This window comes from Mus musculus, chromosome X (assembly GCF_000001635.26).
Source record: "Mus musculus strain C57BL/6J chromosome X, GRCm38.p6 C57BL/6J".
NCBI classification, from domain to species: Eukaryota; Metazoa; Chordata; class Mammalia; order Rodentia; family Muridae; genus Mus; species Mus musculus.
The window spans coordinates 56433209-56543400 of NC_000086.7; the positions used below are offsets into that span (position 1 = coordinate 56433209).

The 110192-nt window shown below is 41.6% G+C and overlaps 1 protein-coding gene and 1 pseudogene across 4 annotated transcripts; one reads left to right on the forward strand and one right to left on the reverse strand.

Annotated features, from left to right (window-relative positions):
- Window positions 1-14669: 14669 nt before the first annotated feature.
- On the reverse strand, window positions 14670-15149 carry Gm14633 (annotated as a pseudogene).
- A 6467-nt stretch (window positions 15150-21616) lies between these two features.
- On the forward strand, window positions 21617-74635 carry Ints6l (integrator complex subunit 6 like). 4 transcript variants are annotated; one of them, XM_006527977.2, is made up of 19 exons: window positions 21621-22108; window positions 22241-22318; window positions 46422-46571; window positions 47363-47452; window positions 47682-47865; window positions 48118-48246; window positions 50571-50734; window positions 52031-52183; window positions 55798-55930; window positions 59831-59925; window positions 60925-61035; window positions 63308-63526; window positions 64653-64776; window positions 66360-66502; window positions 68453-68687; window positions 71517-71891; window positions 73165-73258; window positions 73672-73791; window positions 74006-74619. In XM_006527977.2, exons 1-18 carry the CDS (start codon window positions 21998-22000, stop codon window positions 73778-73780), a joined length of 2697 nt encoding a protein of 898 aa, XP_006528040.1. In that variant the 5' UTR covers window positions 21621-21997; the 3' UTR covers window positions 73781-73791; window positions 74006-74619. The 4 variants fall into 4 exon arrangements, 3 of the variants coding, with proteins under 3 accessions (XP_006528040.1, XP_006528039.1, NP_766367.1); XM_006527976.3 differs by having other exon boundaries at window positions 73672-74635; NM_172779.4 differs by lacking the exon at window positions 60925-61035 and having other exon boundaries at window positions 21631-22108; window positions 73672-74635.
- Window positions 74636-110192: the final 35557 nt, after the last annotated feature.

A 110192-nucleotide genomic window follows, 5' to 3' on the forward strand; every position in this document is an offset into this window, starting at 1 on the left:
TCTTCAGGATTCCAATGTAGACTGAAGACCAGCAGCTCTCCAGGAATTCTCCAGCACTCCAGCACCAGAGTGAGGCTGCAGAGACAGCCAATCCCCTAGGCTGAACAATTATTGGATACTCAGCTTTTCCATCATGATACAGCCATTGTTGAACTACTCAGACCACATCCTATAAGTCGATCTAAAACAACCCCATATACATATACACATGCACATACATAAACATACATATACACACATGCGTATGTGTAGAAATGTATGTATAAAATGAATAGTTGTAGACACACACATATATTTACTTGTTCTATAGGTTCTATTCCTTTAGAGAACCCTGGCTAATACCATATTGTTGAGAATTCGTGGGTGCAGCTTCCTCGACGTCTAGAAGACATAATCTAGCAACTAGACTTTTGGTCCTCTGACTTAGCAATCTTTCTTTGTTTTTGAAACCTGGTCTTCCTGTTTAGGCCCTATTGACCTAGAACTCACTATGTAGGTCAAGCTGGCCTTAAATTCACAGAGATGTGTCTGCTTCTACCTTCTAAGTGCTGAGATTAAATGCCTACACCACCACACCCAGCTTTTTAAAATCTGTATTGAAATGTCTGTGTCATTTGTCTATATGTTTTACTGAATTGTTTTGCTTTAAGTTTTTGAATTTTGAAAGTTAGTCTATATACTGGTCTTTTGTCCAATATTTTCCAAATATTTTGGTATCTGTGTGCGCATGTGCATGTGTGTGAGTACATGTGTTTGTGTGTCCTTGCATGTGTGTGTATACATGCATGTATACATATGTGGAGAGAGATCTGTTACTCTCCACATTATCTTTATTTCAAAATCATGAAGGCTATTGTTCCATGGCTTTGGTTCTTACATTATCTTTGTCTGGTTTTGGGATCGTGTCGTGGTACAATTGAAATGATAAAAAGAATTCTTTAGAACCCCTCTCTTTTTCAGAAAGATATATTGGATAATTAGTGTGAGTTGTTTGTTAAAAAACACTTAGCAAAATTCTGCACTGGCACCATCTAGGCCAGGAGCTGTCTTTTTAAAGAATTTTAGAATTGCAAATACTTCATAGCATAGCTCATAGCTGCAGTGCTGGTTCCTATTGGCCAAGTTTTACTAACTGATGCTTTTTCCATGAGTTGATTGCTTTTCCTCTGTTCCCAAATGTGTGTGTGTGTGTGTAGAGTTGTTTGCAGTGTCTCTGTATAGTCTTCAATGGCTACTGTCTGTTGGGCTACACCCATTTCATCCTTGGAATTAGCAATTTGTTCTCTAGTGGCTAGCTGACCTTAAGTTCAAATTCCAACAGCATCACCTTTTGAAAAAATATATCCTTATTTATTTTGAAGAATGTGTGTATGTGTGCAGGCACAAGTGCCACGGTGCAGGCATAGAGGTGAGGAGACAAGTTCGGGGTTGCCAGTTCTCTCCTTTCTGACTCAGATTGTTAATTTGATTTTTCCTAACATAAGTATTTAGTAAATACATTTTCTCTTTAATTTATAAAACTATGTTCTACGGGCCCTGAAGTGGGTAAGAGCTCCACAGGAAGACCAACAGAGTCAACTAACTAACCTGGACACTTGTGGCTCTCAGAGACTGAAGTACCAACCAAAGAGCATACACGGGCTGAACCTCTGCACGCATATATAGCAGACGCACAGCTCAGTCTTCATGTGGGTCCCAAACAACTGGAGCAGGGGCTATCTCTAAAGCTGTTGCCCATACATGGGATATGTTCTTCTAGCTGGGCTGCCTTGTCTGGCCTCAGTGAGAGAGGAAGTGCCTAGCCTCATAGAGATTTGATGTGCCAGGGTAGAGGGATACCCAGGGGCCCCCTACCCACTCAGAGGAGAAGGGAAAAGAGAGGGGGTGACTGGGAAGGGGGCCAGTGAGCGGGATGTAAAGTGAATACATAAATTAATGGAAAAAATGGGTCCTACAAATAGTAATTTGCTTGACTTCATTTGAAATCAGTTTAGGGTTTTTTTTTTTTTTTTTTTGGTTTTTTGAGACAGGGTTTCTCTGTATAGCCTGGCTGTCCTGGAACTCACTTTGTAGATCAGGCTAGCCTCGAACTCAGAAATTCGCCTGCCTCTGTCTCCCAAGTGCTGGGATTAAAGGCATGTGCCACCACTGTCTGGCCAGTATTTAAAAAACAAAAACAAAAACAAAAAAACCTGTTTTGAGGCTTTTCTTTTGATGTGTGTGTTATTTAAAAGGATGTTTTGTATTTTCCAAATGCTTAGAAATTTCCTTGTTCACTTTAATTCATGAACTGGCTCTTGGCCTTTTGGTTACAATCAAGTGGAGATTTCATTATGGTTGATAGTAAAATGTAAATTCTTCCAATTCTATAAATTTGAGATCTGCTGTATGGCACAGAGTGTGATCTATCATAGTATCATGTTCTGAGGTTATATGAAAAGAATGTGCACCCTGCTGTTGTTGCATAGAATGTTCTCTAAATGCTAAGATCCTCGGGTGATGGTGCTGTTGATTGCATTCGGCTCCATCTGCTGATTTTCTGTCTGGTTTCTCTGTCCGTTGTTAAGGGAGGCGTTTTGAAGCATTAGCCACAGTTGTGGGTTTGTCTTTCTCCTTCCCACTATGCTAGTTTTTGCTTCTCAGAGAGTTCTGCTCTGCAGTTCAGCATGCGTTCATATAGGATGTTGTAGACTGGCTCTTTTCTCATTATCATTATTTTTTTTTTTTTGTCTTTTATCTTTTAGCATTATATCCTCTGTCTCTGATCTTTTGCTTTTCCTGGTCCTAAAACATTGTGAAAGCCTGCTTTTGGTTGTCTGCAGTACATTGCTGTTTATCTCTCCTTGCAGCTCTGGTCTGTGGTTGCTCTAGGCATCAGTCCATCCATATAACTTAAGATTGCTGTCATCACTGCAACAATTTGGGTGAGGTGTCGAAACGCTCCCTTCCAGTACATTCGCTGCCTTAGAATACAATTATCTTTTTGTGTGCTGTTAATTCTAAACCGAGAGTTTTATGCTCATTAGGCAAGTGCTTTACCCAAAAGCTACAACTGTTAGCCCCTATAATTGCCTTAAGTAGTTCCATCCCTCATTATTGATGACCAGCTCAAGGTACTGCTAGAATTTGTGCTTCAACATAAAATGTGATTTAGAAAATTCAAGAGAGGACAAAAAAATACTTATCCTATTTTTGTGCATTCTAGTCTTTCTTCCTGACAATGATACTTATTTCCGTGTTTCCTGTCTATTTATAGAGGTTCCTGTGAATATTCTTTCCTGCTGGCCCCAGAGTCCTTTAGTTATCTTCAACTGAGAATGTCTTGATTTCACCTTCATTCCTGGAGAGAAGTTTGGAGTTGGCAGTTGTTTGTTTCAGCCCTTAAAGACATCACTTCCTGACAAGCATAATGACATATAATTGTAATCTCAAGGCACTTTGGGAAGCTGGAGCAGGAGGATCAAGTGTTTGAGCGCAGAACCGCAGAACCGTCCTCCACTACACAGCAGGACCTCGTCTCAAGACATCAAAAAGAAAAACAGGCGCTTCCTTTTTTTCCTTTCGGGTTTCTGATGAGAAAATAGCCATTATGCAAATAATTTTCCCCATGCACAAGGATCTGAGTTCTCCATATATTTATGATTTTCTTTTTGTACTTAGTTCTCAGATATTAAAAAAACAATTTACTGTTTATTATTATTATCATTATTATTTGAGGGGGCATTGAGACAGGGTTTCTCTGTATAGTCCTGGCTTTCCTGGAACTCATTCTGTAGACCAGGCTGGCCTTAAACTCAAACATCCACTTAACTCTGTTTCTAGAGTGCTGGGATTAAAGGTGTGTATCACCAGCAGCAGCAGCTGGCTCTTTAATTATTTTTAAGTTGATGTATTTATGCGGGACATGCTCACCATAGTGCACAAGTCAGAGGACAACTTTCCAATCTCTCCTTATATCATGTGTGGAATCAACATAGAAGTCTACCAACTGATGAATGGATATTAAAAGCGTTGTAAATATGCACAATGGAAAATTATTCAGCTATAAAGGAAATGAAGTCATGAAATTTGAAGGTAAAAATGGATGGAACTGGAAACAAATTATGCTGAATGCAATCACCCAGGCTCTGAAACACAAACAACAGATGTTCCATCTTATATGAGAATCCCAGCTTCAAATCTTTTGTGGATTTGCCATGGAGTACATAGGCTCTAGGAAACTAGAATAGGGCCGTTGATGTTAAGGTACATTTAGGGGCGAAAGATTAGAATAAAAGTAAAATTAAAGTAGAGGAGGGATTATTAAGGGTAGAAGAGTTCAAGGGGGTAGTGGGGTGCTGGGGATAGGAAAATGAGGGTTCAGGGGAAGCCTAGACAAAATGAGGTACACAGAAAGAAGCTACTAAGGAACATATGATCTTGCAATGAAAGTAAAAAGTACAGTAAGAGAGGAGAGTAGAATATGTGTAATATGAAAGAACAGAGGGAGAACACTGGGAGCTGACAGAGTAAACAGCAGAGAGAACAGTGGGTAAGGGACACAAAGGTAGGTGTGGCTGAACCAAACTGAGAAGCTATGAAGAAGCCTTATTCAACTTGACTAGTTTGTAGGGTGATACAAGTATCTTTTTCTAAAGAAGTTGAAACAGTTTAAAAATACTGGCATTAGTGGACAATGCTGCTTCCAGAAGACATGGGTTCTTTTCATGAAAAATCTCCGTTCCAGGCTCAGGTTACCTTCCTACAAGTTATTGATCAAAGAGGCCATTATTCTTGGTTGCCCACCTTAACAAGATGGTAAGACCTTATTCCTGCAGATACCATATACTTTGGTTGCATGATGCAGAGAAATTGATCTTAAACTTAACCAGGAAACTCTCCTTGCTGACTAATGCTAGAAGGTGCTTTGATGTATCTCAATAGGAGTAAGAAAGGACAGTTTTAGTTTATTCTAAGATGGCTAGTTTTCATAGTGCTACAAGGTGCTGCTCAGGCTGTAGCAGAAGACACATCAAAGGTATCATCCAGAACTGGACCCTGTACGCTACACCAGTGTCCTTCAAGGCAACACTGATGTAATAGTGACCAGGCTATTTATGGATACAAGCAACTACTCTCTTAATAGGATTTAAAGCCTGCTCCATAGGATGGGGTTTGTGTCTGGTATTGTAAATGTGCTCAAAAACCATTGCCTGGGAACTCATAGGCCCTAAGGGAAAAGTGTTAATATTGTTTTGCTAACAGATCTTGTGGTCAAATCATCTTCTAAGTATTTATATTTATAGCCATAGATGTGTTCTGCTTCCAGCCTTGATTGGAGAAGTTTATTGCAGTGGATAGTGATTAACATAGAGACACACTGCTATTTAAAATGCAGACAATAAGCCACTCTGAATATTCAGCCATAAATGAGACATCCATACCAGCATACCCTACCCCACCTCACCCATAACCACCAAGGATTGGTAACATCACAGAAGAGGAAACAGTATAAAAAAGCCAAAGGATGAGGAGAAGTGCCGTGAAGTGTCGTCCTTTGGGCATGACACGCTGCTATGTATATGAATTGACATCATCAGCAAGAGTTACCTCCAGAAGACCTGTGCAAGGTCAAGCCAATGAACTATTCCAGCATGGACTTGGGAGGGGCTCTTGAAGTCCCACTTCTTGCTGAGGATCTATTGGCCATTACTGGCATCTGAAGGAGAAAGAGTGACTTTTCCTTAGATGTGTAACCACTGGAAATTTATCCACATGAAGTGGATGCTCTCCCACTTATGCACATATTGGAATACTAATTGTACTCAGTGGGCTGAAAGGATAACAAACAACAACGTGAATTTGGAGGATGCTATGAGTGGGGTATGGTATGAAAAAGCTGGAGACGGGCATAGAGAGGGGCTATCATTATATACACAGATGACTTGTTCAATACATACATTGAAATGAAATGAAATGAAATGAAATGAAATGAAATGAAATGAAATGACAAGGACAGCCTTCAAGATGGCTCAGCTAGTGCAAGTGGCCAACTGCAGGCCTGCTCATCTGAGTTTGGTCAGGGGATCCCACGAAGTGACAGAAGAGATTTGACTCCTTTTGACCTCCCCTCCACATGTGCGATTGTCTTCTGACCTCCACACACCCACAAAAGTAAACAAAAGTCTTGTGGTACATTAGTTCTCAAGCATAAATTGGCTGGGAGATTAATATGAATTTCTGGGTTCACACTTAAGATGTTCTGATTGGTTAGAAATAGGAAGAGTTTGGAAAAAACATCTCCATTTCTAACCATGTCTTGGCCAATGCTTCCAGCTCAATACAACAGTTTTACTGAACTGCCTTGAAATAGCTACCCAATTGTTCTGAATTGACTGCTCCTTAGAATTACCAACTGAGTTTAAGGACTCAAGAGAATGAATACCCACGTGCTACCCAGCCCCTACTGCCAAGCTGTTTTGACTCTAGTAGCCTGGGATGATGTTAGAATATTCAGCACTTTTAAAAGTTTCCCTGGAGGTCATTTCAAAAAGTTTTTATTGGACTGTAGACAGAAGACCTAAAACTGAAGGTTCCTCCAGGATGCTGTAGATGCTCAAGTGTCACCTATTTTCCTGTTGGAAGGGGTAGCTAGAGAGATAGGTTAGCAGCTAGGCACACTTGCTGCTCTTGCAGAAGACCCAGGTTCATTTCAGGTTCTCAGCATTCCAATGGCAGTTTACAGCAGTCTGCAACTCTAGTTCCAAGAGACCTGACATCTTTTTATGTTTTCTGAGGGTACCAGACACACATGTGGTACACAGATACACATGCAGGCCAAACACCCAGGTACCTAAAATAAAAATGAATTTAAATATATTTAATTGTTGATAGCAGAGGGTGGTGATAAATGTTTGTTCCAAAGTCTAAAATAGTTTCCTAGACAAAAATATTCATAGTAGCATCATTCAAAATATCCCTAAGAAACAACTTAACTATGTGTACAAAATGGTCAAAGAATGTCAACTTGTTATATCCAGGTATAGAAAGGAGTTAAATGTTCATAGATTGTACAGAATAATGGGCCTTAAAATAGTTGATAAATTGAATAGAACCAATCACAAAACACTACACATTATGTGACCCTAATCAGAAGTAGTGGTTAGGGCTGGTGACATTTGGGGGAAATGGGTGGGTAATAGCTATAGACCTTCTATTGGGGGGAAGGACGAAATATTATGACTGTGATGATTGTATGATATCTAATAAATATACTGTATACAACAGGATTGGAATTTTTTAAATGGATGAATTTCAGGGCTGGGGTTTAAATTGGTGTTGTTGTTTGCCTTATGTGCCTAAGGCCCTGGATTTAATCCCTAGAACTGCAAAGCAATTTTTTAAAAAATTAAAAGGATGAATTTTATGGTCTATGTATTCTATGCCAATAAAAACCCTCACCAAGTAATATCCAATCCGGTATAGTAACTGGTACTTTAATTGTGTCTGCTGCGTGTTCTTGTAGCATTACCTGAAGTAACTATGATATTCAAGAAATTTAGTAAACAGCCTTGGGTGATAAGGAACAACTAAAAGTTTTCTCTCTTCTCTTGTATTAAAAATATGTTTTTTTTCCCACTGTAGAGGTTCCTCAACAAATTAAAAATGGATTTGTTATATGACTCAGCTATATCACTCCTGGGCATATACTCAAAGGATTCTGTTCTGCCACAGAAATACTTACATATCCATGTTTATTACTGCATTATTCACAATAGCAAGGGAATAGAAATGGCCAAGTTGCCCATCAACAGAAGAAAGGCTAATGAAAATGTGGCATATGTATACAATGAGATTTTATTTATTTACCCATAAAGAAAAATAATATTATGCTATTTGCAGGGAAATGGATGGATCTGAGAAGTATTATATTGAGATGAACCAGGCTCAGAAAGACAAAAATCCCATATTCTTTCTCATAGGCAGATCTTAATTTTATTTTTTGACTTTGGCACACTTATGTATGGTGTACTGTGATTTCATGCACCACATTCTCTCTTGTATGCCCCTCCTTTCCTGTCTTCTCACCTGGTCCCCCTCTTGATGGCTACATTAGAGAAAGACCCCCTCTCCTCCAGCAGCCATCAGTAATCATTAGCTCTCTTTACCACAGGATGGAGCTTCTTAGAGACCTTTTGTACCTTGGTGAAAAACTGGCAAACGGAACCTTTCAGTGTTTCTATCTATGTAATCAGAGAGTGTTTGAGAAGGTAGATAGACTCTGAAACTAGATGTAGTCAACACAGGGGGAATGAGAAATGATGGGAGGCAGCCAAAGGCACATGGCACAGAGTGGAAAGGTCCTGGGAGGGCAGGCACAAGGAGAACAGAGAGTGGGGAGAAAGTGGGAAAGCAAACAACTAAGATAAGTTTTATTTGGAAAATGCCATAATGAAACCGATTCTTTGTATGCTAATAAAATAAATGTCATCTCCTGAAACTTTTTGGTAACTTATTAGAATACATTTAATTTAATCATTCTCTTGATTTAGCATGTTTGTCAAGCAGCAACTAACTCTTCACATATTTGATCTGCTTTACACAGTAGGAAATGGTTTGCCTACTTGGTTTTTATGTTTTGCTTGGTGAGGGTTTTATTTGTCTGTCTTGAGACAGGGACTCACACTATAGCCCTGGCTGGCCTAGAACTTACAATTATAGCCCAGGATTGCCTGAAACTTTGTGCTGGCCCCTTTGGCTTTTTCCTCCCCAGTGCTAGAATTAAAGGTCTGTACAGCCTCATTCAGCTAACAGCTGTGAACTGTGTTCGATGTTACCTCTACACACGTCTCCATGTTTGGTTCCTTGTGTTTAGCAGAAGGGAATTTGTGTGAACTGCACATGTCTAAATCCTGTCTCGTTGTTTATTCCATTTCTTTCCTTGTTCCTGACATTTAAATGATTTACTCCAGCTTCAGCTTACCCAATAGTAACACCTGTTGACACTATGGGATATGGATTTTCACACATTTTATTATACAGACACACAAAAATTGAACCAAAACTACCTTTTCTGTCTCTTTTCATATACTATTGTGAAAAGTATTGTGAAAGCTTTTTATCTTCAGAATGGCCAAATGATAGTTCATTGTAATGTATAAAGTATAATTTATATCGTGTCTTGTTTTGAAAGACTTTTAAGTCTTTGTAATCCATTTCCTTTCCATGGTTCTTGCCTTTGGAAGACAGATATGAACATTAAAAAACAAAACTATGAGTGTACTAAGAGGAAAGATTTAATTCGTTTATGACGCCAGATTAGGAAGAGCTTTTAACTCCTGACAAGAAATTCAAAAGTCATAATGAATATAAAAGTCAAATTTAATGGTAGAAAAATTAAAATGTTTTACTGGCATTATAAACAAAGTTAAAATGTGTACTAATAAATTGGATTAAATAGTTACAACACATAACAGGAGCAATAGTGTTACTGTTTAATAAACTCATGGAAAATATTTTTAAAATTCAAACGTCAATGGGAAAGTGGATAAAGGATATGAATTAATTTATAGGAAATTAAATACATCTGGCCCATAAACTTATGCAAGCAGTTTGGCTACACTAATTAAATAAATACAAACAAAACCAAGGATGAACAACTTTGCCTATTAGCTTTGCAAGATTTAAAAAATAAATAAAAGGAAACTTGTTTGAACTTACATATGGAAGAGAGATTCAAACGCAGCAACTATGATGGGCATTTATACAAAAACATCAAAAAGAGAATTTAGGGTTCAGGTGTGAATCTTGTAAGTTTCAGAAACTCCCTGAGATTTATTTACCTAATTTCTGAACCTTTATGAGCCTCCTTCCAGAAGGGTTTCTTTCAATTTTCAGGAAGCATCTATACAACCTTGCCAAGGATGTATAAATGGGTGTATTAGTCAGGGTTCTGCTGCCAGGTGAAGCCTCTCTGATGATGACTAGTCAAGGCACCCATCTATGAATATAGCAGAATAGCATTAGGAATCATTTTTTTTTCTTTTTTGCCAGTCGAGTTTGGTTCTACCCTAGGTCTCTGGGTTATCCAGTCTCCAGTTCCTGGCTGTCCAGGCAATGTAGGGCATGGGGTGCCCTCTCATGGCAGGGATCTCAAGTAAAGCCAGACATTGTTTGACAACTCTCACAAGTTCTCCACCACCATCAATGTGGGGAGCAGGTGTGGCGGTAGTCCCAAGATGGTGCCCGGGACTGCAGCCAAGTCTTATGACTTGCACCTGACTTCCTCATACACCTGAAAATAAGCCACATCCATCGTGAAAGCTGCGCAGGCGCACCATGACGCAAGATCAGGCCATTTGACAAAGGCCAATGAACTGAGATTACACGGCTGATGGGGCGTGGTTGAGGGGTTATATAAGGGATTGCGATTAGGGGCTAGAGAGTGATTCCTGCTTGCATGTTGAAAGGTTCCTGAATAAACTGTTTTGAGAAGAATGCTGTGCCGTCGCTCTTTTCTGCTGGTGGGAGACAGAAGTGACACATCAATACCCCAGGAGAGATTGTAGGTGGAGGTTTTTGTGGCTGGGTTGGTGTCCAGGTTTCTCTTTCCATAACCTGCAGAGTACCTTCCTGCTCCAAAGAGACGAGGACTTAGGACTGAAGGCTTCACACAGGGACCTGCTCTTCCTCTCTAGTTCAATTAGCTGTGTGGGTGTTATCCTTGGCAATGGGACTCCACTGTCAGGTTTCAGAGAATGACTTTCTGCCATAGCATCAGACTGGGTAGTTTAGAGATCTCCACTCTACCCTTTCGGACAATAACTCAATGGAAGGCAACCCAGATGCTCCACTGGAAGCCTTGTGTGCTACAAATGTTGGCCAGTTCAGACTTGGTATCTTCCATTACTAGGAGTCCTCATTAAGGTCACCTTCATAGGTTCCAGGAACCTTCCACTGCACTAGGGTTCTATAGCAACCCCCAAATGCCCTCCATTTATAGCCATCTCTCCCTGAACTCTCTCCCCTCACCTCCTCCACCTGATCCCCCCCACTCCCATTCCCACTCACCCGCAGTCCACCCAAAATCTATTCTATTTCCCCTTCCCAGGGAGATCCATGCACACCCCCCAGCCCTCCTCTATACCTAAGCTCTCTGGGTCTGTGGACTGTAGCTTATCATTTACTTAATAGCTAACATCTACTTATAAGGGAATACATATCATATTTGTCTTTCTGAGTCTGAGTTACCTCACTCAGGTTGATTTTTCTTTCTAGTTGCATCCATTTGCCTGCAAATTTCATGTTATCATTTTCTTGTTGTTTTGAGACAGGGTTTCTCTGTGTAGCCCTGGCTGTCCTTGAACTCAGAGATCCACCTGCCTCTGCCTCCCAAGTGCTGGGATTACAGGCATGTGCCACCACTGCCCGGCATGTTGTCATTTTTTAACACCTTAAAAATGCTTCACTGTGTAAAAGTTTATCCACATTGTTTCTTCTTTGGTTAAGAAACATCTAGAGCTAGAGTTTCTCTCTTTTGGTTTTCTCTTTTTTTTTTTCTTTTCTTCTGGTGTTTGTTTTTTCAAGACAGGGTTTCTCTGTGTAGCCCTGGTTGTCCTGGAACTCACTCTGTAGACCAGGGTGGCCTCAAACTCAGATATCTGCCTGCCTCTGCCTCCCAAGTGCTGGGATTAAAATCATACACTACCATTGACACCAGTACCACCTGACTAAGGCCAGTGTTTCAATACTCTGACTTTTCCCTCATTCCTGGACTTAATCTTCTATCTAGTCTTTGACTCGCCTTCATTTCACCGCATGTTAAGTGTACAGAAATTTATTAAGCACGCTTTCCTAGTCAGCTTCTCTACAAGCAGAATCCAAGTTAGGGATCTGGGTTTTTGTAATTTGCTACAGAAAAGCCTTCCAGAAGAAGGAAGTAAAGGAAGCAGAGCAGGACAGGGACAGAGCTGAGTAAGACTGTGGGTTTCAGCCCGCATCTCCAAGTCCCGAGGCAGATTAACACCACGAAGCAAGGGGTTGCTTGTGGCAAGCTGCTGATGTAGCAATGCTGAGTGATCTCCAAGCAAGCAGTTTTTCAGAGATGAGGATTCAGGTCACATTCATAGTAGCTGTGGGATGATAGGTGTACTGGCTAAGAAAGGAAGGACTGAAACTTGCCAGGTAAGTCCTGCCTTTATATGCCCCCCTCAGTATGTATGTTGGTCCAGTATCCCTCCTAACATCTCTCCCATCCTCCCAAAGGATATGGAAAATGATCTGCTGAGCTTTCTCCAGTGGAGCAGTAGCTCACCAAGACAGGAATCATGTCCTGTCTGTCTTTTTACCAAGCATGGAGCAAATGCCTAAATAAATGTCTGATGAACTGAACCCCCACAAAGTGGCTTCCCGTGTCCCCATGTGGCCATGTCAAGACACCAAACATGGGCTAATAGCAGTGTTCAGAGGTGAGGCTTTTGGAAGGTGGCCACATTATGAGTGAATTAATTCATATATGAATTGATAGCTTATCTAGCCGTAGGGGAAGGATTTAGTTATAAGAATCCTCTCCTCTCCTCTCCTCTCCTCTCCTCTCCTCTCCTCTCCTCTCCTCTCCTCTCCTCTCCTCTCCTCTCCTCTCCTCTCCTCTCTTCTCTCTGTGTCTGTCTGTCTGTCTGTCTGTCTGTCTGTCTCTCCCTCCCTCCTTCCTGCCCATCATGAGTTGAGCTTCTCATTTGCCATATCCTTCACCATTAGGTACTGCCTCCACTAGCTTAAAACCCAGTGGACTAAGTCACCACAGATTGACACTTCTGATACCGTTAACCTAATTAATGTTTCTTCTTGTAAGTGGATTTCTTTCTCCTCTGTTCTCACAACACTGCAAAGCTGCTGTATACATACATCCTTTTCTGGGGAGAGATGGATACAGGTGAATTCACCCCTGTCAGGGGACCAAAGGAAACATTCCACCTACATCTGGTATACTGAACCAATGAATTCCTTAGGGCTCCTTCCAGGAGTACGGTGACAGAAAAGGCAGCTGCATCACCAAAAAAGCCCACTCCAGTGTGAGTGATATTCTTGGAGTTCCCTGCATGACTTGCAGGCCGCTCAGCTGGCAGGGATCAGCTGCTCAGAAAGTAAAGGATGGCAAGGGTTCCTCTCCCAGCAATCCTCCCTACTTGTAAAACTTGGTGCGGTGGTGGGGACGGGGTTGTGGATGTGAAATATTTGTGGTTTCTGAGTTTCATCAGCTTCTTTTCTGCCTCCCTATTCTCCCTAGAAGGGACTGTTTTATGCCAAGGATTATTGCTAGCCAACACTAGGCTATCCATGCTGGGATGGCTTTTTGGTGTCTCATGGTCCTTTAAGTAACTCTTCACTCATACATCTGTAAGTACGCAGATAAACACACGGGTTCGCTGAGACTTGGGTGGGATCACGTCTCTGGTCTGTTGTCAGACTCTTATCTGGGGTGAGTAGTCTTTTTCTTCATATCTCCCCAGGAAATGTCATACAACAGAAGCTGACTAAAGCATGAGGGCCAAGGAACAGAAAGGAGATGGATTTGAAAAATATCTAAAAGGCAAACATCTGGCAGGATTTGATAGCCTTGTGCACGTGGGGAAAGAAAGAGCAGAAAGGAAGTTCTGAGTTTCTGGAAGCAGGAAAAGATGGGGTTGTCTGTCACAGGCCTCCCCAATGTGGTACATAGACTATGTGTCAGGTGCCCCCCCCCCAGTGGCACTACCCACAGAACATGGATTCTTTTGCCTCCTGTGTGCTTGCTCCTGTGTAACCGTAGGAGACATGCTGCTGCCGTCTTGGGGCAGGAGCTAGAAGGAGGATATCAGAAAAAAAAAAAAAAAGGAAGATGGAGATTTCAAGGTTTTTGCCCAGAGGCCCCCACACCCTACTTGTGACAGGAAGTAACCCAAATGACAGAATCCGTTGGGAAGCTGGTGTCGGGTCTGTACTGGGCCAAGTTTCAGCAGCAGCTATTTTTATTTTTAGCCTATGCCACATCTCAGAGCAATCGGGTCTATAAATGTCCATACAGCTTGCCATGCCAGGCCTGCAGGCAGAAGGGAACAGCTAAAAAAGGATTGTGCTAGGCCTTGTCATGGGCTCCTAAATGCCCTTCATCAGCAGATGCTTGGAGTTTTCCTCTGAATTTCTGGGTTCCCTCTCCCCAGGCCCAAGTCTCTTCTCACCCGCTTTCAGAAGATGTTTCTACTAGCACAATTCGATCTCCAGGTAAATTACAAAAAACCCAGGTCCCCCACTGTCCTACAGTACAGTGCCAACTGAAGCCTGGGTGCTTGCGCCCTCCTCTCTCTGACCCGTGCTCCAGGCTGTTTGCTCCTGCTGTCCTGGGCTCCCCTGCTGAGCTTTTTTTTTTTTTTGGACTTTTCTCCACTATTTGTTCTATTGCTGTTATTAAGAAGCAAGGAAGCTTGGGTTTGGAGGATGGCAGCTAATCAACTTAGGGGCCTCAAGTCTCCTCACCTTTACCTCCGGAAGAATAGGCCCTTATCTCACAGGACTTCGACACTGAGATAAAAATGCACAGAGCTTTGTCTTGCTTATGCTCAGGGGATGAAGCACTTGCCATCCATTTGATCTCTTCTCTGGGCAGCTTAGTTATTGTCTGAAGTTTAGTTTTCGACTTGTTCCCTGATCATTTCTTTTTTTTTTCAGAATATGAAAATTTATTACTGTGTTTCCAATGTCAAATTTTATGATCTTGGCCTTTCTTTCTTGCCTTTGTATAGAGCCAACAGAGAAACATTGGCTACTTTAACCACCTTAAAGAGGACTCCAGGGATATCACCTACAGCATGACCTTTTCGACCAAATCCAGCAACTGGATCATCATTTTCCTCAATGAAGTTCAGGCAGCCATCATTGGGCACGAACGCTGTGATCTTCTTCCCGTTCTTAATGAGCTGCACCCTGACGCACTTCCTGATGGCAGAATTTGGCTGTTTGGCCTCAACCCCTACTTTTTCCAGCACAATTCCCTTTGCATGAGAGGCGCCCCCAAACGGATTGGCCTTCAGGGCTGTGCCCAAGTGGGCTTTCTTGTACTGTTTGTCATGCCACTTCTGGTCCCGTCGGTGACTGCGGAGCTTCCGGGCAGTTCAGAGACCACGACACTTGCCCATTCTCCTTAAGCGGCCAACACATGATTCAGATGCACCTTGTTCCCCTCACAGAAACTGGCCCTCTCTACCTCACTCAAGTTTTTTTCTATACTTTTGCCGCCATCTAACATACTAGGTAGTTTCTAGTTTTAAGCCTAAAGACAGGGATTTTGACCTGTCTTATCTGCTGATGGGTATGTCACTTGTAAAACAATGGAGAGATGACTCCGTGGTAACAGTTCTCAGCACCCATATGTCGGCCTACAAGCCTTTGTAACTCCAGTTCCCACGTGACCCAATGCCTTCTTTTTGCTTCCTTGGCACCAGACCCTCCATGGTGCAGACAGACAGGCATGAAGGCAAAATACTCATTTGCATAAAATAAATGGATAAATAAATACCGCAATGCTGGGCACATAGATGCTGCTAAATAAATATTGGTTGAATGAATGCCTTCTCCTATGCAATTACTGCCTTATCGCCCAGTGTTAGCCCCATGTTCCGTCCAAAATTAAAACTTCATTTCCTTCTGTTCCAGTGGGACTAGCACCTTCAACCCTTCTTCCCAACCCTGAGTCACCAATTCATTGCGCCAACATTACAGAAGTAGCTTGCCCAAGTCTTCAGTGTCCCACTTGTACTCTCACACAGATCACTCCCCACACTGCAAATGGAAGGATATTATCAAAGTACAACACAGCGATCATTCTTCAGTAGTTCTCTTGTGCCTCCAAAAGGGCAGTCAGTTCCTAACAGGGCCAGGCAGCCACTTCACATGGCTCCTCCTCGTTTTTTTCCAAGTTCATTTTGAGCTCGTCTCTGCCCGAAATGCTCCCCTAAACTGTACAGGATAGCCATGTTTTTTGAAGGCTCTACTGTAACCTTTCTCCCTGTCTGGCTTCTCTTACTATAGTCTTTCTCCCTGGAATACTACCTGTATTAGTCAGGGTTCTCTAGAGTCACAGAACTTATGGGTAGTCTCTATAGTAAGGGAATTTGTTGGTGACTTACAGTCTGTAGTCCAACTCCCAACAATGGTCAGCAGCAGCTGTGAATGGAAGTCCAAGGATATAGCAGTTGCTCAGTCCCACAAGGCAAGCAGGAGAAGAGAGAATCTTCCTTCTTCCAATGTCCTTATGTAGCTCTCCAGCAAAAGGTGTGGCCCAGATTAAAGGAGTATGCCTCACGCCTTCAATCCCAGATGATCTTGAACTCAAGAGATCTCCTTGCCTTAGTTTCCTGAGATTCATAGCCACTATGCCTCAAGATCTCCATGCCAAGATCCAGGTCAGAAACTTGTATCTCCCAGCCTCCAGATTAGGATCACTGGTGAGCCTTCCAATTCTGCACTGTAGTTCATTCCACATATAGTCAAGTTGACAACCAGGAATAGCCACTATACTACCCTGCCCTCCTCTGCCCTGTTCCTCCATCTCCAGCTATCTTCATTCACATTCTGTGTTCATGCCATTGAAAGCTTCAAAGTCAGATCCTTCAGGAAACCCCTGTTCCCACTTCCACTTCTACAATATAGGCTCCTCCTCAATGCTTCCAGAACATTCTGTATTTCTTCTCTCACGGTACTTATGATAATACTTCTTTTCCTCTTTTACTTATTCCTCCACTGGAATATAAGCTCTGTAAGGACACAGGCTATTTCTATTCTTGTTATTATTGAGTATGTACATAGCATTAACTTTTTATCATTTTTTTCCAGTACTGGTGACTGATCCCAGTGCCTCCTGGTCTTCTTTTCCCACTTACCCCCAAAAGACTGTTGTTATTTCTACAATCTTTATTCACTTAGCAATTTTTTCTGTTTTATTTAAAATTTCTAAGACTTAGCAGCAGACTTAGCATTTACTATTACTAAACAGTCCTGAGTACATCCAAAAATATGTCCATGAGGCAGGTGGATAGGGTCGGGAGCTCAGGAAGGCAAATGCCAAATAGTTATGCTACCAGTGGAAGATGCAGGCCAGAGCACCAGACTTGTCCAGAAATAGGCCACTGAGGACATCTAAGCAGTTTCCATAGATTTCTGGAGATAGAAAACAGACTGTGTGGGTTTTAGGAAGGCAAGAGTTTGGGGAAACATGCAGGGAGACTGTATTAGTCTCTGAGCCATGGAAAGTAGACTGGGGAAATTCCAAGTCAGATCTTCTCAAGATGTGATGATTTGCTGGGCAGTGGTAGCATACACCTTAGTCCCAGCACTATGAAGGCAGAGACAGATGTATCTCTGTGAGTTCGAGGCCACCTGGTCTACAGAGCAAATTCTAGGACAGCAGAGCTACACAGAGAAACCCTGTCTCAAAGTACAAAACAAACAAACAAACAAAAATGTAACAATTAGGTCGTGCACAGTAGCTAAGGGTAAGGGGGTGGAATCCTTAGAAAGTGAGAAGTGAAATAGGCCTTCTCTGAAACAAAGTATCAGTATCACATTTATATAGCAGCAAACACACTAAGGCCAAGCATATAAAATGTAAGAGTGACACAAGGCCTGCCAGCACTTGGGTAGAGGAGAGGATGGCCAGAAGAACAGTATTAGGTAAGAATTCCTACCTAGGAAGTCTCTGGTAGCACAGACCCGAGCTAGGAAGATCTGGAATGAGAAATCATGATGGGGGATTAAAATACTTTAGGGTTCATAAGTGAATAAAAAGTAGATAATGGATGGAGATATGAGCAAAGAGGAAATGATTTTCAAGAGCTCACAAGCTCAAAGACCAGGAGAAGACAGGAAAGACTGGACGGACAATCCAGGTCACAAAGAGACAACAAAAGAGATCCACTTACTTGCCAGAAGTCCAGCAATGAAAGCAAACTAAGACTGAGGAATAGTAGGAAAGATTTGAGTGAAGGAGACAAGCACTGTGCTATATAACAACTTTGTAAGCAATGTAAAGAAGGCTGCCAATTGGTCTGGAGAGGCCTACTGGGGCCCAGATCCAGAAGGTCCTGGATCTACAAGGACAGAGAAAAGGACCTGCTATCCTCAAGTGGAGGATGGTGGGGAGGGTACAATGATACTGGGCTGGATAGCCTTGGGAAAGGATATTCGACACAATGCCCAAGCACTTGAGAAGATAAGGAAAGAATGGAAACCATTATGAACTTCATAATTTCCTTTTAACAGACATTTATTGAGCAAGTACTTTGCACTAGGCATCAGTCATAGACTTTGAGTGCTTCCACAAAGTTCTTACACTCTAGTACGAAGGACAAGTCAATCCAATCCACTTAAGACTTCAACACAGGAGTAGATGGTCTGTAGCAGAGAGAGGCACAGAAAGGGTCTTAGCATTGATGTATGGCACAGGGCTTTGTACAGTGTACCGTAATGGAGCTCATATGGAAAAAGCCAGTTGGGGTTTTTGGCTTTATCTGAGTAAGTATATGAATCTTCCAAGTTGCGACTTTTTTTTTTTATATCGTCAGTTTTGCATTTTATAATGAGATGTGGACATTTTTTCAGATGTTAAGTTTACGTCACTGAGGTTACACTCGAACGTATGCCAAAAAGAATAAATAACATGGCTTGTTTGGAGGAAAACGGATCCATTATAAGGCCTACCAGGGGGGAAAAATCTTACCTTGTGGGACCTGCGAGTCCTCCACTTTAGAGAATTGTGCAACTGAAGCTGTTTGTGCTTTGTTAATGCTGGCAAGTCACCTTCGGGGCTGTTTTTTGTAAGACTCAGCATGTGTTATTTGAAAGAGAGATTCTTTCCTGATTGTAAAAGTAAGGTGTAAGCAAAGTTGGGAGAAAAGTATCAGAGATCTTGCAAGACTCCCCCCTCCCCACCCTGGATTGTTTTTATGTGTGTATTTCTGCATGTGGGTTCATGAGACACCAGATCCCCCGGAGCTAGAGTTACAGGTGGTTATAAGCCTGAGATGAGGGCTAGAGACTGAACTCAGGTCCGCTGCAAGAGCAGCGGAAATTCTCACCACTGAGTCATCTCTCCAGACCCTAAAGAAGATTTTTAAAAGTCATCTTAAAATATCATTTGTGAGCTAGTGACCATTATGAATAAATAAAGAACGTGATAACAGAACATAAAGTCCTCCTGGGCACTTCTGTTCAAACAAAAGATAATAAACCAGCCCAATGCAGTTATTTGGCTAGATAAGAGTGTCATAACAACAACAACAACGGACTTTAGTGAAAATTATAAATTAGGCAAAACTGGTTTCTAGGTAATGCTCCTCCCCCATAAGCCCCTAAAGTTGTACAGGATTCTCATTTGGGCCCTAGGGTTCTGTACCCGTGCTGTATAATCCCTCTCCCTTAAGTATGGTTGGGACCTCTGACTTGCTTCTAGTCAATAGAATATTACAAAGGTAATGGATGTCACTGTCGTGATTATGTTACATTATCTAAGGCTCTGTATCAGCAGATTGGAGAGAGAGCTTTCCCTGCTGGCCCTAAAGAAACAGCTGCATCGTGAACAGGTGATGGAGAGGCTTGTGTGGCAGAGGACATTAGCAGCAAGCAGATCTGTGGGTGGCTCTCAGCCTTTTCACATACAGTCACAATGAGATAAATTCTGCCAGCAGCCTTCCTGAGCTTTACCGAGCTGATTCTTTCCCAGTTGAGCTCCCAGATGAAAAATGTGGCCTAGCCATTTCCCTGACCACAGCTTTGTGAGATGGAGCAGGGAATCCAGCTAATCAGAGCAGGAGATAACATTTAAGTACGTGCTAAGCTGCTGAATTTGTGATAATTTGCTACAAAGCAATACAAAAAACTACCACACAGGTACCCATTGGTCATAAACTTTTATTTAGTCCATGCATATACGATCTTTCTTCAGTAATATTTAATGATTTATTTTTATTTTTAATTATATGCATTTGTGTGTCTATCTGTGGGTTTGTGCACATGTTCATAGTACCCACAGAGGCCAGAAGGCATTGGATCCCCTGGACCTGGATTTCCAGGAAGTTTGACGCCTTCTAAGTGAGTGCTAGGAACCAAACTCAGTGTCTTCTGCAAGAGCAGTGAGTACTCCTATCCAAAGACCAATGCTCCTAGCCCCTTCACCACTAATATTTAAGACAGAAATGGGGAAGTTTGATGTCTTTCCATCTTTAATTCCCAAGTCATTCTATATATTTCAGTAAGCTGGTCTTCATCACACATAGAGTGGTCTCTGGCGGACTCTTGTTCACACCATTCCTCCTAAGCCAGATTCCCTCTTTTACACCTTGTTCTTTGCCCATGAAATCTTCTGAACTTCTAGACCACAGGCAAGTGCTGCCTCGCTGTTTTTACTTGCATCACCATTTTTGGTCTTATTTCTGAGAAAACATAATATATATCAATCATGTAGAACATATACACAGGATATCTACAAACAATATAGAAAACATTTGCAGATATATATGTGATCTTCACATTGTATTAAAATTGTATACTCATTGAAGCTCAAGAGTCTAACTTGTGTACAGCACATTGCTAGAAATACTCTGTATCATTATCATCATTATCGCCATCATCAGTGTTGTAGGAGACTCAAACTCAGCGCCTCACAGGAGCTGGGCAAACATCGTACTCCTATGCTGCAACACTACCTCATACTCTATATTAAAAATAATGTCACAGTAGTTGGCATAGCACACGCTTGTAGGATATGCTGAGGAGTTCAGGACCAGCCTGAGATACAAGTTTAAAAATTGAGTCATATGCAGTGGAAAGCCAAGTATAGTTGACCAGTTACCAAGTACTTACATGGAGCCAGCATTGGCAACTTCCCTCTACTGAAAATTAAATTTCAGTACCATCGACCCTACATATTTCAATGATTGAACGCCTACTTCAGGTGCCTAGCACTTTTGTGGACGTTCAATGAACCTGAGTTGAAGCAGGATATCAGCCATGGATAAAGGCCGCACAGTCCCCACAGGAGTTTAAGTATCACAGGCTGGTCAATGTTTCAAAGCCTGAGAGAGCCTGTCCTTACAAAAGGACAGCTTAGGGTAACGTTTCCGCGGCAGCTTCCTTTTTAAGTAGCTGAACCAACCAAGAAAACGACATGTAAACACTGATCAGGAAGAGGGACTAATCTAAGGGAATTTGAGCAAGTCTGGCTAGGAAAGAAGTTTGCTGCTACTGAAATGTTTTGGTCTTAGCCACTGGCAGGATTGATTGATTGTAGTTATGTTTTGTGTGAAGCCTGCCTAAACATCTGTTTCTATGCAACTGTTGCCCAATTCTCCTTTCCTTTCGAATTACCATCTTTGAAGCACGAAAGAAAATCCATCCAAACGACCAAACAAATTACCCTAAAGGCTTCTAAATCCTTTAAAGGAGAATCTGAGCTTGAAGAAGGTCCTTTACTCCCCCGCCCCTTACCTCCAGCATGGGTTCCAAACTACAACCCTCAAGCTTGGCCCAAGTCCCTCCCTTTACCCAGTCATCTAATGAATATGTAAATTAAACATAATTGGCAGCCAATGGCGTGTGTTCTAGTCACATGGTGCTGATGGTAGGTGAGCAGACAGAAGTTGTGTCAGTGAACAGAGAGGGCTCTCAGTCTGGGGCGAGCGCTCTAGTGAGCGTGGACGGATGCTTAGGCAGTAGTCCTGGCAGCGGCAGCGGCGGCGGGCAGTAGTGGTGGCAGAAGAGGGGAAGAGAGACGGCCCGGAGACCGACACACTCACACTTTCAAGTTCCCTTGGAGGGAGAGGAGTTGGGGCTGCAGAAAGAGGCCAGGAGCGGTCCCATCTATCCCATCCCGTTTCCCACTTTTCCTCTTGCTCCCTGGCTCTGCGAGAGTTCAGGATTTGGGTAGCCATACGTGGCATTGAGGGAAAAGGGACTGGGAGAGTGGGGACCAGAACCAGGGGTGTAGTGGAAGATGCCCATCCTGCTGTTCCTCATAGATACGTCCGCCTCCATGAACCAGCGCACTGACCTGGGCACCTCCTATTTGGACATTGCTAAAGGCGCTGTGGAGTTATTCTTGAAGGTAAAAGGAGGGGAAAGGAGATGAAGGGGTCGCTTCTGTGGGATGGGTGGGTTGGACTGAGGTGCTTCTGTAACGTTTGTATCGCTTCCCCTCGTTTCCTACGCGACCCCCCCGTCATCCCTCGCCCCGCAGCTGCGCGCCCGGGACCCAGCCAGCCGCGGAGACAGGTACATGCTGGTCACCTACGATGAGCCTCCCTACTGCATCAAGGTAAACAGGCCAGCGGGGGAGCGGTGGGCGGGAAGAGCGTGCGCGTCCACTAGCCTGGGGCTGCTGATCCCTTTTGCCTCCACCCGTGGCGATCCTGCGTCGCCCTGCGGGACGGGCTGCAGTGAGGAGCGCCGAAGGGCAGGAGGAGCAGGGCGGGTGGCGGCGGTCGGGGGTCGCAGAGAGGGGCCCGGAGATGAGCAGCCGGTGTAGAGAAGGCACTGGAGGGCCGAGTTCCTAGCACGGCTGCAGCAATCGCCTCCGAAGATGGCGGACATTTTGCTTTTGTATGAGGCAGCCAGAGGCAGGGTGAGGGCGCTGCTGAGATGGAAAGGAGGGAGGGGAGGAGGCCGAGGAAGGAGGGCTCGAGGCCCATGGTGAGGCTGCGGCCCCTTCGCCTGGGACTCCGCCCCGATGTTCTCTTAGCCCCGCGCGGGCTTTGCTGCCGCCCGAGCTCCTCCTCTGGTCCCTCCTTCCATCCCTCGGCCCGCCCCGCCTGGGCTTCCTCTCCCTCCTCCCGCTCCGGTCCGTTTCTCCTTCACCGCATCTTCCCCTCCTCTTCCTGCCAAATGCCGGGCTGCACTAGCGCTGGCCTCCCAGAGCAGCTCCTTTGCATTCGAGGCTCTGGCCCCCGCCCCTCCTGTGCCACCACTAGCTCGGAACTGCTTAGCCTATGCAGCTCCCAGACCCTGCACGCTCAGTCAGGTTGAGCCCAGCTCTCAGTTACCTTAGCGACAGTTGCTGTTTCATTGGAAATTCCTGCGAAGCAACCACAGAGTGTTTGGGGGAGGGNAGGGGGCGCGCGCGGGGGGGTTGGGAGGGGGTGCCCAGGCAAAATCTTCTTAGGGAACTGGTTTAACAGGGGCCAGAGTGTTTTAGGGAGCAGGCCTACCTATTTGCATCCGAAATTAGGTTTGCTCTTAGCTGCTTAGGGATTTGCCAGGGGGCGTTTAGACTGAGCAGATGCACTAGACCAAGTCAATGATTTGATTCTCAGGGTCTGACCCTTAGCCTCGGTGGGGTAGTTATTTGTGTTCCCATGGTGAAGAGATAAAGAACTGGTTCGCCTGCAGTGGCTTGATAAGAAGAACTCAAACTGTTAAATCATCCTGCATCAGGATCGTGCTTGCATGTTGAAATATTAGAAGGTTGTTACCATTATCCTTGATGTCTTTCATTGGTGCGTCATCCATCCGTCCCCCCTCACCCCACCCCCGGTCTAACTCATCTCAGTAAATTAACAGGAGGTTCAGTCTGGATGTTGTAAGCCCTGGTTTAGTGAGTTGTTACGTCTCAAAGTAAGTTGGCCAGAATGTTCTTCAGACATAATGAAAGCGAAGATACTGATTTGGTAACTCTCTGCTTTGATTAAAAGTTTAAATTGCAGGCTTTTCCTAATACTATTCTGGTTTCAGCTCGTTTGTTTTCAATTTTTTATTTATCTACCAAAAATCGTATACTTCTTGTAAATATCCTATGGTTTTAGAAATGTCAGTTTTCTAGGCTAGCCTGGGCTAACATATTGAGACCCTAGAGCTGGAGACATAAATTTCAGTAATGGAGCACTTACAGATATGAAGCTTTGCAAACATTCTAACCTTAGCATAGAAAAATAAAATAAGAGCCAGAGGCTGATTGTTGACACCTCTTGACTACTAATGATAACAGTAAGAGCCTACCTTTTGTAGTGCGCCTATTTGAAGACATACTCAGTAATTTAAAGCAGTGGAGGGATAAGCTCCAAAATCAGTTCCTACCTATCGTTTTCTTTCAAGGGACAGCATTTTGCAAGGACTGATGGTAGTTCCTAAAATAGTTTTTTTGAGTTATAGGAATTATGTGACAGTCTGTCCTGGTATTACATGCCTTTAATCTCTAGTATACAGGAGGCAGTGAGAGAGATGGACCTTTATAAGTTTGAGGCCAGCTTAGTCTACTCAGCAAGTTCTGGGCCAGCCAGGGTTCTATAGTGAGACACTTTCTCAAAAAAAGAAAGAAAGAAAGAAAGAAAGAAAGAAAGAAAGAAAGAAAGAGAAAAAGGAAAGGAAAGGAAAGGAAAGGAAAGGAAAGGAAAGGAAAGGAAAGGAAAGGAAAGGAAAGGAAAGGAAAGGAAAAGAATCCATGACAATATTAACACACTCCTTTCCTTTGGCAGGAAGAGGTTTTGCCCCATTTTAACAGTCATTATTACATCTTCAATCCTAGCACTGGGAATCCATGGCTCATACTATTTCTTTTCAGTGCTAGAGATACAACTCAGGCTTTTCTGCATGCTAAGCAACTGTTCTGCTCCTGAGCTACAGCCCAGCCAGTGTGCTTATTTAGATTCGGTTTCCCCCACTTCTTTTATTCAGTGAATTACCCTGAGTGGCCATGCATGTTTGAATGGCTGGGTATTTTAGCCACATGTTTATGAAACTTTCGATATTTGTTTGGAAGAGAAGAAAATGTTCAGTATTATATTTAGTGGAAATTTTATTGTAGTTCTTTTTCTTCTGCTATGTTGCATCCTACAAGAAGTATTCCACCACTGATGTCTTTCACACACTTTCTTCTTTAAAGTGTGTGAAGATACATTGTGTACTATGTTTAATTATTATTATTTTTTTAATTTTATGTCTGTTGGTGTTTTGCCTGCCTGCATATCTGTGTGAGGGTGCCAGAGTCCTTGGAACTAGAATTACAGACAGGTGTGAGCTGCCATGTAGTTGCTGGGAATTGAACCCAGGTCCTCTTGAGCAGCTGGGTGTTCTTAACCACTGAGCCATCTCTCCAGCAAATTAAACAAATTAAAAAAAAAAAACTAAACAAATCTCTGTTTAATTATCAATCACTTAGTCTTAGTTCTTCATTTTACCTACGTAAAAGGAAATATTAAGTATCTAGTAATATTTTTGTGCTTTACGAACATTACTATTGGTAGACCATATTTAGGTAAGAGTTTTCTGAATTTCCATTTTGGACTTTACCTTTCTACCTCGCCCAACCTTCTCTGCCTGTGATAACCTCGTTCATTTGCTTTTTAGGTTGTAGCTTGCTTAGAAGTTCTGGAATTTTAGAGCATCTTGTGATAGTTTTCTTAAAATTCAGTATAGATTTTCACGTTCTAGTAGTCCTATAGGACCGTTTTCGGTCACACATGATATCAAAATAGGTCTTTCTTTGACTGTCAGCTGGCATCTTAGTTTCTACTTAAAACTTTATTCTCTCTTAGGGGCTCAAGTAATGGTTTGGTAGTATTTTATTGGTAACAAATTGTTCTGCAGAATAAATAAAGTGTCATTTTCACTTTCTCTGAGGCTGCAGAAACATTGCAACATTTTACTTCGCAGATCTGGAGTATATCCAACTCCAAATGCTTCCAAATGAATTTTATTTTGCTAGTAGATCCTCTTCTGTTCCAGCTGTAATAAGCATGAGTTGTGCATTTGCTTAGGAGATTTCTTTTTAACAGGCATGCAGCTCTTCCCAGTATATCCACTTACAAGCTTTGACAAGAAATCTTGTGCGAAGTTGCTGCAGCAGGAATTTTTCACTAACATATGTGGTTGAGTATGTAAATATAGTATTTCACCAAAGACTTGGTAACTCTACTGCATACTTCTTTGCATATAGCTGTCTACTCTTTTAATATTAGTCATACCTGTTCCATGCTGTGCCATGTGTGTTGATGCAATTAAGTTTCATTTGGGGACCATGTATGAAATGCAAACATTGTGTGTTAAATCTCTGTTGCTAAGTGTTGCTTCATAAACTTGTTTCATCCATGGAGTTACAGTATTAATGCTCTCTGTATGCACTACACTTTCAGTGTACATAGCTAGATACTCCTGTTTAGTATTATATATATATATATATATATATATATATATATATATATACTATACAGTGTGTCCTTAGAAGATGAATGCAGTACAGGGCTTTTAAAATGTTGTGTGAGAACTTTGTGGCAATAATTATAGTTCTCAATAGTTTTGGCTGAGATTCTGCTGTCTTGTATGTTTTGTTTTGTTATGAATCATAATTTCCTTCTATTCTGTGACTGGGAGAGGCAGGCTTGTCAGAAGAAAGTAAGCCACTAGCCTGGGTTCTCTCCTAGTAAAAGTATTAAAAATGATATTATAGTTGAAGCCACTTTATTAAAATTATTTTTATTTAAAGGAGTTTTTTTTAAATAACAGAAACATCTTTCAAGAAATAGTTGAAACGTGAATAAATAGTGGTCAGAAGTGTTATAAATAAGAGATAATGTTTCAAAGAAACTCTCTAAGCTAATAATTTGAAAATATAAACCATTTGAAAAAGTGAGCATCTCTCTTGGATGTTACTTTTCAACATTGTGTGGCTACTTTTGATTACTAGTGTCTGCATGCCTTTACCAATGTGAGCCAGAAAGAGAAAGAATTCTGGCTTACCAACTGAGGAAGTAAACTCAATATTTTAAAAACTGATACATGTAATAGACATTTATTAGAATTTTGACTAAAGTATTAAAAGAACATTTGTTGTTGTTGTTGTTTTCCAGACAGGGTTTTTCTGTGTAGCCCTGGCTATCCTGGAATTCAAAGACACCCACCTGCTTCTGCCTCCTGAGTGCTGGGATTAAAGGTGTGCACCACCACTGCCTGGCTAAGGGAGCACCTTTGTTTTGTTTTGTTTTTCTTTTTCTGAGGCAGGGTTTCTCTGTATAGCCCTGGCTGTCCTGGAGGTCACTCTGTAGACCAGGCTGGCCTCCAACTCAGAAATCTGCCTGCCTCTGCCTCTCAAGTGCTGGAATTAAAGGAGTGTGCCACCACTGCCTGGCAAGGAGCAACTTTTAATGGAGTCCTCCATTGTGGTTAAGAATCTATAGAAATGCTCTGGTTATCCTGAAACTTTCTGTTCAGGATCTTTCAGATCAGGCTGGCTTTGAACTCACAGAGTTCATGCTGCCTCTACCTCCCAAGTGCTGAGATTATGCCTAGCTTGATTTTGGCTTTCTTTCACACTTCCCCTCCTCCCTAGCTATTTGAAGCATCTGACAATAGTCATTGTAGATTATCAAAAGAAAAGGGGATGGGATGGGGACTTAACTCTAGAAGGCCATATCTCTGGCCAAGGTCTAATGGTCTGAGTCCAATGCTGAGATTAGGGATCAACAAGAAGATACAAGGAGAGCACTGACGACATTGTAGAGATCTACCTTCTATCCTAGACCTCTCTTACGTATATCTAGCCATTCTTGAAATGTCAGTGTTTGCCACTTGTCACCAGAGCCACTGGTGTGGCTGACATTCAGCGAGTCTTGTCCTCTAGTCATTCTTCCCTGTTTGTTAATCTTTAAATAAAGTGAAACAGTCATTTTGCTGTGAAAATCCTTCAGGCACCGGGCATGGTGGCTCATGCTTGTAATCCCAGCCTGGCTTTGCATATTTATATTTTGTCTCCAAAACAAAACCAAGCCCTGAATGATGGTTTCCTCATGGGATTCTAGTACTTGGAAGTTTGAGGCAGGAGGATTGCCATGAATTCAACTATCCTGTGCTACACAGTGAATTCAAAGAGCCTGGGCTGCAGAGTGAGATATTATCTCCACAAAAAGTAAATAAAGAGAAATAAAAAAAAAAAAAAAAGGAAAAGTCCTTCAGGATTTTCCATCAGATGTCAGAATAAAAAGTCCAAACACCTTGGCCTAAACACTAGTCATGCCTTTATCTGGATGTGTGTTACCTTTCCAACAATGTCTGTCTATTTTCTTCTCACATGAACCCAGGCTCCAATCAGCAAGAGAAATTAAGTCCTCCTTTCCAAAGTGGTTATACCTCTAACATCTGTGTGACTGTATATACATTGTTCTCTATAGCTTGGACGTACTTCAACTCATTTTGTTTTGTTTGATCCGATGTAGCCCAGACTGACTTTGAATTCATAGCAGTCCTCCGGCCTCAGCCTCCAGAGTGCTGAGATCACAGACTTGTACCACCATGCTGGGATTTGCTTTTCTCTCTAGCCTCCTGCCTCAGGCTTCTGCGTGCTAGAATTAAAGGTCTATATGCTGCCGCACCCATTCAGCTTCAACCCTTTCTTGTACATTCTCTGAAGTGATCAGGCTCCTCTTCCCCACTTCCACTCCAAGGAGTGTAGCAAGTTCCCTTAACCCTTTCTCCACACAGCCTCCCCTGCCCCCCACTGCCACCGCCTCTGCATTTAGCAGTTTATTACTGTATGTGTGTTGATATTCTTCTGGGATACTGAATCCACGGCCTCATAGATGCTAAGCAGTTTTACTCCTGAGATACACCCACAGCTCCTAACATGGTAAATGTAATAGTGTTCATCTTGACCTCCCTAATATGAGCATCTGAACATAAGGAAGGCTGTTTGTACCTCTAGTACTAGAGAGTGCCTAGACCTTACTAGGTATTCAACAGGAAAAAATATTTCTGGCAATGTGTACATGCAAAAGCTACCCCCATCCCCACCAGCATCCCCATTTTCAAGATTTTTTTCTCCAGATAGTAATCACCATTAACCATTCTAATTTTCCTTTATCTGCTTCTCATTCCTCTTTCTTGCAGGGAAATGCAACTTTTATTATTGCTGTGATATGATCAAAATGGTGATTCCCCAGGGTGGTCTGACGGTGCCTCCCTATCTCTGCAGTCTAGGCAGACATTTATATTTATTGAGCAATGTCTGCGCACTAAGCTTTGTTATAGAGACCTAGGGTAATACCAGGAAACACCCAGCTCAAGGGGAAAACGGGAAGGAGTNTAGAAGACTCTGAGAACGCAGGTTATTTCATTACAATTGGGAGTAGTTCAGAGAGAACACAGGAGACTTTTGAAACCGACAAGCTACAGTTTGTGTATTTCTTTAATGGAGGTGTCTGAAGTGGATTTGGAGAGAAGTGGGGGTAGGGTTTGTCGTCCGTGCCTGTTTGGTTATGATTTTACAGCATTCGTCCAAGTGGGCCAGGGTGGAGAGGAAGTGTGGAGGTGGGGTAACGTAGAAGGTTTAGTGGAAGTTGTCTTCTCTTTAATTAGTGCTAGCTACTTGAAAGTGTTTCATCCTGGCACTGGGACTGGGGATGTAGAAGGCCAGGTGCAGGGAAGGAGAAGGCAAATATTTTCCTTTTCAGTTTGCCTTTGCTTCTGGAAGAGAAAATGAGCTGCTGAGAACACAGGGTTCTTAGTTTCACAGTGACCAAACAAGGCAGCTGTTCTATGTCTTGGGGTGAAACGCGCTTTCTAGGGAAGGGCCAGATTGTATGGGTGGGGGTGGGGTCTGAATAAAGAAAAATTTAACTCCTTTAATATGGATCCTTAATTGAGAGAGTCTCCTGTTCCCTTCCCTCTAGTCCAACAGCATGGATACGTGTTGGAAGCCGGGGATACTTATCTCGTGAATACAGGGTTGCAAGTAGTGATCGACTTTCCAGGGCTTCCTTCCCAGGCAAGCCTTTTTAACCCATAGAGGTCACTCAGCCACAGAACTGCTGTGTTTATTCTCTGTTGGTAAATGGGTTTGGGTTTCCAGTCTGATTTCTTTTTGTTTGTTTGTTTGTTTGTTTGAGACAGGCTTTCTCTGTATAGCCCTGGCTGTCCTGGAGCTCACTTTGTAGACTAGGCTGGCCTCGAACTCAGAAATCTGCCTGCCTCTGCCTCCCAAGTGCTGGGATTAAAGGCGTGCGCCACCACGCCCGGCTCCAGTCTGATTTCTTAAAAACACATCCTCTCAAGACACCGTTTTCTTCCTCAGAACTCCCTGTCTGTGCTGTGTGAGGATTTGGAAAAGGCTCCGGCAGAGACAGCAAGGGACTGAGGGGGTAGAGAGGTGGTTGGCATGTCTTTCAAGTGTTTACCCTCCTTTGTGTGATCATCTGCATGTGTCACTCTGGTGCATGTGTGCAGGTCAGAGGACTTCTCTCCTTCCACTATGTAGAACCAGGGATAAAACTTAGGTCACCTAGCTAGGGTCAAGCACCTTTTCCCACCGGCCTATGTCAGTAGTTCGAGATTCAATATTTTTCTACTGTTGCCACAGCAGCCATAGCCACTGAGCACTTTGAAAGTGGATGGTTTATAAGTGTGCTGAACAATGCAAAATATAGTTGGCTATATTATGTTAAGTAAATGGCATACAATTCCAGTTGTGTGTGTGTGTGTGTGTGTGTGTGTGTGTGTGCGTGTGTGCGCGCGCACATGCTTGCTTGCTCGTGTCTGTGTGTGTATGTATGTGTGCGATCTTACCATATTGAGCAGACTGGCCTAGAACTCCTGAGATCAAGTGACTTTCTTACAGCTAGCTGCCTCTTGAGAGGCTGGGACCACAGGCACATGCTACCAGTCCTAGCTTTTATAGTTTTTAAAATGTGGTTGCTTGGAAATCTAAAGTTCCATGCATGTCTCACACTGCAGTTCCAGTGAGCAGTGAGTGTCTCTCTGTCCTCTTTCTGAAGGTAGTTTCTGAAGTTCAGGCCCTGGAAATTGTTTCTGAAGGAGGCTCTTTTCTCTCAGAGTCCTGTTTAAAATGAACACCATCATAAAGGCCTCATTTATACATGAAAGGTTATCTTACAGTTCAGAGTTGATGGCTCGATAACCCTCAACTCTGGGGCAAAATATGAAAGCATCCTATTCTTGGCTGGACTGAAAGCTAGTTTGCTTGCTTACGTTTTTGGATGCAGTTGCCGATCCAACTGGTTGGGTTAGATTTTTTTTTTCCCTGGGCTAAGTATAATATAGTATACATGTGAACGAATCTAAGTGTAATCGCTCAGGATTCCATTGACAGCATGTGTTCATTGGTAGCACTCAATGTTTCAGGCTTTCAGTGTTATTAAAGTCTTTACTCTGTCCTTCCTTAGAGTCCCCTAGCTACTTGGTTCCAGATTCTCCAGGAACCGCTTTCTGCAGGAAAAGTAAGTGAGAGGATACACTTTTCCAGCTCACATAGTGCAATCGTAAGAAACAAAAGGGAGTTTGAATCATTGCTCTCACGGAAGTTTATTTTAATGCTCTTTGCTCAGCCCTGTCTTATCATGGGAAGTCATCAGAGCCTTAAAGAGGAATGCATGGTGGTGGTGGTGGGGTTGTCCACCTGACAGGAAAGTGTCGAAGATTCTTATTTCTGGGGGATTCAACTTCCTAGTGGAGTTTCTAAGGCCAATCTGATTGCATTATTACTATAAAGGCTCCAATTTAAAGAATAAATGTGTATTATAAAGATGCTAGCACAGATAAGCCTGTTAATAACATGCAAAATATGTGGGAGTGGCTAGAATGTGGCTCAGTAGTAATTATTTAGATTATGTGAAGTCCCAGCACTGTAACAAACCCTTTATTTTAAAGACATAGATCATTTAATAGCCAAGTTTTGGGTCCTCCTAAGTCTTATTTTATGGTCAAATGTATTGTCTAGACCTTATCATATGCCATATGCTTCAGATATGAATTGACTCAGATCTGCTTCCTTGAAAAAATGCATGTTTGCTTTCTAATAATAGCAGCTGACAATTATTGAGCAATGCTTATATACAGGGCAGCTTGCCAGTGAATATAAAGTGTTTATTTAGTTTATCTCCCCAGTCAGCCTATGTCATAGGTATTATTATCACCACTTAATAGATAAGTCAGAGCCATTTATCTGGGGCCCAGAGAGGTTAAGAAACAGAACTGATAGCAAGCTGCCTCTATTCCAGAGTCTTCTAATATGATAGTGCATAGCAAAGCAATCACCCAGCGAGGGAAAATTAGTACTGCAAAGTTTTTGTTTGTTTGTTTGTTTTTGTTTTTTTTTAAGCTGGCTGTTTCTAGGTGAGTATCATTTTGCATTTCCACCTTGGATAGATCTCACAGCTGGAGCCCTGTTTAGCCCAGGTGTGTAGAGTGATTCTAGTGCTGAGGGGACGGGACTTGAGATAGTGCATATCTTGTATAGTCTGTCAGGTGGGGAGGCTGAATAGACCTGTAAGAACAGTACCAGGTTTGGCAACAACAACAACAACAAAAGAAATATGATTTTTGTTTGTTTGTTTTGTTTTTTTCGAGACAAGGTTTCTTTGTATAGCTCTGGCTGTCCTGGAACTCACTCTGTAGACCAGGCTGGCCTTGAACTCAGAAACCCACCTGCCTCTGCCTCCCAACTGCTGGAATTAAAGGCGTGCACCACCACTGCCCGGTAAAACAGGATTTTTAAAGCTCTGCATGCACCAAACTGTGTATGGCTGGCTCTGTGTCCCTCCTATTGCTGGTAAGGGCTCCATTTCATCCAGTGTTCCCATTGTCCTCAAGCCATGGTGAGAGAGTTCTCTCTTTCTTACTTGGATGACCTGCAATTTAGATGGATTTCAAAGGTCTGGATTCTGGCATCCAGTTCTTTGAAGTCCACTGCACGAAGACTTTTGTGGCAATGTGCTACACGGCCACAGAAAAACCTGAGCTTTGTATCTTAAATCCTATTCTCCCGATTCTACAGTTCATCAGGACTCACCATGCTCTAACCCAGCAGCTTGCAAGCCATTGCAGTTATGAAGCAGCAATGAAAACAATTTGATGATTGGGGTCAGCACAACATGAGGAACTATAATAAAGGGTCACAGCATTAGGAAGGCTGAGAAAGCAGTTGTTTAATTACTTATGTCCACCCCTTGGTTTGAATCATCCAGTAAATTTTGTACCAAAAGCCAAGCTTTGGGACTTGAATGCTATTGAACAAAAGACTCGACAGTTTTATTTGTACAGCTGAGGAATACTACTATTGAGAAAATATGGTTTACTACAGTCTTAAGGGTTCTTTCCTTTGGGACTCCTTTGGCAAGGCTGAAATGATGGGTCACTGGGTACCAGCAGTGACCTCCAAAGCCTGGCAACCTGAGAATTATCCTCAAAGGCCATGCAAAAGTGGGAGGAAAGAACTGGACTCACCAAGTTGCCCTCTGCCCTCTGCAGCTGCACTGAGTCACATGGGCCCACACACCCAGTACACACACGCACAATAATAATAAAAATACCAGTTCCTTGAGGTTTTACGTTTCTTTGCAAGGAGTTTCCTAGTGTTTCTTCCCCTTGCCCTTAGTAGCTAGGTTTGAAATGAACTACCTCTTTCTTCCAGAGGCCCGTTACTTCCTTTAGAAAAGGCTCTGCTTTGCTGTCTTCTCATCCTTGCCCTAGCTTCTTCCTTTTTTTTGGGGGGGGGGGTTGGTTTTTCGAGACAGGGTTTCTCTGTATAGCCCTGGCTGTCCTGGAACTCACTCTGTAGACTAGGCTGGCCTCGAACTCAGAAATCCACCTGCCTCTGCCTACCGAGTGCTGGGATTAAAGGCGTGCGCCACCACGCCCGGCTTCAGTGAGGACATTTTATAGTCCTTTGAGATAGCAGAGTGAAAAACAGAAAGGGGAGAAGCATCCATGCAGACAGAATATATCAAACTATGAAAAGAGCAGGATGCATTCATCAATGGAAAAAAAAAACTTAAGAAGCTCGGACAAAGCCGTGCGTTAGGACAAACCGGGCGTGGTGGCGCAAGACTTTAATCCCAGCACTCGGGAGGCAGAGGCAGGCGGATTTCTGAGTTCTAGGCCAGCCTGGTCTACAGAGTGAATTCCAGGACAGCCAGGGCTACACAGAGAAACCCTGTGTCAAAACAAAACAAAAACCAACAAAAACAAAACAAACAAACAAGCAAAATATCCTCCCTAGCTAGCTGCTCTAACCATCACGGCACAGTTACGGTGTCCATGGATTGAGTCGTCCTGTTGCATCAAATCACGTAGGATTTAAAGCAAACCACGATGCAGCTTTGATTCTTTCCATCTTTTTTCTAAGGCCTAGCTGGCGTCCCTTTAACAGGCCTCCTACAGCCTTAGCTTCAACTCACTTTTGCTGCCCTCTATGTTGTGATGCTTTGAGCGTTATACCAACCTTGTAATTGGTCTTCCAGGGACCTCCCATGTTCCTACCATCCGTTCAAACCAACTGTTCATTTTCTTTAAAATTTCATTTCCTCACATCGTTCTCCCCATGAACCTTCAAAGACTCTCCATGCCTATGGAGGCCAAGTCCAACTTTCTCTGGGTTTTTAGAGCTCTCTGGGACCTGCTCCATGTTTCTCTATAAATTTATACTTCATCATTTGTGGCCTAACACTTCAGCCAGACCTGTCTCATATACCTGCTGGGTGTGACTATCGGACTCTGTCTGCAACCCTTAGAACCTCACTTAACAAAGGACCTAAGAGATCCACAGCCTGGCAGCTTATGGACTGGGGTGGGGGGAGGGATCAGGAAGGAAGTGAACTGAAAGGTTCCCATTAAGGGTGTGACTTGAGGGGATGATGTGACAGAAGGTGCTTTTAAACTGTTGTTATACTGGAGAGGCTCCGAGGGAATGGGGGAGGGAACTGGAGTATGACCTTTAGTGGTTTATTAGCCTGAACCAGACCAGAGCGCATTGGTTTAAATTGGCCTGAAGTTGCCTAGAAGCACATTTGTTTAGTGAAAAGGCTCAGTCTCTGCATTTCTGTCACCATGGAAGAGAGCCCACATAGCTAGGCAATAGACTGTGGGATTCTTGGGTTCGTATCAAACATTTAATTCAGCCATGGCATTGGAAAGTAAGGACTCCCTTCTGCTTCATTTCTTAGAGAAGAATGTCAATGATGTATAAAGCAGATCTCTCGTTTCCATGAAAATTTCCACACGTATATAAACACTGTAAATTTTATTTCTCTTTCTGTCTCTCTCTTTCCCTCTATCTTTCTCTCTGTCTCTCTGCCTCTCTCTCTCTCTGTCTCACACACACACACACACAAAAACACACACACACACAGGTTTTCTCCATGTAGCCCCTAGCTGTTGTGGAACTTGCTCTGTAGACCAGGCTAGCCTGGAACTCATGCATATCTACCTGCCTTTGCCTCCCAAGTGCTGGGATTAAAGGCAGGAGCCATTATGTCCTGTGTGAACTTCATTTCAAAGTAATGCTTTTAAGCTATATGTTAAAAGTGGATTCAAAAGCTGGGCATAGTCCATCCTGTCTGCAAAACGAGCTTTCCACTGCCTTGGCTTCCTGCATGCTGTGCCTGAGCTGCAAGGGTGGGAGACCTAGGGTTTTAACCTGAGTCTGCTACTAATTACACCCATGACCCCTGAGCAAGTCGCCCGAATCTTTTATGGTGTGAGTTTCCTCATCTGGTAAACGACAGGATCAGACTGGATTATTTCCATGGTTCCTTCCTGAAGGGAGTAGGAGAAAGCTATAGGGCTGAAAGGCAGGAAGCGGAATAATTGAGGAGTGGAATTCCGTGTGATTTAGAAATCACTTGAAGTTTCAGAAAATAGCTTACTCAAGTTGGTAAGTGCCACCCCACTTTATAGTGCTCCTGTTTGCTGCTACAACGCTTGCTTTTCCCAAGTCGCCTGTCAATGATTACTTCAGAATCCAGGTGCTGAAGGTTGAGCGAACAGACTAGCTTTCTTTTTATGGGTGGATTTTCAACAGTGAATGAATGTTACTTTTATTTTGTGCAAATCAACTCAAAACTTATTTTGAGATATTTTTTTTTAAAAAAAGAATTAGCCCCCTGGGAAGAGATGCTGTGTGATATTAGAAAGTCATAAATGACCATCCTGTTCGCATTGCTGAGCGTCATCCCTGACCAAGAGCCAAGTGTGCTTTTCCCTAGGCCATTTCTGTGAATTTTTATCTTGTGTATCTGTCCACAAAAATGTCTCACTGTACCTAGGCTCGATAACACTTGGACTCTTAGCAGTCAGAGGCTAAGAAAGGCATAAGGCTAGTGAGTTTGAAGTTAGCCTGGCTATATAGTAAGACTCCTCAAAAAAACAAAAACAAAAACAAAAACAAAAACAAAACAAAGCAAAACCCAAACCCCAAAACCAAAACCAAAAAAAAAAACAAAAGAAAAACAAATCTCATCTTAGAAGCTAATATTGAAAACAAAAATCTGCACAGTAGCTTTTAAAAATATTTGTTTAGTTATTTATGTATATGTGTGTATGTATGTGCATGCACCCACAGAGGCCAAAGGAGGCTGTAGGAGTGTCCGAAGCTGCAATTACAAGTGGTTAGGTACCATCTGATAGGGCTGGGTGCTGAGAACCAAATTTGGGTTCTTTTGAAGAGCTATGAGTGCTCTTAGCCACCAAACCATTTTCCTGCCAACAAAAGAGCTTAAAAAAAAAAAAACATAGATATCCAAGTTTTGTTCCATTATATGTAGCAGTGCAATAGACTCAGACAGAAGATGAAAGTCTTGAAACTGTTAATTTCTACATGTGCCCATCCACTCACTGCTGAAGATCAAATTTCCTCTGCTCTTACCTTACTTTTCACTGACTGTTTGTTTTCTGCTCAGTTTACTTAACACATGTAATCCTGTGAGTCTCTGTCAGCCCCTTGGAAAACAATTCAACAGGCCACAGAGTGATAAATAAGCATTTGTAGTAATATATAAGGGAACCACTTTTTAATAAAGTGGGTTTTGTTTTGTTTTGTTTTGTTTTAGTGTAGGAGACAGTCTTGTTCAGTTGTACCTCCTGAAGCACAGGGATGGAATGGTAGCATTCCGTGTCCACAGGCAGAGAGATTCTCTAGTGAATGAGAATGGATTTTGCAGATTTTAGCAAGTTCAAGATGCAGGGGCCCTCAAGGAGTAACTCAGACAAATGGGAATCGGAGAAACCATGTATTCCTCAACCAAGTGTGTTGTAAGAAAGAGCTCTACTGATCAAAAGACTAACAGAATGCATCCCTTGAGCCTCCCAAGGGTGTAGCAGTACCATTAGTCAAATGCCAAAGCCGAGGGATGCTTCTCCGTGGGCTTAGGCTGTTCTACATAGCAGTTTCCCAGCCAGCCAGGGCTATGTCTCCGTAAAATAAAATAAGGGAAAAAAAGTGAAAATCTTCACAAAGGAAACCAAGTTAAAATTTTCCATGTTGGGGGAAATAGGAGAGGGCACACAAGGCAACCGTTTCATTGCTGCAATGCTATGGCATCTTCTCAATGTGTCCGCCCTAATGCTAATGCCTTCCTTCAGAGGTGAATTAGATAGAAATAATCTGAATGGCTATTTTAATGATTTCATCTGTCAGAGTGTTCTATTACTGATACATCTCTTATATAGAGATTGGAGAGCAGACCTGTGTGTGGTGGCTCATGTCCATAAACTCAGCACTTTGAAAGCTGAGGCAGGAGGACTGTCAACGAGTCAACCAGGACAGTCTATATATTGAATTCCAGGGCAGTTTGGGCTACAGAAGGAGACTCTACCTGAAATAAAAGCTAAAGGTGGGGCTGGAGATATGGCTTAGCAATTTAAGAGCATTTGTTGCTCTTGCAGAGGACTAGAGTTCAGTTCCCAGTACCTACATGGCAGCTCACGACCATCTGTAAGTACAGTTCTTGGGGACCTGGTGCCCTCTTCTGGACTCCCCAGGCACCAGGTGTGCATGCGATACACATATACACAAGCAGGCGCACGCACACACACAAGATCGAACAAGTCAGTTTTTAAAATATAACTGAAACCACCAAACAAACAAACAAAACAAACAAGCCTCCAAAATTGGGAACAGGGATGGGCGAAGAATTGAATTTGAATCCATTTTAATCCCAAGGAGGGAATTCTTAACATTGAAAGCTTTAAGTTGCACAAATATTTGGCATAAGGCTAAGGACAAGAACCAAGAGAAAAGTCATTTGTCTTGTGGAGAGACAGAGTTGATTGGAAAAGCTGGGCATATTTTTGTTCCATCATTCCATCTTTTTCATCTGTTTACTGACATAGACCCGGTTCTTGATGACAAAGATGAACAGTGTCAAATTGAAGAAGAAAGTAAACTGGTTAAAAAATACTGTTGAAATTGCTTTATTTCAATGGTCTGGGTTGCTACAGAGAAAACTTTCCCTAAACTTATGGAGAGCAGATGGAAAAAAAGAAAAACTGTTTATCCTTCAACAAAAGAATTGATGGCCCTACTATATTTAGACTTTAACTTGGGACATCTGGGAAAATGTTCAAATCCGTTAATCATCTAGTTTGTAACTATCTACAAAGAAGCTGAAGGTCGAGATTAGCCCTTTAGCATAGGCTTATGAAGAACAAATACTATCAGGCTGCTTTTATTTCCTTTCATGCAAAACCAAATGTGTGTTGAGGAGGGAAAGCAACATGTATTGTCTCCCGGACATCAACAGCAGCCCTTGTTATTCAGTCGCCATGAAGGGCTCTCCTCAGCTGGGATGACTTAGACTGTGCGGCTATCAGGAGAGTGTCAAGATAGGCTGAGGAGCAACTGTGCTCCCAAATGAGGCATGAGTTGGGGACAGAAGGTCACAGTGACTGGTGTGTAAGAGAGGCTGGGTCGTGACAGTCTGTAACATGTAGTGCTTTATTTTTATTTTTTATTATTTGCTCTTTGAATAGATCCACTGCTGGTACCTTTTAATAGCTAACCATGCTAGAGAATTTCAATCATCTATTTTTTTTTTCTGCTTATACTCAATTTACATAGTTTGTAAAGAACATTTAGGTGCAGCTGTCCTAAATACCTTTATGCACGACTTTGGATGGGGATGTTAATACTGTGTTTATGAAACATTTGAATTATCTTAAGTCAATCAAGGTCACTAATATTTTGGAAAAGGATTACAAATGACCTTTAGAGCTAGAGCAGAAAGGGCTCTAGCACTACTCCCACATCCCTCCCCTTCGAGCACTGTGGATCTTCTATCTCCTTTACTTGTTTAGAATTCCTGCCAAGGTTTAATAGAGGGCAGAGTTTCTCTATTAAAAAAATAAAGAAGCCAGGTGGTGGTAGCGGTACACCTTTAATCCCAGCACTTGGGAGGCAGAGGCAGGCAGATTTCGAGTTCGAGGCCAGCCTGGTGTACAAAGTGAGTTCCAGGACAGCCAGGGCTATAGAGAGAAACCCTGTCTAGAAAAGCCAAAAAAATAAAAAAATAATAAAAATAAAAATAAAATAAAGAAAAACCCTACATCAGAGATGTAGGAAATGGTCTCTGGGAAATGGAATGATGAATAAGATGCTGAGATTTGGGGGTGGGCGGTTGCTAAATATTCCTCCATTTGAAGCCAGTGGAGAAATAGACACAAGAACCAGCTAGAGTCCCTTTTGTTGTTTATTTTTTGAGACAAGGTCTGGTTTGCCTCCAACTCACTCTTCTGCCTCAGCTTTCCCAAGTGCAGGGATTACAGGCATCAACCATGAGAGTCAGATCAGAGTTCTAAGTAACACCCTTCTTCCTCATAAAGGCTTGACTAAGGATCCGATCTAGATGTATGTTGGTCTGTTTAGGACCAGGACTACCTACCTCAGAAGCACTGCAGGTCAGAGAACAGGCAATTCAAAGGGGCTTTAGCAACAGTCTGGGAAAGACAGTGCTGGCAGATTGGCTCTAAACTTGGCACTTAGGGTAGAAGGTACAGATAGTGGTAATAAGAAACTTCATTGGAGGCTTCCCACCTCTGAGGAGACTCTCTCTACTGTGTACTGGTGTAACTGGGGAATACGTAGCTAGTGGCCAGTTAGGCAGAGCTGAGAACAGAATGGGTCACCAGTCTGCAGAAATCCCTGTGTTCTTCTCTTGATACGAAATGGTATTTTTAAGTGGGCTATGCAAATGTAAACAAGACCTAAATTAACATACTTTATAAGGCAGTAGGTGTTTTCCTTCTGTAGGTCGGTTTTACTTGAATGACTATTATAAGACATGGAATTATAGGGTAAGTAAATGTTTCTAGAAGGATTGTTATGGGGTGTAGAATTATGGGATATGAAAATTAGAAGGGATGTTAAGATGTTAAGAGCCTCACTGTGTAACCCTGGCTAGCCTGGAACTCTCTATGTAAACCTGGCTAACTACAATCTCCCATTGATCCGTCTGCCTCTTCCTTTAGAGTGCCGGGGTTAAAGGCATGTTCTATCACGCCTGGCTTAGGGCTGGTTTTATAGCTCTTTCATTTCTTGGATGATGAAATAGTTCTCCAGACACTTATTCTGGACTGTGCCAGGTAGCTGGTGACACCCAGGACTAGACCAGGGTCATATAATTTTTAAATTTACTACCCAAACCCTAAGTGTCCTGAACTTAGCCATCAGGGAAAATAGGCTGAGTAACTTGAAATTTGAAAACTCTATTAACTTTGAACTTAGACATTAATCTAACAGCATGTGTATGAGACCACTTAGAGAGCATGCGTGAGAGTAGTGAAGTGGTTTTAGTGGGAGGGACATGCCCTAAGATTTAGGCTCCCTTCCTTCAAGATTCTGGCTTGGCCTCGATACATCTCAGTGTCTTCATCTAGAAAATGGATGTAACACTAGTAGCCCCCTTCTGTGAGCTTCTGATTCCGAGGCTAAGATGAGAATGATATATCTTAGATTCTGTGCTTTACATAGGCGAGTTCCCTGTGAATGAGCACTGATAAATACTGTCTGCCATTATTCACCATCCCCATCATTGAGACACCTTTCCAGCTTGATCCGTGAAAACAACAAATGCTTCCTTTCGGACTTTGCTCATCCCGGGTTTACTTCTTGGCCCTAAACCTCCCTTCTCCGGATCTCTTATCATCTTCCCCTTTTAGGCCTGTCCTCCATGACTGAGTCACAGCTTGTACATTTCAAATGTTTCTTTTTTTTTTTTTTTTTTTTTTTTTCGGTTTACTCTGCCTTCATCCTGTCGCTATTCTGGTCCCGACTGCCCCAGTCCTGGATTACTCCATAGTTTCTTTTTCTGAATACCGTTTTCCTTCCTCTGGTCTGTTTTGGTTGTTACTTACCAGACTGATCTTTCAGAGGCATTGTTTTATCTTGTTTCCCCTGGCCCTGAAATCTCTAATGGCTCCATTGTCTGCTCTCTCAAAGGCCAGCCCTCATGTCTGACCTCCTTGTCCTTAGCAGATTCAGCGACTAAAAGAAATAATACAAGGTCTGCCATACACAACTTAAAATATTCAAGTTGCAATGTTTTAAAAACACTCGTGTGAATGCACACACATTTAGTCCTAGCACTTGAGAGGCTGAGACAGAAGGAACAGGCGTTTACCTGGACTACATATTACACTACACCCAACTACTTTTGCTAGTATTTTTTTTTTAGAGATTTATTTTATTCTTTAATTACATATATGTGGGTACGTGCATGTGAGTACATAAGTCCTCAGAGGCAGAGGTCTAGAATCCTCTGGAGGTGGAGTTAAAGATGGTTGTGAGCCACCCTGCACTGGTGTTGAATCCAACTTGTATCCGCTACAAAACCAGGATGTAATCCTAACTGCTCAGTCACTTCTTTCACCCCTTTATTAGTTCATTTTAACTGAATATGTCTCAAAGAGTATCATTAAGTATAATCAATATAAAACAAGTAGCAAAATTGTATATGCTATTTGGGGGAGGAGTCTATATGCTCAAGCTCTCATGCATAGAGCTAGGGAAATAATTCTGTGAGAGACCTTGCCTAGCATGGAAAGAGCCCTAGGTTCTGTCCTCAGCATCACGAAAAAAAGTGTCTACATGTTTTCGGTTCTTATATCATATCTTCATTTTGACTACCCACATTTCAAGTGTTTAATAGTCACATGTTGCTCTACTTGTTATTGCTGTCACTTCCAAAAAACAAACAAATCTCACTTCTTCCTTGCTTGTTCAAATAAAATAGAATGACAGGGGACCTATTTGGTTGGGTTATTCTAAGCCACTATGTGAAGTGTGAACATACTTTATAAGTTTAATTCTGCAAGAATGTGTGGAAGATACTGTCTCATAGGAGAGTAGAATGTCTTGGAAGTAGAATAATTTGAAAGAAATAACCTGGCTCTGAGTACAGCTCGGTGGTAAAATGCTTGCCTTGAGGCCAGAGGTCAGTCCTCAGTCCAGATAAAAGAAACTCTTCTGCATTAGTGGCTGGGACTGTAGCTCAGTGGTAGAGTGTGTGCTTAGGATTCAAGAGACCAGAAATTGAATATCTGTACTTCTAAAAAGGAAAAGCACATTAACTGTCTTGAATTAGACTGTGAAAACTGTAACCTCACACAATGAATGGAAATTATTAACATGTCCTTTTGCCTACTGTTTCATCATAATGGTTTTTAGGAAGAAATTAGTTACATCTTATTAATGTAACCTTATTATTTTCTAATTTTTTTGGCTTTTTGAGACAGGGTTTTCTCTCTGTGGTCCTGGCTGTCATGGAACTCACTCTGTAGACCTGGTTGGCTTTGAATGCAGAGATCCACCTACCCCTGACTTCCAAGTGCTGGGTTTAAAGGCCCACACCACTATTGTCTGGGTGGTTCTTTTTTTTTTTTTAATTCTATCTCCCAGTCCTCCTTCCTTATGGAAAATGGAAATAGGGTCATTTACTTTCTTTCTTAAAATAGGATCCAGGCTGCTATCAAGAAAACCCACACCCCATTGTACTCAAGGATAGAATGACTTAAAACTTTTTCATGTTGTCCAATTCAATATAAAGGCTAAGAATCTACCTAAAAGCACCAGATATTTAGATGTTGAAACCATTTGTAAAATGTTTTCAAGCTGTGCTATTAAAGGACATTTTAAGGAGTAAGTGTCCTGACAAATTGATGGTTAAGACTGGTAAAACCCAGGATGCACGCAGTCCTTTAAACACCAATGAGTTAGCCCTCTCTGACCCAGTGCCTTGTGCATGCTAGGCAAACACTACCACTGTGCTACACCTCCATAGATTTCTTCTCCTAGTTTGTTTCTGTCCGGCTGCTTTTGTGAAAAGATCTCAGTGTGTAGATTCAACTGGTCCTGGTGTTGTTCAGGCTGCCTTTAAGCTGTCAGTCCTTCTGCCTCAGTTTGCTAAGTGCTGGATTTCAGCTGTGCACCACCATGCTCAGCTGCCCGTTAAACATTATGAATATTTATTGGTTTATTTATGTATTTACTGTGTGCATGTGGTGGGTGCGAGCATGCCCCAGAGCACGTGTGGAGGTCAGAGGCCAATGTTCAGGAGGCGTCTTTCTCTTTCCGATACATGGATCTTAGGGCTGGAACTCAGGTCAATTTATGTATCCATTTGTGTGTGTGTGCATCCGTGTGTATGGTCATGTGATCCATGGTGCACATATTCAGGTTAGAGGGCAATTTATGACAGTCAATTCTCTCTGATATTGTGGGTCCCAGGGATTGAATTCAAATTGTCAGACTTGATGGCACACACTCTTACTCTCTGAGTCATCTTGCCCCCTCCTTTTGAGATAGAGGTCAGGCTGGCTAGCCTTCAGTTTTATTTGGAGACAGGCTGGGCTGTCTCTACCGTATGAGCGCTGTGTTTACAAAAAAGGTGCTACCACACTTTAAAAATAGTTTGTTCTTTAAATTCTTTTCTTTAAAAAGATTTATTTATTATTTATATGTAAGTATACTGTAGCTGTCTTCAGACACACCAGTAGAGGGCGTCAGATGTTATTATGGATGGTTGTAAGCTACCATGTGGTTGCTGGGATTTGAACTCAGAACCTTCGGAAGAACAGTCAGTGCTCTTAACCGCTGAGCCATTTCTTCAGCCCCCTGTTCTTTAAATTGTTAAACCCTTCTTGATTCTTTGTGAATTTCGCATCATGCACCTGAATCCCACTTGTCTCCCCGTTCCTCCATAGCCACCTGATACCCTTGCAACCTCCCCCAAAGAAAACAAAATAAATGTTAAAATAAATATAATAAAAAAAAAAAGAAAAAGAAACCATCTTGCCACGGAAGCTGCTGTGTGTCATACAGTCTACCCTTTTGCCTCAACAGCTTTCCTTGCAAATGGTCATTGGTCTGGTTCAAGGCCAATGGCTTCTGCTACACTATCAAGATTGGATCTCACTGGGACTCCTCTCAGACAATCCTGTAGTTGCCCCAAGGTGTCAACCATGTTTAACAATGTTGATGAGTTTTTAAAGTGATTCCCAAATAGTACACTCATTTCTCTTTAGTCATTCCCTGACCTGTCCTGTGGCTCTTTAGGAGTTCAACACTTAATATAAGTGTAAACATAAGTTTATAGTGTGAAACTAACATTGCTGAATGAAGGATTCCATCATTCATAAGTTTTCCCAAGCCAGAAACTCAGACCTAACACATGACTCCTTCTCCCTCCCTCATTCCGCTAAATTAGGTGTGGTATCCATACAACTCTGCCTTTTGAAGTACTTCACTGGTCTGCAATAGGCTCTCATCCTTGCCGCCCTAGTTCAGGCTTTCATCACTTTCCTCTTAGCTATTGCAACAGTCTACAAACCAGTTTTCCTGCCTTGAGCTTCAGCCTGCCCTCCACCCCTCAATTTAGTCTCCACCTCTTAGCAGAACCATCTTGCTAAAATGCAGATCTGATCACACCGCTCCCCTAATTAAAAAGAACAGGGAGTTCTTCCCAGGGCTGCAGATACAATCCAAACTTCTGAGTGTGCTGTACAAAGCATTTAATAGTCAGAGCCCAAATTATCCCATTAGCCTTGACTTCTGCCATATATCCAGAGCAGTAATAATTTTATAAGTGGTTCTCCAGTAAGACTCGTCCTTTTAGGAACTATTCTCTTCTTTCTACTTGCGTCAATGAGACATGTTATCTTCAGGCTTGTTCTAATGTCCCTTCATCTCCACACTGGTCATTTGTTCTTTTATCGCTTGTGTCTTATTGTTCATTGAGAGGCCATGAGACTAGAATACTATTTGTTGTAGTTGTATTGATAATGAGCATTATGACTTTAGCTAAACATGAAATATTAAATTACTGAGCTCATCTCTGCATTACTTGCTCTTTTTGCTTCCAACTGTACTGCCCTGGTTGGTGTACCTTCAATGTTCAATCTATTGTCTTTGTCCTCGGGGTCCTCCAGGCTTAAGAGACTGATGCTTCAGTCTTCCATGTTGCCAGACTGTGCTTTCTGCATTCACTGTTGCTGGCAAGCTCACTCCTTTGTGGCTTCCTGAAAGCTCCTGACATCTTTGCATTTCTCTTCTTGTGTCTCACGTTGCTTTGGTTTTAGATTCACTGCTGACCAGACAGTACAATCCTTTCCTTCCTCCAATTCTACAGACTAATGACTCTCAGCAACAGTTGGCTGTTAACCTTGAGTTTTTGGTTCTTTGCTGCTATTTATAGCCTCTGGGGGTGCCTAGAATCTGTTAACTCACTGCAAATCCTTTTCTTTTTCTTCTTATTCTAGATTTGGGACCTTCTGAAGTTTAATAGTGCCAATAGTCTCCAAATAAATAGGGCTCTGCTTCATCTATCATCTGTCTGTCTGTCTGTCTGTCTGTCTGTCTATCTATCTATCTATCTATCCATCCATCCATCCATCCATCCATCTATCATCTATTTATTTTAGCTATGTGTATGTATGTGTGCTTGCTTGTCTGTATATGTACCACATGTGTTCAGATATCGTAGAGACCAGAAGAAGGTGATGGTGTCTGGGAACTGGAGTTATGGGGCACTTGTGAGCCACACAGTATCCATGTGCTGGGAACCAAACCAGAGTCCTCTGCAAGATTAGCAGATGCTTTTCTCCACTGTGCTATCTCCCCAGTCCCTCTATGTGTATAATTCTTTATTGTCATTTAAAAGGGAAACTATTGCACAAGAAGAATCTTGGGTATCAAAATTCATGTATCTCAGACACTCAGTGTTTTGTTTTGTTTTGTTTTGTTTCTCTATCCAGGACAGAGCATTTTCAAAGTAGTTGTTTTGTTTTGTTTTGTTTTTACTCTCACATCACTCCATGCTCACCTGCTCATTGCCACTAGTAAGCTGAGGGAGCCAGCGTGTATGGGTAGGTTAGGTTAAGTCTCAATATAGAATACCATCTTGAAACAAAGCCCTCCTGCCTGCTGTCATGAACGAATGGATTGGTTGCTTGACTTCTTTGCCTTTAATCATTAAAGCAGTACTTTTTTAAAGTGACTGCTTTGGTTCCACTTGAACAGTCAAGATACAGAGTGGAATTAGTTTAAAGAGGGATTAATTTGTCAGATGTTTGATACTGTGTTATTTAGTGCTTATTTGCCCTATATATTATTCATTGTATAATTGAGAATTTCTTTGTCAATGTTTGCTTTTCAGGCTGGTTGGAAGGAAAATCACGCCACATTCATGAATGAACTGAAAAATCTCCAGGCTTCTGGACTGACTACTCTTGGTCAGGCTCTAAGATCCTCCTTTGATTTGTTAAATCTCAATAGATTAATATCTGGAATAGACAATTATGGACAGGTAACAATTTTTGAGTGAATATAGTTAATTTATTTTGATGACTTGGAGTAAGAGTGCAAAATTGGGCAAGATTTGTGGTACCCTAGAGTATCAACCAAAAAGAGGTTCATGTACCTTTTAGATGCACACTTCATAAAAGAGACTCAACAGACCCAACTTTTTCGGTTCTTATATATCAATTCATCAATCAATGGTTTAAATAGTAAATGAAATTCTGATCATTTAATCATCAGAAATTTGACAATATAATGGAAAAGGTACCGCCGGGCGTGGTGGCGCACGCCTTTAATCCCAGCACTTGGGAGGCAGAGGCAGGTGGATTTCTGAGTTCGAGTCCAGCCTGGTCTACAAAGTGAGTTCTAGGAAAGCCAGGGCTATACAGAGAAACCCTGTCCCGAAAAACCAAAAGAAAAAAAAAAGAAAAGAAAAGAAAAGAAAAGAAAAAGGTACTGCAAAATGTTGGAAGAAGACAGTTGGAGAGAAATCTTCTGTGTCTTTTCTTCTCTCCCCTTCCCCAAAACTGATAACGTTTTTTTTTAAGCACTAGGAAAAGGGGGAGGGCAGAGAAGCACTTGCTCCTGCTCCCACTGTCCTTTTCTTCCTCAATCTGTGCCAGAATGTTAACACAGGTGAACTGGCTCACAAGTATGGGGGAGGCTTTTATTTCTTATATACCAGGGAGAACTTGGTCATGTTTGAGGGTTCATTAGTAGGCAAATGTAGAAGTGTAAAAACAATTATCTTACATTACACAGCTCTAATGTTTTTTTTTCTTTTCAAATATATTTCAGGGGAGAAATCCATTTTTTTTAGAGCCGTCTATTTTAATTACCATCACAGATGGAAACAAGTTAACAAGTACTGCTAGCGTTCAAGAAGAGGTGAGATATAATTTTAAATTTTTCATTTAAATAGCAGAGAACATACAGCTATTTCTGTGAGAGGCATGCATTTCTAGTTAAGAATAACGTTTGCGGCGATCTAGCTCGGTAACCCTTGAGAGAGGGCTTACTTCTGCTGGGTTCCAGGAAAGCGAAGCGAGCCAGTTAACTCTTTCTTCGTTTGGATGTGAGTTGTGATGCTGAATCTTTTCCAATTTTGCCTTGTCAGCTTCATCTTCCTTTGAATTCTCCTCTGCCTGGAAGTGAACTAACCAAAGAACCTTTTCGTTGGGATCAAAGGTTATTTGCCCTGGTGTTGCGTTTGCCTGGAGTGGCTTCTACTGAGCCAGAGCAGCTAGGGAGTGTCCCAAGTGATGAATCAGCCATCACACAGATGTGCGAGGTCACAGGAGGTACTAGTATTCTGTCGTCTCTCTGAAGGAAGAACTGTGGGTAGGAAAGTGGAGTTCTTACTAAATGCAGTAGCTTTCCTTTGCCTGCTTGCCTTCGAAATCTATGAACTCTGCCGCTTAAGTTCAGACCACATTCCTGCTACTGCAGTTGTGGTGATTCTAAGTTGGATTTTAGGGTTTCAAATTCTTGTGTTGGGAACCAGTATTTGCTTTGATCAGACGGTGAGCTCTTTATTTTTCTCTCTGGCATAGGTCGCTCCTACTGTGTGAGAACACAAAGAATGTTAAATCAGTGTTTAGAGTCACTAGTTCAAAAAGTACAGAGTGGTGTAGTTATTAATTTTGAGAAAACAGGACCGGATCCACTTCCTGTTGGAGAAGGTACGGTAATTGTTATGTTTTAACCATAAATAGTGTGGGGAAGAATAATCTGAGATTGAAAAGACATTAATTACTCATGCAGTAGAATCTTCAGTAGCCATATGCATTCGAGTCAAACAACTAATGGCTGCATGTGTCAGGTGGCCAAATTCTAGCAACCTTCATTTCATGTCAAACCTTTTCCTAAGAACATTTTTACTTTCTCTGACCCCAGTCAGAGGGTCAGAGAAGGCGCTCGTTCATTCCTTCTCCCTGCTCCCGAAATGTTTGGCTGTCCACTATGGTGGAGCGCTTCGGTAAGCGGATCTCATTCGGGGCTTGTGATCACCAGCTATGCTAAACTATCTTTATGAATGCAATCTGTGTTAATAAGCACCCCACGGGAAGAGAGTGTGAATGTTTACCCAGGTACTTACAGTATTCGGTAAGGGCATTTATTGCTATTTTCTTGACCATTCTTTAACTACAGGATGTTTTCATATCTGAAAATACAGAAGCTCATTTTGCATAAGGAGCTTAAACCGTAGTGAACCTCCAGATGGTCTGTCAAGTGGATGTTTCTGAATGGCTTTCAAAGGGATCAGGGGAACTAAGTTACACCATAGTAACACAGAGCAGGACTTCCTGAAAGCTCTGTTCTTTGTTATTGCTTCTCCTTTCTCTCAGCATGTGTGTACCCACACACACAGAGGGGGGAAGGGAAGGGGAACAGGGACAGGGAGAAAGTCTGAGATTTCACCATGGTGTTTCGTTTGATCTGACTCCCTTGGGTAAGGCCAAAGGGACCCCCACTATACAAGGCAGAAAGCGATACATTTTTGTCAAAAGCAATGGATATTGTGTTTCTTTAACTCTTGTATCCCTTTGAGAAATTATCACAAAATATAGATTCTTTTGCCTGGAGAAAAAAACTTAAGTCGCACATATATAGTTTTATGCCTAACTTCAGGAGTTTTTTTTGGATTCCTAAGTTAAGAATATCTGCCAAAGAAGACTGGAGCCTCACAGTATTTGTTTGTTTGTTTGTTTTTCGAGACAGGGTTTCTCTGTGTAGCCCTGGCTGTCCTGGAACTCACTCTGTAGACCAGGCTGGCCTCAAACTCAGAAATCTGCCCGCCTCTGCCTCCCAAGTGCTAGGATTAAAGGCGTGCACCACCACTGCCTGGCTTGCACAGCATATTTTAAATCAACCATTTATAAAGGGTGTGTTAGCAACTGACTGCCCAGCCCATAATTCTGTGTTTAGTACCTCAGCATGAATGGGAAACTTCCAAGTGGAAATACTAGTTGGATTTGCTGTCATATAAATAGCTCAGATATTTTTCCAGCTCCATTTTTTCTCTTTGTCCAGAGAATTTTTTTTTTAATTTTGAAGAATCTGATAAAAGTCAGTACTCAGAAGGATGGACATCACATTGCCAGTAGTGTGAGCTCAACTTTCGAGGGGTTCTCAAATGTATTTACATGTTTCTCTTGGAGCCTGTGAATCACTGAGAAATATGCTGGCCTCAAGTAATTACTTGTTGAAAATAATACCAAAATAAGTAAATCGAGTCATGTAATTTAAGAAAAATGATACTAAAATGTCCTTTGTAGTTATAATTTAGACGACAAATCATGGCATAAGGGTTTTTTTGTTTGTTTGTTTGTTTTTGTTTCAGACAGGCAAAGAAGTAAGCTTGAATTAAATAATTAAAATGCACTAATTATATATTATGATGCATTATATACAGTGGCCAGATTACAAAGAATGTTAATGGTGTATGGAAAAAATGGGGTGAATTCTTCCACGACAACCTTGAGACATTTGCTTTATATTTGCTATCCCTATGTATACACAGATTGTGTCACAGAGATGTCCTCTATCTTCAAATGAATTTGGAATGTGTGTGTTTTGTTTTTGAGGTCATTGGGTGTAGAGCAAAAATGTAAATGGAATTTATAATCTATTTTGCTAGACCTCCAAAATGTAAAGACTATCCAGGGAATAAATGATTTAATCTGCCTAATTTGGTAACTGAATTCTTGAAAAATGACCATTGTGTTGTGATGTGTTTAATTTATTTGTGCTAGTTTTCCAAACAACTTCATATTCCCCTAGTAGATTAAGAATGTGGGAGGCGTTGAGTTAAAGGGCAAATTAGATTAAAATTGTCTCTAGAGAGAAAGCAGAAATCCTTGGGCGGTCATTGCTCTTCTGTCCTTTTACATAAACCATATTTGTTTTGTTTTAATTTGTCCTTTGCCTGAAACTGAAAATCGTGTACAAGAAGACAAAGAACTGTAAAAGCAACCATGACTTGTGACACGTATTTCTCTTGTAGACACACTGATGGAGTTGTGCAGGCCAAGCAACCTATTTGCTGCTCAACCGTGGCATAGTTGTCATAAACTCATCTATGTGCGACCTAATTCTAAAACTGGTGTTCCTGTTGGACACTGGCCAATTCCAGAATCGTTTTGGCCAGAACAGAATTTACCTTCACTAGTAAGTGTTATAAATTAAAAGGGTGAACACTGGAGTGGGTTTTATTTTTAAAAGATTTATTTATTGCATGTATGTGAGCACACTGTAGCTGTCTTCAGACGTGCCAGAAGAGGGCATCAGATCTCATTACGGGTGGTTGTGAGCCACCATGTGGTTGCTGGGATTTGAACTCAAGACCTTCGGAAGAGAAGTCAGTGCTCTTACCTGCTGAGCCATCTCGCCTGCCCTGGACTGGGTTTTTTAATGATATGACAGTGAAGATTTTAAAATACCTTTAAGGTTTTTAAGCTGTGCCTGATGCAAGTAGACACCCTCTCTTTTGGTTGCCATCTCTTACTGAAAGGCTAGTTCTGTAGCGTAAAGCTGGGGAAGAGAATGGATTTTATTTTGCACTGTTGCCTTTGCCATATGGATATTAAAAAGCATTGCTTTTAATTTTTTTCATTTTTACATTTATTTAGTGTGTGTGTGTGTAACCAAAGCTTGCATTTATTTATTTATTTATTTATTTATTTATTTATTTATTAAAACAGGGTTTCTGTGTGTAGCCCTGGCTGTCCTGGAACTCTCTTTGTAAAACAGGCTGGCCTTGAAATCACAGAGATCCTCCTGCCTCTGCCTCCTGATACCCGGTGATAAAATCACTTCTCTGTTGATCTGGTGTCGTGCCCCAAACACTCAGGCCTTTGAAGTCTCACCAAAAGTACCCTCTCAGCTTTAGCTATTCAGAGCAAACCTGCGGGTATGAGCAATGCTGCAAAATCCCTTTGAGACCCCGGAAGTTGTGACCAGATCATTCTCACTGTGTATCTTGCCCTTCCATACCTTTGCTCTCTTTCCTTTTGCTTCTCAGTGACTTAACCTCTGCCATTACTTCATTAGAAAAAGAAAGAGCTTCTCCTTGCCCATTGGTATCTCAATTTCCCACCCTATGATACAGAAGACTGGAGAGCAGTGAATGCTTAAAGGCCACAAAAATGGATTGTAAAGTGAGAGGTCATCCTATGGATCGGAAGGGTTACTTTAACCTAAGTAACACAGTTCATGTTTCACTGAAATTCTAGCTCTGGGTTACCTTATTTCCCTCTTCCCAGTACTAAGTAGAAGTTAGAGATGAAGAGCTTGGGTCACCGCCCCCATTGAAGCCACCGGGAATTCTTAAAGCTCTAAACACTCTTGAATACTAATCTGTAGCTTAGTAATGGTTTGACAAAACAATAATAGGGCTTTCAGAATGGTTAAAATTGTGAGCTTGCCTGATATCCAATCATATTCCCTCTCCCTCTCTCTTTTTAGCCTCCACGAACATCACATCCTGTTGTGAGGTTTTCCTGTGTTGATTGTGAACCAATGGTTATAGACAAACTTCCCTTTGACAAATATGAACTTGAACCGTCTCCCTTAACTCAGTATATCTTGGAAAGAAAATCTCCTCATACTTGCTGGCAGGTATTTATCCTTTCCTAGTAACCAAAGGTCTATAATTCTTCTGGGATCTGGGAATTGTTTTTAAATGTTTCAAAACCGGGGCGAGGGGTGGTCTAGACAGATAGCTAAATGATTAAGAATGCATACTGACCAGGCTTGGTAGCATACACCTTTAATCCTAGCACTTGGGAGGCAGAGCAAGGCTGACCTCTGAGTTCTGAGGCCATCCTGGTTTACATAGCAAGTTCCCGGAAAGCCAGGGCCACACAGAAAAACAAACATAAAATGCGTACTATGGCTGGAGAGATAGCTCAGTGGTTAAGAGCATTGGCTGCTATTCAGAGGTCCTGAGTTCAATTCCCAGCAACCATGTGGTGGCTCACCACCATCTGTAATGGGATCTGATGCTCTCTTCTGTCATACAGACATACATGGAAATAGAACATTGATATACATAGATAAACCTTAAAACGCATAGTAATCTACAGAGGTCCTGAGTTCAGTTCTGTTCTTCACATCAGGTGGCTCCCAGGCTCCGGTGATTATAGCCCCCGATGATCTGATGCCTTCTTTCTGACCTCTGGACTTCACATGCATGCACATAATTAAATACAAAAATAGGGCCTAAAGAGATAGCTCAGCAGTTAAGAACACTTAATGCTTTTGTGGAAGATACAGATTCAGGTTTAGTATTCATGTGGCAGGGGACCGCTCACAGTTATCTCTAACTCCAGTTCCAGGAATCAGATGACCTCTACTGACCTTTGGGGGCACCAGGGATGTATGTGGTGTACATACATGCATACATACATACAGGCAAAACACTCATACACAAAATAAAAATAAATATATTCTTAAAAAAATATAAGAAAACTTTTAAATAAAATAAATTTTAAAATGTTTCAAATTGGTGATAATTATAGTGTCTTTTAAAAATGCTTTAAGATAACACAGGCAAGCAAATAATAATTTTAGAAAGGTAGAAAACATTAATGTACTGTACATTGCCATTTATGGAAGTAGAGTCTGAAGAAGTCATGTATTTGAGGATTTGTGGTTAGGTAGACAAGTTCATATCTGTTCCCCAGGTTAAGACTCAATCATCTACAGGGTGTGATTCAATTCACGTATGAGCAAGACTCTCGGCTTTTATTTTGAACTTGACAAATGAGAAATCCTGACTATTTTGGGCCAAGAACCAGAACCTCTGAAATTACCTTCTGTATGAGTATAATGTGGTTAAAATATAGTTTTGTTGGTCCAAGCTCCCCTGATGTGTAGACTGGGAATTTGCTTGGATGAGGCAAGTGCAAAGATACCATTCACTAGTTTTTCCAAGTACTGTACCGCAGGAAGAAAGACTTGCTCATTACTTAGCACAGTAGCCTATGGCATTTGACTTGTAAAATTCTAGACTTGACAGTCATGGCTTTTTTATTTGGATACAGCAAAAAAGTCTTACATTATAAGAATGTCTGTTCCATTACTGAACGATAAGACCACATACCAGGCAGTAAGTTTGACACAGGGAACTCCTTCAGACTCCCATCTGTTTTGTTCTAAAATGTGAAATCATTAATGCATAGTACATATTGTGCTACTTGAATTCTTTCAAGATGCTAAGGCTAGTTCAAAAGAAGAGGAATGGGGTTAAGCAGATGGAAAGAGTTAAGAACCAAAATTTCAACTACAGAACTGAACAGAAGCCAAACAAGAAAGATTACATATTGTATACACATACTTTTCTATATCCAGACAGCTAAAATTACCTTCCTCTGTCAGAAGTCAGAATAATGTTTCCTCCTCCAGGGTAAGAAACCAGAAAGGGACGCGATTGGGTTTCTTGTAATGTAAACAACACCTAAGTCAAGAAACAGAACAGGACCAGCAACTCCCTCCTGTCCTTTTCTGAAATACTAACCAAGCCATATACTTGTTTACCCCTAAAATTTTAGAAACATGGACAATAGAAGACTAGCGTAATGATAGGAGCTTTGAATTTCTACCACAATATTAAATAAAATTACAAATCACACTTTTTCTTAAATAAATTCTCTTCCCACCCCCTTCACAGCATCTCGAATGGCGTCGTCCTTGTCCTGACCTCATACTAACTTTATCTGATTGATTTGTATTACTGAAAAAAGAGTAAAGCAAGACCCGGCAAACTCCTCAAAACCGTAGTAGAGGAGGTGTTTGGATCGAGCTGCGCATCCACGAGGACTTCAGTTCAATCCCAGTACCCAGCGTTAGAAAACCAAAGGCCCTCCACTAAATGTCCCTTTAATTCTAGCATGGAGAGGTAGAGCAGGAGGGAGCTTCCTGGCCAGCCAGGGTAGCTGAATTGTTGAGCTCCAGGTTCAGTGAGAGAGAGAGAGAGAGAGTATGTCTCAAAATACAAGGTGGAGAGCACTCGAAGACAGCACTCAACATTAACCTCTAGGCCTATACACATGCATATGCCTGTGCACCCGTGTATACACATGCACCTGCACACACACACACTCACACGCACATAATGTGACAATTTTCTTGATGTATCGTTTCTCCTTACTCTTAGGAAATATACATGCCCCTTTTGTTACAGTTACCTGTTTACATTAAAGTTTGAATTGCAGCAAAAATCTAGAAGAATCATTTTCAGCACTGTTTGTGTTTTATGGAGTCATCAATTACAGAAAAGAAATTTCTTTTCTTTTCTTTTTTTTTTAAGTGGGGAATTGTTTTATTGTTTATCAAGACAGGCTCTCTCTGCATAGCCCTCCCTGGCTGTCCTGGAACTCACTCTATATTTGGCCTGAAGCTCACAGAGATTCACCTGCCTCTGCCTCCTGAGCACTGTGATTAAAGTTGTGCACCACCACACCATATATTTTCATAACTAAGCTTTAGAAAACTCTCCTGAACTCAGGTGATAGTGCTGTTAGGAAGAGCCAGTGTGGTGAATGGCTGTTGTTAAGGGAATCCTACCAAAGGCCTTTGGGAAGGGATAGTTCATACTGGTGTCCAGGCCAGAGAGTCAAAAGAAGGAACACAGATAAAGCATGGTGTCTGGAGGTCTCTGGCACAGTGTATCAAGTGTATGGAAGCTGACAAGGTAATATATACCAGCCGAGAGAGAATCGAAAGAATACAACTAACACTCTAGTCTTTTAAGTTTGATATGGCCAGGAAAAGTCCAGACTGAAAGAAAGCATCTCCTAGCTGCCTCGGAAGTTTTATAATAGTTTCTGTCTACTAATAGGTTACTCTCTACTTATTTATTGAATGAAAATTCAAGACGATGGGAGTATGTGTGAGGATGGATTATATAATCACATAAGTGGCCTTTCTCTTTGGAATACTATTTCAGCATCATTATACTAACCAAGCAAAATTTTCGGTCTTACTGATGTATCCTGGGATCTCTGAGTGGTTACCGTATCACCTAGTTTCACTTGTAAGATAATTATGGAGTATCTATACTTTGAATATTCATACATAAGCACGTTATTTTTACATAATCCTATGCAAAAATACCTAGTCTATTTTTGAATTGCTGTGCCACAGGTGTTGCTGTGGGGGGTTGATCTGTGTTTGACTTTATGTGAAAATGATTATTGTCATAACTGTACATTTCTTCACGTTCGTCTTAGGTGTTTGTTACCAGCAGTTCAAAATATAATGAGCTTGGATATCCATTTGGTTATTTGAAAGCGAGTACTACTTTAACTTGTGTAAACCTCTTTGTGATGCCTTACAACTACCCAGTCTTACTTCCTCTTTTAGGTGAGTAAAATATGTGCTTCTTAATCATCTTTAAAATATGGCAGAAGTGCTAGGGAGATAAAATATGAATAAGCATTTCAAATTCCATCGGGGAATAACCAATACCAGAATAAGTAAGTGTGCAAAAACTGATTTGGAAGGATAAGGCTTCATTCTTTTCAATTTTTTTGTTTGTTTCTACATCAAATAGAAGAGATAGATACCTGCTCTTTGCTGTTCTTCAAAGTGCAAAGTCTATTAATCGTCCTCCCTTCTCCATGTTTGGCTTACTTGTAGATGTGTTTGGCTGCCCTAGAAAACGTGTGTGTGTGTGTGTTACATGCCCATGTATGTACATATTGTGAAGGCCATAGGTTGATGTCAGATATCTTTTGAAATCACTTGAATAGCTATATCTATTTATAGTAATACCATACTACATGACATCCTAGTTGTAAAGTTTTGAGGGATTTTTTTTGTGAGAGTTTCTAAATTTTTGCTTCAAAGATGAAACATTTACAAAATTTGATCATGGTACTACTATTAATAGACAATGTATTTAAAAGGCAGTACTTTGTTGATATTTAAGAAACTTAAAAGTAGGTCATCATCATAAATAAATCAGCATGGTTGCTCTGTATATTTTAGCTACTTTATTTTTCAGTCCAGTCTGAACATATCTTCCTTGTAAGAATTGCTACTAGTAGGAAGTATCTGATCTATGATAGAGGATACTAAGATTACAAATAAAGAGGCTGGGGGCTTGCTGTTTTTCTAGAAGATGCAGGTTCCCCAGCTTACAGCTATCTAGAACTCCAGTTCCAGGGATATGTCACCCTCTACTGGCCACAGAGAGTACTGCATGAACATGATGCACAGACAGACATGTTGGCAAAACAGTCGTGCACATAAATAGAAATACATAAATCTTTCTCAGATTACTAATAAATTATCTTTCTATTTTGAGTAATCTCTCCCCTATCTTAAATAAGTCCTTATGATATCAGTTTCCACAAAGATATAGTAAAGAAAAAATGTGTAATTTTTATTTAGACTTTAAACAATGTTAGAAAAGTATACTTTTGGCCCATTTTATTGCACTAGGATTGACATAAAAAAAGCTATACATAATGAAACACCACTAAAATTTATGTTCTAAACATGGCTTATTCATGTCTTTCAAAGGTTTCCATTATTATTATTATTATTATTATTATTATTATTAATGTTGTTGTTGTAACAAAAGCATTTACCATAGGATCTACTCCCTGAATAAAATTTCTGTATACAAAACACTGTTGCTAGTGGCTGGAGCTTGGGGACTCTTGTGAAAGAATAGGAAGAAGGACTGTGGGACCCCAAAGGGAATAGGAACTCCACAGGAAGACCAACTGAGTGAACTAACCTGGACCCTTGCGGCTCTCAAAGACTGAACCACTAACCAAAGAGCATTCTACTGCTAGAGATAGCCCCACCGCTGTTCATATGTTGCAGATGTGCAGCTTGGTCTTCATGTGGCTCCCGAACAACTGGAGCAGGGGCTATCCTTAAAGTTGTTGCCTTCGTTGGGATATGTTGTTCTACTAGCTGGTCCGCCTCGTCTGGCCTCAGTGGGAGAGGAAGTGCCTAGTCTGGAAGAGTCTTGAAGTGCCAGGGTGGGGAGAGACAGGGTGGTTGGGGGTGGGAAACCAACTCAGAGGAGAAGGGGAGGGGGAATGGGTGAAGGATTGTGGGAGGGGACAACTGGGAGGCAGGCAGTGAGTGGGATGTAAAGTGAATAAGTAAAAATAAATAAATTAATAAATTTAAAAAAGACGCTGTTGCTAAGTATAGGCACTGTGTTGGAGGATGTTACACTGTAGGAAATGAAGGAGACATACAAGGACAAATAAGGACGCTCAGCCATCTTTCCAGCCCCATCCTTACTGATTCTAACAATGCCAGACGCTTTGTCTAGAAGCTGATTTAGTCTATTTCTTGTCAGTTCTTTTTTCAGTGTTGGGGATCAAACACAAGCTCTTAAGCAAACTAGGCAAGTGCTCTCCTACTGAGCTATATCCCAGCTCTTATAGACTTCCACGTAACTGTCAAATGACTTCAACAAACAGCACAGTATAGCAGGGTTTCACTGCATCCTGTTAAGATGGGAACGGGCTGTAAAGAGCCTGAGAACTTCAGTCAGGGATGGCTGCTGATCCCTTCTGCTTTCTTCTACCCTATAGGAGAAGAACAAAAGACCTGCTTTTATGGCTTTGTAAATTTATTGAAATTTGTTTCATCAGGAGTAAATAATTTATTAGGGCAATAAAGAGAAAATAGTATACAGTTGCTTTTCTTAAGCAAAGTGCCTCTTAAGGAATAGACCTATTTGTATAATTTTTTTCTAAGTAAAATATTTACTTTATGAAGTTTAAAGGCACAGCAGAGGATTGGTTGGTACTATGCTGCCTTTATAGTCAGTGTGGCAGGTAGAGGTTGGGCTGGGGAGACCAGTTGGAATTATTAAGCTAGAAATCTCTCACAGTGGAAGGGAATAAAGAGGGTGTTTGGAAGCATTCATGCAGTATGCATAATGTGTGTATTTAGGTTTCTAAAATAATTGTATTCAACTATTAAAAGATAGGGAACATCTGCATATTCGCTATGTGGATGCAGGTAGATGCATATTGGCTATGTGGATGCAGATGGTGTTCAAGAGGCTTGTAATCCCAGCAGTTGAGCAGCTGAGGCAGAAGGATGATTTTTTTTTAAAGATGTATTTATTTATTTCATGTATATGAGCACACTGTAGCTGTCTTCAGACACACCAGGAGAGGGCATTAGATCCCATTACAGATGGTTGTGAGCCACCATGTGGTTGCTGGGAATTGAACTCAGGATGTCCTGGAAGAGCGGTCAGTGCTCTTAACCACTGAGACATCTTTCCAGGCCATTACATTTAAACCTTATCTAGGCTACACAGTGAGACCTTAGCTAAAAAAAGAAAAAGAAAAAGTCAAAACAAGCCTGGGAGTGTGCACACGCCATGGTATTTGTTTTCTTCCTTCTACCATGTGGCTCTGAGGGATTGCTTGACTGCAAGCACCATACCCGCTGAGCCATCTCACTGGGCCCCACCCTCTATGGTTTTTCTTTGTTGGTTTGGTCCCCCCCCCCCAGACAGGATTTCTCTGTGTATCCCTGGCTGTCCTGGAACTTGCTCTGTAGATCAGGCTGGCCTCAGTATCAGACATCCACCTGCCTCTCCTGGGATAGAAGGCCTGTGCCATAATGCCTAGCTGGTTTTAAACCAAAGAAGACATTAGTTTGTCAACTAGTGACTATGGATCCCCCAGGCAAAAATTATTATATTAGAATTACTAATGCATAGCACAGCAGGAAAAATATTTCAAATGGATCCAAATCAGTATTATGTTTTAATATTATACCGTATAAACTTAGCAAATGGAAGATGGATGTATAATTGATAATCTATTTCATTATTTAGATAAGTACAATAGATATGCTTCTTAACTTATAATGGGGTTAAGTCTAATAAACCATATCTAAGTCCAAAAGTGCCTCTACTACCCCTAAGATCCAGATCATCATTGCATAGCATTGGAAGAACGTTCTGTACTGTATATCACTAGGCTGAGGAATGACTGCAACTTAAAAGTTGAAATGTGGTTGCTACTGAATACATTACCTCCCTCCCATCTTTAAGTTTTCTTTTTAATCTTAAATTGACCTGTTCTAAGTTGGAGACCATCTTATATAACTTTGGTAGGCATAACAACCAGGAAAGACGATCAGATAAATGTCAATGAAATAAATGTTCATCTAATGTGAATAAGATCTGATTTCTCGATGTTAGCTGTTTGATTTTAGATCTTGCAAACTGTTTCTGGGCTAACATAATTACTTGATTTTGTGTTGCAGATGACTTGTTTAAAGTGCACAAGCTTAAGCCAAATCTGAAGTGGCGACAGGCTTTTGACAGCTACTTAAAAACTCTGCCTCCATACTACTTAATAGTATGTATTTTTTGTGTGTGTATATATGTATATGTAAACTGTAACTGATGATTCTTGTTGTAAGGAATAAGGAATCAAAAGCTTTACCCCCCCCCCCGCGAGAAGATAACTATCTTTTTACTTTACAAACATTTGTGTCGTCATTGTCTTCTCAAATTGTATGCAAGAGTTTAGAGGTGACATGGCGGCACAAAAGAGCATTGTCTTTCTCTGTTTCCTTTATTTTTAACTGCCATGGTCATTGTTCTCAACACATCTATGTTTTTCTTATTACAACTAACCTTACCCAATTGTAATTCTGGAATGTGAGAACAAATAATGTCTCAATTCATGCACACCAACTTCCCTTTTGAACTCTAGAAGCTCAGTGTGGCATTTCATTCCTTAAACAAAATTTGGAAGAAATCGTAGTTCTTTATTACCAGTTAAATGCATCCTTGACACAACATGATGTAAACCATTCGCATTAGAGAGCATCTAAGGAAGAGAAAAACGTGGCTTGGCTTCCTTCTGGTTTTGAATCTTTTGAGAAAACTATGCGGAATGATTCTGAACCGGTCACGTAATCAAGATGATCAAGGCCATTTCTGAGGTCGTTGTCATAACTTACTGCCACCTTTCTAGAGGTTAAAAGGCATAGACTTCAATGGGACCATTGCTGGGAGGGGAAGTGGGGTGTGTTCCTATTTACCATGGCAAGTGTGGGCTTTGTAATCCGATGCAGTGGGAAGTGATTTGATGATGGGATTAAAACTGAAAGCAATGTACTTGTTTGCATTGGCTGCTACTGGCTCTTCTTACCCACTCTCTTCTGATTTTTTTCTGCTCCTTACTTCTCTGCTATTTTCATTGCCACTTTTGAATGTTCCATGTTTGGTTTTATGTGCAGCACCTTGACTTCTAAGAAATGAATCATGTCCCCCTTGCCCCTTATAACTGAACTTTTGAGTATTTAAGATTTATTCTATTCTTACTGTTGTGTATTTTGTTTCCTTATAGCCATTAAAGAAAGCACTAAGGATGATGGGAGCTCCAAATCTGATATCAGATAATTTAGATTGTGGACTTAGTTACAGTGTTATCTCTTACCTTAAAAAACTCAGCCAACAGGTAGTATTGGTAAAATCGAACAAACCAAAATCCTTTGCCCTCAGAAGTGCATTTCCTTATTCTTTAGTGTAATTGTAACTTTTCAAATTAAATGTGTATATATCTCTACACTTTATGGATTAGTAATAATGTGATTCTCTGTGGCTTCTAGCTTTACCATTAAACGCAGTTAAGGGTCTGTCAGTATCATTGGATGCTGTGCCGTCTCTCCTTCTGCCTGCCAGTTTGTCCTGCCCATATGCTGGCTGATATTTTGTGGCCTAAGAGGGGCAGAAGCTTAACAGGATTCTCTTGTGGGTCCCATTTTGTCTGTCCTCCAACTAGTTTCTCCTCAATTCACTTGGCTAGAGCATCCCCCTTTTGTGAGTCAGCACACCAAGGTCTGGTGGGATTCAATGCTTTGCCCACTCTTCAGGCATCATGTAAAGTTCTTATCCTCACATGCTAGCCCTTGGATAAATAGCTGCCTGCTTTACCCTGGAGAAGGGGGCACCTGAGACCAGTATTCTTCAACCTGGAGGGCAATAGACCTTCATCTTTCCCTTTAGACCCGCCTCATTCACCATTATTCAACTTGTCCCTTGCCTGCCCCTCTCTATTAGCACCTCATCTTCCACTCACCCCTCCTTATCATATTTCTCACTCTTACCTAGACCATTCTTGTAGGATGGAGATATTTGGAAATTACTATGCTATGGCCATACAACTGTGTGGTGTGATAAATGAATGCAGCTGCTTTACTCTCATATTCACAAAGGCAGTTTTAGGTAGGGAGTAGCACTTGCAGCAACCACAGCATTTCAAGCTGAGCACGTTTTGCAAATTTGGCCTTTAGAAAACTGAGTCTTAAGCAAAGTGTCAGCTTTCACTAAGGGACCTGGAGGGCTTCATAATTGGGATGCTGACACACCTTGCTAGGAATGAGCAAAAACTTAAACCCAAATTCTAAAGCTCACAAGAGCATACTAGTCTAGCATGCTCATAAGTGCAAAAGAAAACAAAGGCAAGCCCTGACTTTTGACCTAACGAGTCCCCTAACTCCCGGGCCTCCCTGCTAATAGATTGTTATTGTTGTAAATACCTTGGCTATTTATGGATCTATTGATCTAATATATATATATATATATGTATATATTAATATATACACATATGTATTAATATATATATTAATATACACACATATATATTAATATGTACATATATTTTAATTTGATGTTTATGTTGGGCCTTTAAGGCTTTGTCAAGGTATGGCCAGAAAGGAAGAAAAGTGCACAGAGTTGAAACTAAATGCTGGGACCTTGTGGGACACATATCCTTTTATTGAATGAACTTTTACGGTCATTCAAGAAAACAGACCCCTTATCTACTTCTGTCTCATATTTCATGACTTAAGAATTTGTTTGAGTTCATATTTATATGAGTTCAAAAATATATTCCAAAGTTAGTTAGGGAAAATAAATATCTCTGGCCAACTCATAAAAACTAAAAAAAAAAAATTATTGGGGGCTTATTGAACATTAATGGAATTTTATCTTTTAGAAAAAGGAAAGATTGCTACTAATTTCTTATTCTCTAATTACTAATTAAATATCTATATCACCATTGTTCCCTGAACCATCTTAGATGTATCTAAAACACAAAATATGCCAAAATCCCTACTTTTATTCAGTCAAACAGAATCAAGTGATAAAATGTCTTTTAAGGAGATTTCCCAATGTTTGTTAGTGATAAACTTACTGAGTAGACATTAAAAGTCATTTGCTTAGTAATATTTGTTCAAATAAGCTTTAGTTTTATAAGACTTACTGGATAATCTGATTTTTTTAAAAAATCAACATCATTTTTAATGTTTTCAGATATAATGCCAATCTATATATGTTCTGAATCTAAACAATACATGTATAAGTACAGACTTTTAAACCTTTCTGTCTGGATCAAAACTGAATGAGTTGATTTAGATTGGATTTTGCAGTAATGAGATATAGTTTTTCATGTCTATGAATGAAATTCTTGCCCATGGTTTCTATTTTCTCCATGAGTCGTTCATAGTTTTGACACTCCAAGAGACACTTTGCATGAAGTCCTCTGTCTTTCCAGTCCCCTCTGTGTTTGCTGGGGTAGAACAGAGAAGCATAGAGGAGGTTCACTTACTGTTTTTCTGTGATTTGCACATGAAAACTGTTTGGTGGGGTTCTTAAAAGTATTTTTTCTTAAAGAATAAAATGATGATATGGTAGATATTTTCATAACATATTCTGTACTTCCCTTTTAGACCAAGCTAGAGTCAGACCAAATTCTAGCATCAGTGGGGAAGAAACCTCCCCAGGAAATTGGTATCAAAGTGAAAAACCATTCTGCATGTGGCCTACCCTTGGCTCACAATAAAAGTTTTAGGAAACTGTTAAAAGAAATCATAGGGGAAAGTGCACCAAGGCTCACAGAACTGAATCCCAAAGAGTTTGCTGGCTTCCAAGTGGGGCTCTTAAACAAGGTAGGTTGTGCCCTTGAAAGGTCAGGCTCCGCTCACTTTGCCTGGTATATGTGTTGTTTGAAACGATGGCCTATTTGGAGAGTTTTATTAGTGTTGTTGTTGTTGTTGTTAATAGTAGTAGATTTTAGGTTTTTGTTTGTTTGTTATTTTTTTTTCGAGACAGGGTTTCTTTCTGTAACCCTGGCTGTCCTGGAACTCACTCTATATATTCGGCTAGCCTTGAACTCACAGAGGTCCATGTGGCTACCTCAGCCTCAGCCTCTGCATCTGCTTCTGCCTCTGCTAGGATTAAATATATACACGACCAGGCACGGCTTGGAGTTAGTAATTATTAACAAAGCCATTTTAAGATTATTCTGAGAGGAAAAAAAAAGATTATTCTGCCAGCACAAACAAGCATGAAATTAAATGTATGAGATACATTGGCTGGTAGGAATGGGCAGTAAACAGCTGTCAAAAGGAAACTGGAAAGGAAACTGCAGTGGGCAGGCAGATGCTCCAGTCCCGTGCAGATCTAGTACCTATGACAGAGGAAGTAGTAGCAAGTGGTGCGGGGATGAAGAGGCTCTGCACAGCTTGGGGAAAGTCTCTGCCAGACCACGTGACACCTCTGGCCCCAGGCATTCTCTTGGAGAAAGTGAAGATGCTCAGAGCAGCTGGGCCCTCCACTCTGCACATCTCAGCCCCTGGCTGCAAGCAGCCTGACTCATACTCGGGCTGGAGCAGGCTCCAAGGGCACTGCAGCTGGGCCCGAAGCCAGTTTCGCACAGTGTGCAGTCAGCAGTTGCAATGTTGTAGGGAGATGGCTGCATCCCGCCTCATTGTGTGCTGCGGAGAGAGATGTAGGTTACAAGCAGTGGTACTACTGCAAGGCAGCTACAGGTACAAATAAATCTTGGATTCTGGAGTTTTAAATAATATACTCGAAAAGTGATATTCCCAGTGGCTTTAATGACTTATGAGCGTGTTAGCATTCAGAACAATAAATAGAAGTTTTCTTCTGGAAAAAAAAGTGGCTCCACCCAGTTGTATTAAATATTGTTCTCTTCAGTAAGACTTTAAGAGGGTATTACATTTCTTTATTTAAAAGCCTTAGTAGTAACTGAGATTGTTCTATTTGAAATAGGATTTGAAACCTCAGACATATAGGAACGCTTATGATATCCCACGTAGAGGACTTTTGGACCAGTTGACCAGAATGAGATCCAATCTGCTGCAGACTCGGAAGTTTATTGTTGGCCAAGATGAAGGTAACTGACCAGTAGCCTACCTTTCATTAGAAGAAAAGCAGACACGGCTCCCACGAAAGTCTTTACTGCAGAATGATTTTGTAGTGTGTTAATGTGTACAAAGTTCACATTCACTCAAACCCCACATCTGTTTTCACCTCTCTCAAGTTTCAAGGCAGGTATGCAGTAGTCAGCATCTGAGACCACTGGTACTGTTATCCTGTGTGGTCATTCAAGAAAACCACAGAATCTCCACAGATACATACTGATTTAAGCCCACTTGAAGAGCAAGCATTTTAATAGCTTGCTCGAGCAGGTTTAGTTAGCCCACTGGAAAGTGCCAGAACTTAGGTCTGTCACATTTCCAAACCTGTATACTCAGACATTGATTGTGACCAGCCTGCTGTGAAAATGTCAGGAAAAACCTGCTCTTCGTGAGAGCAATGAACTCTAGGAATGTCCAGGGATATTGTGGCTGTTTGCAATTTTTCTTTATCCTATTTTGTTAATTTTGAATGGGGGTCAGGGGCTGGAGAGATGGCTCAGAGGTTAAGAGCACTCACTGCTCTTCCAGAGTTCCTGAGTTCAATTCTCAGCAACCACACCGTGGCTCACAACCATCTGTAATGGGATCTGATGCCCTCTTCTGGTGTGTCTGAAGACAGCCACAGTGTACTCATATACATTAAATAAATGAATAATTCTTACAAAAAATTTTTTTAAATTTTTTAAATAGGGGTCACTGATCCACAGAGATGAACAAAAAAGCCAGTTCTCTATCATTATACATTGTGTGTGTGTGTGTGTGTGTGTGTGTGTGTGTGTTTGAGACAGAGACAGAGAGGGACACAGAGAGACAGAAACAGAGAGAGAGACAGAGAGACAGAGATCTCATTAACCAAGATGCTGTGTGTGACAAGACCGTACCATAAAGAACTGGACATGGGCATGGTTGCTTAGCACTCAAGAGTCTGATGCTAGAGGTCTACACATTTGAGGCCAGTCTGGCAACAAAGTGAGACTCTTTCAGAAAACAGAGAGAGGGGCTGTAAAGGTGGCAGAAGTTAAGGGTATTGGCTCCTCTTAAGAGAGACCTGGGTTCAGTTCCCATTACCTACAATGGCGGCTGTACATGGACAGTCGTACTGTCCATGACTTCAGCTCCAGGGAACCTGGCACCTTCTTCTGGATTTTGCAGGCAACAGGCATGCATGTAATGCACATACGTGCTGGCAAAACATACACATAAAATGAAAATAAATCATTTAAAAAAAAACAAACAAAGAACACCAGAACACCATGGAGTCTAGGTGTTTCAAAATGGAGAAAGTATACAGAGTTTTGAATTCAAGTGGTGGTGTGCAGGAAGCCAGCTTATGCTTACTTACATGGTGTCGGGAGGAAAGAAGTTGCTCTGGTCCTTGTGAAGTGAGCCTGTAGGCACGATCTAACTGTAGATCACTGACTAGTATAAACAAGATATGCTAGATGCTGGGATACGAGTTTTAATCCACATGCTACTGAAACAGCTGTGATAATATCCTTTCAAAATGACCATATACCTCAGCTCTAATTAATCAGTTTCTCTGCTGGTGATTTTACAGATTCACTTCATAGTGTCCCAGTTGCACAAATGGGTAACTATCAGGAATATCTAAAGATGCTGGCTTCTCCACTACGAGAGCTCGATCCAGATCAGCCAAAACGACTGCATACTTTTGGCAATCCATTTAAGCAAGATAAGAAGGTAGTATACCTATGTCCATGTCTGTCATATTTTTTGCTATAACTTTCTGTTTTAGTCAGATGTATACAAATCAGAAGTAAATATGACACCAAAACTCTGTGTGGATTGAAAGTGGAGTCTCCTTAATGCAAGTTGTGTTAGTTTAATAAAATATTAGCTGTCATTTGTTGAATATGTACTAGGGCTTGGTTTTTTAAATGATTATGTTTGCATCCAGAGGTGTTTTGAAAACTTGCATCTGCTCTATAATAAGAAGAAATCTAGGCTTAAATTAGCTGTCAGAACACTGTGATGTGGCTGACAAAGCCAGGATTTGAGCCTATATATTTCTGGAATACATTCTGTATTCCTTCATACTACCACACACTAATTCTTTTGATATAGAGAATACCAACTGTTTCCTCCATTTCCATGATCAGCTCTATACTGTTCTATTGAAATAGTGGTGTGCATATCCCTAGAGCTATAACTGTACTATTTGGTGTCACTTTGAGTTATTATAGAGTTTTAACTATGATGCGAGTATATGTGTGTTGTGCACGACTGACTTGATCATTTAATGATGAAACGAAATGGAATTATAGCTGCACACTTATTTTTATAGGTGAACTTGGATATAAATCATGGATATATTATTCTCTATCTCTGTGTCTCATAAAACTTAACTAAAAAGTATTCCAACTTATGCCAATCTTTAGTTAACTGAAGATTTTTATTTATTTATTTTTGTTGTGCCTTGATTTATTTTCATGTAACACTGGGAATAATAAATGCACCAGACTGACAGAGCTTTGTGGGATATTGAGTGGGATATTGACACCTACACTGTTTAGAATATTACTGAGCATATACTAAGCACTCGGTAAAAATGCTGTGTCTTGTTTTGTATGGATAACGGGGGGTGGGGGAGAACATCCTTTAGAAAGATATTTTTGCCATGATTTTTTCCAAGTTATAAGGCACATTATTCGGCTATCTATGATGATAGCAGGTTTTACCTAAGCTAAGAAATTGCTGGTTCTCATTTTCATCTGTTCTCAAGAGTAAACAGCCCCTCACTTTCTGATGAGTGCCAAGGCAGACAGGCATATTCGAATCTGCATTTGAGGTAGTGTCTGAGGGAATTCTGTTCTCACATCTGCCTACCATTCACCATCTACATGCATTGCTCTGTGCAGGAATGATCAGTGTTCCCGAAAGCTTTAAAACAGGCTAGTACAAGATGGTTGGTTTTTTTGTTGCTGTCATTTGTTTGTTTGTTTGTTTGTTTGTTTGTTTGTTTGTTTTTCGAGACAGGGTTTCTCTGTATAGCCCTGGCTCTCCTGGAACTCACTCTGTAGACCAGGCTGGCCTCGAACTCAGAAATCTGCCTGCCTCTGCCTCATAAGTGCTGAGATTAAAGGCGTGCACCACCACCGCCCAGCAAAATGGTTTTTATACTACTTTAAAAAGGTTGACTGTGGGTGCCACGAAGATGGCTCAGCAGTTAAAGTACTTGCAGACGACCCAGGCTTGATTCCTAGCTCCCATATTAGGTGGCTCACTACTTCCAGGGGGATCTGATACCCTTTTCTGGGCTCCCTGTGCACCTATACACACTGTGCACACCAAGCATGCATGGGTGGACACACAGACATTTCTTTGAAAAGATTTTTAAGAATGACTATGGTTTTCTCTTACTTGGTCATTTTTGAGGCTCTCTATTAACTGTAGACCAAAAACGTGCATGTTAGTTTTTTCCTTGCTCCACTTCAACAGGATTAAAATTGGGTTTCATTTTCTGANAGCAGAGTTGCTATAGGGATTATAATTAAGGCTAATCTAGATGATGCAGTGCACGGCTAAGGAAGTGTGTGTATGACAAGTGCTTGAATGATTATTTTGTTTGTTTGTTTTTTCAGAGTTGAACTTCTGTTTTAAATGAAATATGTCTGTCTGTCTGTTTTTTAGGGAATGATGATCGATGAAGCAGATGAGTTTGTAGTAGGGCCACAAAACAAAGTGAAACGTCCTGGAGAACCCAACAGTCCTATGTCATCTAAGCGAAGGCGGAGTATGTCCCTGCTGTTGAGGAGAGCACAGACAGCACCTACTGTAACTAACCATGTGGGCGGGAAGGGACCACTCTCAGCCTCGTGGTTCCCATCTTGTCCAAGCCTCGTAAAACACACCTTTGGACATCCAGGTATAGAGTAGTGGTTGTGGTTTCCTTATGGCTCCATTTTCCTTTGTACTTCTTTCTATGTTCATTTTTTTTGTTAATAAGCAAACAAAAACAATATTAAATAATTATTAAATATGTAATAATTTTAAAAATTATTAAAACATCTATGGTAGTAGTACAAGAAACCTTATAGGGAACAGAGACCCTGATTCAATGATCTTAGCCATATGAATGGAGAAAAAACCCTATAATTACATAGTAATTAACATATTAACCACATAATTAGTGATTAATACATGCTTAGTAAATATTATCACAGTGACTAGTACAAAAATGAGGAGCTCTGAGCATGTCTGCTTCCCATTCTTGTTTAATTCCTACCTATCTTCTCTCTCAGCTTGGAGGCAGAGTGAGGGTCTCAGCAGATAAATAAAGCCTGCTACATCCATACAGAGAACACACCCTCCCTATTCCTCAGCACCCACAATACAGCCTGACCACTAGCTCTATGTGGCCTGACACCACAATCCTCTCTCATCTCAAGTTCCACTGATACCCTTATCACCCTTCACTCCGCTGCCCCTGGCTTAGCCCCCTGTATCTCCTGCTCTTGATACAACCTGGTATCCTCCCAAAAGGTCCTGCCACCACCTGGTAGCCCTGGAGGCTCTCTCCGATGCTCCCACTTTCATCCCTTACTTCCATCTTTCCTCAAATGAGAGCAGATATGAGTGTGTTGTTGCTGACTATGCAGTTCCTCTCTGTTGTCCCCATGACACTGTGGGTTCTGTAAGAGAAGTGTCAGTTCCTTTGCTTCCTGTTCGCTGCTGATTCCCAGCTCCTACTCTGGAGCCTGGTGCAGCAGAAGTTAAGTTATTGGCATAGGGGGGTTGGCCTGAAAATAGAAAAATTACTCTGACCCAAAGGGGGAAATAGGCAGAATCATCTACAGAGAGGCATTTGCTTATTAGCAGGTCGGGGGCAGAGTATTTGTTCAGTCACTGTAGGCACCTAAATTTGCTCAGGCTATTTGGTGTATACAGGAGTCGAAGGTAGTATTCATAAGTTGTATGGATTTAGATTCAATAATAGATAGCTATTTACATATGACTTTGAAGCATACAGGTTGACATTAAGCCCTGAGCACCAAGGATCTATGAATGTGTATTAGTATATTGGTTTCTGCATTCATACTGGGAAGAGGGAAGAAGGTCTTGTGTTACATTCCTACGCTTGATTTGAATAGTCTCAGACCTCTGTCTGTTCTACGGTTTTCATCAATGAAAATCAGTCATTTCCTTGAAACTGAGGAGCACAGAGATGTACTTGTGGGATCAACATGATGTACCCACTTGTGGGTTAAAATGGTAGCCCGCGTCTGGCCTGCCACAGGCCTACGGCCACTCATGGAGGTGGAGGCGGGAAGTTTGACCGTGTGCATCTCACACTGCTGCCATGCAGGTGTCAGGCTGTGAAAAGCTGCAGAACCCTGCTCCAGGGGTGGGGGTGGGGGTGCAGTCTGGGGACTCCGCAGACTACCAGAGTTGGCTCGGGGTCCTGGCCTGCACGGAGGCCCGGATGGCAGGATCTCATTCTTGGGTAACACGGCCGCCACTGGATGTCATGGAAGAGCTGAGAACAGGGTGAGGCTCCCGTGGCTGGCTCTGGCCTGGGGCAGAAGTGAAAAGAGGGAGAGGAGAGAGCTCCATGGGGACAAGAGTGTTGTAGGCTTGTTCGGTTGGCTTGGCTTGGTGGAAACTGGCTGGAAGTGCTGAGAGGCCTTCTGCGGAAGATTAGATGCAGCTCTTTAGTGGAAGACCTGCTCCATTGCTTCCCACGGCAGATCCGATGAGAAGAGGCAGTCCATGGTTTTAAGGTGTTTATTGTCATGGTGGAGAGTTGTGATGAGTGAAACCGTACCCCACTTTCTCAGGGCGGGCAAAAGGGTTAAGTACCTTTTGCAGGGAGGAGTGTCTGGGAAGGGGAGCTAAAAGGGTAGTAGAAGCAGAGAAAGGCATAGAGAGGAGGAGAGTAGAGAAGTAGGGGGAAAGGGAATGTGGAGAGAAGGAGAGCAAGAGGGCAAGAGAGAGGCAGGAGTAAAGGAGTAAAAGAGTAAGAGAGGATGGGGCAAGCAGCACCTTTTATAGTGGGCCAAACCTACCTGGCTATTGCCAGGTAATTGTGCAGAGAACCATACTTGGCTGTTGCCAGGTAACTGTGGGGGTGGAGTCCAGACAGAACACCAGGAGCTTGGGGCATTACCCCATGTGACTGATGGCCACAGAATTATGGAGCTGAGGCCTCAGTGTCAGGAGCCTGGTGTCTGGGGGCATGACAAACACCTTCCATCAACACCTGCTGGGTCTCTGAGGTTTAAACCTAGCTCAACCAGAAAACAGGCTGCCTTTCACAGTACCACAATTCCCCCTTTCCATTTTTTAAAAGAGAGGGGTCACTGGAGTGACTGTCACTTGTAGTGAAAATTTTGGGTGGGGAGGCAGTATCAAAAGAAAACACTACACAGGCCGGAGGGGTAACACAACTAAGCCAGGGGGGTAAGGAGGGTAAAGGGTGGGGGTTGGGAAGGCAAGGGATCATTGAATTTACAGTTTGAGAGTAATAGCATCAGTTTTAAAACAGCATTTGATTAATCTAGATAGACATCATGCTTTCCTTATTATCATGTAACTTCCCTCAAGTTCAGTAGCCATTTGACTTTGGCAAAAGAGTTCATCTGTAGCTGGAAGGTCACAAGTCTGTGTCCTCTGTGGGGTTCAGAACATGTCTCACAGGATGCCTTTCATCATCCCACACCCACTTGACAGCTCAACTTCTTAATTTGTTTTCCAGACACCACTGTCATTCATGATACCCATGAAGAGAAGATGGAAAATGGGCAAAGCCCACCTGATGGCTTCTTATTAAAATCTGCTCCAGCAGAGTTTATGAATGTGTCAGGAGAAAGCTTTATATCCAGCCAGTTGGATTCTCTATCTGACGACTTTACTGGTCTCAGGAAAGATGGATTCATTCACAAACCTGGTAATAATATACTTCTAGGAGGAGCCAAAACCTGCAGTCTTTCTGTAGCTGACCAAAAAATCACAATGGCATCTGCTTTGGAAACGGTGCCAAATTCAATGCAAATCACTCCTGCAATGGCTCAAGGCATCAATGCTGACATAAAGCATCAATTAATGAAGGAAGTTCGAAAGTTTGGACGAAGTAAGTAGGGATGGAATATCCATAGATAATGCAAGGGACAGTCCCACTTGTTGTATGATTCAGAGATTTTTTGCAGTTGATTTTGAGACAGTTTCTCATACAGCTTGGGTTGGTTTCGAACTCATGATATGGTTCAGACTGGTGATAAAAACTGATCTTCCTGTCTCCACCTCCATAGTGCTAGGATTACAGGTATGTGCTACCACAGCCAATTAACTTGGGGCTAAGGATTGGACCCAGGGTTTCGTGCTTGTTAGGCAGGCACTCTATCAATGGAGTTACGTCCTTGACCCAGTTTTGACATGCATTTATTGGTTAGTCGTGGGCTGTCACATAACTTAAAAGTGATTCTTCTGGCCTTAACTTACAGTAATTTCATTTTGCTGGTGTAACAAGTTATCAGACAATCCATAGCTTCAGACCACAGAAACTGATTACAGCTCTGGAGTTCAGAATTTGGAATACATTTTCACGGGACTACAGTGAAGGCAAGCTAGCAGGGTAGTGTTCCTTCTTAGGAATAAAGGCAGGATCTGTGTTCTTGCTTTCCCTGGGTTCTGAAGCTGTGCTTCTCTGTCCTGCATGGTGTCAGCAGCTCGACCCTTCTCTGTCCCCTTTGCTATCCACTTCTGTTACTGACTCTTTTTCTTCCTGAGCTCTAATATTCTTTTTTTTTCATGAATTCTTAGAGAGATCTACAATATATTTTGATCCTATTCACCCCAACTCTCTCCAAACTCCTTCCTAAGTCCTCCCCAACCCCTATCCCTCAACTTTCTGTCCTTTTGTTTTAATAACTAGTTGAACCTACCATGTACTTGTGGGTTCGAGGCTATCCCAGTGGAGCATAGTCAACCTATCAGGAGCCATCCTCTCAGGGAAAACCGATTCTCCCTCTTCCAGAAACCATCAACTGTTCATACTCCTTTAAGAGGGATACTTGTGGTTACATTGGACCCCTGGGCGTAATCCTGGAAAACTCAATATGCAGAGCCTAATTCTATCAGCATATAATACATATATGATCACATGTTCACAAGGCTTCATGGATTAGGGCAGTTTGGGGCAACCAGTTTTCAGCTTACCTCATTTGAATACTGTTTATAAGAATTTCCTTCATAAATATATACAGACATTTTGATTTTTAGTGTTTAACATACCAGCTATATTTAAGACTTTCTACCCATAAAGGATGATTTCTGAGGATGTATGATGATTGAACTTTATTTTTCATGCATATTTTCATAACACTGAATTTTTGTAATATCATCAGAGTATGAAAGGATTTTCATTTTGCTTGAAGAAGTGCAGGGACCTCTAGAGACGAAGAAACAGTTTGTTGAATTTACCATCAAGGAAGCTGCAAGGTCGGTATAAACAGCACTTGTATAGGCTTTCTAATTGCTTTGGGTTCTATTTGTCTTTGTTTTAATTTAGTAGTAGGATCCAATGAAGGATAAAGTCTCTCTCTCTCTCTCTCTCTCTCTCTCTCTCTCTCTCTCTCTCTCTCTCTCTCTCTCTCTCTTTCTCTCTTTGAAAGCACTTGTTCTACTCATAGGTAAGGGTGCTTCCTGCAGTGTTCTGATGGATGCTACCAGAGTCCTGACTCATGGGTTCTAGCTAATGTGTATGTGCGCTCATCAGATTGGCATGTCCCCTTGCTCAGCCCTGCTCTTTCCATGAGGATGACTTCTGCTCCCTTTGGCCTGCAGGCTACATAACACCTGGCACTCTGTAAAGTTGTCTATGACACTTATGCTTACTCTCTTTTTCTCTTCAGGTTTAAAAGAAGAGTCTTAATTCAGTACCTTGAGAAGGTACTAGAAAAAATCGATTCCCACCACCTTCTTAACAATGTGAATCACATCAACAGCAGATCATCATGTTAATGCCAAGCCAAGTGAGGAAAAAGAACACCTTTTATGTGCTTTCAAATGCAATGGGACGTTACTGAAGCCCTATAGTATGTTTGAGTGACAGAGCGACCTAACTCAGGCTATGAGAAAGGAGTTGACTTGAGCTTTTAACGATTATCTGGAAGTAAAATCTGGGCTTTTGCCTTAAGAATTATTGAGAATATTTTTTTCATTTCGTTGTTTATTTTTTCCAATTAGGAAAAGAGATGCTGAATCACAGAGCACTGCTGCTCCTACTACAGCTAGTAGAGTTCACTCATTTTGGACCTTGCCATTCCAGGCGGTTTCAGAGTGAATAGGGACTGGCCACTTCCAAGGCGAGCACTACCTACTGTCCTCATTGTGTGCTAAAGAACACGAAAGCAGAGAGAGTCCACGTGGTGATCTTGTGCTCAAAGAACTCTTCAAAGATTTCTAGCTGTGCCTTTTAAACCATGCAATATTCAGGATCGTTGGAATCAAAGAGTAAAAAGCTGCTATTTCGGTAACTTAATTCTCTCTGGGAAAGGGCAGGGGGAGTCAGCAAACAATCTACCTCGAGTGCTCTTCCACTTTGACTAGGACCATTACAAAGTGTATCTGAGGCTGCACTAACCTCTGACATCTGTTCTTGCATGTGACAACAGAAAGCTTTCAGGTGGACTTGTACATTTTTGTGCTTTGGAAGCACCAAAAGGAAAAATAATATGTATATTTTCTTTGAAGTTTATACAGAAGTTTATATGGAGCAGTATTGTTGTTTTTATTTGTAAAAATGTAAGTGATCAAAGAGATTTTCACTTTGCATATATGAAATAAAATCATTTTATTGATTTTTTCAAAACTACATTTCTAGGTGTATGTCTCTTGTGTATATCCTTTCAGAAACAAACAAACTTCACACTATCAAACAAATGAACACGCTAACAAAAAGACCCATAAGACAGCTTAGCAAGTACAGGCCCTTGCCACCTAAGTTTGATCCCTGGGCTGCCCATGGTGAAAGGAGAGAACCAACTCCCAGAAGTTGTCTTCTGACTTCTACACACACACACACACACACACACACACACACACACACTGTGATACAAGCACATGTGTGTATATACATAAACAAAAAAAAATTTTTTTTAATGTTAACAAAGTAATTGAACTTAGAAACATAACATGGTGTTATTAGAAGGCTGTGGGGAGGCCAGACCCTTCCAAATACGAGTATCTGGGGAGAGAAAACTGCCAAAATCAAGTTTACTGGGACTCTGAAATTTAGCCAAAAGGTTTGTCTCTGCTTTTGCCCATTGAAAATTTTGTACATGTATTTTGAACATATTCATCACTCCTAAGTCCTCCTATTATTGCCTCTCCACCCACCATATGTTGCCAAACAATTTTGAGGTTTCATTTTTTTTTCTTTACCCATCAAGCCCAGTATGTGTTGCCCAGCTGGTCATGGGAGTGGGGCCTGCCCTGTTATATGGTCAACCACATCATTAAAGAAAACTGCCTTTTCCTCTGCCAGCAACTAGCAAATGCCAGTAGCTTCCCAGCTAGCCATAGAATTCCATGTCTACCTTTGTCCCTTTGTGCTGGCATTTTTGTCTGGTTAGAGCTTGTACAGGTCTTCCGGAGTCTGTCACAATTGCTATTAACTCATATATGTCTGTCCCATTCTGTCTGAGAACAGTTTCTTTGGTATGATCAGCCATATCTAGCTCTCATAGTATTTCATCTGATCCTTTTTTCAAAGATCCCTGAACATTTTGTTCAGGGGTATTAGGACTGAGCACTCCAGTCTCATATTCTTTGCATGTTAATCAGTCGAGTATTTCTCTGTGAAGTGCCATCTATTGAGACATGCTTCTCTGATGAGAGGTGAGAGATGTACTGATCTATATTACATGTTAGCAACGTGATTTGAAGTCATTTTTTACTGTGTCTATCTAACAGAATAACAGTAATTGATTCTTCCCTAAGGCCTCTGGTCTATCTAGCCACAGATTCTTGGCTACTTGAACAATGCTGGGTATGGGTCCAATTCTCATGGAATAGCCTCAGATCCTATCAGAAAGTGATTGACGGCTCCCATACCATGCTCTTATTGCCCCAGTGGGCAAATCTTGCCAAACCAGTTCTTGTAGCTTGCAGGGTTCACACCTAAGTGAGATTGATGATGACTTTTCTTCTCCGGCAACATGCATAGCATCTTCTAGCACTGTGAACACTAGCCAATAGGGGTAAAGCTCCCAGGTGAGTACCAGCTTGATTTTTCCATGTTCTGTTGTGACTAGTGATAGGATCTTACTATCAAGTTCTGGAGGATAACAGTATAGACCATAGTCTATATACTACTTGGAAGTCTATGTCACCCCATTGAGCAACAACTCAAAAAGCGGTAGCTATTGTTTGATAGTTTCCCTCTAGATTGAGAAACTCCATCATGCAGGGAAGCTCTTTAACAGAAGTTAAACAACTCAAACGAGCTTCAGGAAGTCCCCAAAACTGACCAGATTCACTAGGCCCCTCCTTCAAGAGTAAACAGGACTTTTGAGAGTCACTCTCATACAAGACAAGCTGCAAAGAAAACCCTGAGACCAGATCAATTGCCTGGAAAAAGCAGAGGTCAGCTTAGCAGCCTGGAAGACATTTAGTTCTCACCCATGCTGGAATGGGCTTTGGTGATGCAGCTGCTGTTGTCAGTACTTTTCCTGTATGTAACCTCTCACCCATATTCCTGTAAGTAACCACAGTAAAACTCATTGGTTCACCAAGTTGAACTTCAGTGGTACCTGTACTTTGGTCTGTCATGGGATCCCTATCTGGGGTGAATAGATATGTGTGTAGCATCTCCCCAGGGAAAGTCTTGTCACACAACAACAACAACCCATTTCTGGTACTAGAGTTTTGATTTGTTACTGTGGGGTGTTTGGTTGTAGAATTTTTCCCTGACTTAGAGTAACCAAAGTGAATGTGGAATAATGTGAAAGGCCATGAAAACAGTAGGAGAACTTTGTGCTGTTTTAACCTACACTTGACCAAGCCCTCTCAAGATCCAGCCATGGTTTAGAAGATGGCACAGTAACTGGATTTATTATATCAGTCATCTTAGATATCAAAGGAGCCAAAGGAAAACACGCATAAACAGTCCAATCAAAGCAGGAAGGTAAGGTGTAAACTAAGATAAATAGGAATATGTAAGCATAATGAGAGGAAACGAATATAGATTATGAACCTGAAAAGTATAGAAACTGACATGGAAAACCCCTAAGAGAGTTCAATAGCAGATTTTAGCAGACAAAGGAACCTGTGAAGTTGATTGAAATTATCCAATCTGAGGAGCTGAAAGAAACTGGGAGTATGAAAGTGAAAAGAGCAGAGGATATAGCTATCAAGAGACCTGGATTCTGAGCCTTAGCACTAAACCAAAACCAAGACCAAGAAGTAGAGTTTGAGAGACTCACCTTAGCCTATGGGCCACCACCAAGCATGACAATGTATATGTCTTAGTTACTTTTCTTGCTGTGACAAGACCTTACGAATGAGGCAGCCTATAGAAGAAAGTGTTTATAAGTGCTTACAGTCTCAGTGGATGAGTTTGTGACCATCATGGTGGGGAGCATGGCGGCAGGCAGCCAGAGAGCTTACAACCCTTAGCCACCTTAGGAGGCAGAGAGCGGAGAATGATGTAGGCTTTTGAAACCTAAAAGCCCACCCACAGGGACACACCTCCTAATCCTTTCCAAACAGTTCCACCAACTGGAGCCTAATTATTCAACTATATCAGGCTATGAGGCCATTCTCATTTAAAACACCATAGTATACATAGTAGGATCCCTGGAACAAGAGGTGAGAAAGCACTGTGACAAGTATGGAAAGAGACTATTTAAAGACCCAGTAGTCCCAAGCTCTTAAACTCTATAATAAATGTGTATCAGAAAAGGCATCCAACTCAAGAAAGTGCAAAGCAGATAGAGAATCACTGACAGAATCAAGCTGATAAGAGACAATGAAGATTCTGAAGGCAACCAGAGTATCTTGTTACATACAAGGGACCCAACTCCTAAGTTTGACATTTTGTTTCTTATCAGAAGCATGAAAAGACAAAAGGTAATATAATAGCACTGAAAATGCTACAAAGGAGTTGTAGATGTAGCTATGGTAAAGTACTATCTAGTCTGTACAATGCTCTGGGTCCTCAGCACTGTGCAAGAAAGGAAAAAGGATGGATTCAAACAGCAGAAGGGAAGTGCTGTCAATCAGGTATAGTATCTCTGGTCACTAATGAGGGAGAATTTAAGACTTTCTCTGAGGAAAAAAAAAACATTAGGAGGTTCATCACTGTTTGAGTCCTACTGCTTGAAATACTCATCCTCCAGGCTGAAAGGAACACACAGCAGTAACTGATACAAAGAAACAAAGAGAAAGCATCAGTGAAGGTAACTGCATGTGCTACCCTTAGGTTTTAGGTTAAATCTTGGGAGATGAGGATAACATAGTTATTAATGATTACAGAGTTTCTCTTGGTGGGGCAAATAAATTTGGAAAGAGTCATAATTGCTGCAGAATCTATGCACACTTAATATGCATGAAAATAATGAATTTACGTTATACATATTTAAGCATGACTTTAAAAATGTCAGCTACCAAAAGCCACTAAACTGTAACCTACAAGGGATGAATAGCACTATGTGAGAGTTATATGTCAATGTTTGTTGAATATTGGGAAGACAGATTTTGAAAGAACATGATGTAACTATATGCTCTGTGTGGCCACAGGCAGATTGAAAATGAAAAAGTAAAAGCAGTTACTCCATGCAAATGATCACCAAGAATGAGATTGGTGACAACATAAGACAAAATAGACATGGAGCCAGAAATAGTTATGTGAAACAAATACAGACCTTATGCATTGTGATAAATGAGTCCATTCATCAAGCTGTAAAAATGATAATGTACTAAATGAGAAAAAGTAAATGACACAAAAATTGAGCAAATGGGAAAATATAGAACTCCACAATAGTTGTTGAAAACCATTAAGTAGAACTATTCAGAAGATGAGTAAAGAAAGGACTTGAATAATGTTAAAAACCCAACTATATCCAGCATATCTATAGAACACTACCCATTGCGTTTGCCATATTTTGTGCATCCATAGGATGAGAGCTGATTTTGCTCACCAGCTCCAAAATCACTCTTTTGTCCTGCTCCATGGATATTCTGATTCCTTTAAAGGTCTTTTTCTTGCTGCCATTGTCACTGACATCTGTCTACAGAGGACTCCTGGACAGTATAAAGCCCAGCTTCCTGTTTCTCTGGGCTGGTGGCAGCCAGTTTTCCTGATCTCCAGGCTTGTGTATAGCAGATTCTGGTTGGTCCCCCACAGATCCTCCATGAGTAATCTGGGGCAAGGTACAGGCCCAGCAGCAATAGTGGTCATTTACTTCCTTTTTAGTCCTCTCAGCCACTAATAAATCAGATTTCTTCTGGCAAGTCTAGTGCCCCTTTATTTCATTCAGTTTCAGACATTGGGAGAAGATTTTCCAGTGGCCAGTACTCAAAGGATGGCTTTCTACAATGTTCCCAAGTAATCACACTATACAATCACTAGGCCTCCACAACATCAGGATTGCAGCACTGAGATGCATATGGATAAATGTTCTCATTTAGCATGGAAGGCAACTCCAAGTTGGGCATTCTTAGTGTATCGTGGGGTCCTATTCCACAGGATATTTAGGATGGCTCTTCAAGATATCTCTGACAGGTGGCTGTTCGTTCAGAGGTAGAGAATGGATTTCTTGCAAGCCCCCAACTGTTCTCTAGACTAAAGCAGGCTTCCTTCATGTAGGGTTCTACCTCAGTTCTCTGGGGGACTTCTGCCCAGCCAGTAACTACTCTGCTCATGGTACACAACTTTTCTGCGCATGCACAAAGAATCCTGGGGAAGCTAGAATCCTGTGAAGTTGGGAGGAGAGCCGGTGAGGCTCAACGGGTTCCGTTCTCTTCAGCAAGATTCTCGATCTTTTTCCCTGTGACTCTTCTGCTACTCTTGAAGCTGGAAAGGGTCCCATCAAGTGTAAGTCTCTGCCTGGAATTAAGTTTCTAACAGTCCTCAGGTGAGGATAAATCCTCAAGGACTGGCCTCATCTACTGAGAGGGAGTGGCATTGTTTGTTTTTCTGAGTCAGCCATGTTGCGCTGGGTCTCATCATCTCAGGGGTGGGAGTTTTGCTTGTACTCTCAAACTCACCAGGCTAGGACCTGGTCTCAGCTATAGAGGGGTGACCGATTTTTTTATATATTGGAACTGAGCCGTGTTAGGACTTTGGGGTGGCACGTTTTCTTGGGTCATTGGAGTCAGCTATGTTGGACCTCAACTCTACTGAGGGGAGGCAAATTTCTTTGAAACTTAGCCAGGCTGGAACCTGACTTCAACCCAGGGGTGGTGATTGATCTCGAGCCCTTGACTTTTTGATGTTGGGAGATGCTTCAATTACCCATGAGTGATGGTTTTGCTTGGATTCTTGACCTCAGTCATGTAGGATACTCAGCTGCATGCTCTAGGGGAATGGTTTAGGTGAGCACTTTCCTGAACATTGGTGGTTTGTAGAGACACCAGGATGATTGGCTTGAGCTATAGGGTGGGAGATTCTACCTGGATCCTTTTGTCTTGGGCACCTGAATCCAATAATTTGGGAAACTTCCAGTTAAACTACCTACATTCCCCAATGTGAATTTTTGCCACTCAAGTGTGCAGGGCATAGATCACTCACTGTGTCTGGACTTGTATTTCTCTAATGACTAGCGACATTGAGAGCCATTGTGTTTCTGACTTCCTGCACAAATTTGGTCGGGGTGTTTGTATTTGAAAAATCACTTTGCAGTTCTGCATATACTCATTTGTAGTTGCTGCTGCAGCCACTGCCACTGCTATTGTTGTCATTTTTGATACAGGTTCTCACATACACCAGGCTGGTCTCAATTTTACTTTCCAAAATACAGCTGGTTATGCATTCCTCTCCTGTCTTAGCCTCCAAGTGCTGTCGTTACAGGTATGCACTACCACAGCTGGACAATTCCACTCGGTTTTTTTTTTTTTACACATATATGCACACACAGCAGTTCAGAATTTTAAATTTCCTCTTTGTTTCCTTTCTATTTTAAACTTCTTTTTTTTTCCCAGTTTGGTTCTTGCTGTGTAGACCAAGCTAGCCTCAAACTGCATCTTTCTGCCATAGCCTTCCCAATGCTAGGATTGCAAGAGTGTGCCACCATACCCAACAATAATACTTGGAACTAATGTCTTTTAGTTGAATGGAAATTAAAATTAATTAATCTTTGTGGCCAGTAGTTTTCTTCTCAAAGAAATCTTTAGTTAAGATTGCCTGGTGATACAAAAGTATAATCCTATCTACCTAGGAGGCTGATGCAAGATATTGCAAGCTGAAGGTCTGTGTCTGGGTTACCTAGCAATAGTGAGACTTGTATCAATCAATCAATCAATCAAACAAGCAATCAATCGATCACTAAGAAAGACTAAAGAGGCATCTCAAGGTACAAGGGTTGCATAACAGCTTTAAGGTCTTGGTTTCAATCCCTAGTTACTACAGAAGCAAACAAAACTAATCTTTGCCTGCCCAAATATCCTAAGAATAATATCCTAAGAATACTTATACATCTCCCATGAACTAGAAGCTAAAGGATAATTTTTCTGCCTCTATAACATGAAATTACTTTTATTATATTTCCTATCCCCCGAGTTCACTCAGATCTTCCTTCCCTAGCCACTCCACCTTATGTTCTTTCTCTCCCCCAACCCCTGCAAAAATAAAAAGAAAATATAAAACAAGTAAGATTCCCCTCAAAAAAGCCAAAATAACAAGAAAGGAAACCAAAAACAACCCAGATATCCCTCAACAGAGGAATGGATACAGAAAATGTGGTACATTTACACAATGGAGTATGACTCAGCCATTAAAAACAATGACTTCATGAAATTCTTAGGCAAATTGATGGAACTAGAAAATATCATCCTGAGTGAGGTAACCCAGGCACAAAAGATCACACATGGTATGCACTCACTGATAAGTGGATATTAGCCCCAAAGCTCAGAATACCCAAGATACAATTCACAGATCATATGAAGCTCAAGAAGAAGGAAGACCAACTGCTTTTTAGAAGGGTGAACAAAATACTTACAGAAGAAAATATGGAGACAAAATGTGGAGCAGAGACTCAAGGAAAGGCCATTCAGAGACTGACCCACCTGGGGATCCATCCCATATACTGTCAACAAACCAAGACACTATTGTGGATGCCAACAAGTGCTTGCTGACAGGAACCTGATATGGCTGTCTCCTGAGAGAGAGGCTCTGCCAGAGCCTGACAAATACAGAGGCGGGTGCTTGAAGCCAACCATTGCACTGATTTTGGGGTCCCCAATGGAGGAGTTGGAGAAGGGACTGAAGGAGCTGAGGGGATTTGCAGCCCCATGGAGGGAGCAACAGTGTCAACCAGCCAGACCCCTGGAGCTCCCAGGGACTGGACCACCAACCAAAGAGTACACATGGAGGGATCCATGGCTACAGCCACATATGTGGCAGAGGATGGCCTTGTCGGACATCAATGGGAGGAGAGGCCTTCGGGCCTTTGAAGGCTGGATGCCCCAGTGTAGGGGGATGCCAGGGCGGGAAGGCAGGATTGGATGGGTGGGAGAGGGAACACCCTCATAGAAGCAGGAGAATTGGGGGGGGGGNNGGATAGAGGGTTTCCAGAGGGGAAACCGGGAAAGGGGATAACATTTGAAATGTAAATAAAGAAAATATCCAATCAAAAAACAAAGCCAAAATAACAGGAAAAGAAACAAAAAAGTCTCCCTCAAATTATGGAATTCATTTTTTGTTAGCCAACTATTCCTAGGCATGAGGCCTTCCCTGAAGTGTGGTTGAGATATCCAGTGATACTCCATTGAAGAAAACCAACTGCCTTAGGGTTTTACTGCTGTGAACACACACCATGACCAAGGCAAGTCTTATAAAGGACAACATTTAATTGGGGCTGGCTTACAAGTTCAGAGGTTCAGTACAGTATCATCAAGGTGGAAACATGGCAGCATCCAGGCAGGCATGGTGCAGGAGGAACTGAGAGTTCTACATCTTTATCTGAAGGCTGCTAGCAAAATACTGACCTCCAGGAAGCTAGAATAAGAAATTTATAGCCCACACCCACAGTGACAGACCTACTCCAACTGGGCCACACCTTCTAATCCGGAAACATCCTGAGCCAAACATATACAAACCATCATACCAATGGTTTCTCATTGCTAGAGAGTATCAGCTGCAAATAGCTTCTTGATTAGGAGTGAGGCCCCATGTCCACTTCACCTTCTTAGTGCTGGAACCCTGTCTTGTCTGAATATGTGCAGGTCTTGTGGGTCCCACTACTGTCTCTGTGCATTCATATGTGTGTCAATCATTTTGTTTCTTGAAGAAACTGTTTTCTTGGAGTCATCCACCACCCCTGGCTCTTACAATCTTTCTGCCTCCTCTTGTTCATAGACTACTGAGCCTTGAGGGGAAGGGTTTGATAAAGACATGCCATTTAGGATTGAGTGCTCTAATGTCTCTCACTCTGCACACTCTCCAGCCATGGGTCTTTGGGTTAATTCCCATCTACAGCAAGAAACACCTTCTCCAACTTTTAAGCTTCCATTGCCCATGCCACAGTCTGAATAATCACAGAGGTTAGGTACCTAGTAAGGGAACTGTGGGGAGGAGAGGATCTCAAGGAAGGGGAAGTAGAACAGAGTATTGTGAAGACATAAAAGGAACTTTATTCTGCTAAGGGAGTAGAGCAATAAAACATCTCCTAATAACATGCTGTTGTACCCACAGGTCAGCTGTCATCAGAAAAGCTTCTCGAAGTGGGCTTATTCAATGTAGTGTGTTTGCCAGAATGGTTTGCTGGCCTGGGTGCTAGACATCTAGTGATTTTCTTTCCATCCTTGTTTCTAGATCCTAGATCCTCTCCCAGTGCCACATTTTCCCATCTTTGCTCTAGTATCATATGATTTCAGTTATATTGGCTTTTAAATGTGTGGGTTATATGTGGAAGCATGTGCATGTGTGTACACACGCATGTGGAGATCAGAGGTTATCACCTCAAGTGTCATCTTCAGGGCCATTCTCCACCTTCTTTGAGATAGTCTCTTATGGCCCAAAACTTATCAGTTAAGATAGTTGGCCAACAAGACCCAAGTAGCTGCTCTGCATCTCTCTGCATCCCTATTGCTGGGGTTTCATGTGAACACCACTATACACAGCATCTTTATGTGGGTTCTGAGATTCAAACATAAATCCTCCTGGTTTCAAGGTAAGCCCTTGACTGACAGCTATCTCCTCAGTCCCGCTTTGCTTTTAAAACTCCTATGTGGGAATGTTTCTTCTAATGGGATTGTTTGACTTAAAGTCTGGATAGAATAGTCTAAGCATTTTACATTCATACTCATTATCCACTTGCCATCTTTCAAAGTCAATTAGCATAGTGGGATTTTGAATGAAAGTGTTATTATCTTTCTAGAAGGAATTAATGTTGATGAGCTTTAAAAACATGACTTCTGCTTCTCGGAAAGACTATTCTTTTCAATTTACTGAAATCTCCATTTTCTCTAGATGATCGTCTGTATTTTCTGTAATGCAATGCACTAGCACATCTGCTTTTTGTATCCCTAGGTGTTCAGGGTTTGAACTGTGCTTTCACTGATATTTTGAAGTTTATTTACTAATTATTTGTGCTTACTGTACAGAAATATAGTGGCTTGTGATTCTTGGCCCTGGGTCTAGAAACTTGACTATCGTCACTTAGTAACTACAATTGTTTTGCACTCAGTGTTGATTGACCTAACGTGGCCTTGCCTTTCTGCATTGAATTGTACAGTGAAAGCTGCATGCTTTCCACCCACCTTTGATTTTTGCTTGATAATGTTTTATTTAAGATGTTTCTGTCTATTCTCAGAGAGATTGTGTATCCATAGTTCTGTTTTCTTCTAAAGTATTTCTTATAGGTTGTCATCAGCTTCCTATTGGCTTCACAAAATGCTTTAGAAATGGACCTATTTTTTTTCTTTTTATGACAGAATTTACCTAAGATATTTTACTCAGTCTGTAATGCTTAGAGGACATCTTAACAAAAGCCTATGGATAAAAAGTTTCTAATTTTACTTTAAGAAATTTTACTAAATATAAAGACATTTTGATTTTTGTGTCCCAGAAGAGGCAGCTTTTATTGGGTTACAGTGAATCTATTTTTATCTCACTTCAAAAACCTAAAGTGATATGTTTAATTTTTAACCCTTCCCCTTTTCTCCCACTTCTGGTTCCTTGGTTACCTAGTCTTTTAATCCTTTTGGCTTATTACGCTTTGCTTCTGAGCCTGGTCTCATTCTGTCGAGTGGGCAGACCTTGAATTCCCAGCAGCAATGCTGCTGCCTGGGGCTCCCACCTGCTGCTATAATAAGCATGAGCCCCACAACCAGCTTGTGTGTTCCCTCTTCCCCACAGTAACTGTTTCCTTTGCTTTGTCTATTGATTTCCTACAATTGCTATGTGATAAACCACAACATTTTTATCTATTAAAACTCACTTTGGGGCTGGAGAGATGGCTCAGTGGTTAAGAGCACTACTGCTCTTCTGAAGGTCCTGAGTTCAAATCCCAGCAACCACATGGTGGCTCACAACCATCCATAATGAGATCTGAAGCCTGCTTCTGGTGGGTCTGGAGACACCTGCAGTGTACTTACATATATAGTAGTAAATAAATATTTACCAAAGAAAAACTCACTTTGCTACAGAAAATGTGACCTGTTTTGTGGAAAACTCTATAGGCTGCTAAAAATAATCCACATTTTATTGGATAGAATGGTCTGCAGATGTCTGCATAGCCAGTTTATACCATGGTATAGTTAAACACTGAAGTTTCTTCATTTGTTTTCTTATTTGGAGGATCTACTGATTGATGAGAATTTGGTATTGGAAACCTTTCCATTGTATGTGAGCCTATCTGTCCTTTCGTGCCTAGTATTTTGGGGCCTATGAAATTGAGTGAGCTAACATTTGCTGTGTGTCTTTACAATTTGTTATATCTTTTTTGATGGATTGTTCTCTTTCGTAAGAGTCAGTGACCTTCTTTATCTCTTTTCACCTTGAGGTCAGCTTTTTCAGACCTGAGTACTCCTGCCCTGGCTTGCTCATAGATTCTGTTTGCCTGGGAATTCAATATTCCACACTTTCACTTTTGCTGAGTTTATTTATTCTTGACCATGAAGTTCCTTGAGACAGGAAACAGTTGAATCTTATTTTTAAGTCCTTTATCCAGTCTGCATATTGTAGTTGGAGAGTCAAGTCTGTTTATATTTAAAGCCTATGTCCATCCTAAAGCTTTGCAGGGTTACTGAGGTAAAGTATTTGCCCCTTTCCAAATTTCCACTTAGCAATAGTTCTATTGTTCTGTGTTTAATATGCTATTAACTATCTTTTTTGGTGATGGCTTAGCAGTGATGAATTGATTTAGGTCATCTTTATTATGGAAGGATTTTATTTCTCCTCTGATTTTTAAGGATAAAAATTGCTGGAAGAGTAAACCTGGTTGTCACTTTCTGACTCTCCTCTCCTCCCCTCCCCTCCCCTCCCCTCCCCTCCCCTCCCCTCCCCTCCCCTCCCCTCCCCTCCCCTCCCCTCCCCTCCCCTCCCCTCTCTCTCTCTTTCTTTTTGCTTTGCTTTTTTGGGATAAGGTCTCTCTATATAGCCTTGGCTGTTCTGAACTCACTACATAGATCAGGTTGGCCTAGAATTCACTCTACTTTTGCCTCCCAAGTAATGTTATTTAAGGCATGAGCCACCATGCCCAGCTAGTTACTAACTTTCAAGAGCTGAAATAATGGCCAGAGAGGCAGTAGACAGAGATGCGTGCCTCTAAGCTTGGCGACCTGAGTTTGACTCCTGAGATTCACCTGGTGGAAAAAGAAAACCAACTCTCATAAGGCCTTACATTTATCAGTGCTTGAACTCGTGGCTTTAGGGTTTCTTCACAGATGTCTTCTGGTTCTGATGGGTGTGCCATTGTGTGTGACTTGGTGCCTCTGCCATGTATTTTTCCATAATGCTTCCAGTATTTTTCTTTCGTTCTGTTCCCTCCACATTTGAACCTCAAGATGACATGTAAAGGTGGTTTTCTGGTCTTGTCTTCTTGGGATTATAAATTCCTCCTATACTTACATAGCTACATCTTTTCCCCAAGGTTTGGGGAAATTTCTGCTGGACTTTCACAAAATAGAGTTTATGTGGTTAGACTAACTTGGTTCCTTTTTTAATCAAAGAGTTCATAGGAATAGTCTCTTTAAAAATGTTTGTTTATCTATTTATTTATTTATTTATTTATTTATGTATGTGTGTGTGGATGTTTTACCTGCATGTACTTATGTGCATCAGGTGTATGCCTGCACAGAGGTAAGAAGACTGCATTGTATTCCCTGGCATTGAAGTCATGGATAGCTGTGGGCCACCACATATGTGCTGGAAATCAAATCAAATCCTCTGAAAGAACAAGTTTGCTAGATAGCTGAACCATCTCTCTAGCCAGGATTGGTCTCTTGACCATGTCCCAGTGTTCCTCGAATGCTGTCGTCACGATTGCTATGGTTCTTATTTGTGAGTGCAATAATTCCTCAGTCTTGTATTTAATTCCTAGAATTCTTTATCATACTTGGTCGAGATACTTTCTGTTAAAGATTTTCCTAACCTTTGCATTTCCAAGATATGCATCTAGCTCTTCCTCCTCACCCACAAAGTAATCTATCTCATTGTCAACATTTTCACCCACTTTCTTTCCTTCATTCTTCTAGTTTTGGTGAACCCTTTGAATTTGGAGATTATTTAACACTCTGAACTTCTGATTTTTTGCACTGAAAACATTTAAATATTTTCAGTTTATTTATCAAAGAGTCTAAAGCGTTTTTGTTTTGTTTTATATGTACTGGTTTGTACTTGCTGGTATGTCTGTGCAAAGCTGTCAGATCTTGGAGTTACAGAAAATTGTGAGTTGCCATGTGTGTGCTGGGAATTGAACCAGGGTCCTCTGGAAGAGCAGTCAGTTTTCTTTACCACTGAGCCATCTCTCCTGCCCCAAATCGTAAGCTTTTGGAGGAGTCACATAGCCTTGCTTTTTCACAGTTTGAACTTGCTGTGTTTTGCTGACTTTTCTCATTGTGTAACCAGACAGATGAAACTTCTAAACTTCAGTCTTACCCTAGAAACCTTGCTTTATTTTATTTTGTATGGGAGAGTATTTTGCTTGCATATATTTTTGTATACCATTTGTATACCTGTTGCTGGTGGATGCCACACAAGGAGGGCATCAGATCCTCTAGTTGTGAGACACTATATAGATGCTAGGAACCAAACCTCAGTCCTCCGGAGAAGCAGCCAGTGCTGGACTTACCTGTCCAGCTCAGAAGGTCCGCTCTTTCTTTCTTTCTTTCTTTTTTCTTTTTGCAATGTTACATAGTTGGATTTTGTCATTAATTACATAAAGGTGTTATTTTTTCTACACATAGATGATGACTGAAGAAGGCAAAGAGCTTTCTATGTACTCTGAAAAGGAAGAGGATAATGCTGGAGAAAACGTGGATCCTACATTACCCAAAATGAAGCACATTATGATCATGGAACCAATGAAGAAAAGAGAGGGAGAACCTCATCTTAAGGCTTCAGTCATTGTTAAGGGAGAAGGTAATTTGATTCCCTGTGGCTAGATGGATACTGGCATGTTTGCAAATGGAAGGGATCATATGTAAAAAGATGGAAATGATGGCTGTGTAATGAAGCATCACAGGTCTAAAGCAGCTTTCTGTAAGTGGATGGGATAAGCTCTATAACAGAGGGTAGAGGGGCTGTCTCCCCTGACCTATGCTCAGCACCTGCTTGTGTGTCTTCTGTCCTGTCCTCAGCTCTCTTTCATATAGTATTTCACATGGTCTCCTGTGTCCTTCATACCTGAAACTTCAAACCCGATGTGGAGAGCATCAGTGGTCTGAGATGGAGTTACCATTTGTTCATTGCTGAGCATTTTTTCATTTGTTTGTTTGTTGTTGTTGTTGTTGTTGTTGTTGTTCTGTTTGTCAAGACAGTGTTGTCCTGGAAGTCACTCTGTAGACCAGGCTGGCCTCGAACTCAGAAATCCGCCTGCCTCTGTCTCCCAAGTGCTGGGATTAAAGGTGTGCACCACCACCAGTTGGCTAGCTGAGCATGTTTTGTTGCCTCTTTTTTTCGCTAGGCTTTGCTCAGAGGACCACTCTTCAAGGATCCTTGGTCCTGTGGTTTCCCTCTGTTTCTCCTTTACACATGTATGCTCGTGTCATCAACACCAGAACAGCTTTGGACTCCAGATAGCTGAGTGTGGTCCCTCCTAATGTTCCCAAGGCACTCTGAGTTCTGTTAGGGCAAGGGAAGATCTTGTCTGTCTACTTCACTGCTCCGCACCACTTCCTGGCTGGTGCCTGGTGCAGTGGAAGATGAGCCAGTGACATAGGAACCTCAGGGAAAATGATTCACATAGCAGAGAAAGAAGAGTGACATCATTCACAGATTGGGATTTGGGGTGAAGAAGTAGCAATATCTTTTTAAAAAAGATTTATTATTTTGTGTGTGTGTGTGTGTGTGTGTGTGTGTGTGTGTGTGTGTATGTCTGTGTGTGTCTGTGTGTGTGTTTGCATGCACATGTGCGTGCACGCAGGTAATCCTGGAGGCCAAAAGACTCACATCCTCTGAATGTTGGGGATGTTGCATGATCACTCTTTTCCTTCTTTGTTGCCACAGCGTCTCACTTGAACCCAGAACTGGCTAATTCAGCTAGTCTAGCCAGTGGGCTTGATACAGAGCTCTGTGTTTGCCTCCCTCCCATTGAGATTGTAGGCAGGCCAATTTAGCTGCTCAGTGTGAGTGCTGGGGACTGAATCTCAGGCTCAGCAAAAGCAGTATGTACTCTTAACTACTGGGTCATCGCTCCAACCTGTAAAAATAGTGTCCACATCATCTGACAGTTCCATTCTCTAAAGTACATCAAGGTGAGACAAAAGCATACATATCAGAGATCTGTACATGTTTGCTTCTTCATTATCCTGTCCAACTAATCTGTGTGAATGTCCATGGATCCAAAAGGCACACTGTGTCCTGTGGCCAGTTTATCATGGGTGAAATTTCTCTCTCTCTTTCTGTCTGCCTCTGAAATTATTTTAGATCCCAAGGATCACCTTCTTCTCTTTGCTCTCCAGTTACTACTGTCAGCCTAAAGGCTCAGGAGGGAATGATGGAAGGGAGTCCCAGAACAACTCAAAGCTCCCAAAATGGGTTCTGAGAAATAGTGTTCCAGCTGACAAATCTCCTTATCTTATCAATGCAGGGCTACTTCCTGAAGGTGGTGATGCCAAATTTCCAGGAGGGATTGTTAGCAGTGAGACCCCCACAGGTGCCCCCAATGTTGTAGCACTGACTGCAGGTGAAGGCATGTCCAGAGGGTACACAATAAACCATGCAACATTTAATGCTGATATAAAACACCAGCTAATGAAGGAAATTCGAAGATTTGGACGAAGTAAGTACGGGGACAGTGGCTACTATCAGAAGGGAAGTATCTCTAAAGTTTCTATTAAAATTTTTTTCATACAGTATATTTTGATCATAGTCTTCCTCCTCCCAGATCCCTCTCACTTTCTTACCCACCCAACTAAATGCTCTGATTCTCTCCCCTTCTCTTTCAAAAATAATAAACAAAAACCTAAACAAAGGCAAGCATGCTCATATACACAGACACACAGAAACACAGACAGGGAAACAGGCAGACAGGCAGGCATGCATGTACACACACACACACACACACACACACACACCATACTACACCCAAACCAACCAACATAACAAACAAACAAATTGTCAAAATACAAGATCTATTTTAGGTTGGCCAAATTCTCTCGAGCATGGGGCGTAGTCTGGGGTGTGAGTGATATACTAGATGACACTAATTGGAGAAAACTGATTCTCCTTTTGCTAGAAGGCACTAATTTCAAATAGTTTCTTTGCTAAGAGTGGAATTTTATGTCTCCTTATCCCTCTCCAGACAAGGATGCTGTCTGGTTTGAATGTGTGCATATCTTATGCATGAGTCTATATGTGCATCAGTCCTGCTGTGTCTGAAAGACTCTGTTTCCTTGGAGTCATCCACCATTGCTGGCTGTTACAATCTTTCTGTCTCCTCTTCTGCATAGATCCCTGCCTGAGCCTTGAGGGAAGGGCTTTGATGAAGACATCCCAGACAGGCTGAGAGCTGCTGAGTCTGTTACACTGCACATTGTCCTCTTGTAGGCCTCTGTGTTGGTTCCTGTCTGCTGCAAGGAGAGATTTCTTTGAAGCTTCTCCAGTTGTATGATTAGAATAACCTGAAACTTCCTCCAGAGAGAGGGCTTTTGCAACAAGCAAGGTTTTCTATATAATCACTTTTAACTCAAACTAAAACATCTCAGCAGACGCCATCTTTCATCTGTAATATTGCTGGGTTCATAAGAACTGTATTAGTATCTGCATAGGCATTCAGAACACATACCCACCCACTGGCATCCTTGGCCAGAAAGTCTGTTACCGAGCAACACACAGATTCCCCCACATCCACTTCTATTACGTTTGTAAGAAATACTCAAGTATTCTTATATTCTCTTCAGAATACGGAAGGCTTTTCAAGATCCTTGAAGAAGTGCAAGGACCTGTGGAAGTCAGGATTCAGTTTGTCGAGTTCTCCATCAAGGAGGCGGCAAGGTGGGTGCAGACGTGTGGGACTGCACATCTTCAAGCTGTTGGGTCACTGCAGTGGTTGAGTGAGGAGGGGTGGGGCACACCTGCCTTGAGTCTCTCAGTCCCTGGCCCTCACCTGATAGTGAAGGCTGGGGACATAGACACTCAAGTTGACATCACCTGTGTTTGACACTTCCTTCCAGGCCCACTCAACGTTCCTTTGTCACTGTAATACTGAGCTAGACACTGACCCTTAGCAGACACTTCATATTGGCTAGAGTACCTGGTGTACCTGGGGCACACTTACTATGGTAACCCCTGCTTTGCATCACACTGCACATGCCATGTATGTGGGAAGCATGGCTCACAGGTTAAAGATCACTGGTTATTCTTTCAGAGGACCATGGTTCAATCCATCACAGCTCACAATAGTCTGTGACTCCAGTTCCAGGTGATCTGACACCTTAACACATACATGCAAGCAAAACACCAATGCACATAAAAAATCAAAAGGAGTCATTTTTTAAATGACATGTATTTTTATTTTCAGATTTAAAAGACATCACTTAATTCAATGCCTTGAGAAGAAACGTGAGAAATTCTTGACTGAAGACTTCCACTACCACAAATAATCCCTGCTTGATATGTAATGCTGCTGTTACTGGAGTCATCAAGATGCAACAAATAGTTTGTGTTTCAGAATGTAACAGGAAGATGCTGAAACCCATTATTTGTTAGCTAAGATAATTACCTTTAAGAAAAATGGTTTTAAACCACTCTAGTTCTAAACCACTTTTGCTCCTTGTGTTTTGAGTGGTGGGAGCACTCCTTCTTGCTGGTTTGTCCATGTTTTTCTTTCTGTGCTGTAATTGTCTCATAAAGTAAGTAAACATCAGGAGAACCCTGTATTCTGCAGCAGGTCACCTGTGTCCGCTCTCATATTTAGAACCGTCTTCTTTCTCAATCATTTCCTATTCCTATTCCCGAGAGATATCCTCTCAATAGGCCGTGATGATGGCTTAATGGGATGTTTTTACCTTCTTTACTGAACATGTGGGCTGAGCCATTGCACGTCTTGTGTGAATCATCTCTAATCACGAAGCTTCACAGTCCTCTTTATCTCGTTCTACAGTCACATTCAGTTTTATTTGAAAACAAAAAACAAAAAAAGTTTTCATCACTCCATAATTTACAGTAATACAGTTGTGCCTATGATTAAGATAGATTGATTGGGCTCAGATGACAAAACGTTTAGATGACATGTGCAATTTCCAGTTCAGTGTAGACTTCTTTTTTTTTTTTTTAATAGAATCACACTATGTTACCTAGGCTAGACTGGAAATGTTTTTTTATCACCCAGGCTGCGCTCAAATTAATAATTCTCCTGCTTCAGTCCACTAAAGTGCTGGGATCCCAGTCATACCCTCCCACAGAGAAATCCATCGAAGTCTTTTTAATTTCCTTGGTGAAAATATTTATTGAAGTAAGAACCAATTATTGTTCTACAAAGCCAATATTAACTTAAATTAGCAACTGATACATATCGAAGCCGGGTGTGATGTTCCATGCGTGTAATTCTAGCATTTGGGAGAACAAGACAGGGGGATCAGCTTGAGTTTGAGGACATGAACTAACACAAACTGGACGCTAGGAAGGGACTTTCACCTTCCAGTTTCTTTCAACTCTGCCCCTAAAGGCAAAACTAAAACTGAAGTGTCAGAAGGTACCTCCATGTTTACACTGAGTTGGCCGGGTCAGGATTATTATGGCAACAAGATCATGACAGCTGGCAGCAGGAGCTCATCACTCTGCTCCCACGTTTAGACCTCATGGGAAGTGGTACAATGAAGAGTATCTTGAGAGTCAATACCACATTTCTAAGACCACAAGTGGTTTTCTCATAATACAGAGGATGGGAGTTAAATCACAGCCCAAAGCTGGAGGGGTGACTGGGTGGTTAAGAGCACTTGCTGCTCTTCTCAAGAACCCTAGTTCAGTTCCCAATGCCCATGTCAGATAGCTCACAACCACTCAAAATTCCATTGCCACAGGATTTCCCTCCCTTCTTCTGGCCTGCATGAGTACCCACATACATGTCACACACATATATTTTAAAACTATAAATGTTGGCAAAAAGGAAGTTCATAGTGAAAGGACAATAGAAACCCCATTTGTCTCCATCTAAAGACCCTGTTTGTCTCCATTTAAGGATAAGGCCTGATTTTGAAAAAAGGGCCCAAGATACCAGCTCCAGGGACAGACCATAAAATCTAGAACAAGATCATAAAACTCACTCCCAAAGAATAGCCTGGGTATAACTGCAAAAATGGGGAAATATCTTATCTCAGAATGGGCAGTCCTATCTCATCCTGTGATTAAATGTTCATGACATAGGAATGCAGACCACTGACTACCTGTGACCCCCTACCATCCACCAGTGAAATTTTAGATCGCCTAATCCTTCTAGAGAGTTCCCCTTGCATCCCTATAAGAAGGCCTGTGTGCCTTTGTCTAGGGTTGCCATTTTGGAGAATGGTTGACCCTCAAATGCTGGTTGTTTCTGCAGAATAAATGCTCTTTGTTTTTGGATACTGAGTCTGGGGTTTTCCTTCAGCGATTTTGGGACCCTTATGTCAAGAATTAATGTTGATTCAAGTGTAAAGATGTCAAGTGATTCCTTTGACAGAATCAGACCAAAATAATCAACCTTCTACTAAGAAGCTTAGTAAGCACTCTGGGGCATGGTGCCATCTGTCCAGTTCAGAGTTTGGCTCTACCTCTGACATATTGAAGATTTGGCAGTGACTATGCCAACATCAATCTTAGTGAATACAAGTCATTTTCTGTGTGCCTATGTATCAATTACCTCCATCTCTTGCTATGTGTACCCTTGTATCTTAGAAATGGAAGGGGTGTACTCAAGGAGGTGTAAGGTGGGTTCTAAGGACATAGCATGGTCTAAGGTGAAAAGGGAAAGAGACAAAGAGCACAAGCCTTAAGCAAGGCAACCTGTCTGGTGACAAGGAAAGACAGGGGCAGCTTCTCCACATGTTTTAGTCATTTTCTTCAGAAATAGAACAAAAATGGTCTACAGAGCGATGTGTGAAAAGAGAGTTATTAGGGGCAGCAACTCTCAACCTGTGGGTCACGATCCCTTGGGCAAATCTCTCTATCTCCAAAATATTTACATTATGATTAGTAACTGTATCAAAATTACAGTCACAAAGGAGCAATGAAAATAATATTATGGTTGGGGGTCACCACAGCATGAGGAACTGTTTTAAAGCATCACAACATCTGGAAGGTTGAGAACTGCTGATTAAGGGCACTGACTCTCCTATTTGTGGATATTGAAAAGTCTCACAACAGGCTATCTACAAGATGGAGATCACAGATCCAGAGAGCATGGTTTGTCCTAAGTCTGAGGGTTTGAGAAGCGTGGAAGCTGATTTGATACCTCTTCGGCCAGGATCAAGGGAAATAGAGTCTGACTAGAACAAGTGTATCTATGAGCCTGGACTGTAGTGCTCAGAAAACTTGAAGTTCTGACTCAGTGGCAGGTAAAGAAGGTTGTCCTAGCTTCAGAAGACAAGTAGGTCACTTTTCTGCTATTTTTCTTTTTTATCTCTCTCTCTCCCCCCCCTCTCTCTCTCTTCTCTATATTCCCCCCTCTTTCCCTNTCNTTCTCCCTCTCCCACACCCCCCCCCCGTGTGTGTGTGAGCACATACAGAAATATCCCTATAGACACACCTAGAGCATCTTGAACATTCAAATACAATATCAACAGAATTTGGAAGGTATGAGGAAGTGAACCTTTGTCAGTTCTAGGCTGGCTTTGTCTACATAATTACTTCTTGACCAGCCAGGACTACATACTGAGACCTTGTCTCAAAACAAAACCCAAATAAAAATATCAAACTACGTGGATTTCCATTTCAGCAAGGAAGGGGTGGGCTCTCTGCTTGTTGAAGCACTGAGAATAGTTAGTATTTGGCTAATCTAAGTGTTCTGTAAGCCAAGCACAGTACTGAATATACAGTTAGTCAATGTCATGGTTAATAAATAGCTTAACACTGATTTTATGAGACTTTAGGCAGAAGAAATATTTGATCTTGCTCTGATATGTGACCTATAGAACTGCTTAACAACACATATTCTTAAAGATGCTGAATTGGCATCGTTTGTTTTGTAGTAATAGAAGCCTAACATAAGAAGCGTGGGTGGCTAGGCCTGAGGGCTCAGACCTATAATTCTAGCTACTTGGAGGGAAGAAGCAAAAGAACTGAAAGTTCATGGTCTGCCTGGGCAAATCAATGAGATCCTGTCTCCAAGTTAAAAAGTAGGAAGAGGGCTCAGTAACCCAGTGTTTGTTCCACATGCATGAGGTCCTGGGCTCTTCCTAATACCACAAAGAAGAGCAGACTGCAGTAAGTTAAAATTCTGAAAAATCAGACACAAAGTAGTAGAGAATATCATGTTCATATTGTCAGCAGTTTCTACTAGGCCATCTTCTCTTGGGTCCCTCACACCTATTGCTAGCAGTTGTTACTGGGCTGTATCAGTTTATTCTGGACCCTGAAAGCATTATTTGAGCAGGTCTCAGAGCACTTGACCATTAAAATGTTCACTCTCATATAAGGTCCTGATTCATGGAGGATTGATTTCCCACATTTTGCCTTGCAAATGTCTTGCCACTTTGTCTGGTTACTTTCTTTCTTTTTTTTTTTTTTCATTTCTCAGAGATCAGTTTATTTCTTTAGAACCACTGTGCTTTTTACTTATTCTCTATTAGTTCACAGAGACCAAGAATGAAGGTGATAAAGTAATGTGGCTAAGTATTAACAAGTAGTTGATTTGAACAAACAATTAGTAAATGGATTCTTTTCTTATTTTTTGTATATTATCTCTAAATATAAATTTTCATCAAAATTAAAGATTATAAAAATATATAAGTATACTATGAAGAAGTCATTTTAAGATGTAAGTAGAAATGGACACATTTCTAGAGAAGTACAGCCTCTCCAGTGTCTGCTTAGACTTTGGAAGCATGAGTCACACTCCTAAAGCCTTTAAAGAGATTGAATCTGCTGTTTAAACAGCAAGACAGTCGGCCCAGATACTTCTTTTTTTAAATATTATTATTAGGTATTTTCCTCATTTACATTTCCAATGCTATCCCAAAAGTCCCCCATGCCCTCCCCCCCACTTCCCTACCCACCCATTCCCATTTTTTTGGCCCTGGTGTTCCCCTGTACTGGGGCATATAAAGTTTGCAAGTCCAATGGGCCTCTCTTTCCAGTGATGGCCGACTAGGCCATCTTTTGATACATATGCAGCTAGAGACAAGAGCTCCGGGGTACTGGTTAGTTCATATTGTTGTTCCACCTATAGGGTTGCAGATCCTTTTAGCTCCTTGGGTACTTTCTACATCTTCCTCAGTTAGAATCATGTCATCAGTATGACAGAATGGTGTCCTGTGTGGTATAGGATCAAGGCCTATTAAGAGTCATTTAAGATCCAAGCCTGGAGAGTTTATATGACCAGTGTATAGCAAGTGGCGGTGGACTGTTGTCCTTTCCAAGTGAAACCCAAGCATTCCTTATGGTAACTGCTAAGGAGAAACAAGCATGCCTCCCATCTATGCACTGTGGGAGACACTCAGGGTTGTGTTGATCACCAAAGCAACAAAAGTACAAGTAGGGATGCAGGTGTAGCTGGAATAACCATCCGTTTGTGGACAGATAGGCAAGGTAGATTGGATGATAAAAGAAGTACCTATATCCTCCAAGTCCTTGGTGTGGTCAAATCAGAATAGAGGTGGCTGGAAATGGAACCTTTTCTTTTTTAAGAGGACAAAGGACATGGCTTACTGTATAAGAACTGAAAGATTTAATCAAGGACCAAAGGGGAAGAAACAGTAAATGAGCCCAAAGGTGGAAGGATGTAAGTTGGTCCCCTACATTTTCAAGAGCTCAGCCAAAGGGAAGTAAGCTTTATAGCACCACTTTCATTTCTGGTCCAGTCGCAAAGTGTATCTGATGATATTGCCTGCTTTGTGTTTACTCCAGACCTACATGCTGTTACAGAGACTTGATCTTCTTATTCCTTCATAAATCTAAAACTGCTGGTGTGGTTGGGGAGTGTGTGTTAAAAATGACAGCTCAATAGTAGAGTTATGAGAACATTTGAGACACCAATTTACTACAAATTACATTTGAGAATATAGAATGTTCATTGTGTTCAAAAATTTCCCAAGAAGTACCAACAATATTTATACTCAAATGCACTTATACTTGATTTTTCCTGGGAGATGTTGCTACATATGAAAACAAAGTCACTCAAAATGCCTAAGAATGCTATATCTATTCAAAGTTTTGGCTGTAAATACCCTCCTTCTATTGTGTTATACCAGCAACTCTCAAACTTATTTGTCCCAGAACCCTTTTTACATTATTGAATAAGAATAAATCCCTTGGGAGTTTTGTATCTGTTTTGTACAGAGTGGCAACTTCATATGAACTATGAAAATTATATTTATACACTTATTAATTTTAATTGATTTATTTTTCATATGTGTGGGTGTTGGCCCACATGTGTTTCAGTGTACCGTGTCCATGCAGTACCCGCAGAGGCCAGAAGATGGCATCAGATCTACTCGGCTCTGCAGAAGGTTGTGAGCAACTGTGTGGTTCTGGAAACAAACCTGTGCTGTCTACACAAGCAGCCAGTGCTCTTAACTGCTGAAATACTGATCCAGCCCCCAAAACTGTATCTAAAAAAATAAAAGCAAAAAAAAAAAAACTAAAATAACTGAAAATAATTGTAACTACACTGGCAGGAGTGGGGAAAACTCTAAAGAGAGACCCCTGTACCCCTCCAGCTATCGTTGAAGCAATGAACTCCAAAGACTATAGGTGTCCTCCAGGAACCTCACACTAGTGGGAGGAAAGCTGAGGAAGTTAACCAATGACTAGTCAGTGTCACACACTGGAGAATTCTGAGCTGCAGGGTGACATTCCTGCTTCTCTGATCCTTGGCTGTCAGTTGCCTATGAATACATGCTGATGGTAACTGAAAGGGGCTTCAGGGATTTTGACACGACCTTGTTTGGGAAGAGCATTCTAGTTGTTGAGCTTTATAATTTGGACAGTTGATTTTCCATAGTTCAACGTTAGTTTGTTTGGTGCTCTGGACCCCAATTTGTAAAGGTACAAACAAAAGCCCTGCCATTTTAGAGCCTCTGTTTGTTGACTGTGTAGTTACATGACAAGAAAATTCAGATTTTGTTTTACAAAAGGTTTGAATAGAGCTTTAAATATTTTGTATTTAAATAGAGCTTTATTTATTTTGTATTTTGTGTGTACGGGTGTTTTGCCTGCACATGTGCACCACATATGCATGCAGTGCCTGTATGTCTAAGAGATTTAGAATTACTTTTATTTTTTAGGACAATATGCTACTTGTATACAGTGCACTGTGTCAAGTGTCTAAACCTCCCTCATCCCTTTTCTACTCTTGCTCCCTCCCAACTAACCCCCCTGCTGCCATTGTGTCTGTCCTTTTTCTATCACCACATCTACATCTATTCCCCCCTCCCCCCTTTTTTTTTCAAGACAGGGTTTCTCTGTGTAGCCCTGGCTGTCCTGGAACTCACTCTGTAGACCAGGCTGGCCTCGAACTCAGAAATACACCTGCCTCTGCCTCCCAAGTCCTGGGATTAAAGGTGTGTGCCACCACTGCCTGGCTGTATCTTTTCCCTTTTTAACTTCAGGTCCTACTCAGCAGTCACAGCTGCCAAAAGACTTCTCTGACCAAGACTGAGATTTGGGATTTGATACTATGTCTGTTTAACAAAGCATCAGTAGTAGATTCCATCATAGGGTCCATGACCTCTCTAGCCATAGGATTTTGAGCAGTTTGATGGTGCCAGGCGTGTACTCCTTCCTTCTCATGGAGCAGGCTCAGATCCAATCAGAAGCAGCTGGTCACTTTCAGAGCAACGCCACAGTTTTGTCAGGAGGTGTATCTTCCCAGGAACTTCAGTCCTGTGGCTTAGAGGGAAAAACACTTGCCATCAAGCCTGGGGCCTCCATAATGGAAAGAGGAAATCAAATGTCCTCTGATCTCCATGTGTGTGCCATGGTTCGTGCCCTTACACACATACACACACACACACACACACACACACACACACACTACACTACACCAAACCACAGACACTAAATAAGTGTAATAATGTATAAAAATAAACATGTATTTAGGGGAAGGGGCATGTCCCACAGTGCATATGTGAAGACCAGGAGACAATGTGAATGAGCCAGGGTTCTCCTTCCATCATGGGAGTTCTGTGAGTCACACTTAGGTTGCACCAGGCTTTGTGACAAGCATACTTACTTACCGACCCATTGAGCCACCTCTCTGGCCCCAGAGTCACTTTGTAGGAGCAGTTGCTATGAGATAAATGCCATATGTTGTCTAAGGCCCCAATTGTCATTTATTTGCTGCCTATGTTGTGGAATAAGAATTAGTATTCTTACGTCATGGTATAGAGATGTATGACTGAAATCTCAGCACTCAGGAGTTAGAAATGAGGGGAGCAAGAATTCAAGGTCATTTTTAGCTACACAGAGAGTTCAAGGCCAACCTGACATAAAGGAGATGGACACAAAACAAAACAAACAAAACAAAAATAGTATTAGGTTATGAGTATTGGTAATATTAAGGATCAGGAAAAGCCTTTATGTAGCGTGTAATTTTAAAAGAATCTCATGCTCTCTCTGTCTAGATGTTGGTATTGGAGGTCTCACCCATCCCCCGAGGCCAGCTCCAAGTGGCCATCTGGCCTTGGTTCCTTTAGCTCGTCTACAGAATGCCAACCACCATTTTGGTCTCACTCAGCTCCCTCTAGCCCCACAAAAGGAAAACATTAGAGACTTATATTTATATCAGCAAATCTCCAACACCAATATGCCCATGCAAAGAACACACAACTCAGTTAATATATTTACAAGCTGTATGCCTAAATGGGGCAGCTATTCTACATCACTCTATTGCCCAGCTATGAAATCCCTAGCTACTCACAGCTCCTCCAGGCCACGTGGGTCTGTTCTATCTTCCACCTCTTCTTCCTCCAGCTTCTTCTCCCTCTGTCCTCCATCTTATCTCCTTCCCCTCCCCTTTCTCATTCTCTAAAACTTCTAGCCATGCCTTTCCCTTCCACTGACCAATCACAGGCTCTAGCCTTTACTTTTAGTTAAATTAGGGAACAGGCTCACATGAAATCACCTAAGTACGTGATCCACTCCTCTTCGGGGGACAAGATTAACATCAAAATACAAACAACACCATGACAATCCACAACACCTTTATATGGCTGTATATGTGACAGACAAAAGGACTATCTTCCTAGGTCTTTCTAACAAGATACTATCGTGCATTTAAAGGTTGAGTGAATAGGCCCAGAAAATTAACAATCTGCTTTATAATAGGGAAACCAAATGTAAACTTAAACCACAAAAATTAAGATACCAGCTTATATGCAGATACTTTTGAGTGGTGTCTGGGCTTTGCACCCCATGAAATACACGTACATTTGTATATACTCCACAAGCACGAGGACCACACTTGGGATCCCAGAACCCACTTAAAAAATGGGCAGGCATGATAAGTACTCAGGAGGCAGAGAAACTGAAAGTTGGCTATCTAGCCTTGCTGGAATTGGTGAGCTTCAGGGTCAGCAATATGGCATCAGCCTTGGACTTATACACACGTACATGCATAAATGTACACATGTAGTCATACACACAAAAAGGTCAAAACCACAATACCAATAGGATGATGTTTCTGTATATATATATATATATATATATATATATATATATATATATGTGTGTGTGTGTGTGTGTGTGTGTGTGTGTGTGATACATAACTGAGTACTGTGTGTGTGTGCTTATTAAATGTAATGAAAAATATATTTTAGCTTTTAGAGTCCAGCAAAGCATTTTCTTCCAACCTCAATGGAACTCTCAGGTTCATACTGTCTCTCCAACAGCAGCCATGTGGCTGCTTTTGGATCATGAATGGTTAGGCTGATTAAGCAAGAAGTAGCAACTTATCTAGATGTCCTGGCAACACATTAATAGGATAGAATTTGGGGATTACCCCCTCCCCCCCACACACAGGCATATCAAGAGTCTTTCAACCTGGGTCAAGCATTCTGGGAAACTAGCAGTATCGAAAGGGGAATGGCAAATAAGTGTCTCTCTGCTACTGAAAAGGACAGAAGAGTAGGCGTTCTATGCCTGGGATTTTTTTTTTCACTGCTGGGTGCTTATTTGCCATGTATTGGAAAAACCCTTTGCCTACAAGAGAATACCACTGTGCCAATACATACCTGTGTGCTCATGGGGGCACTCCTTCTAACTAAGTGCTGAGGATATATACAACTTGGGCCTGAGCTGCAGCAAGGACTACAAAACAGCTAGTCACCACGTGCATTCCTTTTATACTGCTGATCAAGAGTGACCACATAGTCATGGATTTAAACAAGTCAAAAGATCAGGTGGTATTATAGCTCATCAGGGGTGTGTCACCAGCCCGAAAGCTCTGGTTGGATGGCCTCTCTCAGGAGCTCATCCCACTGGTGTTCATTCAGCTCTAGTTCCATTCAGCTCCTGCTGGCTGTCATCTGGGTGGGGATGACCTAAACTCCGCAGCCACCCCACTTTATCCTTGGAGAAAATGCACTGCATAGCTTCCTTCTGGAGCCTGGACGCTGTGTATGACCTCTTCTGTTTCTAGGTAGGACAAGAGACTCCCCTGAGAAAGGCGGGTCCACCCACCTCATCTCCCTAGCCTTTGAGCCAACTGATTGGGTACCTTAATTAGGCAGGCAAAAAAAAAATCCCACTGTCATAGTATTCAATAATCAGACTGCATTAGCTTGAAACACCACAACAGTAGAGCATAGATTGGATGGGTTAAGCAAAATAAATGTATAATAAGTGTATTTCTCCCCATTCTGGATGCCAGGACATCAGCTTGGTAAAGTTCGGGTGAGGGCTCCTTCCTGGCTTGCTGTTAGCAATCTGTGTCCTTACAAAATAGAGAGAGGGAACAACGAATGTTCTTGGAAACCGAAAAAACAAATCCTCATCTAAACCTAATTACCTCCTTACATCCAATCACATTGCGGATCAGGGTTTCCACCCGTCACACCTTCTTATCATGCAGCCAAAAGTGGACAGCATGGCAGGCCCAACTGGTGATTCCTCTTTCAAGAAAAGCACGTAGTCACTGTCTGTATTGAACACCAGTGTCTCGGGGACATGGGCATCCAGGACAATGTGAATAAACTGTGATCCTGGTATCAAAAGACTCAGACTAGAGTAGTGTCAAAGAAGCCAGATTCTACAGCCAGAAAATCTGTTTCTTAGGGACTGTTTCACCATGAGAAGTCCTTGACTAGAGTTTTAATTTTTTCTTTTTTTTCTTTTTTTTTAAATATTTATTTATTTATTATATGTAAGTACACTGTAGCTGTCTTCAGACACACCAGAAGAGGGAGTCAGATCTTGTTACGGATGGTTGTGAGCCACCATGTGGTTGCTGGGATTTGAACTCTGGACCTTCGGAAGAGCAGTCGGGTGCTCTTACCCACTGAGCCATCTCACCAGCCCTTAATTTTTTTCTTATGAGAATGTAGGACCAGTGAGATGGTCCCATGGGTAAAGATGCTTGCTTGCTACCATGTCCTTGGGATTCACATGGTATAGAGAGAGCCAGCTTCCACAAATGTTCTCTCTGCATGTATGCAGCGGCATATGCACCCCCCCATAGAAGTGTTAAAAATAGGCTTTATCTTATAGAATGGTTCTGAGAATTTAATCTGATGGTTCAAACCAATAGTAAGTAGTAGTAGCTATTATTTTGTTTAACAACCACAGTCCTAAATCAAAAGAGTCTCCACATTCCACCAACACAGGCTTGCTGGTGTTATATTTACTCTGCTAAACAGAATGGATCAAGTTAACTTGTATTGTTAGGAATATGGAATAGGAACAGGGTATGGTGGTACATGCCTGTAATCCTAGCACTTGGGAGGTAAAGGCAGAAAGATTTTTAATTCAAGGTCCTAAGGAGGCCTCTGCCAGAATGGCCAAATTAAGAACAATAGAAGAAAAAATTACTCTGAAGTGTATAGAAACCAGTTAGGTTCCTGCACCCCAGGCAAATGTGAAACACCTATAATTAAAATTAGTAAGGCAGTTCATGGAACTCTCTCTNTCATCAGAGACCTGCCTTCCAATCCCTTCCCCACCCCAAGGGAACAATACAATACAATTGGGAGAAATCCAATTCCCATCCGGGAGATGATGCAATATAATCTAGATTTTAATCTTTATCCTTAAGGAGGGCTGCCCAAGGAACTAGTTTCTCCCAGGACTAAATCTTAGCATGGATGAGAATAATGTTCTAGTCAAGGAACAAAATACAGGTACCAGAGTGCCCAGGAACACTAGGTGGCGGTCCAGGACCATGGATTAGTGCAGCATTTTGGCAGCTGCAGCATCACAGGCAATCAAGGGGGTGGGAGGGAACAAGTATTGCATGAACTAGCTTCCAGGTGAAGTCTAACTACACACTAGCATTGAACTCAGAGAAGCAGAAAGAAGAGAATGGCGGTTGTAAGGACCAAGGGGCAGAAGTTAGCGGATGGATGCTAGTCACACCATACAAAGGTAGTTAGCTAGGAGGAATACACGCAAGAGTTCTAATATGTAACCTAGTGATAAGGCATTGTAATAACAACGTTATATACACCTGAAACTTGCTGAGAGTATAGTTTTTGGTTTTGTGTTTTGGAGATAGAATCTGAGTATACAGCACAGACTGGCTCAAACAGGAGATCCTCCTGCTTAAGTTTCTGAGTGCTAGTGTTACAGTCATGGATAACTATGTCCATCTTTGAGAGTAGATCTGAAACGTTTTTACCACGCCCCCTCAAGAATGTAAGGTCATAGATACCTTCACTTAATAGTTTCCAAATTGGTACATACATACAGTTGCATTGTACATCATAAATAAATATAATTGTGCTGGACAATCAAGAATGATACATTTAAGGCTGGGTATGATGGCACATGCCTTTAATCCCAGAATTCAGGAGGTAGAGGCAGGCATATCTCTGAGTTCAAGGCTAGCCTACTCTGTAGCAGAATTTTCCCTGTCCAATTACTTTAAATATTAATACAACAAGAATCCTGTGGTTGGACAGGGAAAAGGGAGGCAGAGCTAAGAGTTTCAGAGACAGGGACGGGGAGAAGATGAGAAGGAGAAGGAAGATGGAGAGAGAGAAAGATGATCCAGATTCCCCATGGCTTTAAATAGCCACAGGTAGTTATGAATATCATAAAAGGATGGAATAATTGCGATAATTTATCTAATATAGGTGGGCAGCTTGTATCATTATCAATTGGCTCTGAAATTATTGTGTAGTCATCTTGTGAATTGAGAATTTATTGATATATATCAATCTGACTGATTGATTATAAGCTTCTAGGGTTTTGACTTACTGGGTTAAGGGGATGTGTGACAACTAGCTGCAGGGGGTGGATGGATGAGAAGGTATAAGCGGCTCTGAGGCAAGTGAACTGAACTGGAGCAGGGAAGACTGTGGAATGGGGCTAGCCTAGAGGTGGAGAGACCACGGGCAGAGAGTAGCTGGGTATAGCACGGGGTGATGCCGATTTTTTTTAATATTTCCCACAACACTGCTCTACAGAGTAAATTCCAGGACAGTCAAGGATACACTGTGAGACCTTATCTTTTTAAAAGGGGGACTACAGGGAGTTGGAGAGATGGTTCAGAAGTTAAGACTAAAGGTCTTAACTAAAGATCCTGAGTTCAATTCCCAGCAACCACATGGTGGCTCACAGCCATCAGTAATGGGATCTGATTCCCTTTTCTGGTGTGTCTGAAAATGGCTACAATGTACTTGTATACATAAAATAAGTAAATAAATCTTCAAAAACAGAATTACAAAAATTAATTCAAAATAATTTTTTTTTAAAAAGCTGGCCTATGAACAAAATCCTTCGAACCAGTGGTTCTCAACCTGTGGATCATGAAATCTTTGACAGTCCTCTATCTCTAAAAATATTTACATTATGATTCATAACAGTAGCAAAATTACAGTCATGAAGTAGCAATGAAAATACTGTTATTGTGGGGGGGGGGGGGGTCACCACAGCATGAGGAGCTATATTAAAGGGTCGCAGCATCAGGAAGGCTGAGAACCACTGTTTCAAATATTGGAGTGGAACACACATACCCAAACTCTGTGGAAGCTCAGTCTCTTGACTCCTAAGTATTCTAGGGTCTCGTGAGCACAAATGCAGCTTTGACTCTTGTCCAAGGAGGCCACCTCATTATCTGAAGAATCCGTATCTGCCTCACAGGAACGAGAGTTCTTGCCACACTCTGGTGATTCTTGTTAGAAATGGCAGGATAACCCCCGTGTTCTTTCATCAGCCCCCATGAGGAGTTTCAGCATTTTACCACATGAGCTCCAGGACTTCTCTCTTTATGTTTAGGTGGGACTCCAGAAGGTCCCTGCAGGCATAGATCTTTAAGGGTGGTGTATGAAAGTAGAAGGAACATGATGTTGAACAAGACTAAACATGTTGATAGAGGCTTATACCCAAGTGGCATAATATCAGTGGTTTTGTTTCAGAGGCTAAGGGAGTTTCTTGCAGCTTCTTCAGATAGTGGCCTGAAATACTGCCCAAGGTGATTTATTCTAAATTAAGAACAACTCTCAGGTCTTGGCCTACTCACAGAAAGACATCTGAAGCCGAAACGAGACTGCAATGTTACAGTGAATTAATTGACTACACAGAACAGTTTGGCCACCTCAGTAGGCCCTGAGGACATGGTTTTGTAAATGATTTCCTAAGGAGAGCCCAGGCACCTCTCTAGTGATTGCTCTGTTTGCCGGAAGCTGCTGTGCCTTTGGTCCAGAGAAAGAACCATGCATGCTACACTGTAAAATGACTACTCTGTTAATTGTTGCCCCAACTTTTGTCAAATGAACCAGTGATCAGCTTCAGGTGTAATGGTGAACTATAAAGGTTGGTGGACTATTCTGGTTTCTTCAGAGAAATAGAATCAAGACATATGAATATTCTAGGTGTCAAGGAATCAGGGACAGCCTTTCTGTAGGTTCATACTGAGGACCTTCCTGTCTCCTCTGAGACCTCTAAAAAGGGGACAGCCTACTCTCCCTTGTAGGCCTAAGCTGTTATTAGAGTTCCCACCACACTGTCTGCCTACCTATGGTATTGGGGCTGATCCTTGCTCGGGCCCTGGCTCTGCCACCAGTTGTCTGTATGTCCATGGTATTGATAATTCATTCTCTCTCTCTCTCTCTCTCTCTCTCTCTCTCTCTCTCTCTCTCTCTCTCTTCTTTTTCTTTCGAGACAGGGTTTCTCTGTATAGCCCTGGCTGTCCTGGAACTTACTTTGCAGACCAGGCTGGCCTCGAACTCAGAAATCCACCTGCTTCTGCCTCCTGAGTGCTGGGATTAAAGGCGTGTGCTACCACGCCTGGTGATAATTCTCTTAATAAAAACAATACTCAAAAAATGCTCTGCCATGGTATCCCCCAGTCATGCGCCCCCAAAGCCAAGACCTAGCAGACTGGATGACTCCAACACATGCCAAGAACGTGCTAGAGTTTGGATATGTCCCTTAAGTTTCATTTCCTAATGCAACAGAAGTGAGGGGTAGGACTTGACAACTTTTTTTTGTCGTACTGAAGATAGAGCTGAGGTCCTTGTACAACTGAGCAATGTCTCTAGACCAGAGATGTAGTGCTTCTAAGACATGATTATATCATGAGGAATCTCCCTTCATTGTTAGAGAAAGTTAGTAATCACCAGAACAGGTTTGTTTGAAAAGTGAGTTTGGCTGGGTGGGGTGGCACACACCTTTTGTCCTAGCACTTAGGAAGGAGATCTTTGTGAGTTCAAGGCTAGCCTGGTTCACATAATGAATACCAGGCCAGCCAGGGACCCAGCATGAGAGTGCCTCCATATAGTGAAGTAAAATAAAATAGGTGGGGGTTGGCCATTGTTCAATCTTATTAGCCACATGCTGCCTTTTGACATGCTATGACACAGATGTGAGCTCCTGACCTTGGACTTAAGTCTCTAGAACTGTAAGAAGACAGGGGCAATCCACTTGCTAATCTAGTACAGAACTGTGACAGATATACTAGAAATAATATTGAATCTGAACATCCCCACAGTGCAGTAAGATAGAAGCAAAGTTATCATAGCATGTCATTAGAATTCTGAGATTATTTGATACCATCCCTGAAGTAACCCTCATTGGGTCAGAGGAGAGTTCATAAGATCAATTCAGCTTTACCTACATCTCTGAGTGGTTCCCGAACTCACCCGTCAGTTATTAGTAGCCTGAAATTCAGAAAGTTATCATTAGAATATCCAATGCCAAATATACATTGATTCTCCAACCCATGGGAAAAGGTCTATTGTAGTATGAAAGGACAAACTGAAGCCACTAGTAATACATATCTATAGTAATAGCAAAGCAAAAATGACACTCCATTCATAGAGGGACTGTGATGGCTTGTGGCATCACTGACAGTTAAAAATGCAGGTTGTTGATCCTCACATCACGCATCTCGGAGAATGACAGCGATGGTGAAAACTGTAATCGGATGATTATTCCAAGAACCAATGTGATTGTATATGAGGATTCCTTGGTTTTACAATCCATGTGCTCCCGAGCACCTGACTATCAAAGGGATAAGCTTGAAAAGCCAGTGTAGGCAGGTGGTGGTGGCGCATGCCTTTAATCCCAGCACTCGGGAGGCAGAGGCAGGTGGATTTCTGAGTTCGAGACCAGCCTGGTCTACAGAGTGAGTTCCAGGACAGCCAGGGCTACACGGAGAAACCCTGTCTTGAAAAACCAAAACCAAAACCAAAGGAAAAGAAAGAAAGAAAGAAAGAAAGAAAGAAAGAAAGAAAGAAAGAAAGAAAGAAAGAGAAAAAAGAAAAAAAGAAAAGCCAATGTAACAACAATTATGTGTTTGAAGTATGTATGTACATGTTCATATACGTGTGTCTTCCTCAATTATTTTCCACTTTATCTTTTGAGAGCATCTCTCAGTGAACTTGGAGCTGGCTGGTTCAGTAGGACTACCTAGCCAGAAAGCCTCAGGGGTAGTCCTACTTCCACCGCTGTAGCACGGGCATTATTGGTGCGAGTTGCCATGCCTGGCTTTTTGTGTTGGTTCTGGAGATCTGAACTCAGACGTTCATGTTTGCACAGACATCTCTTCGTCTCCTAGTGCCATTTCCTACCTCAGGCTCATATTCTAAGGTAGTCTTTGGGGATCTTGATTACCAGCACATTACATCATTGCATTATTCCTTTGCACTGGTGCCATTGTTGTCACTGACTAGGAAATGGAGGCCAATCCAGGTACCCCAGCAGCACGCTTGCTAGACAGAACATGAAAAATCACTTCTGAACAAAACCAGGGCTCTTGAAGTGAATGGCACTTCGGTGATCTCATAATCTAAGGCATGTCAAGATTGTGCTTGTAAGATGAGAAAATACCCTCATCTTGGCTTTAAAAAAATAACATTAGAGGGGGGGCATAGCAACAAGTTATGCGTGACATACTAGAGACAGACTTTACTTCTGGGTTGGGTGCTAGAGTGTTGAGCAAGAATCTGCTAGTTTGGAGTAGGGCCCAGAAAAATAAAGAAGTTTTTCTTGTCTAGCATCTGTGGCTTCAGGAATAGTTCCTTGTGTCCAGTTGATAAGGAAAACAAGAAAACAAACAAGCTAAAAAAATAATGTGTGACTTTAATCACTAAAAACATGTAGGCAGCACCTATATTAGTTTCTTCACTGCTGCATAAGAAACTATTCTCACGCAACAGCTTAAAGCAACAAAATATGGAGTGTTGCCTGTGTTTCTACTTTGGAGTACTGTCTGTGATTTGGATCATTAGGATGCAACTCCACATGCTACTCCTAAGGATATAACATCAAACCCATGTTTCATATCATAACAGTTTTAGACACTACTAGATCACCTTTGCAAGGAGATCCTAAAATTAATCAGCTGGCATGGAAATGGAACTTCCAAGTGGAAGTTGGCTTGGCAGGATAGAGACTGCATCTTTTTCAACCAACCACCATATGTGGCATATGTGGAAGGATTCTTTAATTTCTGGAGTAGAGTACTTGCTTATCAAATGATACTGGGATGCACTACATAGGCTAAGAAGGACAGTGTGAAAGGTGTGGCATCCTTCTTAGTACTCTTGTGCTTTGTCATTAGAGGTAATGGACATTTGGAGCAGCCTAATTCACTCAGGACATGGAATAGCTCAGCCCAGGTGGTTAAGTAAAAACACTTGAGACAGCTCACTAAGCCAAGCACCATGACCTGTTAAACGGCTATCTCTGGACAAGGGGAATAAAAAATGGTGGTAGCAGCCCACAATTTTAATCCCAGCACTCAGGAGGCAGAGGCAT

Bases quoted from the DNA above. Each gene is read 5' to 3' on its own strand.
- Ints6l (XM_006527976.3), top strand. From the start codon at position 21,998: ATGCCCATCCTGCTGTTCCTCATAGATACGTCCGCCTCCATGAACCAG. The intron at 48,247-50,570 runs GTACGGTAATTG...TTTCTCTTGTAG, and splicing joins TCCACTTCCTGTTGGAGAAG to ACACACTGATGGAGTTGTGC. The intron at 66,503-68,452 runs GTAGTATACCTA...TCTGTTTTTTAG, and splicing joins CATTTAAGCAAGATAAGAAG to GGAATGATGATCGATGAAGC.